This window comes from Panthera pardus, unplaced genomic scaffold, assembly GCF_024362965.1.
Source record: "Panthera pardus isolate Hobbes unplaced genomic scaffold, ASM2436296v1 HiC_scaffold_15, whole genome shotgun sequence".
Lineage (NCBI taxonomy): Eukaryota > Metazoa > Chordata > Mammalia > Carnivora > Felidae > Panthera > Panthera pardus.
The window spans coordinates 73,084,745-73,228,923 of record NW_026526710.1 but is presented as its reverse complement, the minus strand read 5'-3'; the positions used below and the strand labels follow the sequence as shown (position 1 = coordinate 73,228,923).

At 37.6% G+C, this 144,179-nt stretch overlaps 1 long non-coding RNA gene across 1 annotated transcript; it reads left to right on the top strand.

Moving 5' to 3' along the window:
• The first annotated feature begins 72,281 nt into the window (after positions 1-72,281).
• On the top strand, positions 72,282-142,179 carry LOC128776974 (uncharacterized). Its single transcript, XR_008422086.1, has 3 exons — positions 72,282-72,388; positions 98,324-98,390; positions 141,664-142,179. It is a non-coding gene; the product is annotated as an uncharacterized LOC128776974 (long non-coding RNA).
• The last annotated feature ends 2,000 nt before the right edge of the window (positions 142,180-144,179 follow it).

Genomic DNA, 144,179 nt, shown 5'->3' with positions numbered 1-144,179 from the left:
TTTTAATAGGTTATGGAAAATTTTGAAGAAGGCTTTATATAGAAAGTTAAATTTAGAGTGGATTTGGGGAGGATTCTATTTAAGTCATTGTTGGCATTTCAGTGTTGTTTTGTTCATTAGCAAGGTCGTTTACCTGAAAATGGGATCCTGCACTCTAATGACTTGTTTGTCCCTGTCGCCTGTCTCCTGCTCCAAATCTCCTTCCCCTAAGTGCAGATTCACAATGTGTCATAGAGAGGTTGATGCTCACAAATGCCTGTTCTCATACCAAAAGGAGACACAAAAAAGGCATGTGAGATGAGAAACTAATGAAGAAAGTGTGGACTTTACCCTTTTATGTTTCAAGAAAACTTTGGATAGCCCACTGTTGTTTTTTTTTTTTTTTTTTTTTTTTTTTTCTGCACAGTTTAGAATTCTAAAGGCAAAATAGGACTGTAAATCTCACAGAGCTGAATACTGTTTTGATTACTGTTACTCTCCGAGGAATGAAATTTAGTTCAAGCATTAGTGAGCTTAAAATCAAAAGACTTGAAGCATCAAGAGAATTGCGCACTTAGATTTTTTTTTTTATTTTTTAATTTGGAAGGTGTACTATGTAGCTTGTATCTCCTCCATTTTGTCGGCCCCTCCCCTACTGATTCACCAACCCTGAAATACAGACCTCCCTTCACCCTCACTCCCCCGCCCCCCACACACACTCAAAGAAAGCATGCCATGTTGGTTTTGCTGTTAACTAGGTTGGTGACTTCAGCAAACCTCTTTTCCTTTTTGAGATTACAGCTGCAAAAATATGTTAGCAGAGGTGGAGAGGTAAGTGTGTTCATTATGCAGTCTCTCTAATCTTCTGCTTTACTGTTTCTAAGATTCTTACTTAACTTGGCTTTGTTTGAACAAAGAGTAAGACACTACAGCTTCCCGGTCGGTCATTTCTCCTCCTTTTTTAACTTCTTCTGCAAACACTATGCTTATCCCTGGACTAGGTACCGTATAGACGATTGAATCAATGAAGATAACCCCCTGCTTACAATAAAGAATACACATTGTGATACAGAAACACACAAGGTAGAATAGCAGTAGTGACCAAGCAGAGCTCAGAATTGCAGGGAGATTTGATCACATGCAGGAGCCAAGCTCTTTTTAAAACCATAGGACCTTATTACTATCATGTACTTTATTGGTGAATGGGATTGGCTCTCCTACACATATTTATTATCTCACGTATGTCTGCTGTCATTCGGTAATGGCTGGCCTTTACTATTGGGAGTACTGCATTTCCCAAGTAATTTTATCTTTCAATATGTAAGTTTATTGAAGATCTCCTCCCCATTTCACCTATTTTGTATTTTTAACTGCTGACCCGTCTAAATGTTTAACAATAAAATGATAAAAAGTATGTATGTTAATAGAGCTCACCATTTTGTTTCTTCATTATGTATCATTTCGATTCATAAAATTTTGAGTGTTTTAATTGCAATAATCTCCTAAACTATATATAGAGATATAATTATATATATGATATGTATATAAGTATTAGTCGTATAAATTATATTTATGTAATTTATATATACTTATATATGTAATTTATATAATTATATCTGTATATATATATAACTTTAGCTTTGTGTTACAAAAAGGTAGCTTGGGCTTTTAGAGAAGTCTAAGATTTGTATTGCCGATAATAGTGTAAGGATTCAAATTTTGACATAACTTATATGAAAGTAAGTTATGCTTGTAAAATGACTACATACATCAATACAGTTCAGTAGTTTTCACAAAAAGGGAATTTTTGGTAAATGTCACTTTTTATTTATTTTTTTTTAATTTTTTTTAACATTTATTTATTTTTGAGACAGAGAGAGACAGAACATGAACGGGGGAGGGGCAGAGAGAGAGGGAGACACAGAACTGGAAGCAGGCTCCAGGCTCTGAGCCATCAGCCCAGAACCTGACGCGGGGCTCGAATTCACGATCCGTGAGATCGTGATCTGAGCTGAAGTCGGACGCTCAACCGACTGAGCCACCCAGGCGCCCCTAAATGTTACTTTTTAAAAAAATCATCCGTGTTATAATTGGGACTTCATTAAAGTTTTCCCTCATTCACCTTTAACATGGGCAATTGTCTTCTGATTAGTTCAAACATTTCTATTTTATGTATTCAAGACAGGAGGACAAGATATCTTCCTTAAAAGAAAAGGAGGGACAGGGTTACCCATCTAGTAGCTTCATATGAGAGGGGCGGGTTTTTCTTCGTAATTAATATGTCAGAAAAGAACTTTCTGACAAAGTCTGTGTCATTGTCACTGGATAGTCCTATAAATTCTCATCCATCATAAACATTGTTCTTAGATCTTCTGACCCTGCTTCCCCTCCCTTCCTTCCTTTTGGTCCTCTTCTGTCTACGTTCTTTCCCCAGGAGATCTCATGATTAGGTCCTTCTATTTGCAGTTTTAACTCTATCCATCCTTCAGACATCACATCAATGTAGAATGTTCTTCATATACTAGGTACTCTTCATGTCCAGCATCCCAGAATTGGATATCTCATCCAGGATAATCAACAATTGCAAAATTGATGAGAACATGTCTCTGTGTAGTAAATGCATCATTTATTTCTCTGACCCCAGACCACCCAGTACCAACAGCCACTCAGGCTTAAAACGGTGGTTTTGTCATTGCCACATTGTTGTGCACTCCCCACATCCTGTAAATTTTAACTCGTTCATTCATATATGAAGTTTTTTCCCTAGGTGTGTACTCATTCATTCAACCAGCCTATATTAATAACACTTCAGTATATAGGACATGGCTTGCCTTGGTGCTTTAGAAAGGGAAACTATAAATAAAGCCTGATTTTGTTGATTTGTTCCTCTGAAACATATGTTACACTTTTGCTCCTATCTTATCAGGCTTATTACCACTTACCTACTTCAGATTACCTAGATATCTAATTACTAGAGTTTACTGCCTTCAGTTTCTCCTCATCATTGCCAGAGTTATCTCCCCAAAGAATACCCCAGATCATGTCACTCCTTTGCTAAGAACAAACAAACAAAAAACAACAGCAAAAAACAAAAATAAGAAAATAACAACAATAAAAATCCCGGGATAAATTTACTCCCTAAAATCATGAGTAGGGGGTTTTGGTGGGGTTGGTAGCTCCAGGCCAAAGGTATCAATGTGTAAGTTACCTTTACCATGAGATACTTTACAATCCTCAAACTCCATAAAAATTGAGTTTTTAAAAATCATTTTAGCTTTCTTTTCTTATTTTTCCCAAATTAATGAGGTTTCTCTACAATTTTTTTTAACTTGAAAAGTAGACACGTGAGAAACATGTTGGCTCATTATCAGGCTGAGAGTGGAGAGAATTCGGAAAGGCAAATAATGCAAACGTGGCATCGTAATAGCCAAAGACTAGGGGCGTTCTATCCTAGAAAAAAAAGATGAGGTCATTGTTGACAGTGTGGGAAGAGACATTCTGCTTCCCGTCTTCCCCTTCCCAAAGGACACATGGCCCTTTACTCAGAAAACCGCTCCTAGGTAGAGCAAAACAAAATAAAATCTGCAATGCATGTGTCTGTATGATGGTGTATTTGAGCCTGTCTTGGTTTTGTTTTCTTTGATCCATTATGACGGTTTCCTCTCTCTGAAAGGCCTTTCTCCTTAAAGGCTTCTTTATTTTAACTGTACACCCCCTCCACCTTTTTCTTCCCTTTGGTTTGTAACACTTACTATGGTGACTAACACTTAGTAAACATTTAATGACTTGTTTCACAAAATAAAATTTGCACCTTCATTTATTATCCGTTTAAGTTGACGATGCATAAAAAAGCAAACGATAACACTCAAAGCAGTGATCAGATATAAACTAACCCAAGACACAGCCTCACATTCCCTGAAAGGCTGGTGACATTATACAAAAGATTATTTCTCTGCAGAGACCCTGCTGCACAATGCTAGAAATTGCCTCTTGCTGTTCAGCATGTTTTCTGTCCTTCCTCTTTGGGTTTTATAGCTAGAGGCAGGTGGCTCATTACAGCTTGAAAAGAGCTTCTCCAAATTCAATTTCTGGGTTCTCTGCAGGAATAGGCTTTGTAGAGACTTACTGAGCAGAGACTTGTTTGTTTGTTTGTTTGTTTGTTTGTTTGTTTTTCCCCGTAGCCAATATGGAATTCACTGAAATTGATTAGCCGTTAGAGTCAGGGTTATTACAGACTGTTCTATAAGGGACACTTCCATATCCAGTACCAATAGGTTTCTGTTTAATTTCTGCTAGTGGGTTGTGGGTTTTTACTTCTTATTCACCACCCTGTTGACAGAAACTTTGCCTTGTACAGTCAGAAGGAGGGTGACTTTTTGTGATCTTTAGAAGTCTATTAAAGAGAATTTATTACAGTATGGCAATAAAATTTTATGACATATGACAACATAGTAAGTTTATGTACATGTGGGTACACACAGTATGCATACATAATATAAATACACGCAAATATTTTTTTAAAAGACTATTTAAAGATAAAATGGTTGAGAAAAAAAAAAATTATAAATCAAAGTAGGAGTATTTCTCCCATTTTACAGACAATAAAAAAATATTTGCAGTGAGATAGAAAGGTTAAGTGTCTTGTTCAAAACCATAAAACAAATGAGTGGTGTTTCTAAGAAAAAAAAATCTAGCATACTCCCAGTCCCATTCTCTATTCTTTAGTCCTGAAACCGTATTTTCCATTTTATGCTCTGTCTCCAGCGCTTTCCTGCTGGACACTACCTCTGTCACTGAAAAAAGGCAGCTCTAACCATTAGTGCTGTCATGTCCCATTTTTCACTGCCCACTGTCAACTACCTGCATAGGGACATAGCACAAGTTTTTATCAGGTGAGGTCATTTTACTTGATTTTCCCAGGCTATTCTTACTTTCTTACAACTATCAATTAGTCTCATAGCAGGAATTTAGACAGTTAGTTTATTTTTCAATAAAAATTATCAAAGTATATATAGTTTTAAAAGTAAAATAATTTGGGGCGCCTGGGTGGCTCAGTTGGTTAAGCGTATTTTTCTCTCTCTCTCAAGCCACTTTGGTAACTTATTTATTTTTGAGAGAGAGAGAGAGACAGAGTGTGAGCAGGGGAGGGGTACAGAGACAGAGGGAGACACAGAATCTGAAGCAGGCTCCAAGGCTCTGAGCTGTCAGCACAGAGCCCAATGCGGGGCTCAAACTCATAAACCGCAAACTCATGACTAGCAAAGTCGGATGCTTAACCGACTGAGCCACCCAGGCGCGCCCCTTTGGTAACTTTAAATAGACTTAAGATGGTATTTCTGGATTATCTGGGTTGTTAAGGGTTGACTTGTGTCCCCTACCATCCCAAATTTGTATGTTGAAGTTCTCATGATTTTATTTGGACATAGGGTCATTACAGAGGTAATCAAGTTGGGGTGCGGTCGTTAGGTTGGGCCCTAATCCAATATGACTGGTATCTCTTTTCAAAGATGAAATTCGGACACAGAGATACTCGTAGAAGACAATGTGAAGAGACAGAGAAAGAGGATAGCCATCTAGGAGCCAAGGGGAGAGACTAGAACCGATCCCTTCCTCACAGCCCTCAGAAGGAACCAAACGGCCAATACTTCCATCTCAGACTTCCAGCTTCCAGAACTGTGAGACAGTAAATTTCTGCTGCAAGCTACTCAGTGTGTGGTACTTTGCGGAGCAGCCCTAGGAAACTAACCCAGGTATGCAATTCATTGTCTCTGGACCACACACCACTACTTCTCAGCTGAGTCCTGGTATTCCCAGTAGGATAGATGGGGGCCTCAGGTCCCTGACCTGAGGCTGAGTTAGAGCTCCTAGCCTCCGAAAGCAACTGATGCTCCTCTTCAGAGGTAAATCATTGCTTTCTCTTGAGTCTATAATAAAAACTCTCTCAAAGCGGTAAATTTCAAAGTCTCAAAGTTCAGCACAAATCTGAGACTGAAAATATATGCTCATTAATTTTGAGAGCATATGCTGTCATGATTTCCCAGCTTCTTTTCTATCCCCACACCTGGCCCCTTATTTCCTCCAAATCACAGTTGTAGAATAACACCACATATGTAAGATGATCTATTTCAGTTAGCCAATGAAGTGCATAACATCATTACAAAACTCTCCAAGAGACATTTCCTTGAGGAAGAAATCTGCTTAAGGTTCAAAGTCATTATGGAAGCAGGAAGCATGATGGTTAGATAAATACGAGACTGAATGAAGAAAGAGTTACACAGAAAGTTACAGATTTTTGCCTATTCTTAAATAATTATGACTTTGACCTGATCTGGGTCAGCTCAGCGTGGAGCCTGCTTAAGATTCTCTCTCTCTTGCTCCTTCTGCCCCTCTCCCCTGCTCATATGTGCTCGCACTCTTTCGCTCTCTCTCTCTCTCAAAAAATTTAAAAAAATAATTATGACCTTGAGAAACCCACTTACCTTAAATAATCTATTTTTGCTCCTTTATTACATGAGGATAACAGAGAAGATTATTTCTGAAAAAGTTTTGAGTAAATATTTGAATGGTTTAAATCAACTGTAAACTGTTTGAAGCACTTCAGAGATCAGTTTACTATTCTAAAACACTATAATTTTTACTTGATAATGAAAGTTTTAGAGGAAGTGCTACTATTTGGGATTATTTTAAGCAGAAGTATAATTTTACCCAAAACAAGACTATTCTGTCTTATTGCTCCTTGTATGTCCACAATAGAAACTTTGAGAACTATAACTTGGCAGTTGATAGGAGTAGAATGTTTCCACTTGACTTTAGGATTAGTTGAACAATATGCTGTTTATTAAAATATCCTATTTTGAAAAAAATAAGTGTTCTCCAAGAAAAAGTTACTATGTTTCTTACTGAATTTGGTCATTTTGATTTAGTCCAGAATTTCGTTTCATCTACTGAAATTAAGCAACAAATGTTAGCTTCTTCCACTTTCTCCTACACCTTGAACATGGGTTTTATTGAAAAGTTAACGTTTTTTTCCAGTTAACATTCTGACTCACTGTCTGAAATAATAATGGAAACATAAGAGATATTATAAAGTAGAGGGAGACTTTAACACCTACTATAGTTTATAAAATGTACCAAGGAAGAAATTAGTGTTATAAATAATAATGAAAAAAAAATCTAGTGTTAATCTAACCAGCTTTCCTCTCTAAAGGCTCCCAGAGTGCCCCTGGATTAGTTAGATCAAAACTGAACCTGTAGTTTAGTCCAGAATTAGAAATTTAGATTGAACATCCCTGCCTCCTATTTTATCAAGAGAATGAAGATCACAGAGGAACCACATAAACTCACTCTTCTCTAGTCCAAGTTTTCCCTTATATTGACTATCTCAGTTTCCTTCCAGACTCCTCTCCATCCTGTCATCCTCCACCCCCCTTCCCCTTCCTCCCCAAGAGTAGGAAAGCATTACTCCCCCAGTTGGAAGAAGGCCCACCCTCAGTCTGCAAGTTGACAAGGGTCTATTTATTTCACCTCCAAGACAACATGGATGTTTGACGTCTGCTCTTCGTACCATTGCACACCCATCCCCCCAGGGTCTAATTTCTTTAACTCTTTATGCATTTGTTTTTATTTCCAGTATCTCCTCTGTATCTCCTTCTCCATCATCTCTACACCCAAATTTCAACCTTAAATATAAAGAAACGATAAATACAGCATCACACACACACACACACACACACACACACACACACACACACACACACAGAGCCATTCAAGCTTCTGGCTTCTTCTGGTTCTTCCAGCTCTCACCACCTTGTATACTAAAAGAGCTAACTGGAAATATTACTTCCACTTTCCACAGACTTTGCCTTCTTTCCCGTCCCTATTTGGCTGCCAATTTTGCACCTCTACCTTATCTCTTTTTTTTAATGTTTTTTTATTTATTTTTGAGACAGAGAGAGACAGAGCATGAGCAGGGGAGGGGCAGAGAGAGAGGGAAACATAGAATCCGAAGCAGGCTCCAGGCTCCGAGCTGTCAGCACAGAGCCCGACGTGAGGCTTGAACTCATGTACCGTGAGATCATGACCTGAGCCGAAGTCGGACGCTTAACCGACTGAGCCACCCAGGCGCCCCTCTGCCTTAGCTCTTAAGTGCTAAATTGTACACATGTTTTCTCAGTTTCCCTGTTCCTTAAAGTGTGGAGGGTTTTACAGTATTTCCCATGTCTTATTTCTTTAAAACTTTACCTACTTGGTAGATGTGGGCTTCGTTATGCCTAGACTTCTTCAGTCAGAATGTGACTATGTAGTCACTAAAAATGCGTTATGAAAATAAACTCTTCTGGGGCACCTGGGTGGCTCAGTTGATTAAGCATTAGACTTCGGCTCAGGTCATGATCTCAAGGTTCATGAGTTGAGCCCCACATCTCTGCTGTCAGCACAGAGCCCACGTCAGACCCTCGGTCTCTCTCTCTCTGTCTCTCTCTCTCTCTCTGCCCCTCCCACACACGCTCCCTCTGTCTCTCAAAATAAAATAAATACGAAAACAAGGAACTCTTCCAGTTGTTGTCACAATCCCTGGATGCGATTCTTTCACTCACATCTCTCACTATGCCCTTGCTCTCAAAGAGCTTTTAATTTTTTAGGACCAGAAAACATTTTTTTAAATGTCCTTTAAAACACCATCTATTCACCCCTGTATCTATAACGGCGCTTAGTAAATGTTATTACATTGTGTTAAATCAAATGAGTATAATTTGTAAATTTAACCCGACTCCAAGCTCGGAGTTAGACAAAATTGGTATGCTAAAATTTTTTTCTATTATTTCTGTTTCAGTTTCAGTAGTTCAGATGTTTCTAGGAATTCATCCATTTCTTCCAGATTCTCCAGTTTGTCAGCTGTAATTTTTCATAACGTTCTCTTACAGTTGTTCAAATTTCTGTGGTGTTGGTTGTTATTTCTCCTCTTCCATTTGTGATTTTATTTGGGTTCTTCCTCTTTTCCTTTTGATAAGTCTGGCTGGGGGTTATAAATTTCATTAATAAATGGGTGATGGGGATTAAAGAGGGCACTTGCTGTGATCTCACTGGGTCTTGTATGTAACTGATGAATCACTAGATTCTACACCTGAAACTAACATTACACTGTATGTTAACTAACTGGAATTTAAACAAAAACTTGAAAAAGGAAAAAAAAAACCTTCTTTCAACTAAAAATATAAAAAATAAAAATAATAAAACTTTTTTCTATGCAGGTCAGTTAATAAATACTTCCAATTAGAAGTGAACTCTCAGGGAGCCTGGGTGGCTCAGTCAAGGTTAAGCATCTGACTTCTGCTCAGGTCATGATCTCATGGTTCATGGGTTCAAGCCCTGTGTCGGGCTGTGTCCTGATAGCTCAAGCCTGGATCCTGCTTCATATTCTGTGTCTCCCTCTCTCTCCGCCCTTCTCCTGCTCACGTTCTGTCTCTCTCTTTCTCTCAAAAAATGAATAAAAAAAAAGAAGTGAACTTTTGAGTACCTTTACATCTCCGTATTTTCCTATTTTCTGTATATTTATTTTGTGCCTATGTTCATATTAATTACAAGATCCATACCTCTCCCCACATAAAAATGAATAAAAACAAAATGTAATGTCATATAGAAGAAACATAAATGTAAGGTCTAAACAAGTCTTGTCACCTCCCTTTAATCATTTCTTCTAGCCACAGTTCCTTTTATAATTCTTTTGGAATCAATTTCTCTGCTTATTTACTCTAACAGGGTGATTCAGATGAAGACCGCTCTAAGAAAAGTAGAAATTTCTTGAACTCATAACCTTACTCTAAATCTCACATTAAAACCTTAAAATCATACCATCCACGAACAGCATTCTCAAGACCTGTCATTTTCCTTTCCTTTGTTAAACATTTAGATACTCTTTTTTGATGGCATTCAAATTTCTAAATGTGTTCTGCCCTGCCCTTCCCATCAGCTTACCAGGGATTCTAATTCTTTATCCGCATCCTTATACTCTTGACTCCTCAGCGTTACTATTAGTAACATTTGAAGATGGAGGTTGATTGCACCAAACTAAGCTTACATTTTGATATCTGAGGAGATGTCATAAAGCTGAATTCTCCCTTTTTCTCCCTCGAACACATTACCTTCCTTGCCACCTTCCACGAAATTGCTAGCGCTAGATACGGATGCTTCATACTAAGTTTGGAAAGTGAATATAGGTCACTAACACAGCGGGGCCATGTACCGCAATTTGTCCACCAGCCTGACTCATTTTATGTTCTAATTTCAGTAAGAGGGTGCTGATTCTTTGCTAAGTGGTAATTGCACCTGCAGTACTAAAACCCTTCTACATGCCTGGAAAAGCGCACTCACCATCAACTTGCAATCATCTCCTGCCGTGCACTGCAATAGCTTCTATGAGCTTGCTGGCCTTGACCCTCAGAATGAATCCCTGGTTTCTTCTATCGGAGGTAGTTCTACGCCTCCCAAAAGGCATGCCGTTCCTGTCAGCGGGAGACCAGGCATAAGATGTACCAAGACTTCGGATCGGTGTCCTGTTTTTACTCTCGGGCTCTATGGAGAGGTATCCTGTGCTGCCCTTGGGACTTTGGGAACTATTTTATCCAAGGTTCAATTGAGTCATAAGAATATCGATGATAGAGATTTTTATTTGGAATCCGAAACTTAAAGCCACTAATTTCACCACAAACTTTATGTTAGTGCAAGACACTCGATCTTTGTGAAACAGAAAATTCAAGAGTTGTTGCTGTTTCTTCCCCCTCTGTGTATGTTAGTACTGGGAGGAAAAACAAAACACGCACACGCGCGCGCACACACACACACACCCACTTTTCCTTGTGTTGCAAACAAAATTGGGCAGCAATACACCCATATGACTCAACTTGACATTGCAAATGCTCAAACATCTATAATGCCTCTTTTAAGTTTTAATACGTGTTCTGATTGCATGCTTGGATTCAAACCAATCACAAGCCAGGCCAATGTTTACTTTCTCTTCTTTACTTTTAATACTATCTACTGTATATGCCCCTTCATTCACAAGAGTAGGGGCAAGGATTTTGACTTCCCCAGGACAAGCTCTAGTTTCTGTTACACTGATGCCCCATAAATGCTTATTCAGTGAATGAATGAATGAATGGAGGCTGTTTCACTGTCTTAACAAAGTTCACACTGGAAAGTCTAGTTTGGGTTCAGCGATTGCAAAAGAAGAGATTGGATATGGTTAATTAGAAGGCAAACAGAAATGAGGATAGAGATAAGCAATAAGTAGATGAAAACAAGAAAAGAGTCTGAGAGAAAAAGAATTTAATAGAAAATAATAATTTTCTAATCTATTTTCGAAAAGGTTAAATTGGGACTGTGGGTACATGAAACAAATGGTGGGGGAAGAAAATGAGGTGTTAGTATTCATAGAAAATAAAAGAAATCAAGGGCCAGGTGAGCAAAAGAAAGATTTGGCCTAAAGAATCTGTGTTTCTCCCCTTCCTCCCTTAGGATTGGAACTCCTAACAGAGAGAGCTGCTTGACTGATTCATCACTATTGTTACTTAACAAAATGCAGAGCCCTGAGATAAAAGGTGGGGGTGGGGAAACAGGGAGGATGCGGGTTTTTAGGGTCTGCAAGGTTCAATGTTCAGACTTTTGATAAAAAAAAAAAAAAGAACAGTATCAGGGCCCTGGGAAACCTGTTTTGTGAAGGAATGGGTAGAGAGAAAATTGCAAAAGGACGGAGGTGGGGGAGGTGGGAAAGGAGGCACATAAAAAGACAGTCTTCATTCTCATAATGTCCTGTTTGAGGAACGAAATGCGCATGTCCTTGCCCGAAATGCGCATGTCCTTGCCCTAAGGAGAACCAAACCTCTTGGTGTTTGACTGTGGTTGAAATGTAATCACTCCCTTCAAGGAACTTGTCCTGTAGAGGTGAATCTTCATCGTACAACATCCTACTCTGTAAGGTGGATGTGTACCCGCTGGGAGAGGATTCCCTAACACTACTTTAATCAATAATGGTAATAGCACTGCTACTTAATTTTTCATGTTGCATGCCAGAAACACTCTGGACTTTTCTGTCTCTCAGAACTATAGACTCAAAAATTCACAAGTCTAGAGTCATCTGTAGCATGCACACACCACTAACAAAAAGAACAAGCTTCTTGGGTCATATGGAGGCACCTTCTTATCCCTCTCTCCCAGACCCCAGTGAAGTCACCTCTGAAGGTAATGTCTGGTGCATAATATGCTCTTAGTAAAAAATATTTAAAATGAAAATGGAAGAAGGCATATAATTTATGCTTGGAGATTCTTTGCCATAATACCCTTGGAATGAGAAAATTTTGTTCGAGACATTGACAGCAACACTGTATATGAACTAAGGTTGATGCTTTTAACCTCTGTGAACCATGGTTGGATAGTAAATCACTGAAGGTGAAAAGAAAACTATAAATATTTTGGAGAAAAGCCAAAAATATTAAAGTAAGCTGAGCTTAGCCAGAGATTGCAGCCAATTTCACTTGGCAGGATTGCTTCCATCAAAATGTAGAATTAGATGCAAGTCACTTAGAATCAAATAGGCAATTATAGCTACCCAACCACTTCAAGAGAACTATTAACTAATTTAGTAATTAATCAGTATTTATTGAGCATCTACTTTATGCTTTGTCTTAGGCACCATTTAAGATTTGCCTTCAGTGAGCTTGTATCATTTGAAACATAAACCATTTCTAGATCTAACAAAGATTCTGTGGACTTTTCAGATGAATATAATTTATGTACGTAACACTCTATACTGAATAAAAATGTCGTATTACTGAGCACGAATTATCTCTTGATTACTAGAAAAATAATCATGTCTAAATATGAAATGTTGCACATTCTGTAGATGCTACTTTGTCTCCTCTGTCTACAACACTTTCTACCTGTTGCCCTCATTTTCTTTTAGGCAGGCCTGCTCAGCCACAGGGAAAGTTGAAACACTGTACAAGAAGCACTTACATTCATTCACTTTTCCACTCACTCAATACATATTTATTGGCAACCTGATATGCCCCAAACACAGTGATAGGCCCTAGGTGAACAAATCCTGTATGGTAACTAACATCGTGAAGCCTGTAATACAGTAAGACCCAAAAGCAATAAATATATGGGTGTGAATGTGTATTTCAAAACAATTACAGGGGCACCTGGTGGCTCAGTTGGTTAATCGTCTGACTTTTGATTTTGGCTCAGGTCACAATCTCACAGTTTGTGGGTTTGAGCCCTGCATAAGGCTCTGTTCTAACAGTGCAGAGCCTGCTTGGGATTCTCTCCCTCTCTCTCCACCTTTGCCCTGCTCTCTTTCTCTCTCTCAAAAAATAAACGAAAAAAAAACAATTTTTGAAAATTACAAATTGTTTTATGTGCATGAAGGAGAAGAATGGGACATCATTAAGAAATAAAAATAAGGAGCAATTTTAGATAAGGTAGAAAGAACCTCACCCAAGGGAAGAATTAAAAGAAGCCAGTCAGGATTAAGCATTCCAGATGGAAGAAAGCATATGGAAGGCCAAGGTGGGGCAGGGGAAATAAAATTTGGCTCAAGGAAGAGAGAGAAATCCAGTGTGGTGGGAAGCTACTTAGTGTAAAAGCAGGAAAACGTAGAACTTTCCACAGATACCACGCTTCGTTGTAACCACTTCTTATGCATTATCTTATTTGACCGTCACAACAAATCTGTAACATAGGCATCACGATTCTCTCTGTTTTACAAATAAAGGAAACTGAGGCTGAGAGAAAGTACTTTCAGAAGTCATAACTGAAACTAAGAACTCAACAAGAATTTGAATGTTAAAGTCCCAGTGCTTAAGCCATTACATTGCGTAGGTATAACGTCAGGCAGGTGATGGCCAGCTCACGTGGAGGTCATTTTAGGTCATGCTAAAAATTCCTGTGTTTTATTCTGAGCTCAGAAAAAGCAATAAATAGTTTTAAGGAGAAAGCAAGCCATCAATTCTACTGAAAGCTGATAAAACTTTTAGTTTGGTGAGGACTGAAAAATTTCCATTAGATTCACCTTGGCCACCTTGGCAGGAACTTTGGACTGGTGGAAGCAGAAAATGCATTGGAATATGATGCAGACTCCTTGGGAAATGATGGGATATAGCATATGTGGACAAATCTCCTCTTTCCTGAGGGTTGGCTGGAGAGAAGGGTAGAGAAATTGAGGGCAGCTAAAGGAAGATATGGAATCAAGGGAAGTGTTTTCCTTTGCCTTGTTTTGTTTCAAATGAATGGGGACCATACACATAATTGTATGTTAATGGCAATATTACATAACAGTCCTTTTAATTTCCAGTTAGGCATGATTCTGTCTTCTGCTGCAGCTGCTGTATACTGAGATCAATGCATGACAATGAAAATAAACAAATCTTTGTTCCACGCCTGCTGTGTGCTATGACCTCACTTCCATCCTGCTGCCTTGATTCAAAATCTGAAGGACTTTATGAGGGCTCCCATAATTTCTTACATCTACTCTCAGGTTTTGAGGCCTCAATTATTGTATTGTCTTTAACTTGCAACTTCCTGGTATGAGGACATCTCTATGACTTAGAGCAATGCTAAGTACTCTAACATACAAACTAAAAATTTTCGTGGGTAAACACACTAAAAGTTTATTTTATGCTCACAAAAACCCACAATGCCTACTCAGGAGAAACTGGTAGAAATCTCCTGTGTCTGCAATGAGTAGAGCCCAAGCTTGTTGCCATGGATATCTGCATCAAGGCAGTGAAAGGAAAAAGAGTGAAGTCTCGTTTATGGGAAGGTTTCACAGATCAAGCACAGCGCTCTGAAACGCACATCATTTCTGTTTATATGCTGCAGACTAGAACTCAGTCTCAAGGGCAAATCCAAATGCAAGGAAGGCTGGGAAACGTAGTCTAGCTGTGTATTGGGGAAGAAGAGGATCCAGGGTCAGGTGACTAGACAGACGGTTACTTGTTGCTTCTCTGGACCTGACAGCTTGCCCCTTAGAGGAGTTAAAGCACCCTGCAGCTCACTCCCATGATTCATTTTTCTGTACTTAACCCTGCACCGCCTTACTGAGCAGACCAGGCTCCCTCCTCTACAACAAAATCTCTTCTTCTTCTATTCTTCTCTCGAATGTTGCCAGAGTCACAGAATGACATTGGTGTTGGTTTGCCCTGTTTTCCACAGGAAATGGACAACACTCCTATGAAAGAGAACTTCATAGAGCAGTTTAATTCGGTTATAACTGCAACAACAGTTGCTAGGCCTTTCAGCCACAAACCAAATTAATCTAATTCCAGGAAATCAGCTCCTCCCAGAAAAGATACTCATTCAAAAATTATCCTTATAGAGATGTATTGCGGCAGAACATTGTGTTAAATAATCCCCATAATTCTAGGAAGCAGAAATGTTAACTCTTTTACTTCATGAATGAGGAAATTGAGAGGGAGGTTAAGTTTCATTTAACTAATTGATGGGTGTTAGAATTTCTTGAAAAGCTCTTATTTTTGAAGTCTGGTGGATGAGTTTCTTTCATCTGGGGGCAGTGCAATTTTTCTGTAGGACATATGGAAAAACTAATGGAAAGCATAAAATAAGAGGGGGTAAGGGCATATTATCAGTACCCCAAAGAGATAGGGTTGGCAAAACTTTCTTACAATATCATTTCTAGGATTTTTCATGAAAAAAATTAATTCTGAAATACTATATATAATGAAGTTAAAACAAAAACCCTTATATACCCACTACCCAAAATATTTTGAAGTTCTTTTGTCTAATGTTTACTTCAGATCTCTTTTTAAAGATATGAAAATGTGACAGATAAAAGTCACGTGTACTTTTTCTTTACATTGTTAATTCATGGATTTATCATTTCGTGCTCTGCTGTCTGCTAAATATTTCATCATAAACTTAACCCATGTCATTAAAATTCATCATAAACTTAACTTGTTGAATGATATTCTATTGTTAAATATTTAGGAATTTTTACAGTCACGCTATAATTGTACCGTAATATGTTTCTTTATGCTTAAATCTATTTCCATATTACAGATAAGTTCCTCTCAGTATATTTCCTAGAAGGGAAAATAAATGCAAATTTGTCTCTACTATGTCTGTCACTAAACTTCTACCTTCTTAAATTGTTACTTCTGATTTTTCTCTCATCTGAAATATTTCTTTATGTCATTTGTTTCCAAGATGGGTAGGTGATTAGTATATGTTTTTAAATTTTGCTTATAAGAGAATGTTTTTTTTGTTGTTGTTGTTGGCTTCACAAATGAAAGACAACTTAGCTAGTGAAGAAATTCTTTAGTTGCAGCCTTTCTCTTTAAAAACACTACAGATCATATGCCAGGATTTTCTGGCACTTAGTAATACAGAGGAAAAATATAAAGGCAGCCAGTTTTTCTGGGTGTTCTTTCAATATTTTCTTTAACCATTTAATCCAAAAATTTTGCCAAGGGTGTCTAGGGATGGAACTTTTCAATTATTTTATATATAGGATAGTATGATTTCTCAGTTGACTTACACAGATTTTTGTTTGCTTGTTTTAGATTTTACTTGTGTTCAAATGGTTTTTTCTCCCCTGAAAATACCTAAAATGATTATTCTTCTGTAACTTGTCATCCATGTCTGTCATCTTTTTTCCTTCTGCCTCCTTCTTTTTAATCTCTTGGCTTTTCTTGCATTCTAGAAAAAAACAATTGAAATTTACATTTTGTCAGTGATTGGATTTTTAAATAAATTCTAATGTCTAATGTGACTTTAAAATAATTCTTTCAGGGGCGCCTGGGTGGCTCAGTCGGTTAGGCGTCCGACTTCAACTCAGGTCACGATCTCACGGTCCGTGAGTTCGAGCCCCGCGTCGGGCTCTGGGCTGATGGCTCAGAGCCTGAGCCTGCTTCCGATTCTGTGTCTCCCTCTCTCTCTGCCCCTCCCCCGTTCATGCTCTGTCTCTCTCTGTCTCAAAAATAAATAAACGTTAAAAAAAATTCTTTAAAAAAATAAAATAATTCTTTCATTGCATTTGAATTTTTCTGCTAATCTCCCTTTCTCAGCCACCTCCCGTTACACTGCATACTGTTTTATATCCACATTACCCTGTTTCTTATGTGTGCCTTTCACACCTGCATCATAGATTCTGTATTGTTTTGCATCCTATAATAAGTCTAAAGAGCAACTGTAACTTCCCTTTATTATTATTATTATTACTATTACCATTTCTGGATCGTAGTGTCATTTTCTCAGCTTTTAGGATGCCAGTTTCCTTTTTGTTTTCTTCTGTTTTCTTTTTTTCTTTTTCTGTGTCATTACACAGGTCCCTTTATTGTTACTTTATTGTTGTTACTGTTGCTTTGTTTTCTCTTCCTCAGATGGATACCTTTTGTGAAAGCTCACAATCTGCCAGTTTGCCTTTGGTCACATTCTCTAGGCATTTCAGTGCTGGATGAAAATCCCCTTGCTGAGGTTTGGCCAGACATCCAGTTACTATGCACAGCGCTTAGTTTCCTTGTTAATACCAGTTACTAGGACTTTATCAAGTGTAACTATCCCGAACTATGATGATAGTTTCTGTTTCTCACTTTCTATATCTCTTTCACTCTAAACAGGAGAAGAAAAACGTATATACTCATGAGACACTCAAGAGTTTTTCCAATTCCCATCACCATAAAATTCGTAGAATTTAACATACCAGTGTTATTTCCTGTGCCTGCTTCATAAACATTTATTCTCTTGAAGTTTTATTCTTTAACTGAGAATAGAAGGAAAAGGGCTAATGGGTAGAGAGTAATAGCTATCCCCACATTGAATAAAGACAGATTCCTGATTTTCTCCTTGCCAGAGAATTTATATTTCTGAAGACGAGTAAGTCTGGGAGAAATGGGGGCATCAGCGCACGAGTGCTCCATCCACTGGGTTAAACTGAAAGCCAGCCACCGGAAGAAAATGGAACAAAGCTCCAAGGTCCTGGCAACAGTAGAAGTGTTAGTAAGTGTTCCCTTGCTTTGCCAGTTCTCGTATCTTAGTAGTACGTTGCAAAAAGCTGAGCTGGGAAAATTAGACCCAGTTTTAACCCGGAGCTTCTAAATGATGATCACATAATGTGTTTTGAAGATGATACTTCTATGCAATATAAAATACACAAAATGATCCAACTTAAACTTTTTTATGATAAGCCCAACTTTTTTTTTTCCTACCAGGAAATGACTTATTTAAGAACACTATTAAAAGAGAGGGGAGAAAAATGGAGAAAACACAGATAGTTTCTCTGGGTGTTGTTTGGATGTTTTTGTTCACCTTTTAATACTTAGATTTTTTTAATGAAAAAATTTTGCCATACCAAAAATGGGATATATTCATAAGGTATGAATGAATGTGCAATTTCGCCATGTGATAATTCTCCCATCACTTGAGGAGGACCTCTCTCCAGAATCCTAGGAACACTCTCAAAATGTACCCAAGCATACTCCCAATGATTATTTTCTCACATGGCAAATTTATCAGAAAGTCAGTCAGCCTTTTCATGAGCTGGATTATTTTTGAATTCACTGATAGCTTAGGAATATGGGTATACATAGTTGTATCTGCTTGTATTATATAGTATGGGAGGTCATATGCTACCCATTCTTTCCTGACCTAGAAATACACAGAAGCAAATGCCCACAATTTGTTTTCTTAGGATAATAAAATGTCACTTTCCAATGAAAATTAGATAGCTATAAATTTGGGGAAAAATGATTTGATACATTTTTTGAATTATACTTAGAATTACTAAAAATGTTGGACTTTCACTTCAGAATAAGGAAACTCACAAAAATATTTGTGGGAAACATTAGTGCTAAATTCTCCCCAGTTGAATAAAACTGAAATAGATCATGTGAACCGGAGATGGAATGTTCTGGAAATGTACTGCTGATGGTACCAAAGCAATTAGGAATTAAACACTGACAATGGGAATACTACTTTTTACATGTTTTGAAAGGTGATCATTTACGCCTTCTCACTAATTAAGCACTATATGCCTAATTGGGCATTATAAGGATGTATCCTTATGCTTTTTTGCAACGGTAATAACTGGAAGATCATTATTGATGAAGTTTTGAATGATGGTGGAATGACCTGGAGTCAATGGCCAGGAAAGAATTCTTGAAGACACCTTTGGTGCAAAAAGGTGATTTTATTAAATAAAGCACAGGGACAGGACCTGTGGGCAGAAAAGCTGCACTGGAGTCCTGACAGGTAACTCATCACATACCCTCAGGTTGGGAGGGGGTTAGGGATAGAGCAAGTCTCTAACGTACTTTGGAAGCAAGGTTTCCAGGACCTTGAGGGGCTAGCTGTTGCTAGGCAAATGTCATTTATTGCCATTTAGTAAAACCTCAGTCATGAGACCCTAAAGATGTGAATTGAATCAGGGAGGCCATGAGTTTGGAGTATGATTGCCAGCATGTATCTTGGGGCAGTTGAGATAAAGGAAGAAGACTTACAGGATCCTCAAGGGGTCAGGGATAATATTAAGCTAAGATTCTCTTTTGCCCCTAGCAAAGTGTCATCATCCAGGCAGCCAGGTTTCTAGAGGGAGGTCACTCTGCCTGTTTCAAGGTCTTGTCACTGGTCTATAGGCAGTAAGGGAATTTAATTTCTCATTTGCTTTAGTTTCCCACATTACCATGGAAAGCACTTAAACCTCTTTCTTTTGTTCTTGGGTAGCCAGGAGTGTCCGAGAAATATCACACATATTCCACCTGGGGATGGGGCAGGGGGTAAGCTCCCAGCCTATAGTTTGCCCTCAGCTTGCCCCACACTCCCTCATACCAATTATCAATTTTAATGAGATTATTATTTGCTCTTTCCTAACTGAAAGGCATACCCTTCAGGTTATAATGTGTGAAGTGACCAAACACATTCCAACATTAAAGCTAGTTCTATGAAGCCATATTTATTTCGGTTCAGTGGTAGGTGGTGAAATAAAAGGGTGTGGCCACTGGGCCATCTAGTATATTTAAAAATGGAAGGAATACAAAAGCTTATTATCGTGTCTTTGGACATTCTCCATTTTTATTTTGAGAGCAGTGCAAAGTATGTGGTCTTTTAAATATCTGGAGAGAGAATACCTACTCAGTAGAGCCAAGTGTATCAGCTACATCCACTCCAAGGGCAACCAGCTCTGCCACATACAAATGTTCTATTAACAAACTTGGTCCCCATCTCCTGCCTGTACTGTCCACATTCTCTTTTACCCTCTTAGCTTTTTACAGGCTTTTTGTAAGAGCCATAGAACCTTCATGGCACCTGCAAAATGCAACACAAACAAAAAAGGAGGAAAAAGCAATTCATGTTTCTCATAGAGAGCCATTAGCATTAATTATGTCACCAATATTCCATTGAAAGGGAATAAGAAAAAGGATCCAAATAAGGACATGAGGAAAAGAAATATTGAAAATCAACCTTTGAGTTATTTTTTCTCCATTTGAGCTACTTGTGCATATACAACTCAATTAATATTTTATTTGCTGTTTTCAGTCTAAGTAAACAAAAATAAATTCAGACTTTCAGAAAAACATGAAAGATTTTTAAATTCAAAATCATACATGGGATTTAGTTAACCTACCAGCTTTTCTTTCTCACTGTCATAAGTGATTTTTTTCTTGAATATTTATGTAGTGTTTAAATTTCTCAACGTTCTGAATAATATGAAAAAATAACACATTAAAATAGATTTATTGTTAAAGTCATTCTATTTCTCATTTGATAGGGTATTTGCAAGGCATACAGATAAATATTAAGTCTCTGCAGGAGCAACTAGATTTATCATACAGGATGTATTTACATTGTAATAGTAAAAACCAAAGTTCTAAATTAGAAAAACATCTCTACATAAAATTGTTAGAACTTATTATGCTTTTATAGCCATGGAGCTCATTAGTGGACATTGTAGGAGTGGTGTAACACTGTGAATTTCTGGTTCTAAAACCACCAGCAAAGTCAAATATTCCTGGTACACACTCAGAGATGGTATATATATTCCAGCTCTAGGAAATTTTAATGCCCTCTCCAAATTATACTGTTATAAGGACAGTTAAAAAACATAGAAGTTATTTATTTACGAAAAGATGAACAGGGCTGTAGGTATAGCATGACTAATGGTAAAGAAAACATGATACAGGTAACACCTAAAATTATCTTGAGATACAAGAGTCTCAGTCAAGGATAATGGGAAGGTCGGTGAAAATTTAAATATGTAACTGCTTGAATAAGGCTGGGTTGTGACCTCGGCAAATTGAAAAGTTGTTCCTGAGGTTGATTTTACACTCAGGTACTAGCATCATCTGTTCCATTATCTGCTTTGATGAAAACTAATCCACACAATTATTTTGTCTTTTAAACGTAAGTCTAGACCCGCTGAGTATGCAACAAGGTAGCATTCTTGGCAGTTAGTGGACATCAGAGAAGCATGGTCATGACTCAGTTTGTTTGTCCCTAGGTGGTGGACTGACAGCTAATATAATGGTTGTGATGGCCTAGAATTTTCTATTAATATTATTGTTTGTTGTTTGTTTTTATGCACTTAACAATTGGCAACAGAAAGCAAAGGGAATACTTATATTGAAACACAAGTAAAAATGCCTAAACACAAGTAAATGCCAATTTACCTCAAGATACAATCATTGTAGGGTTGCCTGAGTGGCTCAGTAGGTTAAACATCCGACACTTGATCTCAGCTCAGGTCTCAGGTCATGGGTTCAAGCCCTGAGTTGGGCTTCACGCTTATGGAGTAGGTTATGGAGACAACTCAAAAAAAAAAAAAAAAAAATACAATCATTGCAGGATCCATAAGCGATATTCATCATGTAAAAATTAATCTGGGGGCACCTGGGTGGCTCAGTCAGTTAAGCGTCCAACTTTGGCTCAGGTCATGATCTCACGGGTTGTGAGTTCGAGTCTCGAGTCTGGCTCTGTGCTGACAGCTCAGGGCCTGGAGCCTGCTCTGTCTCTGTGTCTTCCTCTCTCTCTGCCCCTCCCCCATTCATGCTCTGTCTCTCTCTGCCTTTCAAAATGAATAAATGTTAAAAAAAATTTTTAATTAAAATAAATTAATCTGTGATGCCCTAATATCCCTGCTATATGTCAAAAGTATGACAAAAATTAAAACATGGTAAATTTTTATTAAATTCAGTTTTTCATTTATTGGAACTAAAAAAATTCTATGCCTACAATATGTTACCTGCTTGCGAATAAGCCAGAAACTCTCATATCTTGTCATTTACAAAATAATATGAAAATCATAAAAAGAAACCAGTGGGAAAAAATAAACTAGTGGATTTTTAAATACAAAAATTCCAAACATGAAATTTTAAAAATGTTTCATTATAAATATTAAATTTCTCTATTTTATTAAATTGGAGTCTCGAGATTCAAAGTTAAAATATCAACAGTACTGTGGGGCACCTTTGTGGAATAAAGAAAACTATGTCCATGTGAGTTTCAGTTTCCCAGGAAATGAACTGACCTTCACCTTCAGCTTCTTACAGAAAATTTCTTCCCTCTCTCTATCTTTATTGAAACCTTACCCTTCATTTGATATATAATCCTTGCTGAGGCCTCTCAGATACATTGGCTCATTTTCCCTTAGCCATGTCTTAGCTCAGGCTGCCATAACAAAATACCATAGGCTGGATGGCCTCAACAATAGAAATGTATTTTCTCACAGTTCTGGAGATTGGAAGTCCAAGATCAAGGTCCCAGCAGGGTCAGTGTCACATGAGAGCTCTATCTTTGGATTGCAGATGGCTCCCTTCTTGCTTTGTTTTCACATGGTGGAGAGAGAGAGAGAGAGAGAAAGAGAGAGAGAGAGAGAACTCATTGGTGTCTTTTCTTATAAGGACACTAATCCTATTGTATCAAGATCCCACTCTTATGACATCATTTGACATTAATTACCTCTTTCTAGAGGTAGTTAAATAATATCCAAATATAGTCACGTTAGGGGTTAGGGCTTTAATCTATGAATTTGGGCGGGGCGACATAATTCAGTCTATACCAGTCCATGTGCCTCAGGGTAGGGAGCTGGGGCAGCAGCATCCCCACTCCTTCATGCAACTTCCGAACCATCCCTTCCCCACCTTCATTTAACCCCCCTTGTTTTCCCAGGGCCTTTTGTTCAGGAACTCCTAGAAAACCACAGTGCTAGAAAGAGCACAGTATGTGCTCGCTCTGTGCCTTCACTGGGGATGCTGAACCTAGCTTGAGAAAATCAAACAAACGGATAGACAGGAGCTCCTGGAAAGTCATATTCTGCCACCTCAACTGCACTCTCAGTGTTGTCCAGATCCCTTCAGTTGCGTACATAGTTCTTTGTTTTCTTATTTCCATAAGAGAACCCTACCAGCTAGCCTTCCATTTTTAAAATATGGATGGTCAGAATGCTCTTTTGGCTGATTAATTTTTGTAAGTTTTTTATTTATTTATTTTGAGAATGAGAGCAGGGGAGGGGCAGAGAGAGCAGGAGAAAAAGAGAATCACAAGCAGCCTCCGCACTGTCAGCACAGAGCCTGATGTGGGGTTCGAACTCATGAACCACGAGGTCACGGCCTGAGCCAAAATCCAGAGTGAGACACTTAACCGAATGAGACACTTAACCGAATGAGCCGCCCAGGTGGCCCTGGCTGATTAATTATTTGGATTGGGTAATTGATTATTGAAGTAATGGCTTATCAGTATTGAAGTAATAGCTTATCACTCTACTTTCTATTATCAAATTTAAAACTTATCTTGTAAGGCTTCCATTTTCTCCTTCTAAACCTCATTCTTCCCAACTATGCTGTATACATTAAAGGTTTTTTTTTTTTTTTTAACATACAACTAAAGACACTATAAACATGGTTAAAAGATGAGGTATATAGTGGAAGAAGCATTCGTTTGTAGTGTGTTTAACCAGCAAAGGGTTAGTATCCAATTTACATAAGAAGTTCCTGCAAATTAATAATAATGAAAAACAACCTACTTGGAAAATGTGCAAAAGCTATGAATAGGCATTCCACATAAGACGTTTTTCAGTAGGACTATCAGGCAAATGCCAATTAAAACAACATGATACCAATTCACATCCATCTGTCAAAAAATAAATTGAACTGCACCCTGTGTGAGCAAAAACGTGAGCTCTCAGATACTACTGGTGGGAGCATTCATTGGCACAATCACTTTGAAAAGCAGTTTGACAATATCTGGAAAAGTTGAGGATACATAGTGTACAGCCTAACATTTCTACATCTAGGGAATACCCTAAAGCAACTATTATTCACGGACACAGATGTTCATTGCTACATTGCTGATAAAAGTGAAGTATCATAAATAACTAAAATATCTACCATTATAACAATGCACAAATAAAAATGGCTATATTCCTATCATTGAAAACTGTGTAGAAAGTAAACGATCCACATGTAATAATACTGATAAATCCGATCCATTTGATGACCGCTTTGAAGCATTATCTTCATGTGACATCCAGACTGTGACACCTGGTTTTCCTCCTGATTTCTGGACAGTCTCTGTCTCCTTTACTGATTGCTAGTTATCTCTGTAACCTCTCTTTGGATTTCTCTTTTCTATCAACATTTACTCTTTACATGACCTCATCCATTTCTATTACTCTAAATGCCATCTTTGTGCCAATGACTTTGAAGTTTTATCTCTAGCCTAGACCTCTTCTCTGAACTCCAGACCCCTCCTATATCTCACAGCCCATGTATTCAACATCTCGACTTAATGCTTGAGACTTAGGATCCTATGACCTCGTTTTTTTACTGTGTTACTGAGAGACAATTCTTCCAGTTGCTCAGGGCCTTGAAAATGTATCTCCAATCTGATCACTTTTCATCACCCCCACTACCACCTGCCTGATGGAAATCACCATCATCTTTTACTTTTACTACCGAAATAAGTTTTACAAGAAGGTTTCCCTGCTTCTGCCCTTGGACTTTTTCATCTTTTCTCAACAAGACTGTTGAGAACAATTTGTTAAAATGAATGTCAGACCCTGTCAGTCCTCTGCTTAAACAGTCTCCCAAAGTTTCTACATGATTCGGCCTCCATTAGCCCTCCAACCTCATCTCCTCCCTCCCTTTCCCTCTTCCCCAAAACTCTAGCCATCCAGACCTTCTCATGGCTCCTGGAACACGCCATGCGCTGTCCTGCATCAGACTCTGCACTGGCACTTCCTGTTCCCTCAATTAGCCAAGTGACCAGCTCTTCCACTTTCTTCTGGTCTTTTCTCAAGAGTAACTTCATGAAGAAGACCTTCCTGGACACCGAATTTCAACTGCCAGTCGAACCCCCATCACTATCTCCCCTTTTCCTACTTTCTTTTACTTGTTAGCACTCATCAACATACAGCAGCTGTATTTTCTGTGACTGCCATAACAAAATGCCACACACTGGGTGGCTTAGACAGTAAACATTTATTTTCTCACAGTTTTGGAGGCTAGAAGTTCCTGATCAAGGTACCAGTAGATTTGGTTACTGGTTTGGGCTCTCTTCATGGCTTTGCAGATGGTGTCTGTGTCTTCACATAGCCTTTCCTCTTTGTATGTGTGAGGAGAAAGAAAACTTTCTAATATCTCTTCCTCTTCTTATAAGGATACAAGTGCTATGGAATTAAGGCCTTTCCTTTATGATCTCATTTAATTTTTATTGCCTCCTTATAGACCTTGTCTCCAAACTGAATTCTATTGTAGGTTAAGGGTTCAATGTATGAATGTGGGGGTCCCAGTTCAGTCTGTAACTATATGTAGCAATCTAGATAGAATATTTCATATTTTGATGTTGATTGTTTGTCTACCCTACTACCATATAAGCTTCTTAAGGGCAGAAATTTTTTGTTGTTCCCTGCTTTATTCTAGCACTTAGAATGAAGCCTGAGGTATAGTAGGTATGTAATAAAAAATAAGTAAATTATCTCAAAAACCTGATGTGAAGTATAAAAAGCAAGTTATTTTGTACTAAAAACATCATTTCAAAATTTCCAAAATACAAAATTATGCTACATATTTCTCATGAGCAAATATGTTTGTGGTAATATAGTTTTAAATAATTGGAAGAATGCCAACTTCAGGCCAATTAATCACTCCCCTGAAGAGAGAAAGGGAAATTAAATTTGAGGTAGGTCAGAACAGCTCTAACTCTAGCTACATGATTTTAGTTTTTTTAAATATAAGTTTGGAAACAAATATGCAAAATGTTACCATTTGCTGAATCTCAAGAGGATATAGGAATGTGTGATATATGATTCGCTGTGTTTTCTATGTTTTAAATATTTCAGGAGAAAGAGATACTAAGAGTTCCTACAAGGGCAGGGACCACATCTGTTTTGCTGCTACATGTATTCCAAACTCCTAACATGAGTGATGGTCCCGAGTAGGACCTCCGTGAATATTTGGGGGATGGGTGTAGTTTTAGACCATTCGGACTTTTTTGTCTTTAGTTCTGAGCATAATAGCTGATACATGAGCCCAGATAACAAATACACGAGCAAGTAAGCAAAGAAACAGATAAATAAAAATATGTCTTACAAGCCCTACAAATCTCCCTAACCATACAATCGTGCCCTTCCCTCTTTCTGATCCTTCTAGTGACTTGGGAATGGTGTATCTGTCTTAGCAACCCTGTTCTACCTTGTCCTCTTCTGCTCGCACCTCTAATTTACTTTTCTGCCAAAATAGAAACCACTAGAGAAAGATCTTAAGGGATGAACCAGGCTTACAGTTAAGGCACTGGTATTCTGCATTTTCCCCATAAACCCTTAAGCCACTTGGAACCCCTATTTGGATTTACACTTCTACGTAACTCTTCCTCATTAGCTCTGATGGATTATTCTGCCTAAAACAGCAGTCTTGTTAGCTCTTTAAAGAGTAGCAACAGAAACCTGTTGTTTTTACCTCTGCTTGACTCATTAATACCCTTTGCTAACATCATTTCCTGACCCGTCTCACAGTCAGATGCCCCAGATCTGGCCAGACATAGCTTTCTCTCAACATTCCCTATACAATTTCCTTAAACACATTGTGGTTCCTGGTTTGTCTAATAATGTAGAGTCATGCAATTATATTCACCTTCCATTGATGACAGGTTCTAGCAAACATCGAGAGTTACTGTGTTCCTTTTTTCTCGTTTTGCCTAATTGTGAGTATTTTATGAATGTTTTGGTCCATCTATCTTTTTTCTGCCTAATTTTTTTAACAAACAAGCAAGAGTCAAGTTATTAACCAAATTGCGAAGATACTCAGAGAACTCATTCCCTCAAAGAGACTCCCACTCCATGTTAATTAGGGAAACAACAATACAGTGTCATGCTTGCCTGTAATCTTTTCTTCTTCTTTCTACTTGGCCATGGGAAAAGTGAAGACCCTTGAGATTAAAAAGAGAAAAGAAATTGGAATTATAAATTAAGATCCTTTATCTGATAAATACCAAGCCAGAAATTAGAAACCTTACCTCACACCACACTAAAGGTATCAGATGCATTAAGAGTTAAAAAAAAAAAAAAAAAAACAGAGAAAACTTGAATAATGTATTAATTAATTAATTAATAATGTGTTAAGTATTGGTCAGATCTCTGGATTGAATACTTTCTTAGTTTAACCAACTGAGCCACCCAGGCGCCCCTAGATACTTTCTTAGTTTAAAAGCAACCACAGGCCTACAGAAAAAAAGTGGACACTTGATCTGCATAAACATTTGAAATTTAAGTATGATTTTTACTTCAGAAAGGCAAAACTACATCATTAAAAACAAAAGATGAAAACAGATTGAAGAAACTGGTTGCAACAAATACAGTATTTTCTACTATAAAAAGAGTCCATCCCAGTTGATGCTGAAACACTAAGACCCTTGAAGCTGAAAAAGAATGGAATGACATGGACAGTCAATTCACAAATGAGGAACTACATTTAGTAACAAAATAAAAATGTCGGCCTACTTAATAAAAGCAAAGGAAATCAAATTAGCAAAGCAGAGGGAAGCACCAGGGGCTGTGAGAAGCAGGCTTTACAGGAACCGGGGTTGCATTACTTCTGTTTCCCTCAGGAGGATGTGATTGGCTTGTTTGAGTAATTTTATGGCTGACAAGGAAGTGCGGTCCTTACATTGAAAAAGAAGGGGCAGGTGCAGCAAGTCTGGCTGATAGGGGACTAGTTGGTGGGGGATTTTCACACTGAGTTGTGAGGGCCTCTCTGGAAGGAGCAGTGAACTCATGGTTAAGCCTTTGCAGCCCTGTGAAGCTCAAGGATGTTCAGGCAGCACTTGAAAGCTTAGGCCTTGCAATTCTCTCTACCTGGAAAGTAAGAAGACAGAGACCGAGTCTTACTTCTCTTTGTATGAACAGTTTCCGGCCATGAACTCAGTGACCGTAAGTTCCAATAGTGTCTGCTGTTTTCTCTAATGAAACTTATCAGAGTTTTTACCAGGGAAGATACAACGAAACTGGTAATGGATGCATAAAAAACTTCTATTTCAGAGGGAAGTATGATGGAAATTAGCAATGATTAACTGTGCATGGCCTGTATGTAAGGTGTAATTAAAAGAAGGGTTCTAAATTTAAACATTTAATGTTCAATTAAAAATACATATATTCTATAATTGAATAAGCAAACTACCTAAAACATTTCTATCATAGAAAGGACAAAGCATGATGAAGATTTTTCGTTGGAATTTAATTATTTTAGTTGAACTTCACTCTATCAAGTCTTATCTGTCCTCTCAACTGTACCCTAATTTAAAAAAAAAAAAAGTGACCTGAGACAACATTGAAGATTTCTCTGTGACCAATTAGAGGCTTATGTTTTATCCATTCTCATGCGGTGTCTTCTCTTCGGGTACCATTTGGAATTTTTCACTGTATTCTGTATTTTTCACTTAAAAATTAGCCCCTGAGACCAGAAAGACGAATGTCTTTGGTGCCTCTCAAGATGGAATGATTGGGTCACTCACTGAATCAGAGACCTTAGCAGTAGAGCATTTTTAATGAGCTGTGCAGGTGACGCCTATGCATCTTCAAGTCTGATAAATCCACTGATACTTGGAGTGCTTTCATTTCTGTGGCTCAAGGAAGTTATACAATAGCTCTCCATCCATTCTAGCTAGGGGCAGGGAGGTGGTAAAAAAAAAAAAAAAAAGAGAGAGAGAAGGGGTGGTGAAAAGTTTGCATACAAGCGTCTCTCTTACTCTTATTCCTGTGTGACCTTGGCACCTTATGTGGCTTCCTTGCACCTCCTGTTCCTTACCTGTGAAACAGAGGTAACCTACTGTGAATTAAGAACCGGGCACATAGCTAGCACCCGCTGTACAGTGAATCATGTTACTGCTTTCCCCTCCTTTTCTCCCACTTGCCCAGTCTCTTCTCTTCTCCCCACCTTAGAAGAAATTCAGAATATATCTAAGGTGAGGTAAGTCATTCTGAGTGCTTCTGTGCCTTATACGTGACATAATCAAGATTTTACATTTATCGTCTACCATGTATTATGTGCTTCTATAGGTTAACTTTTAATTCTTAGAATAATGTGACACAGTTGATTATTCTATATCCAAATCAATAGCTTTACAGATGAGGACACTGAGGATGAGAGGAGTATTGAACTTGCCCGTCATCAGTTTGGTAGGTGTTGAAATTAAAAGTCAAGTTCAAATAGTCCAGATACCCAACTTGTCCCACAGAGGCAGCCCAAAACTGCAGTTATTCGAATTTTATTTTATTTTTCCCAAAAAAATTTTGGACCATGCTCTTGATTTTTAAAACCCAAGTTCAAGTGTCTCAAACTCATATGTTTAATAGGATCAGGAAGAAAACACAAATGAGAGGAAAAGCTGGATTGTATTCAGCTGACATCAAGACTGGTTTATATACTTTTCAACCATTTTGTCTTGAAACACATAACCCTCTAAACCTAGCTTTTCTTTTCCTACTTTTGATGGGAACATAGTTACAGAGAAGACCGATAGCAGGAGCATGATGAGAAATGGCCGCAGAACTTTGGCTTCAGGATTAGGGCAAAAGAAGAAAGTGGGAAGATATCGGCAAATGTAGTGCAGAACCTCACACCAAGCTATCGAGCCCCTGCCCACTGTGCTGACATTCAGATCCCAAGACTCCAGACCTGGTTTCTAAAGAAAAGTGAGGAATCTGGATTTTAGTTAGAAAGCTCTCAAGTTTTGGTTATTGGCCTAAAACAATAAGATGAAACAAGCCCTGAGCATCATGCTGGCCGAACAGAGAAGCTCCATAGTCTGCATCTAGCCCTTTGCCCCCCCGGGGTCGCTCTTCTCTTAAGGAACAGTAAGAGACACCTGAGGTTTTCAGAGTCCATACTTAGGGAAGCTATTTATATTCCAAACAGTCTCAAGCATGGGCTTCTGTGTCAGCAGTTTCTCCTTGAAATGCCCTTCCTCTACATTTTGGTTTGACTTACTCCCGGTTGGTGGGTTTGCAGCTCCAAGGGGTCCCCTTGATCCTTCTGTCAGATGTTATCCACACTTGTCTGATTCTGTCCCACTACCTTTCTTCCGGCAGGTACTGCCCTCTGAATTGTTCCTATTTGTTTCTTAGTGAGGGTTCTTTCCCACTGGAAGATGATTTCCATCGGAGTAGGAACCTTCCCTGTCTCGTTCACTATTGTATTCTCAAGACCCAGAGCAGTATCCTGTATGTTGTTCTACAATAGTTCGCGAAGGAGAGTAGCAGTTACATTTTGAGTACCTCCTATGTATCCATGTGCTAGACATCTGGAGATCAAGTATTTGATGGCTGCAAAGAAGGTACCCTTCCCAGTGCCGACCGAACACCCAGGGGATTATCAATGAACATTTGTAGAGTGAGTGAGTGCTGAATAAATCACAAATAACTCAGATTCATTTAATTTATACTTAGCTTCCTAAAATAAGGCATAGTTGGGTTTAATATCCATAGTTTTTGAATGTATCAGCACATTATGTGCCACATTATTCCAGAAATTGCATATTTAATTTGACCACTGTCGCTAATAAAAATGACCTTTTACAAAATGATTTGCATAACATGCTCATGGGACTCACTTACTTTGTTAGGCAATTAATCCAGCATACTGCCAAAAATTATACATTTTATATTTATTAATAAAGGTAATTTAGATGTTTCAGATACACTGTAAAGCTTTTGTAGGTTGAGCAAAATATGGCTTTTCATCTACACACAGTCAAATGGTTTCTTAATAACACAATTATCTTTGGCTGATTGATTCTGGGAATTTTGCTAGTTTTTTTTCTCAAAGTACTGTGATATTTTACATCTCATATTACTCTAATTTTTAAGGAACAAAGCACTTCTCGCTTTTTCTAGGTGACATTTTCTCTTTTTGCAATGCCAGCTATGAACTGCACATGGCTAATCTTGGGTTCTTAGAATTGATAGAAAATTAGCCAGGCCTAATAAATTCCATGCATGTTCTCCCACTACGTGCGCATATTAAAAGAAAAACAAATATAATAATCAGGGTTTCTGAAGAGAAGCTTCTATAAAGTACTCTTTTATGCAATCAGGAGTTCACTAATGAAATTATGGATAATATCGGCTACCATTTGTCATAAATCTCACCTTTTAAGAGTTTCACTTTTATTATCTTTAGAAAGGAAAGAGCTTGTGTTTATTACCTTTCCTTGTCTCCCTCCGTGGCCTGGATGTTTCTGAGTAGAGAGGGGATTACAGCTAATTGGTAATCCTGTGCAGATAAGGTTTCTCTGGAAGTGGCTTCTGGAAGCTTCATAGTAATCCTGCCCCATATGTACAAAAAAGCTCTGTGTACTTCTATGAATCATTGATTTAAGACTAGTATGTCTGATGATGTCAGAAGGGTTTCACACAAAAATCTTCTGGCAACTGTAACAGAAGTTCCACACAAATACAGAAACAAGCCTCCATACTTTGATAAGTAGAGTTCAAAATAACTGCATGTAACATTTGTGCACAGTATTTTTTAATCAGTTTTTACTAAAACAAAAGCACATAGAGTGAAAATTGTACCGTATGTAACTGACCCTACACAAAAAAATGAACAAAATCCTGTATGATCACAGAACAGTCTTTTCCTAAGCCCTGTTTTTCTCACCAGAAGAGAAATCTTGAGCACTCTCCTATTTAAGGAGGAGGTTGTCTAGAAGACCAGAGACAGTCACCCATCATATCACAGCTGAGTTTTCTTCCCCATGGTACCTTACTGCAGAGTTACGGCCGTGAGGGCTTCCTGAATGATCTCCCATTTAGCCCAGTAGGGAAAGCTTGTCAAGCCATGCGAGTCCCATTTGCTCTGCAGGTACCTTCTGCCTCATCTATCCCCATGTCCCAATCTATGCCAAGTCAGTCAGCCCTATCTGTATTCCTCTTGCCAGTTTACTGATGAGAATACTTATAGATGTACTTAAAGGAAATGAAGCCATAACATTATTTTCTTTTTTTCACCAGCCTTATTGAGGCAGAATCGGCAAATAAAAATTATACATACGTAAGGTATCCTCGATGATGTGACATAGGTACATTGTAAACTGATGATCCCAATCAAGCTCATGAACACATGCATCGCTTGACACAGTTACCCTTTTGTTGACGTGAGCATCCTTAGGATCTACTCTCTCAGTAAATTTCAAGAGTCCAATACAATATCATTAAGAATCATTGCCACGCTGTGCATTAGATCCTGGGAACTTATTCATTGTATAACTGAAAGTGTGTGTCCTTTGACCAACATCTCCTCATTTCCCCCATCCCTCAGCCCCTGGTAGCCACCACCTACTCTGTTTCTAGGAGTTCGATATTTTTTTTAGATTCTACATATAAGTGAGATCATACAGTATTTGTCTTTCTGTATGGCTTACTTCACTTAGCATAAGGTCCTCTAGGTTTATCCATGTCACAAATGGAACAATTTCCTTCTTTCATGGCTGAATAATGTGTGTGTGTGTGTGTGTGTGTGCGTGTGTGTGTGTGTGTGTGTGTGTGTGTGTGATATTTCTTTATCCATTCATCTGTGGGCAAATACTTAGGTTGTTTCCATATTTTGGCTACTGTGAATAACACTGTAATGAACACGGGACTTAGATATTTCTTCATGATCCCGTTTTTATTACCTTTGAATATATACCCAGCAGTGAGATTGCTGGATCATATGGTAGTTCTATTTTTTTTTTTTTTTTGGAGGAACCTCTACTCTGTTTTCCATCATGGCTGTATTCTTTTGATATTTACCCTGTCAGCCTAATACAATATTTAAATTGTTATTATTACATTAATAGAGAGGCAGTTACTATAGGAGTCACAAAATAAGCTTTACAAAATAAAGGAGAATTTATTTCATGATACTAATGAGAATATAATAGGGCTCTAAGCCTTTCAGTGGATGATAATACACCTAACTCAGAGAATGTTCCAGATTGTACCTCCATTCCAATATGGTGGGACTGTAATTTTATTCCAATCACAATTACGTATCAGTTTTATCATTTAGTTCGTATTATGGTTTGGGGACCTGCTAGAATGCTGACATTTAGGGGGAACTCTTAAAAATAAGTTATTATTTTTATTGTTAGTGCTATTGCTACTATATTTGGTACGTAGGGTCTCTTTGGTAAAAAGAAGGAGTGATTAAAGAAATATCAATTACTTAATTTATATGTTGAGGAAAGAGGCCCCAAAGAGGCAATGAGGAAAGGACAACTGGATCAGAGTCTGAGCAGTTGCTATGGGAACTGGGCAACTGCAGTGATCTAGGTAGAGGCTGTTCTGTGTCCTGTGACCCCAGCTGGAAGGATGGCAGCACATGGGGCTGTGGACGGTACTGGAAGGCCTACACCCTATGCTGGTGGCTATAAGATCCCAAAGACCTTTGTCCCAGTTTGTGAAAGACATTGCCTTTTTAATTATCATTTTACAGATTAAAAACAATATGCCTAAAGAGCTTAAAGCTACACTCAGTGTTGGCCATACCAAGAACGCTATATAGTTCCACCTCTCCTGATTAGAACACACCTTGATGATGATGATGATGATGATGATTATGTTGCATGAAGAATTTCATAAGGTTGAAACAGTTGGAGGTAGCCTAACAGATAACATGGCCAAAATGTACAGTTCTGATTATTCAAAGTTAAGAAAAACTTCCCCTATATTGGCCATTAAGGGAAGAATCTACAATAAACCCAGACAACGTGCTTTCCAAGAGGTAACGTAAAGGCATAATTTTGGTGACTCTGAATTTTTTTTCAAGATGTCTTGAGAAAGATATTGGGCAAAGCTCATCAAACAGTGAAGAAGAACAGAGCTCTAGAAAACTTAAACATGCAAAAATCTAATATTTGGAAACACTGAGAGCAAAAAAAGCTAAAAGAGGCCATGCTTTCTAGACCTAGAGGATTTATTCTCAATATTAACTATGATTAAAAAAACAAATAAATTTAAGCTTCTGGGGAAGATGATGGAGTAGGAGGATCCTAAGCCCACCTCACCCCACAGATACAACTAGGTAACACTCATATCAGTGTAAATAACCCAGAAAATGACCCAAAGACAGGCAGAACATATGCCCCACAGCTAAATGTAGAGAAAGTACTATACTGAAAAGGGTAGGAAGGGCAGCAGTGTGGTTAGGAGTTAAATGGAACCCCAGGACTGTTGGTGGAAGGGAGGGATGCTGTGGGCATGAGATGGGAAAGGAACAGACCCTCACAACAGGCATTCCAGGCATGAAAAACCTGCACAGAGAAGATCAGTCTCCCTAAATTGTAGCTTTAAAAACCAGAGGGGCATACTTTTGCAAGTTCTTACAATCAGCAGGGCTTAAAACCTGGAACTTTAAAGATCAGGACGTTTGGCTCTGGGAGATCCAGAAGGGCAAAAGGAAACTGAGTCCCCACCCTTTACTGAGTACCTATTACATTAAGCTGTGGGACTAATTAGCTTATTTTAATGACTACTCAATACTGAAAAGGAGTTTCTTTGTTTTTTTAAAGAAAGTATAAGTTCGCCATTCATTGGATAAATGTAGATCATTAAAAATTTTTCCTAAATAAATAAATAGGCAACACAACAAACAGCATTGAAAAATGCCTGGAGTATAAAGGAGGGAGATTTGTTTGCTAATCTCAGAATGTATGCTAGAAGGGCAGGGATCTTTGGGAGACTTCCTGAAGAACGAAAGAGCTGGCAGCACCATTTCCCTCCCCCACCCCCAACCTAGATACACAGACAGCTGTGGGAACCAGCACAATGAGAACACTCTCCACCTGTCTTGCCAACAGCATGCCCCACCCCGCACACTCTTGTGTGGATCTACCTCCTCCAACCCAGCTGGCCTGTGGAGGATTTTTGGGCAAATGCAGGTCCCTTCCTGCAGGAGACCCGTAGAGACTTTGCTGGTGCTACACACCCGCCTCCATGCTCTCCTGTGGACCTGCGCCCTCCAATACACCCTTGGCCAGATCCCATCCAAAGCAGTGACATGAGCCTGGCAGTGTGCAAGTAGCCCCACAAAAGGCCAACACCACCCCAAATTGCCTTCTGCCCCAGAGAGAGGAGAAGATAGCCACACACCATTCCAACTGTGGCTCCAGTAGTGGGCTGGGGGCAGACACCTGGTCTGACCACAGGACCCACCCACCAGCGCAAGCCTCTCAGGGAACAACACAAGGAAAGAACCCTGAAGTTTGGTGCTATTGTATCTCTGGCAAATGCCTGGTCTGACAGAACTCAAGACCGAGGTGGCCCCAGACTGGCCCACTAACAGCACAGGGTCCAAACCTTGCCCACAAAAGGCAAAGATGGCCATTGCAGATAACTGGACTGAAAGCCAGAGTGGCTCAGCCACAATAGTAGGAAAAACCCCTGAAGTGTCAGGTTCTAGTGAACAGGGGACATTGCACTGCAGGGCAATTATAGAACCTCTTCTTTATAAGGTCACTACTTTTAAGAGCAGGAAACCTAGTTCCTAACACATAGAAACAGACACAGAAAATTAGATAAAGTGAGGAGACAGAAGAATATCTCTCAAATGAAAGGACAGAACAAAATCATAGCAAGAGAGCTAATGAAGTAATATGTTTGATTGAGTATTTAAAGTAATGGTCATAAGGATACTCAATGGACTTGAGTGAAGAATCTCAGTAACACCCTCAGCAAAGAGGTAGAAAACATAAAAAAGAACTAATCAGAGATGAAAAATTCAATAACTGAAATAAAAATAACACTAGTGAAATAAATAGTAGACTATAGGAGGCAGAACTGATCAGCAACCTGGATGACAGAGAAAGGAAAGTAGTCAAGTTGACCGGGAGAGAGAAAAACATTACTAAAAAATGAAAACAGACTTAGAGAATGCAATGACATCATCAAACATAATAACATTCACATTATAGTTATCTCAGAAGGAGAAGAGAGAGGAAAAGGGGTCAGAAATTTTATTTGGAGAAATAATAGCTAGAAAACTTCCCAGATTTGGAAGGGAGAAATAGAAATCCAGATCCAGGAGGCACAGAGATCCCCTAAAAACTCAACCCAAGGAGGTCCATACCAAGAGACAGAGAAATTAAAATGGCAAAAAAATAGTAATAAAGAGAAAATTTAAAAGCAATACAACTTTTGCATAGAAGGGAAATATCATAAGGCTATCAGTTGATTTTCAACAGACGTTTTACAGAGAGTGCCAGGATATATTCAAAGTTCAGAAAGAAAAAAACCCTACAGCCAAGAATGCTCTACCCAGCAAGACTATCATTCAGAATAGATGGAGAGATAAAGTTTCCCAGACAAAAGTAAAAGGAATTCATCACCACTAAACCAGCACCACAAGAAATGTTAAAGGAGACTGTTTGTGTGGAAAGGAGGGACCATCAGCAGGAGTAAGAAAAGTAGGAACACAAAAGCAGTAAAATTAAGTTTATAAAAATCAGTTAAGGGATTCACAAAATATAAGGATACAAAGCACGACATCATAAACTAAAATGTGAGAGGGAGAGGAGTAGAGAATAGTTTCAAACTTAATCGACCATCAATTTAATATAGACTGCTATATATGCAAAATGCTGTATACAAACCTAATGGTAACCACAGATCAAAAACCAGTAACAGATATGCAAAAAATAAAGAGAAAGGAATCCAAGTATATCACTAAGGAAAACCAGCAAGCCATAAGAGAAGGGAGCAAGAGAATAACTACAAAAACAACCATAAAACAAATGACAATAAGTACTTAATTATCAATAATCACTCTAAATGTAAAAGGAATAAATGTCAAAAGACATAAGATACAGAATGATAAAAAAGCAAGACCTATCTATATGCTGCCTACAAGAGACCCATTTCAGATCTAAAGACACATGTGGATTGAAAGTGAAGGGATGGAAAAGCACTTATAATGCAAGTGAATGTGAAAAGAAAACCGTGATACCAATACTTATATCAGACAAAATAGACTTTAAAACAAAGACTGTAGCAATAGACAAAGAAAGACAATGTATAATCATAGAAATAACAATCCAACAAGAAGATATAACAATTGTAAATATTTATGCATCTGACATGGAAGCACCCGAATACAAAAAGCAGTTAGTAACAAACATAAAGGAAGTAACTGATGGCAATGCAATAATAGGGGACTTTAATACTGCACTTACATCAGTGGATAGATCATCCAAACAGAAAATCAACAAGGAGACCATGGCTTTGAATGACACATTGGATAAGATGTATCTAACAGATATATTCAGAACATTGCACCCTAAAACAGAAAAACACACATTTTTTTCAAGTGCACATGGAACATTTTCCAGAGTAGATAACATATTAGGTCACAACACAAGTCTCAACAAATTCAGAAAGACTAAATACCATGAATCTCTTCTGGCCACAATGCTATGAAACTAGATATCAACCGTAAGAAAAATATATAGAAAGAACACAAATACATGGAGATTAAATAACATGCTACTAAACAATGACTGAGTCAACCAATAAATCAAAGAAGAAATAAAAAAAAGAGACAAATGAAAATGAAAACACAAAGTTCCAAAACCTTTAAGATGCACCAAAAGCCATTTTAAGAAGGAAGTTTATAGCAATACAAACCTATCTCAAGAAGCAAGAAAAGTCTCAACTAAACAACCTAACCTTGTACCTAAAGGAGCCAGAAAAGGAAGAACAAACAAATCCCAACCAGTAGAAGGTGGGAAATAATAAATATTAGAGCAGAAGTAAATGAAATAGAAAGTAAATAAACAACATAACATATCAATGAAACCAGGAGATGGTTCTTTGAAAAGATCAACAAAATTGATGAATCTTTAACCAGACTCATCAAAAGAGAGGGAGAGAGAGAGGAGAGAGTCAAAATCAGAAATGAAGAGAAAAAATAACAACCAACACCACAGAAATACCAAGGATTAGAAGAGAATATTATGAAAAACTATATGCCAACAAATTGGACAACCTAGAAGAAATAGATGAATTCCTAGAAACATATAACCTCCCACAAATGAATCAGGAAGAAATAGAAAATTTTAACAGACTGCTTACCAACAATGAAATTGAATCAGTAATCAAAAACAAAAGCAAAAACAAACAAACAAACAAAAACCTCTCAGAAACAGAAGTCTAGGACCATAAGTCTTCACAGGTGAATTCTACCAACCATTTAAAAAAGAGTAATACCTACTCTTCTCAAGCTAGTCCAAAAAATAGAAGAGGAAAGAAAGCTTCCAAATTCATTCTGACAGGCCAGCATTACCCTAATACAAAAGCCAGGTAAAGACACTACAAATAAAGAGAACTAGAGGCCAATATCTCTGATGAACATAGATGCAAAAATCATAAACAAAATAAAAGCAAACCAAATCCAATGATACATTAAAAAAATCATTCACCACGAGATCAAGTGGGATTTATTCCTGGGATGCAACTGTGGTTCATTGTTCACAAATCAACATGATGCATCACAACAACAGAGAAAAGATAAAAACCATATGATCATTTTAATGGTGGCAGAAAAATCATTTGACAATGTACATCTATTCATGATAAAAGCTCTCCACAAAGTAGATTTAGAGGGAACATACCTCAACATAATAAAGGCCATACGTAAAAAACCCACAGCTAACATCATACTCAATGGGGGAAAAACAGAGCTTTTCCCCTACAGACAGGAACAAAACAAAGATGTCCACTCTCGTCATCTTTATTCAATGTAGTATTGGAAGTTCTAGCCATAGCAATCAGACAAGAAAAAGAAATAAAATGTATCCAAATTGGTAAGGAAGAAGTAAAACTTTCATTACTTGCAGATGACATAATACTATATATAGAAAACTCTAAACATCCCCCCCCAAAACTGCTAGACCTGATAAATGAATTCAGCAAGGTCACAAGATACAAAATCAATACATAGAAATTTGTTACATTTCCATACACTAAAAATGAAGTATCAGAAAGAGAAATGAAGAAAACAATCACATTTACAATTGCACCAAAATAATAGCAATAATACCTAGGAATAATAAAATAATAAAATAGCTAGGAATACACTTAACCGAGGAGGTAAACGATTTGTACTATGACAACTATAAAACAAGGATAAAAGAAATTGGAGATGACACAAACAAATGGAAAAACATCCCATGCTCATGAATTGGAAGAACAAATATTGCTAAAATGTATATCGTACCCAAAGCAATCTACAGATGTAATGCAATCCCTATCAAAATACCAACAGCATTTTTCATGGAGCTAGAACAAATAATATTAAAATTTGTATGAGACCACAAAAGACCCTGAATAGCCAAAGCAATCTAAAAAAGAACAAAACTGGAAGTATCACAGTCTCAGATTTCAAGATATTCTACAAAGCTATAGTAAGCAAAACAGTGTGGTGCTAGCACATAAAATAGACACATAGATCAGTGGAATGGAATAGAGAAACCAGAAATAAACCCACAATTATATGGTCAATTAATCTTTGAAAAAGGAGGTTAGAATATGCAATAAGAAAGACTATCTCTTCAAGAAATGGTATTGGTAAAACTGGACAACAACATGAAAAAGAATGAAACTGGACCACTTTTTCTCACCATACACAAAAATGAACTCAAAATGAATTAAGGACCTAAATGTGAGACCTAAAATCAAAAATCCTACAAGAGAGCACAGACAGTAATTTCTCTGTATTTAGCTGTAACATTTTTCTAGATATGTCTCCTGAGACAAGAGAAACAGAAGCAAAAATAAACTATGGAGACTACATCAAAATAAAAACGTTCTACACAGCAAAGGAAACAACCAACAAAACTAAAAGATAACCTACTGAACTGGACAAGACATTTGCAAGTGACATATATGATAAAGGTCTAGTATCCAAAATATACACAGAAGTTATACAACTCAACACCAAAAAAAAAAAAAAAAAAACAAATAATGCTATTAAAAATGGGCAGAATGCATGAATAGACCATTGTACAAAGAAGATTTACAGATGGACAACAGACCATGAAAAGATACTCAGCATCACTCATCATCAGGGAAATGCAGATCAAAATTACAATGATATTATCACCTCACACCATTCTGGAAGAATGGCTAAAATCAGCAACATAAGAAACATCAAGTATTGGTGAGAATGTGGGAAAAAAGGAACCCTTTGCACTGTTAATGGGAATGCAAACTGGCAAAGCCATTATGGAAAACAGTATGGAGATTCCTCAAAAAAATTCAAGACATAATTACTGTATGATCCAGTAATTCCACTACTGGGTGTTTACTGAAAGAATATGAAAACATTAATTTGAAAAGATAAATGCTCCCCTGTGTTTATGTCAACATTATTTACAATAACCAAGTATTTACAATAACCAAGAAGCAACCCAAGTATCCATTGCTAGATGAATGGATAAAGAAGATGTGATATGGTGGCATCTGGATGGCTCAGTTGGTTAAGTGTCTGACTCTTGATCTCAGCTCAGGTCTTGATCTCAGGGTTGTGAGATCAAGCCCTGCATTGGGCTTTGCACTGGGCATGGTGTCTACTTTTAAAAAAAGAAAAAGATATGGAATCTTTGGGATACGGGGTATGGAATATTATTCAGCCATAAAAAAAATGAAATTTTGCCTTTAGCAACAACATGGATGGGCCTAGAGGGTATGATGCTAAGTGAAATAAGTCAGTCAGAGAAAGACAAATGCCATATGATTTCAGTCATACGTGGAATTTAAGAAACAAAACAGGGGAGCCATGAAACATGAGACAAACCAAACAGACTCTTAAATATAGAGAATCAACCGATGGTTACAAGAGGAAAGGTGGGGGAGTGGTGGTGAAATAGGCGAAAGGCATTAAGAGTACACTTATCATGAAGAGCACTGAGTAATGTATAGAATTGTGGGATCATTGTGTTATACCCCTGAAACTAATATAACACTGTATATTAATTATACTGATATTAAAACCAAATAAACTCAAGTCACCATGACAAGCATGCCATCAAAAACCCAACCCAATTCTGTACTAACCTTAGTACAGAATACCTCCTGAGCATCTCCTAATGGCTTCAGCACTCTGGGTATAGTGAGTGAAAAGACACCTGCAAGAACAGGTCTGTGAGGAAAGGACAAGGGACCATGTAGATAGGAGGCAACTGGCCTAAGCTAAGGCAACTGGCCTCCTGAGGTGACAGAATTTCTGTCGTGAACTCTGATGGATGCCCGAGTTACTGGTGATCGTAGAGAGACCCAGAAAGCTGTGATTTTTATCACCATCTTAATTGTTTAACATTGACATTCTGCTTTATAAAACTTTACTTAGAAACCTTTCTTATATAGAATTTTGTTAACGTACTTATAAAAGCATATGTACATATAAATAATTTCTCACCATGAGGGTTTTTGTTAGTTTGTTTATTTCATATGCCTGAGAATCTGAAGAAAAATGTATTATGCTATGGCTTGGGAAGGAAGAAATGGGAATGTCTATGAACGACTCTATTAACTGTAGCTTTTATAACCATTTTTAAGAAGGCAAGATAACATCACAGGTTTAAATTCAAGGTCCCTAATCCATCTGAAAGATTTATTGTATTGGGGGAAAATTCTGCTTGTTGCTGCATTTTAATAAAATTAATCTCTACAATTTGTATCTGGGCTCATATATATGATCTCATATTTGGATGCTGACAGAAAATGAAATTTTTAGTGGACAATAAATTACCTTTACTTTGATTTGTTTCTTATATAAGGTGGCCATTACCTGGGAGAAATACAATAATGGAAGAGTTGCTCGATGAAAGAAATTTTAAAGCCTAAATAACTAGAGTCAAAGAGTTTACCTAAACTGAATATATATATATATATATATATATATATATATATATATAACTCTTTTCCCTTTAGAATTGCCTTTCTTTTTAAAGAATCAAAAATGTTGGTGTGCTTTTTTCTAAACTAAAATTTTCTTGTCTTTAATATACGCTATGCTGCAGGAAGGCACTCAGACACCAGTCTCTCATGTGGAAGAATTTGAGAAATGTCATCTTCTTTTTTTTAAGATAAGTTATTGTCAGATTGGTTCCCATATAACACCCAGTGCTCATCCCCACAAGTGCCCTCCTCAATGCCCATCACCCACTTTCCCCTCTCCCCCATCCCCCACCAACCCTCAGTTTGTTCTCGGTATCCAAGAGTCTCTTATGGTTTGCCTCCCTCCCTCTATGTGACTTTCTTTTTTTCCCCTTCTCCTCCGCCATGGTCTTCTGTTACGCTTCTTAAGATCCACATATGAGTGAAAACATATGAGATCTGTCTTTCTCTGCCTGACTTATTTCACTTAGCATAATACCCTCCAGTTCATCCACATTGCTGCAAATTGCCAGATTTCATTCTTTCTCATTGCCAAGTAGTATTCCATTGTATACATAAACCACATCTTCTTTATCCATTTGTCAGTTGAGAAATGTCATTTTCATCTACAGTTTGTACCTTCTTGTGTAACAAATAAAATTCAATTATATATTAAAGTATGAAGATGTTATGTAGTGACTGAAATAAGGATGCATTTTTATCCAAGCTAAAAAGTCATGTAGTATTTGTTTTTCTTTCAACAGAAACACTGACACATTTAATTTAGAAAATATATAGTATATAGAGAATTTGACTATTCTTTAATAGAAATATCTTCCCATCATGGACTGGATTGTATTTATAAAAATAAAAAAGAAACTACTGTAGAATTTCTGTTTTGCACAATAATTTCTGTCCCCTAATTTCTATCCTTCACTAGCTATCTTCTATGGAAATAACATCATAGAAATTCCAGAGGATGTGTCTTGCTTTTTTTATTTTTATTTTTTATCATTTTTTTTATCATGATAAGTGTACTCTTTAATCCCTATCCCCTGTCTTCCTCATTTCCCCATTCACCTTCCCTCTGATAACCATCAGTTTGTTCTCTTTAGTTAAGAGTCTGTTTCTTGGTTTCTCTCTCTTTTTCCTTTGCTCATTTGTTTTGTTTCTTAAATTCCACATATGAGTGAGATCATATGGTATTTGTCTTTCTCTGATTGACTTATTTCATTCAGCATTATACTCTTTAGGTCCATCCCTATTGTTGCAAATGGCAAGATTCCATTCTTTTTATAGCTGAATAATATTCCATTGTGTGTACCTACGATATCTTCTTTATCCATTCATCTGTTGATAGACACTTAGGCTGCTTCTATAGTTTGGCTATTGTAAATAATGCTGCAATAAACTAGGGGTGCATGTATCCCTTCGAATTAGTGTTTTTGTCTTTTTTGGGTAAATATTCAATAGTGCAATTCCTGGATCATGGGGCAATTCTACTTTTAATTTTTTGAGGAACCTCCACAGTAGCTGCACCATTTTGCATTCCCACCAGCAGTGCAAGAGCGCTCCTTTTTCTCCACATCCTTGCCGACAATTGTTGTTTCTTGTGTTTTTGATTTTAGCTATTCTGACAGGTGTGAGGTGATACCTCATTGTAGTTTTGGTTGTATCTCCCTGATGAGTGATGTTGAGCATATTTTCAATATCTGTTAGCCATGTGGATGTCTTCTTTGGATAAATGTCTGTTCATGTCTGCTGCCCACTTTTAAATTGGATTATTTCTTTTCTGGGTATTGAGTTTCTTAATTTTAAACAACAAATTTATTATTATTATTATTTAAGATATATTGACATATAACATTGTATTTTTTCTACTTATACAATATAATGATTAATTTATGTGTGTACTGTGAAATGATTGCCACAATATGTTTAGTTAACATCCATCACCATATTTAAAAAGTTACAATTTTTTTTTCTTTTGATGATAACCTTTAAGATCTAGTCTCTTAGCAACTTGCAAATATACAGAACAACATTATTAGCTGTAGTCACCATATTGCACTTTACATCTCCAGGACTTATTTATCTCATAACTGGAAGTTCATGCCTTTATCTATTTCACCCCTCTCCCCCACTCCCTTTGTCTAGTAACCAGCAATCTGTTCTCTGAATCTTTGAGCTTGTATATTTTTCTTAGATTGCAACATACGAGATCATATGGCATTTGTTGTTCCGTCTGACTTATCTCACTTGCAGATTGCCCTCAAGTTCCATTCATGTTATCTCAACATGATTTCCTTCTTTTTCGTGGATGAAAAATATTTCACTATGTATATACGCCACATTTTTTAATCCATGAATCCATTGATGGACATTTAGGTTGTTTCCATGTCTTGGCTATTATAAATAATGCTGTAATAAACATTGGGGTGCAGATGTCTTTTTGAGGTAGCGATTTCATTTCCTTCAGATAAATACCCAGAAAGGGAATTGCTGGATTGTGTGGTAGTTCTATTTTTAATGTCTAAGGAACCTCCATACTGTTTCCCATAGTGGCTGTACCAGTTAACCTTCTCTTCAAAAGTGCACAAGAGTTCCTTTTTCTTCATGCCCTCACCCATACTTGTTATTTCTTGTCTTTTTCATAAAAGCCATTCTAATAAGCATGACGTGGTAGCTCATTATGGTTTCAAGTTGCATATCCATGGTTATTACCAATGTTGAGGACCTTTTCACGTGCTATTCATGTGTTCAACAGATAACTTGTTGGCTATTTTTTTTAGTAGACTTAACACACAATTTTACGTTAGTTTCAGGTGTACAACATGATGCTTTAAGTTCACTCGTTATGCTGTGTTCACCACAAATGTAATTACTTTCTGCTCCCCTACATTGTTACTGGGATTTGTCTCTTTTTTTAATAATTTTTTAATGTTTATTCATTTATGGAGAGAGAGAGAGAGAGAGAGAGAGAGAGAGAGAGAGAGAGAGGGAGAGAATGCATGGGGGAGGGGCAGAGAGAGAGGGAGACACAGACTCCTGAAGCAGGCTTCAGGCTCTGAGCTGTCAGCACAGAGCCGGATGTGGGGCTTGAACTCACAAACCACGAAATCATGACCTGAGCCGAAGTCGACACTTAGCCAACTGAGCCACCCAGGTGCCCCTGTCTTTCTTAAATCTTGTATTGCATAAGTGAGGTTCAGATACATGAGAGTTATACTGCAAGGGAAGTATCAACCAAATGTGCATTGTTTATTCCTGGACCGAGTGCTTTTCTTGGATGTCTGTCTTCTATGAAATTTTAGTGGTCTCTGTTGAAATGACTACAAGGAATCTTAAATATGTAGATTTCTAAGTCAATATTTGCTAGAAGTTTCCAGTTCCTTATGTATACCCACTGATTATATCCCTGTTCCTCTTTTTCTTTAAAATCAGAGTTGTGTCCTATGTAAATAGGACTCCTTAGACAAAGAAAAAACAGCATTGGCCAAAGATGGCTACATAAACACTCCAAGGAAATGCAAAAGGCTCTTCAGACTCCAAGTTGCCCCATTTCTGCCAACATGACCGCAGCACAGAGCTGCCAATGCACAGTCCGCACCCACCACCTGCCAGATCTTCTTCATGTTTCTATCTCTTCCTTCTTCCTTTAGAGGGTCAGTCCCTCAGCTACACAAGCAGTTGTCTTCTGCCCCCAAAGTGGAAGAGTCAGGGTATACTCAGGATAAAAATAGAAGTTTGTTTTTAATCTTTCCCCTACCCTTTTCATTAGTTGGCAGGGGTGCCATAACAAAAAAAAACCCAAAACAGCTGGGTGGCTTAAACAACAGAAATTTGTTTTCTCACAGTTCTGGAGGCTTGAAGTTCAAGATCACGGTGTCAGCAGGTTTGGTATCTTCTGAGGCCTCTGTCCATGGCTTGCAGATGGCTGCCTTCTCTCTGTGTTGTCACGTGGTTATCTCTCCATCTCTGTGTTGTCTGTGTCCTATCTCTTCTTCTTATAAGGGCACCAGTTATCTTGGATTAGGGCCCATCCCTATGACTTCCTTTTACCTTATTTGCCTCTTTAAAGGCCCTGTCTCCAAATACAGCCACGTTCTGAGATTCTGGTGGTTAGAGCTTCAACATATGAATTGGGGGCGGGCACCATCCCATAAAACCCTTGTATTTGATGTCCTAGAGCGGCTGTTAACAAATTCCCACAAACCAGGTGGCATAAAACAACGGAAATTTATTCTCTCACAGAGAATTCTGGAGGCTGTGTGTCTGAAAGTAATATATTATGAGGTCCATGCTCCCTCTGAAGGCTTCAGGGGAGAATCTTTCCATGCTTCATTTTAGCTCCTGGTGCATCCTGGCAATACATGGTATGGCTTGGCTTGTAGCTGTGTCACTTCACTCTCTGCTCTGGGTACACCTGGTCTTCTTCCCTGTCTTCACACAGATCTCATAAAAGTTCACCAGTCATTGGATTTGGGGTCCATCTCAATCTAGCATGACCGTATTATCTGCCAAAACCCTGTTTTTGAATCAGATCCCATTCTGAGGCTCTGAGTAAACATGGGCTTTGGTGATTTTCAACCCTCGTAAACCTCCTAATACAAGTTCAACTATCATCTTCCTCCACTAAGTAATCTCTCACAACCTAGGTTTGTGTGTTATTTTTTTGAAATGTTTATTCAGTTTTGAGAGAGAGAGAGAGAGCATGAGTGTGGAGGGGCAGAGAGAGAGGGAGACACAGAATCCGAAGCAGGCTCCAGGCTCCGAGCGGTCAGCACAGATTTCGACACAGGGCTCAAACCCAGGAACTATGAGATCATGACCAGGGCCAGTCAGACGCTTAGCCACCTGAGCCACCCAGGTGCCCCATTGTTTTGTTTTTCATTCTGGAAACAAAAAAATTGCATGTGAGGAGGTGAAATGTGAACGATTAAGACCTCTGGAATCCAAGGATGAAGTTTCCCAGATTCAATCTTTGGCTCTAAGTGTCGACCATTCTTAGAGAGAGATGTAATATGTACTCAGTACACTAAAGTGCTTTTCTGTTCTTTTCTGCAATTGTAGCATTGTTTTGCTTTTTTTAATTTTTAAAAAAAATTTTTTAATGTTTATTTTTGAGAGAGAGAGAGACAGCTTGAGTGGGGAAGGGGCAGAGAGAGAGGGAGACACAGAATCTGAAGCAGGCTCCAGGCTCTGAGCTGTCAGCACAGAGCCCGACGCGGGGCTCAAACTCACAAACTGTGAGATCATGACCCGAGCCGAAGTCTGACACTGAACCGACTGAGCCACCCAGGCTCTCCAGCATTGTTTTGCTTTTGTGACACGTCAATGGTAGTTTCTTATCCCCTTTCTCTTTTCTGCCTTCATTACGTCAAGATGCGCCATTTTATTTTTATAAAGGCTTTACAGTTAGAGAAAATTGAGCTCCAATGGGCTGTTTTTCGAGCCACAGTTTTCCTCATGTCCGGAATCCGTGTAACAGTACTTAACTCTCAAGTTTCGGCAAGATCATGATTGCTTGGCATGCTGTATACACTTAAGTCATGAACCAAACACTGCATTTTATTGTCTGTAGCTCTCTCTCCCTCTCTGGCCCCCTGAACCTGCTTTTATATCCTGAGACAAACCAGGACCAACAGGGGTTATTATGTAAATATCCCAGTTCAGTCACTCTTCAAGTGAAATAACATGCATATTCTTCACTGGCTCCCGGAATTCCTTTGTAGGATTAAGGTCCTGTTTCCCACACCGTAGCTAACTTGGCATGGCAGCCTTTACTGACTGGTTTCCTTTTCCTGCCTCACTTCTGCTTTCCTTTTGTGGGGAGTCCAGGGATTGCCTTCAAATTAGTAACTTGCAGTTGAATTATTTTCTCAAGATCTGCTTGGGAAAACCCAGAGTAAGTCTTATGGGAGAACCCATAAGACTGTTATGTCATTGTTAAGAACAAAATATGGCGCTTTTAAAGTGCTCAGAAGTCTTCTGCATCCAGGCCTTGGGGGAGGTTCTTATCGTGTCTGTTATTCCTTCTCAATAGGTGGCTTTTGCTGCTGTCTGCCTGCCATTTCTCTTCTCATTCGATGTACTTTTTTGGATGGCCAGCCTACATCTTGTTCATTCCATCGAGTTTCTCAGGAAAACGTATGCCATTTTGCAGGAAACTACCAGCCTTATTTAAGGTGCTTAAAGCTGGTCCCCCAAGCCTTGTGTGTCACTTCATCTACACGTCTCTATCTCCCAGTCTCTTTTTCGTGGTATTCACACTGAATTATTTTCCTTGACCAATTCCTAAACCACATTCATCCTTCACTTGCACCTTTGATGCTGATTTCAGGTCCGGCTTGGCCTTTGGACTTGGTATGTTTTCACTTATTCAGTAATTCAGTAAATGTGTATTGAGTGCCTACTGTCTACCAGGCACGGACTTGGTATTTGGAGGTGAACAAGACGAAGTCTCTATTTCTCATTCCGGGGTGTCCTTGCTTCATTCTCTCCATGAAGCCTTGTATTTACAAGTAGCGGAAACAAATGGGCTGCTTTAAGTAGATGAAAGGAATTTACTCAAGGGCGTGTAGTAGCTCAGAGAATTTTTGAGAAGGCCAGAGAATCAGGCTTGAAAGCTACTCAGCCAGAAATAGCATCCAAAATCACATCTCAGAAATATTTCTTGGGACAAAATTGCCATTAGCACCGCAGCTCGAGCTTCTGAATTTTGAGACTTTTAGAGCTGAGTGGAGCTGCTCCTTTGCTGACACTCTCCCTAGAATGGATTCCGTACTTTCCGCGGTAGGCAGTCTCTGAAAGGTTGCCAGTGATCCCTTCCTCTTGGTATTCACATCCTCGTGTCACACTCTCCCCCTAGCGTGAGCAGAACTGAATTACTTGCTTGTAACGGGTAGAAAATGGCAAAGATGGGTTAGAGACATGACTTCTGTCTTGCTTGCATTCTCTTTCTCTTCTCTTTGCTCTGATGAAGCAAGTTGCCATGTTGTGAGCTACCCCTAAGAGGCCCATGTGGCAAGGAATTGAGAGCAGCCTCCAGCAAATGGGCAGTGAGGGGCTAAGGTCCAGAGTTCAACAGCCTGTGAGGAACCGAATCCTGCCAACAACCATAAGAAGTAGCTTAGAGATGGCTCGTTTGAGCTTTGAGATGGCTCTGGCACCGCCCCGGCCCTGATGGCAGCCTGACGGAGATCCAGATGCAGAAGACTCAGCTAAGCTGCGCCTGGAGTCTAGACCTACGGAAACTCAGATAACACATGTTATTGTAAGCCACTGAAGTGTGGTGTAATTTGTTATGCGGCAATAGATAACTAAGATATCACCCACAGTTATTTGTGTTGCCAGCTGCAGATTCAAAATCTGGTGAGAAGGCATCCAACCAGTTGGACCAAGATCATACACTGGTATCCCAGCTGCAAGGAGGCAGGGACGGTGAGCTGCCAGCGTTTTCATGCATCATAGTCGGAGGTGGTTTCCTCTTTACAACAAGACACGGCGGGGCGGGGGCGGGGGGGCTGTTTCCCAAACGTGGAAAAGACTTTCATGTTTTGGTCAGTTAAAAACAATGAGTACCGTGCGCCATGATGACTGCTTGGTCAGAAGACCAGCTCAGCTTACAGTCCCAGTAAGGAGTCAACGTCTTGCCTCCCTTTGCACACTTCAGATAGCATTTTCCCTCTGTGCTTGCTCTAGTGCAGGCAGCTCTCTCACTTAGTTTTCTCTGGACTCCTGAAATAGGTGGGGTCTGGAAAGGGCTAGAGAAGTATTTTGTTTGGGCTGCTTATGGATTCCTGGGGGTATATGACTTTATGTTTAAACCATGTGGATTATTGGAGTGAATTTAATTCTGGGGTACTGTTTCATATAGCCCACAGTTATGAGCCAGTTGAGGCAAGAACACGAAAGCGGTGAAACACCAACAGGCTTTGCTGTTTCCCCTGGGACACTTTTGAATAGAAGCCTTTTCAAATTATTATCTCTAATAGTAATAGAAGGTGTTACAAAGCCAACAGAAAGCCCAAAAGTCACAATAATCCTCCCCACCAACAAAATCACAGGCCTTGGAGCAGAGAAGAGATGGGCAAAGACACCCTGGAGCTGGGGGTGGTTGCACAGAAGGTTGGACAGGAAACAACTTCTTGTTCGTGATTGCTCTAGGTCCCGGGAGAGTGGATGCTAGCTTGAAGGCATAAATCCATTAGTATGTGAAATACTTTAAGAATGAAAGATGGGTGCCGGGGTAGAAGGCAGGCTCATTGGAGAACTCACAGGTAGTGGGGAGAAAACCACATCAAGAGAGAAAAGAGGAATCCCAGTGAGCAGAGTACCTAGAACTTCCTCAATACCTACTCCCATGGCACCAGACATGGGCACGAGACCCGGGTACAGCAATTACAAGGAGTGCACGGGATCTTGTGGAAGACAGGGAGTAAAACAAGGGTAAGACTTACGAGCAAGAAGAGAACAAGCTGGAGGACACAGGAGGACATTGTGCCAATTTTCACGATGTGCATGTTGCAGAATCTTGGGGGCCTATGAATTTTTCCCTTTCTTTATTAAACCTCTTACTAACTCAGCATGGTCAAAGGATTTGCAGCCGATGAGAATGGGATCATCCAGAAGGATGAATGCCCTGATTTTGTTCTTTAAGAGTGTGTGAGGTGGGAGCCAGGCAAATTATAGCAGTCCTCCAAAAGATGTCTTCACGATTTGGGTGCCGGGGCGAAGGGGTTGTGTGAAATTTCCACAAAATAGGAATTACCTTTACATTTCATTTTTATTCAGTTGAATATTATGATCTTGATGTGGAAGTACAAATACTCCTTTACCCCTTTGATGGCATTGTTTCTCTCTGTCCTTGAGTAACCTCAGTAAGTTAATTAATAATGACTTTTTCAATGTATTTTCATTAACACACATTAAACATAGAAACCACTATCTTTTCTCCCTAACCAAAATCTATACAATTCCTTCTGGCAAATTTTAGTATACCAGTGAAAGCAAAAGAATTCAGAGAAGTGAATGGAGACACAAAATGCATAGTGCATTGGGGGAAAATCATGATTGAAAGAGAGAAAATTTAATGTTCCCCAATATGTAATTTAAGAGTGGTCCATGGACAATTTCCTTCATTATCTTCGTGGGAAAGATTGTAATAAGTCTGTAATTAGTGATATTAGTAGAATACATTTTTTTTTCAAAACTATAGACCTATAATATTTGTAGAGAAATAAAGTTAAGTAATTTTTAGTAAGGAAGCTGAACAATTACAGAATCCAGTATGTTAAGATCTCATGCAAGTGAGTGATCATTAAGAGAAATGTTTTCTATGTGGTAGGCTGTAATCTTTATCTTAAGAGCTATACTAATAGCAAAAAAAAATGTGTTGAGAACATCTCTCTTTCAAATTTTATAAAATCTTGTTTTTGAGGCAATGGACCACAAATTGGCTGTGTGTTCCCAATGGCACCACCTTCACCTGGCATGATCACTTGTGATTCTATTTCCCAGACTAATCAGCCTATTAGGACGTTATTTCTGTAAATCAAATATGTATCCCTAAAGCTGACAATTATGTGTGCAACTGTTCATTTATAGCTACTTTCCAAAATAGATTTTTTCCTCTGTACCAAATTGGCCATTCCAAATAATACTTGGACCTGTTTACTTTTGGTTGTACTAAATCATGTGCTTAGTCAGTACTGCCTAACACATAAGGGGCAACATTCACACCATAGTATGAAGGGCTGTGGGTCTTGATCTAGTCATAGTAATATACTAGAAAATAAACTCCCTGAAGGGAGGAAGTCCATTTTATTTTCTAACACAGTGTTTCATCCTTAACTTAACATATATTTGTAGCTAATTGTTTTGTTTAATGATTCTGGATTCATGAAGAATGTAGGAGAATGCTATAACAAGTACATTTTCCTTCTAGTTATTATGGTTGTATAGAGCAGTCTACCATATTTTTGAAAAAAAATCACAACCAGTGTGAATCATATGATGGCATAGACTTTTTTTGTGGGCTTTTGTATCCATAATTCCCATCACAATAGCCACTGATAGTACATGATTCATCAACTTTTTCATTCATCATTTTGATTTTTTAAAAAAAGTTGCCACCCCCTGCACAAAGGTGGCAAAGTATTGTATGGAAAGAGAATGTAAGGTCTGAGGGGGCAAAGAAAAAACTTGTACCATTGAATCTTTACAGAAACCTTAACATTTATTCTATTCATACACTGATGAAGTAGATATTATAATTAAAACAAAGAAATAAACTTCAACAGATTCATTTATGCCAGTGAATCCACATGTTTATCCAAACATCCACATTTCTCATTGACTTAACTCAATGTTTGCTGATAAATGAGAAATTCTCATAATAAGAGGAAGGTAAGACCCCCATGCCCACTTAGAAACATCAAGAATCCCTCAGTTATGTACCACTGACATTGAAGTTTTTCTAGGTATATCACTTCTATAAATCTTTTACCTCTGGCCTAGACACTGTTTTAAAAAGAAAAAAAAAATTGTCTGTATCCCCAATTGTCAATTTTTGTAGAGGTCAAAGATATCATGTATCATAGAAATCAACAAGTGACCAAAAGTCACAGCGAAATGATTTTCCTGTGCAATAAATGGCATCAACATCAAAATCAGTGCTTAGAGAAAATAACATCAAAGAATCAGTTTGCCACCTCTCTCACAGCCTAGCTTATGATTTAGTTTTCTCATTAATAATTAATATTTAGCGATAAGCCATATTAATATACAAATCAGAATCAAATCCTCATAACCATAGATCGGTATGTTTCCCCTTCACTTTACCCTGCCGTGGCCCTACCCTTTTTAAAAATATCTTTTCCTATGTCACCTTCCCCAAAATACTTGGACCGACATAGTCTCCTTCACTCCAGATGCTGTCTTTCTTCCCTCAACCCTCCTTGCACTTGATTTTTAATCTCTATTGTGCTGCTCCTCTCATTTTCCTGGGTTTATATTTCAGTTAATTGTTGTGGGTTTTTTGTTCTGTTTTTTGGCTAATTTTCTCTTTCTTAAATTGTGTACAGTCTGAAACACCTAACACAATAAGTGTTCAATAAGTAAACTTAATTGGCCATCGTCCACCTCTGATGCATAACTTTGTACTATAAAATTATGTATATGCAGGCTAAAGAAAGTGTATGTCAGTTCAGATGTACTGAATCTACAGCCGTATTAGGCCTCCTCTGACCTGAGGAGTACACAAACTGATGTGATTCAAGTCCACTATCAAATTGCATTTTTCAATTGGAAGAGAATTATTCTCTTAAGAGGCTAGCAGGAATAAAATCGCCTGTTCATGAGCAATCATAGTAAAGACACAATTGCAATAAAAACAAAACAAGGTCTCTGCAAGATTTTTAGATAGTATATGTGTGACCCTGCCGATTAATCACTCTGCTAAGAATTTTTATAATAATTCTGTGTATTACCCTTCTTGCTTATGGATCTTGGTCCATAATTTCCTCAACCTGGGTTACTTATTTATATTTTAAATTCTGCGCATTTTGAATACCTAGCGAATTGTTTTTTCCTGATGTCAGTGACCAAACATCTCATCTTTAAGAGCAGGTTTGTTCTCACTGATTTTTAAAGTCAGCTTATAAGCCGTGTCAAGGTTTTTATGGCCAAAACTATGGTGAAATTAACAAAAATAACTGAAAACATTTTACTTTATGAAAATAAAAATAATATTTAAGGTACGCATTCCAGGCTTTAGTTAAAGGAACAGTAAGTAGGGGCATCTGGGTGGCTCATTCAGTTGAGCATCCGACTTCGGCTCAGGTCATGATCTCACGGCTCGGTTCATGAGTTCCAGCCCCACATCAGGCTCTGTACTGACAGCTCAGAGCCTGGAGCCTGCTTTGGATTCTGTGTTTCCCTCTCTCTCTCTGTCCTTCCTCCAGTAGCACTCTGTCTCTCTCTTTCAAAAAATAAATACACATTAAAATGTTTTTTAAAAAGGAAGAAAGAAAAAAAATGAAAGAACTTTAAATATTTTATCTCTAAAAAGGTAAGGCTTCTGCATAAAAAGAATTTTTTTAAAACGAACATTAAGTAAAACTTTGCTCATTTATTAGATTTTTTTTAGTAATTAACATTCCAGAAAAACTAAAATACAGAGCCATATATAATTCTTTTTTTTAACCACCTAATATTAAGATGATTTTTGAGCATTTTTATGGAACAAATGAGAGTGATTTGAAACTGAAGATTTAAAAGTATCTAGAAAAATATGTGTTCAGGAAGACAAAGTTCCCAAAGTGGAGTCACTCAGCCATGGGATGTGCAGCTGACAGCATTCAGTGAAGGGCACCTGTGCTGAGGGCACCCATAAAATTCTTGACCCAAGTAAAAGAATCTTATTTGCTTGGGGAATCATAACATTACAGTAAATCTTCATGTGGCTATTTATTTGTATATCATTTGATGCAAATGCCTACTACTTCCCAGAGCTCTTCCCAGAGTTTTTTTTTTTTTCTTTTAGAGAGAGAGAGAGAGAGAGAGAATGAGAGCACCAGCAGGGGAGAAGGGCAGAGGAAAGAGAGAATCTCAAGCAGGCTCCACGCTCAGTGCAGAGCTCAATGCTGGGCTCGAGTCCACAAGCCCGAGAACCTGACCCGAGCTGAAATCAAGAGTCGGTTGCTCAACCGCCACCCAGGGGCCCTGTTCTATTTTCAATTAAGGTAAATTTTAAGAGCTTCTAATTAATTAAGGACTAGTATTAGAGTTAGCATTGAGCCCATTGAATCATTAGAACTGTGGACTAGCAAGAAAACAAAAGGATAATTCTATTAGATTTTCAGCCCTTTAGATAAAGCTGTTTAGATTTGTTTTCCCAAAATGTGCATCAGTTAGTTTTCAGAGAACTTATCCAAGCTTCATAATCCACTTTTTTCCCCTAAAAGCAGATACAGTACATTTAAACCAAATCCCTGAAGTATCCCTTTTATGTGCCATCTATATTTTTAAGTGGTTTGAACATTCTGTCTCACATTAGGATAGTTTATAGTATGAAGGTCCTCTTCTTTGTGGTGCTACATAAAGAGGAATTTCTTCATCAAACTCCTGACTTTTTCCATCATATATATATGTGCGGAGACAAATTACAGCTGGTTGAAGATGAGCAGATTAAGGCTTCATTTCAGTTTCTAGCCGACAGTGAGAAGGCACAGTCCTTCCGGTGGCCACGTATGTTTTAATTTCACAGCGTGGTCCCTAATACTGTGGTGCAAACGTGAATTCCAGTATTCTTATTTTTAAAACTGCAGCCCGGCAATCGGCAGTTATGTATCGATTCGGCACCTTGTATGCACAAGCAGTCCGTGAAGAGTTGTGAAAGGTGAAACAATTTGGAAGTAAGAGTCCTGCCAGAAGTCATCCCATAAAGTAATATCTAAAAATACAAAGCTCTATGTGATTAGTCCGAAATGTATTTGGTTCGGGCAACAGCCACAGCAGGAGGTCAGATGATGCAGTATTCAGTGAGCTAGAGGAAGAGGGGGAGCTGCTTTGGGGAAGTGGCATTTGAATCTAGAAACAGAAACTTCAGAAACAGAAATAAGTCTTAGATGGGTAGAAAGGACTTGAGAGAGCATTCCAGCTGGGGAAACAGCTGTCAAGTGACAGAGGCAGGGGATTGAAATAAACACGTGGGGGACGGTGAGAGGTTAATGAAGAGGAGTAATTGGAAAATAAGGCTGGGGAAAATACGTTTGAAGCATATTTTAAGGGATTTAAATAATAACCTAGGAAGTTTGCACTATGGGTTACAGCTCTCAGTGACTACCGTTTTTTCAAAGTTACAGAGGAACAGGAGGATTTGGAGAATGTGATTAGCTGATTCTAAAATCTGTACCAAAATGAAAGAGACTGAGAAAAGCCAAGGTAACCCAGAAGAAGAAAAACAAAATTAGAGGATTTTCACCACCAAGAATCAAGACTTCCTACATCGATACAGAGATAAAGTGGTGTATTGGCACAAGAGCAGACAGATAGTAATGAATTAGCATGAAGAGCCCAGAAACAGACCTACACACGGATATACAGCAAAGGCACCCGTACAATTCAGTAAATGGTGCTGTGCCCAAAGGATGTTCCATGGAGAAATTTTTAAAAATACGAACCTTGAATCTGAATTCATATCACGTGCCAAATTTAAGATGGATGATAGATGGATAATGTGAAAGATAAATAAATAAGTAAACAAGCACATTTTTTTAGTGGGCATAGTGCTTCAACAGTCATCTCAGAAAGGATATCCAAATGGCCAAGACAAATACAAAATGATGGCCAACTTCCATCAGTCATCATGGAAATGCAAATTAAAATAAAAATCACATATATTAAGCTCCTATCAGATTGGTTACAACTCAAACAATGACCAGTATCTAGTGTTGGCAAGGGCGTGGCACAATGGGAGCTCTGATATTGCTGGATAGGAGTGTAAACTGTACTTAAGAAATTGTTTGGCAATATCTAACAAGAACTAAACACACCTACCCCCTTTAAGTCAGCAATTCCACATAACAATGGGTGCTTATGTCTATTAAAAGACTTGTGTGCAAATGTTGCTAACAGCTTACAGCAGCCATATTTATAATAGCCCCAAAATGGAAGCAGTCTGAAAGTCCATCAATGGAAAGATGAATAAATTATATTCATATAATATAACACAACAGTGAAAAAAAACACAAATAACAACGTAGATAGTTCTCACAGACCCTATGTTGAATGAAAGAAGCCAGGCACAAAAGAGTGGTATCGTGTTGGTATGAAGTTCAAGATATGTGTTAAAATAGTAATTACCTTTGAAGAGTGGTTATTGACTGGGACCATGAGAGAGCCTACTGAGGGCGGAGGAGGGGGATGTCTTATATTTAGATTTGTATGGTAGTTATTTTGACTTGTATGGTGGTTTTATATATATATATATATATATATATATATATATATATATATGGTTGTATATATATATGGTTATATATATATAGTTATATATATATGTACACACAATTGAGCTCAGCATTTTGAATTTGTGTACTTTGCTGTGAACAAATTATTCTTCAATTTACTAACCAGATTTTAGGAAGTCTCTAACTTTTTTTCAATTGCCTACCAACATTTTTTTGTTGTTATGTTTCTCCTTCTCTACAGATCTATTAACTTGTCCTGTCTTGGCTGGTGTCTTCTTACTTATTTTGTCTACTGACCAATCTTTGTGATCTTTTGCCTTGGTTCCCCAAAGATAAACACTCACATGGCGTCTGTCTCTCATTTCAATCTATGCAGTAACAGTAATGACAGCTAATACAATTGTGAGGTATTGGGCTGTTTTACATGCATCATCCCACTCAATTCACACAAGCAGCTTATGAACTAGTCATTATTATCATTGTTTCACTGATGAAACTCTGAAAGATTAAGTAACTCACAGAAGAGCTAGGATTTGAACCTAGATCCATCGCATTCTGGAATTCATCTTCTTAAACACAATGCTATGAGAAAGATTGAGACCAAGAGAGAGACTGGCTTTCTGATTTTCCAGGCCACCTTTTCATACCAACAGTGCAAGCAGTAAATCACTGAAAATCTTACAGATGGCCAACCCAGGTCATTCATGACAAACAGAATGCGTAGAACATGTCATAAAATCAATGTTTAGGATGGTCCCAGGGACTCTGGATGGGAGCTGACTCTACGTTGCTGTGAAATAATCCAAAATTGCATCACTTACTGGTCTCTTTCACTTAAACAATGGTCTTTGAAAGTCAAAAATAATAAAAAATTAAAAACCAAAAGAAATGCACTCAAATTATCAGGGGCAGATATAAAAATGTTCATCCTAAATGACAGAAGAGAACTGTTTTAGTGCAATCTAGAGTGCTGTGTGCTGTGTTACTAAATTGTGTTACCAAAATGCCCTAGAGTTACCTTAAAGAATCTTTTGTCTACTCCTCACCTGGACCCTCAGACACCATTGTAGGGATTATAAAAACATCATCTAGTTTGAAGTTCGGTGCTTTAGGTAGTGCACTTAAAGAGGAGACTTGCATGCTTTATTCATTTTTATTCTTCCTTTGGAATTAATGAGCAGACTTTTGCAAAGTGATTTTGTTCTGAGAAAAGCTGAATATTTGATAGCTGTAGCTAAAAAGCATCTCCACTATATCTTCCTTTTCTATATAGACAAGCTTTTTAGTCCTATGATGGTATATTTTGAAAGGTGAGATTTCTCTAATGCTCTGGATATGACAAAGCCCTGTCTTCCCCATATAAATACATGCACATTTAGTTAAAGGAAATTTTGTTCTGGGTATCCTGTTAATTAAAGTTTTTATTATGACTGATAAGTTTTCCATTGGATACTAGATAAAAATAATTGTTAAATTTATTCCATAGAGATAGATGGGCTGGATACAAATGCATATGTGATGTGGAAGTCTGGCATCAGCAGAGTTATGACTTTTTAAATTAATCCTAGGGTGTGATTGATTATTAATGAATGCTCATAAAATGGCTACAGACTTATCTCCAAATGTCATGTTTATTGCCATAATTAGAAGGAGAAAATGTTTATTTTTAATGGGAATTTTCCCACAGTCTCATGATTAAGTGGAATTAAAACATTGAATAAAGTTCTGTACAGAAACTAACATTTCTCTCTGAGATAGAATTAAACCTAAGATTGAAATGAATTGACTTACACAAAATACATTTTTTGTTTTCTTTTAGTTTTTCAGTAAAGGAGAGGATAAAATATTTGAGGATACAAGATATTATTATATTATTTAATATAATTATATTATATTGTATATAATTATAAATAATATTATATTATTTTCTATTTTTAAAAAATAACTTATTCACATTTTTAAATTTTTTCTTTTCATTTTGCAGCTGAAGAAAATCGTTTGAGATATCACAATTAGTATATTTGTTTACATTTTTTTAAATAATATGACTTTAAGTCTTTAACCTATTAATGTGAAATATACTGACTGATTTCCTAATGTTTAAGCAACTTTGCATTCTACCCCCCAAAAAACCCAGCTTGGCCATCTTTTAGGTATAATTTTGAACTTTGCTAATATTTTGTTTAAGATTTCTCATGTACATTCATAACTGTAGTTTTTATTTATATATAAAATACATAAAAATATATGAAATAAAAATTGCATATTTAAGATGTACAATGTGATGATTTAATATACATATACATAGTGAAATGATTACTACAGACAAGCTAATTAACATATATCCTCACATAGTACCATTTTTGTCTGTGTGTTGGGTGCACCTGAAATCTATAATCTTGGCATATTTCTAGTATTCAATATAATATTATTAACTACAATAATCATGTCTGTATATGAGATCTCTAGACTTATCCATGCTGCGTAATTGCAACTTTGTACCTATTGACCAGTTTCTCCACATTTCCCTCATATCCTCAAGCCCCTGGTAATGACCTTTCATCTCTTTGCTTTTATGAGTTCTATGAGTTCAAGTTGTTTTGTTTTGTTTTGTTTTGTTTTGTTTTGTTTTGTTTTTAGATTCCACATGTCAGTGAGATCATAGTGTTTGTGTTTCTATGTCTGGCTTATTTATTTCACTAAGCCTAATGTCCTCCAGTTTTGTTCATATTGTTGCAAATGACAGGTTTTCCTTCTTTTTCATTGCCAAATAATATTTGTGTGTGTGTGTGTGTGTGTGTGTGTGTACGCACGCATCTGTGTAAAACATCTTTTTTTTTAATCCATTCATCCATTGATGGTCACTTGAGTTGTTTCTCTATCTTGGGTATTATGATTAATGCTGCAATAAACATGGGAGTGAAGATATCTCTTTGGGATTCTGATTTCATTTTCTTTGGATATATGCCCAGAGTGGGATTTTGGATCATGTGGTAGCTCTATTTTTAATTTTTTGAAGAATCTGCGTAGTATTTTCCAAACAGCTCTATCAATTTACATTCCCACCAATAGTGTACCAGGGTCCCTTTCCTCTACATTCATGCTTACACTTACCTTTTGTCTTTTGGATAATAGCTTTTGGATAATAGATGTAAGGTGATAGCTCATTGGGATTTTCATAAATTGGAATACTTAATATTGTTAGGATGTCAATACTACTCAAAATGATCTACAGATTCAATATAATCCCTATCAAAATGCCAAAATTTTTTGCAGAAATAGAAAAACCTGTCCTAAAATTCATATGGAATATCAATGGACCCTTTCTAATTTCAAAACTTACCACATGCCTACAGTAATAAAAACAGTGTATCACTGCATAAAGATAGACAAATCGACTAACAAAATAGAATCAAGAGTCCAGAAATACCCTCATGTCTTAGTCACATAATTATACTCAAAATGTCAAGACCATTCAATAGGGAAATGGCAGTATTTTCAACAAATGGTGTTAGGAAAACTTATCCACATGCAAAAGAATGAAGTGTACCTTTTTTTTTTTACACCATATACAAAAATTATCTCAAAGTGTATCAAAAATCTAAATGTGATAGCTAAAGCTATGAAACTCAGAAATAAGTGTAGTAGAAAAGCTTCATGACATTGAATTTGTCCGTGATCGCTTGCATCAAAAGCATAGGCAACAGAAGAAAAATTAGATAAACTGAACCTCATCGAAATCAAAAACTTCATGCCTCAAGAACACTGCTAATTGAGAAAGTAACCCACGAATGGAAAAAAATATTTGCAAATTATATATCTGTTAGGGGAAAATATCAAGACTATATAAAGAACTTTTATAGTTCAATGATTTTTAAAAACCTGATTTTAAAAAATGGGCAAAGGACTTGAATAAACATTTCTCCAAAGAAGATATATAAATGTCCAATAAACACATGAAAAGATGCTCCACATCACAAATCATTAGGGAAATGCAAATCAAACCCACAGTGGGATACCAGTTCACATCTATTGGAGTGGCTATTGTAAGAAAACAAACAAAAAATGACAAATGTTAGTGACCATGTGGTGAAACTGGAACCTTTGTGCACTAGTGATGGGAATGGAAAATGGCACAGCCTCTGTAGAAAGCAGTATGGCTGTTCCTCAAAAAATTAAACTGAAAATTGACATATGATCCAGCAATTTAACTTCTGGCTATGTACCCAAAACAAGTGGAAGTGGAGATTCAAACGGATATTTGTACATCCTTAATAGCAGCATTATTCACAATAGTTAAAGGTGAAAACAAGCCAAATGTCCAGTGAGGGGTGAATGATAAAATATGGCATCTGCATACAATAAAATATTATTCAGCCCTAAAAATCAATGAAATTCTGACACATGCCACCCATAGATGAACCTTGAAGTCATTATGGCAAGTGAAATAAGCCAGATGCAAAAGGAGAATCTATGATTCCACTTTCATGAGGTACCTAGAGTAGTCAGACTTGTAAAGACAGAAACTAGAAAGGTAGTTCTGGGGACCTGGAGGGAGGCGGGGCATGAGGAGTTATTGTTAATGAGTATAGACTTTCAGTTTGGGAAAATGACAAAGTTCTGGCAATTGATGATGAATATGGTGACACAACAATATGAATATACTTAATGCCATTGAACTGTGCACTAAAAAACGGTTAAAATGATAAATTTAATGTTGTGTACATTTTTTTTCACAATAAAAAGAATGTATGTTTATCGTCAACTCTCTTGCCTCTATGTCCCTCTGCCTTGTTAAACCCCAACCCTAATTAAATGCAAATCAGTCTACTCCATGCACCTTTTTGGTTAAACTCGGCTCGAGCAAAGTGACAAACTTTGCTGACTGATATTTCTTTAGATTTAAAACTCCAGCAGTCAGAGTGATCCTGTATACTATAAGCCATCATGTTGCTCCCCTGGGAAAACCTCCGCAAACACTTCCTCACCACAAAATAAAAGCCAAGTTCCTACACAACTTGACTCATTCTTTTCTCTTCTGTTTCATTTCTACTATCCTTCCCCTTAATCTTTCTAAGGCTAGCCACACTTGCCTTTCTGAAGTTCTGTGGAAGAGCCAAGGATATTTCCACAGCGAGACCATTGCATTTGCCATTCTAGATTTGGAATGTTCTTCCTTTAGAAATTTGTGGATTCCCTTACTTTCTTTAATTGTCTAGGCAAAATTCACCTTCTTAGAGAGGCTTTCCCTGTCCACTGTCTAAAATAGCAACATCACCGCTCTCTTTACCCTTATGCCGCTTTATTTTTATTCTCACAGTGTTTACCATTACATGCTATTATATGGCATAATTCATTTGTTTATCCCTAATCTATTTTCCTCATTAGAATAATACCATGAGGATGCTGACTTCTGTTCACTGTTGCATTCTCAGCACCTCGGAGAGTGCCTGCTAGTTGGTTCTCAATAAATATGTATTGAATGATGGAATTACTTAACACATCCTCACAAAGGGGTTCAGAAAGTAGCCTAGAAGAAGAATTCGTTACAAAAGTGGATCCTGAAGTTCTCTTGACATTTTATGTTTCGTATTTGAACTCCTTTCTTTTTCGAAGTAGAGATCTTTGTTGTCCCATAATGGATTCAAGCAAAATATGCCCTTTATACAACTGCAATTAAATAGTATAAACCATGAACATCTATTGCTATGTTCATTGATGACCTTGACTCAAGTATTACTGAATGTGTACCACATGGAGATACACTAAGTAGCCTCAGAGTCTTCTCTCTTCTTGAACTAGTGAACTTGTGCAGAAGCTAAAACTAATTCTAGAACATTTTTCTACTTTTTTTTTTCTTGTAGGATGAGGGTATTTTCTCTACGCGGTTCATGTTTTCATATTTTAAAATTGTGTGTTTTGATCCTGTTCACTGCTGACTTACGGGCTTTTTAAAGTAAGTGATAACGTTTTTTTAAAAAAGAAAACAATAATTATTTAAGGAAGGTGCTTTAGTGAGGGGAATCAAAATATTATTTTGCAGTATCAATTGTTCTTTTCTGAGAGGTCCTTTATGTGGATTACATTCATATATTGCTGTGTATACACATCTATGTATATGTAACAATATGTAGATATAGATATAAAATCATATATGTCCTATAAATTATAATGCCCTGAAAAGTCTTGCCATGTTTCTCTACATGATCTCTATTTATAGTTTTCTAAGAAAAAAACTTTTAATCAAATCAGTCAGTTCTTTTTCTGCTTAACCATACGCTTATCCCTGTTGGAAATAATTTATGCAGTGGAAACCCACTGATACTCATCCACCGAAAATATTTTCGTCAATGTTTTCTTTGGAACCAGATAAAGATGAAATTCATTGTAGCTAGCTTTGAGTGTATTAGTTGGTATTTTACTGCTGTCTGACTTTCTGAAATTCCAAACGCTTTTAATGATTAAAACCATTTTACATAATAAGAGGCTTTGTGGTGAGAATGATTGACTAGTTGCTATCTGCAAACAGCAATTTATACCCAAAAGGGGCTTTAAGATCCTGAAAATAATTGGTAGCTCATTATTTGGATTAAATTGCTGAGTTTAGCTTTTCATTTAAGTTTTAAGAAAACCACACTTACCAACTATTCGTATAGGCTTGGTAAGTGACTACGGCCCCTCATAGCACTCTTCCAAAATGACAGAATGACAATAGAGCTGTACGTGGGTACAGGTGACAATGCTTAATAATGCAATTAACTAAAACAGAACCCAATAACAAGGAGCTTTGCTGTCACCTTCAAAGAGATACCTTTGCCTTAAAGTGTCCTTACAAGTGGCTCAAGAACTTATAAGAGAGAAAGGTGTTATTTGTAACTTGGTACTGAGTAAGCACCAGGTTTGAACTCATGAAAGGCCACTTAACTGTTTAGAGTCCCATGGCCAGAATCTCCCTATATTTCTCCCAACCTTTAATAACCGCAATCCGTAAGTTAAATGTGGACAGGCACACACAACAGGAGTGGGTCAGTTCTACTGCTTTGGGCATGGGGTTACACTGTTCGTGTGACTCACTGTTCTCTTCTATGAAGGACAACGTCCATAGTTGTGCTATGAAAGTTTTGATTCCAACACAGAAGGACTCTATATGTCCAAGCACGACGCTAGACATTTTCCCTAAGGCCATTATAAACTTCACAATAACCCGATGAGGAGACCTTTATTATTCCCAATACGAGGACACTGATCTTCATAGCTAATAAATCAGCCAAACTATTGACTCCAGTAATTGCTATCTTCCCATGTATCCATTCTGGCCTTCTTCAAATATTTAGGCTTCCAAACAAAACAGATCTATCCTCTCTATGCTTCAAAGACAACATGTTAGTGGGTGATTTGATGGTCTGGTTTTGCTCCAGTAGTTCCTAACTAAAGGCTTGGGTTGCCACATGAATGAACAGGTTGGCTTGATAGGCTCAGTAGAAAGGTCCCTCTGAGCAGGTGTGCTGCCCGTGAGGAGTGCAGAGACAAGCTCCTTGCTGTTATTATGCGATGTGTTATTTCAGGGCAAATTTATGCCTCTCCTAGGGAGCCTTCTAGAGTAATAATCTCTGACAAATGGTGATCCTGTTACACCTAGGCTCCCCGAATAGCTCCACCTGAATTTATTTTGCGTGTAAATTACAGTGCTCATGCGAAAGAAGAATCCCATGGATGTAGCTTCATTTCTACTTATTAAGGGTGGAAAGAAAAATGTCATGATTTGTTAAGAACATCTTTCAATCATTCTGCATTTTCCCCCAACTATTAATTTTCTTGCAAGTGGATTTTAGGAACCTAGGCTCCCCTTTCATAAAAAATAAGTGTCATTGTGAAAGTGTACGTGACCAGGTCCTGCAAATAACCAGAGACAGATTTGAGTGGGCAAGCACAGCACATTAAAATAAAACATTTCCGTTTCTTGCATTTTTCAACAAATCTTTAGTTGGGGGGGGGGGGATAAGTTTAGTCACTGTGATTTTACATATAATTATTAATAACATGTCTTGTACTTTTACCTTCTCCATGGTCCTCATTCATGGTCTCTGTTTTCTCTGTAACCAGAATCTCCCACAGATGCTTCAAATTTTCAATGCTAATTTTGAGATTGGTATCTTTCCTCTACCACTAACTGAAATGTCTCTGTAAAAATGATCATTTTGCCCCATCTTTTTTCTGGAATGAAGACATACCAAAAACTTGAAATTAATAAAGAATAAATTAGAATAAAGCTTTCTTTACCTTCCCTCTGAATCATTCCAAATAGCTTGTCAGAGGAGAGGTCATTACAAGTTTTCTTTGTTAGGCAACACATATTCATCTCCCCTATTCCCAAATTGTTATATTATACACTCCTTCCATAGTTACAATAACAGTGATTTATAAGTGGTTACTTCTTGGTCTTGACTTATTAAAAAATCTAAGCAAGTAAATATATAAGAAAGGCTTTTACTGAGGGATCGTCTCAGTTTTCCTTGCTGTGTATTGGGAGAGCTGAGTGTTGTTCAGGATGTGTGCATATCACTCTTTATTCTTAGAAAAGCTCATTGTTTCTCTTGGCAAAAGTCCATTTTTCTTTCCATTCTTGTTTTCTGGACTTTTTTTTTTGAGGGAGTGGGTAATTTTCAGCATCCATTTGAATGTGTAATTACTTCTAAAATCAAATGGGTTTTTTTTTATTGTCATTATGAAAGTAAAATCACTTTTAGTTGATATTTAGTATTACTGAAATGTTCAGAGAGAAAGATTCTGCCTAGTTGGCCACATTGCATTTGTTCTTTCAGAAATGCAAATAAAACATCTATTAACTTTTTTTAAAGATAATACATAATGTATTTCTTTCTCATAAGTCTACTATGTTCGTGAAGGACGCTTGCACCTACATAGAAACACGATTTTAACTCAAGGGGGCATAGGGAGATAATGATAGATAGATACAGAGATACATAGATACATAGATATATAGATGATAGATCAATAGATAAATACATAGATACATAGATAAACAGGTATTAGTGTTCTCTAGTAGTGAAAGAATGAATGCTGCCCTCTGGAGGCCACAAATAGAAAAAGCAAACCAAGTAATTATACCATCTAATCACGTGCTTAATGCCTTCAGTTTGAAAATAAACTGTATCTCTTGCCTTTCCAGTAAATTATATCTAAGGTGGTACAGCCAAGAATGTAGGGTTAGGCTGAATCTGAATTTCACCACATTACACATTTTCGTGGGGTTATGTGTTCTTATGATAATTTGTTCACAGTGTCTTTCCCATTCACCAAGGACCACAGAAAGAAATCAGTGACAGAGAGAAATGGAGAATGGAGTTGACAAAAAGCAAATTAATCTTTTTGTCTACTCAACCCCCACTTGAAATATATATGACTTTGTACTTCAGATAATACTTTATGCTTTCTTGCATAACATATGTGCCAAGATTGTGAAGTGAAAAATGTGGTTTAAAAAAATAGATGAAAATGGAAGAGAAGCCGTGACTCTGGAATTTAAAATATATTCTTTCTATATAAGGACAGATTTTCTCTTATGAAAATTAAAATACCGTAATGAAAGAGAATAGCCTTTGCTGCAACTTCCTTAAATGTGTATCCACATACGGTCTCGGTCTTAGAATATGCGATATATAGATTAGAGTAATAAAAATACAGACGTTCCATTTTAAGTGTTCTTAAGACTAGTCATTAGGAACCCAGATATTTGGAATGTTTCTTCCTAGAAGAGCTCTTCTTTCTTAAAAATACCAATGTTTATAACCCTTTGAGGGTCATTTAAAGTTTTAAGTCCAAGAAAAGCCTTTCTCCACTTCATTTCATTTCAGGAACCTACTATTTGTTTTACTTCTTTGGCATTCTCACACAACTCTAAGCGTCTTAAAGTTCCACCTATGTTATATATATATTTTTTAATATACACAATTAATGCTATTCTCATACTTTCTGAAATAGGGATATTTACTTTACTTCATAGATAAGATAGTGAGAATCATTTAGGTTATTTGACTCATTTCTTTGCAAGAACATGGTACCCTCTAGATCAAATACAAAATGTTGGACTTCAAAATTGTTTGTCTTTCTGCTATACAACATTTAAGAAAAAAAACATTTGTCGTGGACTCAAACATGATGCATTTGGAAGAGATGGGAGTTCAAGCATAAAGTGGATACCAAGCCATACCAATAAACAACATATCAAATAGTAACAGCATTCTGCAAAATGAAAGAAGGAGGGAAGTGGGAAAGGATGGAGGAAAAGAAGAATAGTAGTGGGAAATAAAGGAAGAAAAAAACCGAGAATTTCACATAGTCTCATGGATTGCATTTCATACTTTTTATTTGCCAGAGGAAAGAGCGTAAAAAATACAATTTCAAATATGATGATTGCACAGGTATTTCTGGAGTAGCAAACTCAGGTATAGAAAAAAAAATATTATAGAAGAGTAAAAGAACCTAAGGTGATAATGAGCCACCAGGGCATTGCTGTGGTTGGTTAGAAGCAATAGTTGACTATACAAAGACATTTAATGAGGAAAAAAAATAGGACAGTCTATTAAAGGGCACATTTTTTAAACCATTTTCCATCTGTGTTCCTGGAAATGTGAGTTCAATCAATGAATAATTCATCCAAGGCTGATAAAGGAAAAATGCAGAATGTATTCACTTGGCCAAGATATGTAGGACAGTCAACTGGTAACAGCTTCAGTTGCCCTGGCATCAAGGTTTAATTGAACCAAAAAGCAATTCTGAAATTTCAAAAGAATATTATTTCTTTTTTGAAATCTGTAAAGTTGGACAGAAGCTTTTGAAGACATAAAACTAAATTGAGGGTAAAATAGGCTTATGAATTCAAACCATAAAGGTTATCAATTTTATCCCTACCTAGTTTAGTTAAGTAGAGAGTCATCATTTTCTTTCCACCCTGCTTCATTTTCTTTGCCTTTATATTCATGTCACAAGTTCAATATGCAGATATTATTACAGATTGTAGAACATGAACAATAGCAATACCTTGATTCCAACTGTAAGCCATGATACTCTGGTACCATCTTTCTAGTAAAATGTCTTATCAGTTGGCTTTTACAGCTTAAAAAAATCATCATAAGCATCGTGACTTAAAACAATCATCACGTATTTGGCATTGGAAATGCACCTTGGTCCAGGTCAACTAGAAGGTTCTTCAACTGGTCTCAGCAGGGCTTGCTCATGCGCCTATGGCCAGCTCTCGGTAGACTGAGGCTAATTCATCAAAGGGGATGTTAAGTAGAATGGCTTGTCTTTATTACATGTGGTCTGTTAGTCCCAGCAGGTTATCCCAGACTTGCACACTTGGTTGTAACAAGGTCCCAAGAGTGAGAGGTTTACCAAAGCCTCTTGAGGTCAGGCTCAGAATTTATAGTTTCCCTTCCATTGCTTTTTTAAGTCAAATCAAGTCCCATGTGCTGCCCAGATTGCAGTGTATAGAAAGAGATTCTATCTCCCAAATCAAGGAAAGATTATGTGGCCATTTCTGTCATCTACTCCATCTTCTTTTGAGAAACTCTCACTAACGAAGATACAGCCATGAGATTAAAATTCATGCATAATTTATGGCATACATTTAGTCCTCAAATATTTCTGAGTTCAAAGTTTCTACCATGCTTGTCTTTCCATCTTTCAGTGGTCACTCAGTCACTCAGTCAGACTCCCTCAGAAACTTCTGGAAGTTCCCATGGAATACTAAGCTCTATAACTTACTAGCCCTTTACTAGCTTAATTTCTGGGTTTTGTTCCAAATATGTGGTGGTTCTTTTTTTCCCCCTTCATTTCTCCTTATCCCTATACCTATTTGTTGAATATTAGTGCAAGGTCTCTATCCTTCTTACTCTTTTCTCTCTTTGCACCATTTCCAAGGCTGCAGGTATATACCACATCCTTCTCACTTGTTATTTGAATTACTATGGTAGCCTCCTCCTGCATATTTCATAGATTTCACTTTCCCTTATTTTTTTCATGGTCATCATCAAGAGCTCCTGAAATCCTTAGAAGAATCACATCAATTGTAATTCTTAATTATCTTCATTTTTCTGTAATTTTCAGAATAGAGATCAAAATGTCAGAACACAAGGAAATGTATGCTCTAATCTGTTTTCTGCTCTAATTCCCCAAATCATCTCTGCTAAACCCATATAGGTCATTATTTTTAAATGTTTACCATTTTTCAGTAGCTTTTGCTCCTGTGATTTAGAAAATAATTTGCTGCTTTCTAGAATGCTCTTTTTGTCACACCTTTTTAACTAACTTATCTTCTACTCATCCTCATTCACGATTCCACACATTTCAGTCACTGCCAGGAAGATCATTTGATGCCTGTTTAAGTTAAATAACCCCTATGGGGACTTCATGAAGTCTATGCTCATCTGATATAACACATCACACTTTATTACAAAGTGTTGATGGTTTTTCCTTCTGTCTCTCACAGGAGCATATCAACTGAAAGAAGGTTGTTGATACGTGTTTCTGTGACTATTTAGTATTTACCACTGTATGACACTCATCAGATGTTTGAAATAATTAGGTGGGAGTAAGTGTGTGCCATAATAGGAAAAAGAAAGTTAATGTATCAGTTCCTTAATACTATAATAGTGGTGTGTAACAAACTGCCACAATACCCTACTGGTAGAAAATGTATACATTTATTTTTGCTCTGAGTCTGTGAATCAATCAGTTGGTCTGCTGATATGGACAGGTGTGGCTGATCTTGACTAGACTTGACCATGCACTTACACTCAATTTGTTAGATGGGTAGGGGCTGGCTGGTCTAGGATAGCCTCAACTGGGACTCATCTCTCCTCAGTGTGGTCTCTGTTCCTCCCAATGGCTAGTTCAGGCTTATTGTCCCAGAAGATGCAGGCATTTACTAGAGTTGCTAGGCTTGGAACTGGCAGAAATGTCTTCTGCTTCATTCTATTGGCCAAAACAACTTACAAGACCAGCACAGATTCAAGGAGTGAATCATGAATCATCTTCTTGATGAGAGGAGCAGCAAAATCACACTACAAAGAGCATGGATGTAGTGAGGCCATTAATTGGAGCTATCAGTGCAATCAATTAGCTTTCCCAACCTATAGCATATTATCCTAATTTACATAATTATTCACATCATTCAATACTGTGCTATTTAACTCTATCGCAAGCATATAAAGAAATACAATTCCAAAGTAGACCTCAGATTTGTTCAGACTACTTTAGTTTGAAATAAGTTTCTGATGAAAAAAGAATTTAGAAACAAAACAATCATTTAAACACTGAGCACCACAGCTCAAACAATAAAGAAATTATAAAATAAAGATGCTAATGAAACAAAAAGAAGTAAGAAAGGAAAGAGAGGAACAGATAATGACTCAACAGAGCCAAACTGCTAAACTGTAGCAATCAAAGCAAATAGCAAGAAAACAAAAGGCACTGATTAAATTCAACCTCTCTGCTCCCAAAATAATATGTATGCTGCATCGTTTTCAACCAACAGTATGGTAAAGACCTAAGTTAGTGCACAGCAAGCATTATCAATTCTATTTTCATTACTATTGGAGGAGAGATTCATTTTCTTGATCAATTAGGAAAAATTATCCCTATTAAAGTATTTTTTGTGCAACTATAGCTGGGCCACTTGAAGCTATCTTGTCCTTGCTCTGGCCTTGAAGTATTGGAAGAAAACTCTATTATTATCCACATTCAGCTTGGCAGAGAGCAAAATGACATACCCTTGAAGCCTCTGTTTTCCAGATCAAGGGACCAGTTCTCTGCTTAAGGACAATTAAGCAAAGTTTAATTTGGCAAAGCTAAAGGCTCAGTGTCAGAAACATAAAATCATTAGTTAAAGAAGGCAGTGATCAAGATAACCTCAATATTTCCCTCAGCTTGACTATCCGTAGACTGTCTTCTTCCTGCCTCCAGGCCCCTGACCTCCCTTTCACCCAGGCCCTTACAGAATCCAGATGGCCTAACCACCAGGGCCTCTCTGCATCCTTTTCTTAGAACATTTACTTTAGAAAACTTGTCATTGTGAAATCTTTCTTTGTCCCTTTGAGATGCAAATCTTTTTAAGAGCCTCTTGCTAGTTTTACAATCCAACGTGGTCTTTCTGCATGACTTTGGGTCTGTCCCATTGACAAGACACCACTGAGGAAGATAGTGTTCCTATCTTCCCAGTCTCTGTCCGAGGGGAGGGTTGGAGCCTAACTTCCCTTCCTGGCTGCTTTGCTCCATGTGCAAAACTATCTTCCATTATGAAGACGCATGAAAACTTATTTTTCCTTTGGTTACAGTCAGTGAGCGAACAGAAGGCCAATAGTCCCTCCACCCTGAGTCTTAAAAGCTCAGACTGAGTTCTGGTCTTTCCTCTGTTGCAATAGCCTGGAATAATGTCTTCTTTCCATGTTTAATTTTGTCTGGTGCAATTTGGTTTTGAAAGTGGCATCTACACATTAGCAAAAATTGAGATGTTTGAAAGTACTTTTGAAAGTTCGAAAATGCTTCACAGAAATTCTAAGAAGCCTGAAAGCTTCTGTGCAGTATTTAAAAAGCAAATACTTCATTATTTGGAAAGCCCCATTTATTCAGAAGTGATTTAAGTTTTAGAACAAAACTAAGAAATTTTCCCCTTAATGGAGGGAAGAAGATGCCATATGTTTTTCACAGGTAACTCGAAGTTTCTCTCCAGAGACCCCTTCTTTATGAGTGTTTTTCTTTAACCTTAACAGCATACACCGCTGCCCATCTTTCCCCTAAAAGGCTTATAATCAGAAAATGTGACCTATTTCTGAATTAACTAAATTTGAAAATGATTAAGTTTAACTTCAACTAACTGTGCATTTAATATCTGTCCCTTAGGTCCTCGGCCTGTTTCAGAGCCCAGAGCACCCAATCGGATGTTAAAGAGTTTCAAGTCTAGTGAAGAAGGTTGATGTTCACACAACTACCTCTAGAAGAATGCAGAGTAAGTGAAATTCTATGATGGCAGGGAAACACACACAAATTGAAAAGGTTTATAGGCAGGAGCTGTTAACATCCAGGAAGTATAAGGGGGCAAAAAAAAAAAAAAAGAGGATGTTTGATGGTCAGGTCTTAAAAGATGAGCCGGGGTGACTCAGTGGCTCAAGAGATCAAGTCTTGATTTCGGCTCAGGTCATGATTCGCAGTTTGTGAGATTGAGCCCTGCTGGGCTGACAACTCAGAGCCTGTTTGGGATTCACTCTCTCCATCTCTCTCTGCCCCTCCCCCGCTCATTCTCACTTCTCTCATTCTCTGTCTCTTAAAATAAATAAATAAACTTAAAAAAAGAAAAAAAGATGAGAGGTGCCTGGGTGGCTCAGTCGGTTGAATGTCCAACTCTTGATTTCGGCTCAGGTCATGATCTCACAGTTGGAAAGTTCAAGCCCTGCGTCAGGCTCTGCACTGACAGTGAGGAGACTGCTTGGGTTCTCTTTCTCTTCCCGTCTCTCTCCTCCCTCCCCTGCTTGTGTGTGTGCACCCTCTCTCAAAATAAGTAAATAAACTTTAAAAAAAATGAAGGGGAATTCTAAAGGAACACAGAGAAAGGAAGAAGATTCCAGGTGAAGGCAATAGTTTGATAAAAGGTTACAGAAGAATGCAGGCTTCTGTCTCGTTCTGTGGTGCTGTAAACACATTAAGACAGAGTCTGGCAAAGTAGATATGGGCAAATCCTGCTTAATTACTCCACTTTTTAAGAATTAACTCTACCAAAAGTCACTGAACTGTGAGATTTGCCCTTTAATAATTAATTTATAAAGTTTTTTTGGGTTTGCATACATAATTTTTCGTAACTTTACTCAGGGGAAATGTATATAAAAGAAGCCACATCCACTTAAGATGTGCAATTTGTGCACTCTGACAGATGAATACGTCCATGAAACTGCCGCCCCGGTCAAGATAGTGAATGTACCCTGCATTCTCAGAAGTGCAGCCCACCTTTGCTCTTAGTCACAAAGCGATCCAGATTTTGTCATTATAGATTATTTTTTTTGGCTTTTAGAATTTTGTATCAATGGAATTGTAAAGTATGGACACTTTGGGTGTCTCCCTTCTTTCACTCTATATAATGGATTGGGGAATGACATCAGGTAAGTGTAAGCTTAACTATTTGAGAATCTGACCAATGATTTTACAGGTGGTATTACTGTTTCACATTTCTACCTGCAGCGTAGAAGAGTTCAGTGGCTCTACATGCTTGCCTGCAATTAATATTTCAGTCTTTAGAAGGAAAAAAGGCAGTTCTGGAGAGTAGGTCATGATATTTCTTTGTGGTTTTTTTTACTTGAATTGTCCTGTGAACTAATAATTTTTAGCATCTTTTCATGTGCTTATTGGCTATTTTTAAACCTTGTGAAATATCTGTTTGAATCTTTTCTCTATCATCTATTAAGTGGTTTGTCTCTTAATATAGAATTTTAAGAGTTATCTGTATATTTTGGTTACAATTTCTTTGTAAGAATCATTTTTTCAAATATTTTTTCCTGTCTTAAGTCAGCCATTTTGGTTTTGTTAATGTTATCTTTTGAAGAATCAAATAATATAATCTTAATAAAGTATAATTTTATCAAATTTTTAATGATTTATGTCCTATTTAAGGAAACATTGTTTAATCCGGTACTGCATAAATATCTTCTCCTATGTTATCGTTCAGAAATTCTATAGGATTAGCTTTCATATTTTGATTTATCATTCAAGCTAATTTTTAGATATAGTGTAAAGTAAAAAGTTGATTCTCATTTTTGCATATAGGTAGTTTTTTCCATTAATATTAGTGTGAAAAAGTTTTTTTCTATATAAGTGCCTTAAGAACTTTGTAAAAACTCCATTGTCCATAAATTTGTTGTCCTATTTCTGGACTTTCTACTCTGTTTCTTTAATCTACCTGTATTTTTTGCTAGTTCCATATGTCTTGACTATGTAACTAACAGTAAGTCTGAAATCAGATAGACAACATACAAATCTATCATGGACAATGAAAGAGAGAGAGAGAGAGAGAGAGAGAGAAATTACAAACACCCCTCGCAAACATAGATGCAAAAATAACAAAATATTAGCAAATCAACTCAAACAATATGTAAAAAAGAAATTTTACATAGAATTTATCCCAGAAAATCAATTAGGTTAACATTTGAAAATCAATAAGTATAATTTACCATATCAAACATGTTTAAACATGAAAACCATGGGATCATTTTCAACTATAGGTAAAATGCATTTGACAAAATTCAACATACATTTGGGGTAAAAAACTATTATTACTTAGTTTTATATATAAGTATATTACTTATAGTTATAAAAAACTATGATTATTATTACAACATATTACTAACAGAAAAGAATATTCTCAAGTAGAATATTACATCTAGCAACTTCAGAATAAATATTTTTCAAGTGCACATAGAACATTCATTAAAGAGAAATATATTCTGAGTAATATAATAAGCCTCAATAAATTAACATTTGTTAAAATCATGCAAATTATATTTTTAATAATAGATATCTAGGAAAAGCTACTGTAGTGGGAAATTAAACAGCATAAATTTAAAATTATACAAGAGAAAAAGACAAAATGTTAAGGGAAATTAAGTTATATTTTGAGGTTGGGGTGCCTGGGTGGCTCAGTTAAGTGACCCACTTCGGCTCAGGTCATGATCTCACAGCTCTTGGGTTCAGGCCCCACGGGTCGGGCTCTGTGCTGACAGCTTGGAGCCTGGAGCCTGCTTTGGATTCTGTGTCTCCCTCTCTCTCTGCTCCTCCCCTGCTTACGCTCTGTCTCTCTCTCAAAAATAAATAAACATGAAAAAATTATTTTAAAAAAAGATATATTTTGAGGTAAATGATAAAATATATCAAAATTGGTGAGATACAAAGTATTACTTAAAGGGAAACTTATTTTAGAAATCAAAGTATCAATCAAACCAAAAGCTAGCCCTGGAAAAAACAAACTAATTAACAAGATCTTTTAGCTATACTGATGAAGAAAAAGAATATAAATCACCAAATCAGCAATGAAAAAGGAATTATCACCACAGTTCATACAGACATTAGACAGATAATGAGAGAACATCATGAAAACCTCATGCCAACAAATTTTAAAATTGACATGAAAGGGACACATTTTCTTGAAAAATCCAACCTTTTAAAATTGATACAAAAAGAAACAAAGAATCTGCAAGCCCAGTATATATGAAATAAATTGAATTGCTTATAAAAATCATTCAAATAAACCTCAAGAATCATATAGTAAGATCTGTCAAACATACAAGGAAGAAATAACATAAACTGTTTCAGAAAACACAAGAATGAGAATCACTGGCTAAGACTAACTTGTGTTTGAAGCCAGAAAATCTCTAATACCAAAGCTGATAAAAAAAATTATATGACAAAAGAGAAAACTATCAACCAGTGTCTTCACAAATACAGACCCAAAATTCCTTGACACAACACTAATAAACCATAACTAAAATATTTTTAAAATATATTTTAGGAGCACCTGGGTGGCTCAGACAGTTAAGCATCTGACTCTTGATATCAGCTCAGGTTGTGATCTCTCTGTCATGAGGTCAAGCCCCACATCAGGTTCCACACTGAGCAAAGCCTGCTTGGGATTCTCTCTCTTCCTCTCTCTATGACCCTCCCTTGCTTGCTCTTTCTCTCTCAAAATAAATAAATAAACTTAAAAGAATAAATAAAATATGTTTTAAAGTATATTACACTTCAACCAAGGAGAATTTATTTCAGATAGTTTGCATTCAAAAATCAATCAAAGGTACACCAGTATTCATAGCAGCAATATTTGTGAAAGTCAGAAGTCAGTCAGCAAAAGGCTAAAAAACAATGGACCATTTTTTATCTTTAGGGTAGGCAAAATGTTAAAAGACTAACAATACCGAAATATGTGGTACCAAGAAATCATTGTATATTTCTAGTGAGAATGGGAACCAGAACAACCACTTTAGAGACTTTTGGTGTGTTTCAGCAAAGTGTAAAACAACCAAATAATTCTGCTTTTAAGTACATATCCTAGTGAAACTCTAACCCACGTCTACAGGAGAAATGTATCAGAATATGTATAGCATCTTTTGTAGTAGTAAGAAAACTGGAAACAACTCAAATGTCCACTGAAGAGAGAGAACCAGGGGCGCCTGGGTGGCTCAGTCGGTTAAGCGTCCGACTTCGATCGGGTCATGATCTCACGGTCCGTGAGTTCGAGCCCCGCGTCGGGCTCTGCGCTGACAGCTCAGAGCCTGGAGCCTGTTTCAGATTCTGTGTCTCCCTCTCTGTCTGACCCTCCCCCGTTCATGCTCTGTCTCTCTCTGTCTCAAAAATAAACAAACATTAAAAAAAATTTTTTTTTAAAAAAAAGAGAGAGAACCAAAGTGTCATATGTTCATGTGATGGAATATTATGTGACAGTAAAAACAAAGCAAATGTGGCTGCATGGACAAAAATAAATCTCCCAAAATGTTTTAGAAAATTGTGCAGAACTGTTCACAGCAAGAATAATAATTACATGAAGTCTGAAAGCACTTCATAATTGAATAATTCATTTTTAGGAATAGATAAATAAGTCTACAGCAAGAGAAGGATAAAACAGTTCAGGAAGAGAGGCAAGGTAATGGATCTCAGAGAGTTCACAGGAAGTTCATAAATTATTGGCAGTGTTCTTTTTCTTAAGATAGGCAGTGTGTAGATGAGTGTTCATTCTATTTATTAGTCTCTATAACTTAGATAAACCTCATGTCTCAAATACAAGAAAAAAAATACTAGGGCAGACTCCATGTCTCTTGGGTATTAGCCCAGCTATTAATCATTTTTCCATTCTTCATACATCTGCTATTTATTTCATGTAGCAAACACTAAGAAAAGTGTTTCTCTTGAGAGGAAGAAAACAAAATCTCTTTGTTTGCTTTGCCATTATTGATGATGCTAATTGTAATATTGTTTTGAAAAATAATGTTCAAAATCCCTGTCTTATTTTACTTCCTCTGGAGCTAGGATAAGGACATTTTTTCTCATTTCTAGAAATTAATTGCTTACATTTCTCCCCACATCAGGCGGACAGCAGATATTGTGCATGTGTCAGTCATAATTTAACAGAGGAGAATTTGCATCTTTGAATGTGTCTCTCCCTTGTGAGTATCTGCACATTGGGAATAGTTGGAAACAATATCACCATGAAACAAAATGCAGGCATTCTGAAATGTTTGCAATGTTGTCTTTGTTTTCCTTTCTGGAGCCTAATTCCCCAATGCTACGTCTATGTCGTCTTTTTTCGTGACAGGAAGATTAATAGTGAGCATCACATATACATTTTTGCTAGGCCATAGGTTATAGAGGACACACTGTGACCAGCCTTATTTGCTAATCAAGACAGAACTTGATGCCAGCAAGATTTATCTGGAGATGAGCTTTGTAAGAGGAACAGTTTGACCTGAGTAATCACAGGGAGTGTGCATTGCTTTGACTTTAAAGTTTGACAGCTGGGATTTATGACAAGCTCAAAGCAGTTCCCATCAACATCATCCGTGGCATGCAAGGAGGAAATTTGATAGTGTACAGGACCAATTTTCTATTTCCCCATATTTATCTGAATTGGCAACTAAGAAACTTCCTCTAGTAGCTGTTGGCAATTTCAAATCAGATACTCTGTTCCTGTCACTACAAAAAGCTCCATTGGAATTACTGACAATTGAAATCATGCATAGTGCATATGCTACAATGTTTAGTCAGCATGTGCAGGTATGGCCTTGTGGGATGTTCCTTTGCTTGTGACACAAGTGTTTGAGAAGCCCATATGACATTTTTCTTGGCTGGTAATGCAATAATATTTCTATGCATTTATTTGTGCATAAAATAGAAAATACAGAAAACTAAAATACCATCCAAATTTGGGGTAAGAGTTCACCTACTGTCAAATAGCACTAAGCCAAATGAAATCTCATTTTATCTAACAATATTTGTATAGTGCTGTGAATAAGAAACACCTTTGGGAAAGTACATGCTTTCCGCTCCTTATTTACTTCACAATAATTAGTTAATAATGTGTCCTCTGCTCATTGATATTAACATCTGAGAAAAATGAAAAATGCACATGGCATGCTTGTTTATGTTGGAAAATCATAAGGAATGTACAAAAACAAAACTCCACTAGAACTAATAGTTGAATATGCCAAGATTGCAGTATCCAATATACAAAAATCAATTGTAGTTCTATACACAAGCAACAATTAATTGGAAAATACAGTAAAGCTATTATTTATAAACTGTAGCAAAACCAATCAACTATTTTAAAAATAAAGTTAGTAAAATATGTGTAAGACCCAAAAACTGGAAGCTACAAAACATTGATGAAATAAATAAAGGAAGACCTAAGTAAACTGATATACCATGTTCATGGATTGAAAGATTCAGTACTGATACTCAGACATGAATTCTATATAAATTCATCGGTATATATTCACTACAACCCCAGTGTAAATTCTCTTGGGCTATTTTATAGAAACTAATAAGTTAACTCTGTAATTTATATGGGTATGCAAAGGACATAAAGCAGTCAAAAACAATATTGATAAAGGAGGCAAAAGTTTGAGAGGTTCACCAACCTGATTTCAAGACTCAAGATAAAGTAACAGGAAACAAGACAGTTTAAATACTGATGTACATGGAGACAGATAGATCAGTGCCACAGAACTGGGAGTTCAGAAACAGATCCACATATAGATTGATTTTCGCAATGGCAACAAGTTAATTCAATGGGAGAAAGGGTAGTCTTTCAACCACTGATTCTGGAGAAACTAGATATCTATTTTAGAAAGAAAAAGAACTTTTTTTAAAAAAAGAAAAAGAAATTTAATTCCATTCTCAAATCATACATGCAAAAAAGATAATTTGAGATAGATCACAGATCTAAATGTAAAAGCTAAAATTATAAAACTGTAAGAAAAAAGAAGAGAATATTTTTGTAACAGAGAGTAGGCAATACTCTCTTTAAAAGGGACACAAAGGCACTATAATTAAAGAAGAAAAATGATAAATTGGGTTTCATTAACACACTTAACACATTTACTCTTCAAGAAAAAAAATAAGAAAATGAATAGGCAAGCCACAGAGTGGGTGACAATTTTTGCAATACAGATATCTTACAAATGACTTGAATCCAGTATATATAAACAACTTTTAGAACATATGAAGCAGAAGACAAAATAAAAAGAGACAAAAGAATTCAGACAATTTAGAAAAGAAAACAGAATGACCAATAAGTACATAGTAAGGCTTTAACATCATTAGCCATCATAAACAAAAATTGAGGGGTGCCTGGGTGGCTTAGTCGGTTGGGTGTCTTAACTTCAGCTCAGGTCATGATCTTGCTGCTTGTGGGTTCCAGCCCCGCGTTGGGCTCGGAGCCTGCTTTGGATTCTGTGTCTCCTTTTCTCTCTGTCTCTCTCTCTCTATCTCTCTCTCTCTTTCTCTCAAGTAAATAAATATTTAATTTTTTTAAATAAAAATTTAAAACAGAATATGTTACCATTAGACCCCCATTAGAATGGCCAAATTTTTAAAAGATTGAAACATCAAATTTGATAAAGGTGTGGAGCAGCATGAACCCTCATATATTACTTGTGGAAATTTAAAACACTAGCCCTTTATTAAACAGTTTTGTGATTTTTTTCTATAAAGTTAAAACACACACTTACCGGGGCGCCTGGGTGGCTCACTCGGTTAAGCGACCAACTTCGGCTCAGGTCATGATCTTGTGGTTTGTGAGTTCGAGCCCCGCGTTGGGCTCTGTGCTGACAGCTCGGAGCCTGGAGCCTGTTTCAGATTCATGTCTCCTCTCTGACCCTCCCCCATTCATGCTCTGTCTCTCTCTGTCTCAAAAATAAAATAAACATTAAAAAAAATCACACGCACACTTACCATATAACTGAGGAATTCCTTAGGTAATTCCTAGGTATTGTCTAAGAGAAATTTTAAAAAAATCCACAAAATACTGTAGAAGAATATTCAGGGCAGCTTTATTTAGGGTGAATAGATAAACCAATAGTGACCTACTTATTCAGCGGACTACTAGTCTCCGGTAGTAACACTGATAAAGCAACAGCACGGATAAATCTCAGTAGCATGTTGAGAGAAGAAAAGGCCAGTCACAAAGAGTACACATCCTACCATTTTATTTATATGTCGTTCTTGAAGAGTCAAACGAAGTTATGATGTTAGAAATCTTACTAATGGTTGTCTCAGTTGTCGTGGCGTAGGGTGGTGATTACAAAGGAACATTAGAGAACATTCTGGCATGGTGAAAATATTCCACATATTGATTGGAGTGTTATCCTAATGTATATGTTCATCAGAATTCCTAAAATGTTCATTTAAAACCTGTACCTTTTATTATACCTTAATTATAGCTCAATAAACTTATTTTTAATGTGAAAGAGGAACTGTAATAAATCATAAGATATTTAAAAAGTGTAACAATCAAATATAATGTAGAACCTTTTTGGGATCTTGATTCAAATGAGTTAACCATAAAAGACATTTTTGAGACAAGTGGAGAATTTAATGAGGACTCAGTATAAGATTTTATTAAGATACTAATATTAATTTTGTTAGGCATGACGATGGCATGCGGTTATGTAAAATAATGCCCTTATTTGGCAGAGATAAATACCTAACTATTTATGGATAAAATGATATGATGTCTTAGAGATGCTTTAAAATACTCAAGGAAAAATGAGAGAATAGATAAAATTAAGAGTAATAAATTGTTGGCAAATGTTGAAGCTGGATTATCGTTACATGGGATTCCTTATATTCATCCGTATATTTCATGTATCTGGAAAATCTTTCACAACGAGAAGTTAAAAATTCTGGTACTATTAGCGTAGGTGTTGGCAAACGACATATTTTTTTTCATCTAGAAATATAAAATTCATCCTGGAGCACATTATCTAAGAAAAGAAAATTGTAAAATGTATTGTCCACCAAGATCCTCTTCTGCATTTCCATCTCTGGTATCTCGTAAGAGTTCATTACCTGTCTGTACATAACACATTAAATGAGTGAGAGGTACTGTACAGTTGACAAATGTTGCTTCCAAATGTTTTTCTCCTGACGATCTGTCCATCACCTCTTTTACCACACATCTTTCATCTGTATAAAAGATTTTGTGAAAAGCGATACCCACTTTCTTATTCAAATCATAATATATCCAAGTTATGTGTGCCTTTTGAGTGTGTCCAAAGCTAAATTACACCTGATACCCATCCCATCTTTGAAAAGTGGCTTAATTTGGGCACCCCTGAAGATGGAGCCTGAAACAGGAAGTTTCTTTGACAGATGACGCCATGCTTTCCAGAGTGTTCCTTCCAACTCACGGGAGGCTGGAGAGATTTTTCTACTGGCTCCTATTCCCACTAGTTGAAGGTTGCCTGAGACATTGACTGTACCCTCCCATGCCTCTCATCTTGCAGTTACAGGCTATGTTTGTGAAGTCCGAAAGGGCTACTGGCTCCTGAGAAAGCTGTGAGGCAAACAGAGCCGGGCAGTGCACCTCTGGGTGGGACAATGTCAGCATAGCATCACGGCCCACCAGAAATGTGGCGGAAATAAAAATGAGCAGAGGGAACGAGATGTGGGACAGTGAAAGCACATGCCACAGGGAATGTGCCAGGGTTTTCCGTTTGCCTGTTTCTTATTGAAAGAAGCATAGTCATTCCAATGTCAGGGTTCATTAAAAGTGCAGGTAGAAGGTACAGGGTAACAGAAATCATCGTGGTCTTCAGAATCAAAGATGACTCTATTGACTACATTGTTTTCCCACATTTTAGATACTAACTTGAGTATTCTCCCATTAATGATGTGCTGCTTATCTGCTAATGGATCTATATTATTATTTAAATGTTTTATGTCCTAGCTGCCAAGCAATGAGTGCCTTCTATATATAGGAAACTGTACTGAAAAAACAATGCATTTTTTTCCTGAGCATCACAACCCTAAAATGTAGATGTTATTACAACCCCACACATGTGTGATCTTTTGGCAATGTAAAAAAATGTCTTGTTTGGAGTCACTTGGTAGTAAGTGGCTGGCCATTTCTGAATCTAAAGCTCATATTCTTTTCAGCTCCATACCTCTCCTGCTTGACTTCAGGTACAGATGTTTTTGATGGCTCTGTGTACCAGATACTGGGTGACAAAGAGTAAATGTCATGAAATAGACTCTCCAAAGAGAGCTTGTCAAACGTTTCTCAAGCTTTGTTTGGGGGTAATTTCCTTCTTCCCATTGCTGTTATATACTATCATGAATATAATTGGGCCTGGGTCCTCTCTATATTCCAGATTTTTCTTAGAGAGATAAAAATACCAATGATGGAGCACCTGTAATAAACACCTGCCTAAGTGCAGAGAGGACTGGCAAATCAGGTCACTCCAATGTGCATGCTAATAAGCCTCCTGAAATGCTATCCATGGCTTCAGGAGGAAAGAAAAGCATTTAATGTTTCCCTTTCCACTCCTTCTCAGCATGTGATTATTGCTAAACCTTTCCTGCTTGGTATTTTTTCCTCCAATAGGCTAAAAATATGCAAATAATCTTTTTAATTGTTCATGAGAACTCATTAAATTTCCCTCTTATGATGAAATTTCATTCTCTTAATCAGCAGTTGTTTGGAACTTGGTAGATAAAAAAGTATCAGTATTAGCACACTGCATTAGGGTTTTTTTTATTATTATTATTTAACAAAAGGGAAATTTTAAACTGAAGTGATTGCAGAATTTAATTTAAAAACCATATTCCTTTTCCATCTAATTAGAATTTTAAAATGGTTTCTTGTATCAAAGCTAAACTATCTGACCTCCCTTTATAATATTCGTTGAGAATTCTGATTCTGTAAAGTATCACACATGAATATATGAAAATGTACCACTATTCTTTTTCTTTCTGGTACCTTCTCTTTCTGGTAAGAAATGTGAATCCCTGTTTTGAGAGAGGGAGGGGAAGAGAGCAAAGAGCCAAATTCACAGAATCTGCTGTATTTTCAATTAAAGACACGTTTGTCAGTGTCTGATCACCAGAATCCTGTGGGTGATGGAAGGCTGGAGTGATAAGAGATGAGGTTTCATCTGATAGACATCCCTCCACTAGAAAATAAGGAATCTGATTAATGATAGGCAGCATACTGGTTTATTTCCTTCACCTGTATTGGCTACCAAAGACACTAAATTATTTGACCAACTGTTCACCTTTGAGTAGTGGGAGTTAAGGAGAGATTGCTATGGATTGAGCAGAAATCCAACAGTGGGACCCTAATTATTGCAGTTTTCTGAGATGTAGACCCATTCCAGAGAATCGTGGTGTCTTCTAAACCAAAAATTCAAAAGTTCTTCAAGAACAGTATCAGTTTCAGTCTCAATCTATCTTTCAGTTCTTGCTTTGGTAATTGTACAAAGATTAAAATTGTTACATGGATATAGCAGGCCATCTGGGTCAGCTAAGATATATTCTTGCCATGATGGCAGAAGTTCGTAATGACCCAGAACTGGTTTCATAAGTGGGGTGGACAAAGGAAATAAGTGGCCCTTCCAGGAGAAGCAACTCATCATTGGTTTACTCGGGACTGAAGAAAAGAACTTCCTTCAATCTTAAGGCTGAAATTGTTTTTCTTTTTTCTGCTTTAGAAAATGGTGTGTTTTAATATACCAGTGCTGCTGTTAGTTGGACTGTAATTGAGCTAACATTTAGTGTCGGGCACTGAAGTTTCAAAATGAATAAATAAAACAAGGTCCTTCCCAGTTTATAGGTTAGGAGAGGACCATAATACAAGCCAGGCTGCGCCAGTGTTAGCCAAAGCACACAACATGCTTTCACGTAGTAGCTGCAACGTGCAAGGGAGAGGGTTAGGTAAAAGTTATATGAAGGAATCAGTTGTGCTTCCCTTTGCTTACCTGATTTCACCGCACTGGCCTCTTTTTTGTGTCTTCAGTGTATCTCAGCATGAGAACCTTTTCAGTTTTTCATCTATCAGGAAAGAGCTTTCCCTGGATAATTCCCTCCCTTGATGTCTGACTTCTTCTAGATGGTAACTTCAATGTCATTCCTCAGTGAGGCCTTACTGACTATCCTATAGCTAAATTCACTCTCCCTCTAACTTTAACCACTTCTAGTGCTTTACTCTTCTTTACTGCTGGGCATTATGAACTTAGTTGGTTATTTCTGTGTCTCCTATATAAGCACTTTGAAGGCAAAGGATTTCTCTATTTTGTTCCCTGATGCAACCTCATGTCTAAAGACATATAGCATATTCCCAAATATTTGTTGAATAAAAGAATATGATAGGAGGAAATGAGACGAACATAACATGGGGTATTTGGGCTGGGTATTGAAGAATTAACAGTTTCTACAACAGTGTGTAAAGCATAAGGGAAGGTTTTCCTGATTCAGCCTCAGTCCACTAGCACCCTGGTCCTTGGGGTAGGGCTTTCTCAGTGATTTCACTTCTCTCATAGTGGGAAGGATTCTCTTAAGTTTTGAATCCAGGATATTTTTCTGCCCTTCCCCTAAGATAGAGGTCCTCTCTCTCTCTCTTTCATTCCCACAGCTGCAATGGGTCTTCACGTGTGTCTTGGGGACCAAAGAGTTTGCCTTCCTTCACCAGGACTTAAGTTTTTTGTTCCATTGGGAGAAGAAAATGGGTCTTCCAGTAGTGGTTTCTGTCTTCCTTCCCAAAGCCCGGACCCGTGGGAGGCATTCTCCTGTTTCCTTGTTGCCCCTATCTTTCTCTTGAGCACCTACAGAAGTCCACAGAGAAGGATTTGCTAGTAAATGCAAATAACCCCATGTCTGTGGCTTCTAGAGCTTCTGTAATCTCATACCATCCCATACTTGGCCTCTAGCAGTCTATTAAAATTGTTAGCCAAATTCTTACCGATTTGTATGGCATCCCCATTCTCTTCCCATGCTTTGCCCTAGGTAATCCAGTGCTCACCTTCCTTTCTCTTGGAGGTCCTTGTTTCCTTTAGATTTAGAGCTAGTTACTCTGAGACCTCTGCCTTTCAAGGATTTCAAGAGAAGTTATGGTTTTAAAGATAGTCTGATTTAGCTTGTTATTAATATAGAAATTATCATTTCACAGGTTTCTATATCCTAAGTTGAAGCTTCTATTACTCTGGTTCTTTTAATTTTTATTTATTTTGACTGATTGCATTTATTGCTTGTCACTTGTATTTGGGTAAGTTGTTTCTTGTTTCTTTTAAATTTGATGGTTGTTTTATTCTTCAGATTCTTCTATATGCCAGAATATTTGAATGACATATGGCTAAGTATGAAACTCTACTAAATTAAACTTTTGTTTCTTTGGACATGTGACTCAGTATTAAAATGTGCTACTTGGAATGTTGATATCACTCTGATATTTCCTCTTGGATAAGTGACATGGTTTTTCTTTTTTTGGATGCCCCTTGGATTCCTTCTTTATCCTCAGAGGTGTTTTATTTTTCTAATGTCACTACAATATATGTTATTAGTAATTATTACATGTCATTTTCTCCCTCACACTGTACTTTTTTCTTGAAAGTCTGGTTTTTCTATACTTCAGGAAAAAATTCATGTACTAGATGGAGGAGAAGTAGGGGGATCCTGGGCTCTCCTTGTCCCTCAAACACAGCTGTGTGGAGGTGAGATCACTTGGAACACCAAGGAAATTGATCTGTGGAGTGGCATAAAGATTTCCACAATTGGAGGGAGACAGTGTGCCAGCTGGGAGGTTCATGGAAGTGAATTGGAAGAGAGAAAAATGGAGGTGCTGCAGAGGGGAGAGAACCCTTTCCATGGAAAGAAAAAAGGGAGAGAAAAAAAGAGGGGTTGAGAAAGTGTGGCATCAAGTTTACACAAGAAGAAAACCTCTCTGGACCATGGACTGGGGAGCAAGAAGTAACTGAGTGCAGGTTTTGTTGGTTTGTTTTTGTTTTTGTTTTTGTTTTTGTTTGTTTTTGTTTTGCAAACAGGGTTTGGAGCTCAGACTATGAGGTTTTAGAAATGCATGACTTTCTCTGGAGCAGAGCTGTGGTGCACATCCCTGGGGAGGAGGGTACTGGCCCCAGAGTGCATAGTGTGGTGTAGTGATCTCTGAGGTACACTGGGAGAGAACATTCCCCTTCCTGGAGTACTTATGGAAGAGGGTTCTTATGGAGTACTTATGGAAGAGTACTTATGAAGGACAAAAGACCCCGCGGGCACCAGCCAAAGGCTTTTCATCAGCAGAGGGCAGAGGCACACCCAGAGGGAATATAATCTTTGTTGCTTTTAGCATTGTTACACCATACTTCCACCCACTGTGCAGGCATGGAACTGTTTTCAGGGACAGAGGGCTTGAGACACAGCATGGAGAGGCTCTACTCCAGAGGAGGAGGGCAGATCTGCATGGTGCCAGGTCCTTTAAGACTTCCGGTTTTGAATCCTAGCTATGCATCAAAGAAAAAATGTAAAAGAGTAGCGATGCAAGGTGAGCTGCCTGCCCTGGCTATTCTGTGAGGGCTGCCTGAACATCAGGGGGTGTGAGATCCCCTGTCTGGGCAGGAGTGATTGGAGTGGTGCCATTTCTCCCCCATCACCAACACGGTGGAGCCAGCAGAGTGGGTCTCTCCTCCAGAAGACCAGCACAGTCAGCACCCCATGTGTACCACGTGTACTGAAAATCGAGTGCTTCAAAATGACACCTTTTTTTCTTTTGGAATCAGGCTCATAGATTCCTGTTTGTTTTTTTCTTTTCCTCTTCTCTCTCTCTCTCTCTCTCTCTCTGTCTGCAGTGGTTTTTTTATTCTTTTCCTTTTTCTTTCTTTCTTCTTCTATTCTTTTTTGTCCTTTCTTTTCCTTTGGAATCAGCCTTATAGTGTTTGAGCCTCTGTTTTTGTTGTTGTTGTTCCCTTTCCTTTTCTCTTTTTTGGAGGTCAGGCTTTCCCCCCTTTTTTCCAAGCTTAATTCAACCAAGAAATCAGAGCACTCCTAGTTAAAGTTCCAAATACTCCCCACTGCAAGCAAGGAGGAGCTTTGGAGAGAACTGACCATTGGGAAAGAAAAGCCAAAATGCAACCGCAGAGTGGACACAACATACACTAGAAACACTTCCTGGAGTGCCAGGTCCTGGATAGTGTATGACCCTCTTTATAATATAGCAGTATTCTCAGGTGCAGGATACATACCAAGCTTTTTTTTTTATTTTTTTTTTTAACATTTATTTATTTTTGAGACAGGGAGAGACAGCATGAATGGAGGAGGGTCAGAGAGAGAGGGAGACACAGAATCTGAAGCAGGCTCCGGGCTCCGAGCTGTCAGCACAGAGCCTGATGCGGGGCTCGAACTCACAGACCATGAGATCATGACCTGAGCTGAAGTCGGATGCTTAACCGACTGAGCCACCCAGGCGCCCCCATACCAAGCTTTTAAAACACACAAAAGACAGAAACTTGGCCAAAATGACAAGACACAGGAATTTTCCCCAAAAGAAAGGTCAAGAAGAAATCATAGCCAGGGACTTGCTCAAAACAGATATGAGCAATATATCTGAACAAGAATTTAGAACAACAGGCCTAAAACTAATAGCTGGGCTTGAAAATAAAGCATAGAAGACACCAGAGAAACCCTTGTTGCAGAGATCAAAGTCCTAAAGAGTAATCAGGCTGAAATAATAAATGCTATAGCTGAGATGCAGAACTGACTAGATACAGTCACAATGAGGATTGAAGAAGCAGAGGAGAAAATGGGTGACAAAAGATAAAATTATGGAAAATAATGAAGCTGAAAAGCAGAAGAAAAGGAAACTACTAGATCACGATGGGAGACTTAGAGAACTTAGTGATTCCATAAAATAAAACAATATCTGTATCATAGGAGGCCCAGAAGAACAGCAGGAAAATAGGACAGAAGGTTTATTTGAACAAATAATATCTGGGAACCTCCCTAATTTGGGGAAGGAAACAAGCATTCAAGTCCAAGAAGCACAAAGAAAGAAGTTCCCTCAAAAGCAACAAAAACAGGTCAACACCAAGATATATCATAGTGAAACTTGCAAAATACAAAGAGAATTCTGAAATCAGCTAGGGACAAAAGATCCTTAACCTACAAGAGTAGACACATAAGGTTAGTAGCAGACCTACCCACTGAAACTTGACAGGTCAGAAAGAAGTGCAGGAAACATTTAATGTGCTGAATGGGAAAAATATGCAGCCAAGAATTTGTTATCCAGCAAGGCTGTCATTCAGAATAGGAGAGATAAAGGCTTTCCCAGACAAACAAAAACTAAAGGAGTTTGTGACCACTAAACCAACTCTGCAAGAAATTTTAAGGGGGATGCTCTGAGTGGAGGAAAAAAAGGAAGACCAAAGCAACAAAGACTACAACTGACTGAAGAACATCACTAGAAAGACCAACTCTACAGGTAACACAATGGCACTAAATTCATAACTTTCAATAATTACTTTGAATGTAAATGTGCTACATTTTCCAATCAAAGGACATAGATTATCAGAATAGATTTAAAAAAGACTCATCTATATGTTGCCTACAAAAGACTCATTTTAGAACTAAAAACACCTGCAGATTGAAAGTGAGGGGACGGAGTACCATCTATCATGCTAATGGATGTCAAATGAAAGCTGGAGTAGCCATACTCATATCAGACAAAGTGGATTTTAAAATAGACTATAACAAGAGATGAAGAGGGGCATTATATCGTAAGTGTCTATCCATAAAGAAGATCTAACAATTGTAAATACTTATGCCCCCAACTTGAAAACCAAAATATATAAATCAATTAGTAACATAAAGAAACTCATTGATAATAATACCATAATAGTATAGAATACTTTACTTATAGCAATGGACAGATAATCTAAGCAGAAAATCAACAAGGAAACGATGACTATGAATGACACACTGGACCAGATGGACTTAACTGATATATTCAGAACATTTCATCCTAAAGCAGCATAATACACATTCTTTTTGAGTACACATGGAAAATTCTCCAGAATAGATCACATACTAGGTCACAAATCATCCCTCAACAGGTACAAAAAGATCAAGATCATACCATGCATATTTTCAGATCACAATGCTTTGAAACTTGAAGTCACCACAAGAAAAAATTTGGAAAGCCCTCAAATACATGGAAGTTAAAGACCATCCTATTTAAGAATGAATGGGTTAGCCAGGAAATTAAATAAGAATTAAAAAAAAAAGACTATGGAAGCCAATGAAAATGAAAACACAACAGTCCAAACCTTTGGGATGCAGCAAAGGCAGCCCTAAGAGGAAAACACATTGCAATTCAGGCCTATCTCAAGAAGCAAGAAAGGTCCCAAATACACAATCTAACCTTAGTCCGAAAGAATCTAGAAAAGGAGCAGCAAATGAAGCCTAAATCCAGCAGAAGAAGAGAAATAATAAAGACTGAGCAGACATAAATGATATAGAAACAATAACCACAACAACAACAAAAACCCACCCAGTAGAACAGATCAATGAAACTAAATGTTGGTTCTCCGAAATAACAAAAAAAATTGATAAATTCCCAGCCAGACTTACTAAAAAGAATAGAGAAATGTCCCAAATAGATAAAATAATGAATGAAAGAGGAGAAATCACAACCAATACCATAGAAATACAAACAATTATAAGAGAATACTATGAAAATTTATATGCCAAAAAACTGAGTAATTCGGAAGAAATAGATAAATTCCTAGAAACTCATGCACTACTAAAACTGAAACAGAAAGAAATAGAAAATTTGAACAAAGAAATTTAATCAGTTATCAAAAATCTCCCAACAAACAAGCATCCTGGGCCAGATGACTTCCCAGGGGAATTCTACCACACATTTAAAGAAGAGTTAATACCTATTCTTCTCAAACTGCTCCAAAAATAGAAATGGAAGGAAAGCTTCCAAACTCATTCTGTGAAGCCAGCATTACCTTGATTCCAAAGCCAAAAAACCCACTAAAAAGGAGAATTATAGGCCAATATCCCTGATGAAAATGGATGCAAAAATTCTCAACAAGATACTAGCAAATTGAATTCAACAGTACATTAAAATAATTATTCACCATGTTCAAACAGGATTTATTCCAGGACTACGGGGCTGGTTTAATATTCACAAATCAATCGTGATTCACCACATTAATAAAAGAAAGGAAAAGGACCATATTATCCTCTCAATAGATGCAGCTAAAGCATTTGACAAAATACAGCATCCCTTTTTGGTAAAACCCTCAAAAAAGTAGGGATATAAGGAATATACCTCAACATCATAAAGACCATATATGAAAGACCCACAGCTAATATCATCCTCAATGATGATTAACTTTCCCCCTAAGGGCAGGAACGCGACAGGGATGTCCACTCTCATCACTGTTGTTCAACATAGTACTGGAAATCCTAGCCTCAGCACTCAAACAACAAAAATAAAAGGCATACAGATTGGCAAGGAAGAAGTCAAGCTTTCACTCTTCATAGATGACATGATACTCTACATGGAAAACCCGAAAGACTCCACCAAAAAAACTGCTAGAGATGATACATGAATTCAGCAAAGTCACAGGATACAATATCAATGTACAGAAATTGGTTTCATTTCTATACACCAGTAATGAAGAAGCAGAAAGAAATCAAAGAATCAATCCCATTTATAATTGCACCAAAAGCCATAAGACATCTAGGAATAAACCTAACCAACGTGGTAAAAGATCTGTGTGCTAAAAACTATCGAATGCTTATGAAAGAAATTGAAGAAGACACAAAGAAATGGAAAAACATTCCATAATAATGGATTAGAAGAACAAATATTGTTAAAATGTCTATACTACCCAAAGTGATCTACACATTCAATGCAATTTCTATCAAAATAACACCAGCATTCTTCACAGAGCTAGAACAAACAATCATAAAATTTGTATGGAACCAGCAAAGACTCTGAATAGTCAAAGTTGTTGAAAAAGAAGACCAAAGCTGAGGGCATGACAATTCCAGACCTCAAGCTGTATTACCAAGCTGTAATCATCAAGAAAGTATGGTACTGGCACAAAAACAGGCACATAGATCACTGGAACAGAATAGAAAACCCAGAAATGGACCCACAAATGTATGGCCAACTAATCTTCAGCAAAGCAGGAAAGAATATCCAATGGGATAAAGACAGTCTCTTCAGCAAATGGTGCTGGGAAAACTGGACAGCGACATGCAGCAAAATGAAACCACTTTCTTTACACCATACACAAAAATAAATTCAAAATGATTGAAAGACCTAAATGTGATATAGGAAGCCATCAAAATCCTAGAGGAGAAAACCAGCAGCAACCTCTTGGACCTCAGTTGCAACAATTTATTACTAGACATGTCTCTGAAGGCCAGGGAAACAAAAGCAAAAATGAACTATTGGGACCTCATAAAGATAAAATGCTTCTGCATAGTGAAGGAAACAATCAACAAAACTAAAAGGCAACCAATGGAATAGGAGAAGATATTTGCAAATGATATATCAGATAAAGAGATAGTATCCAAAATCTTATCAAAGAACTTATCAAACTCAACACCCCAAAATCAAACACCCCAAAATCAAATAATCCACTGAAGAAATGGGCATAAGACATGAATAGACCCTTTTCCAAAGAAGACATCCAAATAGCTAACAGATACATGAAGAGATGCTCAACATCATTCTTTATCAGAAAAATACAAATCAAAACCACAATGAGATACCACCTCACACCTGTCAGAATGTCTAAAATTAATAACTCAGGAAACAACGGATGTTGGTGAGGATGCAGAGAGGGGGGAATCCTTTTGCACTATTGGTGGGAATGCAAACTGGTGTATCCACTCAGGAAAGCAGTATGGAGGTTCCTCAAAAACTTAAAAATAGAACTACCCTATGACCTAGCATTTCACTACTGGGTATTTATCCAAAGGATACAAAAATGCTGATTTGAAGAGGTCCTTGCACCCCAATGTTTATAGCAGCACTATCAACAATAGCTAAATTATGGAAATAGCCCAAATGTCCATCTACTTATGAATGGAAAAAGAAGATATTATACATATATACACACACTTGGTGACCGAAAAGAATGAAATCTTGCCATTTGCAACAATGTGGATGGAACTAGAATGTATTATGCTAAGTGAAATAAGTCAGCAGAGAAAGACAAATATCCTATGATTTCACTCATATGTGGAATTTAAGAAACAAAACAGATGAACATAAGGGAAGGGAAGGAAAATAAGATAAAAACATAGAGGGAGGCAAACCACAAGAGAACAAACTGAGGGCTGCTGGAGGGAAGGGGAGTGATGGAATGGGCTAAATGGGTGTTGGGCATTAAGGAGGGCCCTGGTCGGGTCGAGCGCTGCGTGTTACATATTAAGTGACGAATCACTGGGTTCTACTTCTGAAATCAGTATTACACTGTATGTTAAGTAACTTGAGTTTAAATTAATTAATTAAAAATAAAGAAACAAACAAACCTTCCCAGCTTCAAAGAAAAAAAAAATTTCAAGTGCTTATTTTTTCTCTTCTTTAATCATATAACTATGCACACATCCTATTTCTTCATCTGTCTTTTATATATTTTATTTTTCCTGTTCATTATTTTACTGCTAACTTTTTTCCACTTAATTTTGCATGAGTTTGTTCAAGTCTAGCCTTGCCTTGTCTGTACTTTTACCATTATCTACGTTACTTTTTGTTGCCTCTAAAGTAGCATTAATTTTAGTAACAATGTAACCTTTTATTTTCTAATTCAGCACTCCACTTTCTATCTTTATCCTGTTTTTGATATATGTCTTTAGATCTATTTCAGTTTTCTTTTTTCTAAGAAATCTATGAGTTATGGAAATGTCCTAATATTTTCTTCTAAATCCTGTGACAATTTTTCTGATATGTTTATCTTCATTTTGTTTTTATGTCTCTTACTTTTTGAATTATATTTAGTTTCAAATCCTATGATTTCCTTTCTAATTATTACTGATTTTTTTCATGGAGCATTTCAATTTGAAATGGATTTTACTAAGTCATGTGTTAGAAAAGTAGAGGAGGGAGCGAACGCTAAGTAGTCAGAACTTTCAATTAGGGTTTTACTCCCCACACCAGAGATACTATTTCCTCTGCCCCAAGAGTATATCTAGTCCGGGTTTTGTGCATTCTCTGTGTTTGACCAAACAAATGGTTGATATCATTCACAATAAAACTTCTAAAATGTTACAGGCTATGATGCTCTATCACCCAGCTGTTTGAATCTCTTTAATCCATGCATTAGATGCGAGGAAGCAAGCTTACAAGATATTAGATTCCAGGCTCTTTGTCACCTTAGCTAATGCAAAATTAAGTAGAGATAGCCCAGGGTGCAGATTTGTGGGAATAAAAAAAAATGTAACCACTAGGGGCACCTGGGTGGCTCAGTTGGTTAAGCGTCCAACTTTGGTTCGGTTCATGATCTCAGGGTCCGTGAGTTCGAGCCCCGCGTCGGGCTCTGTACTGACAGCTCAGAGCCTGGAGCCAGTTTCAGATTCTGTGTCTCCCTCTCTCTCTGACCCTCCCCCGTTCATGCTCTGTCTCTCTCTGTCTCAAAAATAAATAAATGTTTAAAAATAATTTTTTAATGTAACCACTAGGTTTGAGAGTGATTTATTACACAATATGTAATTAGAAATATCATATATGGCCAATGTGAAGGAGACGTGTTTGAGTTCTGTATGCATTCCTCAATTTTGGTTCCTATGCATCTGAATTTGGTAGATAATCTTCACACAGTTAACAACAGGAAATAATAAATGTTCATTTTTGACAAGGAGATCTTAATTATATGCTTAGCTATACACTTAGGTACAGTGTGACTAATATTTAAGTTGTGGTTTGACCCTATGGCCACAGTTTTAACAGAACTATTAAGTCAATAGCTAAGTTTAAAAAGCCATAGTAGAATGTAGAAACCATTATTTAAAAAAATAATAATTAACAAAAAGGAAGAATTAAAATAGAATGAGCCATTTTATTTTTATTTTTTTTCAATATATGAAATTTATTGTCAAATTGGTTTCCATACAACACCCAGTGTAGAATGAGCCATTTTAAAGTTTTTCTGTCACCTTTATTTCTTTGACTATAGATTCACTAGTTTCTTTTCCACATAAGTAGAAAAGCATAGAGTTTTCTATATTAGACCTTACTCAAATCTTTCAAATATTTCTTAGAAGAGAACAATTCTTCTCAACTGTTCAACTGTTACAAAGGTTGTTTTTGCCCTATCTACTTAAAATATGAGAAAGTTTATGTAAGATGGCTTTAGAAAGATCCGATACTCTGCTGAACATAGAAATATGAAGCAAATTAGAATTAGCCCTGAAATGGCTAGTATTAATTTTCCAGAGCACATCACTGTTCCTGAAGTCTCGCAACCCACAGGCTGGTCAGTATATCAAAACACTGTTCATAGGCAACATGATTTAACAGCCACATGATAATGGCCACCATTATTTGGGTGACTTGAGAGTCCATTAAATGTAGTCCATGTAAATCTCTTCTTCTAGGTACCCTGGGTACTCAATAAAATTGCCTTCGATGTAGACTGTACACGAAAGATAAGAAGGAATGTGTTTCTTTTGGCACTCACTCAACTGATGAAACAAATGGATTGGCCAAGATTAAAAACCATAGTGACAGACTGAGGTCAGAAGTATGCTCGTCATCACATCAGGACTGCGAATCACATAATCCTAAGTTTATGATCTTCTGTTTCCTCACATTTCTCATCGGCACTCTTCCAGTGACGTGGGAGAGACCTGCTTTGGTTTTTCTTGCACATGATATTTTAATTGCAGAAATGCAATCCTCCCATGCAGTCCAGGTCTCAGACTGGACTGGACTCAGGCTGAAGACATTTCTATTATTGACATTGGGCCTTTGAATATTAATGTCACCTTAGTGGTGGCAGTGGAAGTAAATGACCTTTTGCTTTTTATTTTTTCAACATCTGAGTTATTTAGCAGAGTAGTAGTATTTAGCTCTAAGCCTCTAAGCCGCAAGTATCTCTTTTATGTTTAAATAACTAATCATGATTTATTTTCTTTGTAATTTCAAACTAGCGGGCCCCATAACAGAAGCCCAAAGCAGCACTGGGAAAATGATTCTGAACTTTCAGGAATGTACTCAGCTGCCTTATTTTTTTTTTTTTATTTTAATTTTTTTTTCAACGTTTTTTATTTATTTTTGGGACAGAGAGAGACAGAGCATGAACGGGGGAGGGGCAGAGAGAGAGGGAGACACAGAATCGGAAACAGGCTCCAGGCTCCGAGCCATTAGCCCAGAGCCCGACGCGGGGCTGGAACTCACGGACCGCGAGATCGTGACCTGGCTGAAGTCGGACGCTTAACCGACTGCACCACCCAGGCGCCCCAGAGCTGCCTTATTTTAAGATGATATGCAGAGAACTGTTGAGGAATAGAGCTTAGAAGGAATCTTTGGTGCATTTCATCGTTTTTCTATCTCCCTTTTTTTCTTCCCTAGATAATAATGAGTATCTGAAAAAAAAAAAAAAGTGGGCTAAACAATGTGCTCCAAATGTATTGTATTTATCATTCAGTTAACCAGAAATATCTATTATTTAGCATTTTATTTACTTCTAATTAACACTCTAATAAAGTCTTGAAGTGCTGACAGATTCTTTAGGAACTCCTGAATCTATCAAAGATCAGTTTTAAGTCATCTAACCTTAGCATTGCAGTATGTTCTTGTGGTTCAGTACAAGACAGAAGAATAGGAACCTACAGGCCTCAGGGGAGGCCTGTGACTTAGAAGATGACCACCTCTTCATCCATTCAGACATCTTAAGAAACAACACAGTGCACAAGTTATTATGCCCAAAGCATCACTGGCACTACTCACATAATATCTAGTAGAATGGATTACATAAATAATATAATATTTAGTAGATAAAGTAAACCTCTTACTGATGAATAGGGAAATTGAATTAGTTGATGTTTATGATCCTTTGGGTTTGGACCATGACTTACTGTATACATATGTGTGTATGTTACATATTTCTTTGCTCATTCTCTATTTTTAATTGCTGATAGAATCCAGTCACATTCAGAACTTAGCATCCTTTTATTCTGACCCTCAGAGTTCTCTGAAAGCCTGACATTAGGGACCAGATCTTTCTTATTGTTTGGAGGAGACAGTTGGAAGGTTATGTTCTGTGGCTTCATATTTGAGGAGGATTCCTGCTCAGCAGAGTAGTAAGTTGCTCATGCTGTCATCAAGGTACAATAATTATCATCCAGAAGACAAGAAAATGCCTGAAGTTTTAGACCACACTCTGTCCTCCTTGGTTCTCCAATGACCAGCAGTTGTCACGGAGCACGCAGAAATTACTATGAGACCCAGCTCCCGGCCCCACGTCTGCTCCCTAGGACATAGGGAAAATGCCCTCTAGAGGAAAATGATGCAACCATAATTTAAGATACTGTGATTACAGTTTTTTAAAATCTGTTTTTCCCAGCTCTGCCATGGCTAAAACTCTTGCAAGATCCCTTGACAATATTGAAACTTAATGTCCTTTCTAAATGAAATGATTGCCAACATTAGTGGACATGGCCGGGGTGTGTGGCTTACTGAGCAGTACATTTCTGGCGTTTCAGGGATGGAACAACCATAATCTGTCACTCTTACCCTTGGAATGACTTAGTGATGCCAAACAAAAGTCTGATATAATCACGGCTGTTCTGTGATTCCCTGTGTATTCCCAAAGATTTCTGCTAACCTATCTGCCTATGTCTCTTGGTGATATGCCTTGTCTCATTCCATCCTATGTGGAACCTTGCGCCAAAGTTCTGGCTGACTAACACCCATGGGGAGATTATCATAAACATGTGCTTCAAAGCTGTTCTACCAAAGTGGGTAGGATCAGGAGTGATGCAGTGTCTTTGCAGGTGAAAACAAAAGTTTTTTGAAAATATATTAATATTAGCAGTCAAAAAGCACTATCTGACCCCACAGAGATTCAGTGATCTCCATAAATTATGAGTTACTGGGAAAACTGTTCCATTATTGCCACTATTCAATACAGCTAAACGTCTCCTTCATCAAACTTCACTAGAATTAACTCTTAGGAAGCTAATTCTTTGATATATTTTTGATGAATATATTATTCTTGAGGAGGTTTATAAGAAGAATATACTTCTAATAAAAAATGTATTTGCCAAATATATTCAAGTAGAATATAGTTTAGAAATATATTCGTGAAAAATGTGGAAGTATCTTATTGAATATATATTAAAATAATCATATCACCTAATTGTTTATAATATATATGTAAATACAAAATTGTAAAATTATGTATCTTATGATAACATATTCATGGTGATGGTATTAGCAAAAACAATTCATATTCAAGATCATATATTTGATGAATATATATATTTTTCATGTTTATTTATGGAGAGACAGGGAGAGCATGAGTGGGGGAGGGGCAGAGGGAGAATCCCAAGCAGGCTTCAATGAAGCTCAGTGCAGAACCCAGGGTGGAACTCGATCTCATGACCATCGACCATCTCATGTGGGGAAAAAATGTGAAACTGGGCAAGTTAAACCAAACAGTCATAAGAAACAAGTAAATTTGAAAAGATTTTCATTCAGCAAATGAGTCACTTATTAAATTATACTTTAGAGAATTGGTCATTAAGTGAAACGGCCCTCTTTTCCTCAGAACACTCCTCCTTTGGTCCTCCAGGGGCTGCCTCCTATCGTTATTAATATCTTAATCAGCTTGCCTTTCATTTCTATTCTTTCAGCCCCTCAAATACTCTATTAACGTTTCTCTCCTTTAAATTACAGGTGTGGTTTCAACGTTAGTAAATGGAGCCTGCTTGATAGAGAAAGGAAGAGCATTCCAGAGGAAGAGGTAAGGACGTACTAATGTAAAGAATGACCATGTTGTTTCAAGGTATTGTGAATACCCTGTCACGCTAAAGTGCGAGGTGTTATTGGAGTGACAAGGGTTTTGAGGTAGGCAGAGGTCACATCAAAACAAAACAAAACAAAATAATCTTGTCGGTCATTCTAAGGACTTGGAAGCTTAGCCTATAGGCAATGAGGATTAATTTGGAATTTTAAATCAGGAGACGTACAGCCTGGATTTTAATTTGACAAAGCTCATAATGATAGCATAGAATAGGTCACAAGGGATAAGGTTTAAAGAGGATAAAGTTAAAAGTTGATTGGGACTCCCAGATTGGACAGAATGGCATGGAATTATTTCTCCCTGTTCCTTCCTAAGTTCAGTTATAAACTATGATAAATAACGCAAGAGGCAACTAAAAGGAAACTCTGAAATGTGGTAAGAGATAGGCGAACGGGTTTGGGATAACCAAGACCCTTGGTATCTACACTACTGCATTTCTAAAAGTATGACTTCACGTGTCAAATTACAAATATAGTGTAGTGTTTATCTCTGACCTAGAGGGTATTATGCTAAGTGAAATAAGTCAGACTGACAAAGACAAGTACCATATGATTTCACTCTTGTGGAATTCTAAAAAACAAAATGAATGAATAAACAAACAAAAAAAGCAGAATCAGACCTATACATGCAGAGAACAAAGTGATGGCTGCCAGAGGAAAGGGGGGCAAATTGGGTAAAGGGGAATGGAAGATATTGGTCTCCAGCTGTGGAATCAATAAACCACGGGAATAAAAGGCACAGCATAGGGAATAGAGTCAATGATACTGTAATAGTGTTGAAGGGTGACAGATGGTAGCTGCTCTTGTGGTGAGCACAGCATAACGTACGGAGAAGTTGAACCACTATACTGTCCACCTAAAAATAATGCAACGTTGTCTGTCAACTATACTCCAGTTGGAAAAAGGAAAAAAAAAGGAATACTGAAAACTAAGATGATGCCCAGAAAAGACTAACAGTGAAGAAGGAATGTAGCATTGTGTCCTTTGGTTAAGAACGGAAGATATAAAGGGACAGTTAATCATAGCCGTCTTCTAATCTTGGATGCTCTGCCATACAAACAAGATTTTAGAGTGTCTTCTATGGTCTGAAAAGGAAAAGTCCTAGAGGAACAAGAACAGGCTCTAAGAAAACAGGGCTCTGTAAGGAAGAACTTTGGTACAATGAAAAATGTCAAAGATGCAAGTTTCTTTTGTAGAAGAGAATTGATTTCCAATCAATAAATGGGTTCTCCAGAGGACAGATGACCACCATCCAGTAGTGTTCTAAGGATGGGTTCACGTATCGCCACGATCAGCAGACGGCAAAGAGAAAAATCTCAGAGAGATAAGACAATTTTCAGGGAATATCCCACATTCTTTTTTTTTAATGTTTATTTATTTTTGAGAGAGAGAGAGAGTGGGGGAGGGGCAGAGAGCGAGGGAGACACAGAATCCAAAGCAGGCTTCAGGCTCCGAGCTGTCAGCACAGAGCCTGATGTGGGGCTCGAACCCACAAACCGTGAGATCATGACCCGAGCTGAAGCCGGACTCCCAACCGACTGAGCCCCGGGAATATCCCACATTCTTAATCGCTGTTTTGCCTTGGATCTGAATCCTGGCTTTGCTCTTCACTGCATATCCATTTATGTACAATATATGTTAGAACAACACCTGCCACATGAGAAATACTTATTAAATAATAGCAGTGATGGTGATGATGATATTATATGTTAGAGCATATATTTTATGTGTTAACATAACATTTACATACTAATGATCATGATGATAATTGTGATGCCAGATTTTCACTGCAGTGTTGACGCAAAAATTACAAGACAGAAATTACAAATCAAAAATTAGGAGGATACTCAGAACCGCTTGTTTATTTTTCTTAAAAAGTATGTAAGATTTGGTCTACAACTGCGTTCACTTCTCCTCAGTTTCATCTCATGTGCACAGACTGTAAAGTAGCATTATACTTCTGGGTTCTCTATTCTTGAGTTAACTCAACGGAATGGCAATGGAAAACATGAATTTCACTATCCATTAAACTATCCCAAGTAATAAGTATATTATATATAGACCTAGCTAACCAAATTTTTGCCAAATGATTTGATTTGGAAAATTATAGTCACCACTTTTGTTAATGAGTATAGGATTTATAACATAGAATTCTTTCAAATTAAATTTATAAGCTTTCTCAGTCTTAATAGAATAATAATAAAGAATAATAAAATGAAAAATTCCAATTTCAGGTGTACCTGTTTTATGCTCTCCTTTCATTTTAAGATGCCAATTTAATCTATTTCTTTTCTGGTTCTAGCCACACCCTGCCATTCCCCCCATCCTGCCTGTGGCTCAGCTCTGTGCTCTAGTGCACAGCTTACTGAGATGTAGATCAAGCATCTCATTTAAAATAAAACTCAATTAAATCAGACAAAAATAACAAAATATATATATATGGGTTATGGGCACAAAATAACAAAAAAATATGCTGTGCAAGGGCAATTAGGGAAAAGTTCACAATTTTCTCTAACAAGGGAAGCCAGTATGCACTGGGTATGATGTCCTAGCAAATGGAATTTTAAAAAGAAATACTACAATTAATGCTATCCATGAAAGTCAAAAAATATATGATGACTAACTTTCCAGGTTTTAATAATTAAGCTTGAAATCAAGTGGACTCATAAAGAATAATTTTTTTTTAATTTTTTTTTAACGTTTATTTATTTTTGAGACAGAGAGAGACAGAGCATGAATGGGGGAAGGTCAGAGAGAGAGGGAGACACAGAATCGGAAGCAGGCTCCAGGCTCTGAGCTGTCAGCACAGAGCCCGATGCGGGGCTCGAACTCACGGTCCGTGAGATCATGACCTGAGCCGAAGTCGGACGCTTAACCGACCAAGCCACCCAGGCGCCCCAAGAATAATTTTTTTAAAAGCACACATAGGGTTTAAAGACATACGTGTATCTGTAATCTGTATTTATGTAAGTGTTTATTGCACACTTACTAAATGCTAGTGCTGTGCCAGGTGTGGTGATTCAACAATGGAAGGACTTGGCCGTTGCTCTCAGGAAGTCCACAGTCTATATGAGGGAGACCGGCATATATAGAGAGAAGAACAATACATTGTAAAAATCAAGGCTGGGACCAAAGAGGCTAGTGAAGCACTCAGCTCAGGCATAAAATTTAAGGCGGGGGTCGGGGGGGGGGGGTGCCAAAAAAATTCTTAGTAATCCAAATAAATCAAGTTTTGCAGTGATATTTTAAAAAATCAAAATTGATGCAAAAATTTAATGATGAAGAAACTATCAAAATTTTAAACAAAGAAAGATCACTAGTACTGATTTTTCCTTTTGCCTTAAGCTTCAATACTGCTCAGCGTGACACTGGTCAGAAGTACAATGCTGGGGCAGGCACAGGGCCACAGGGGTTCTGGAGAGGGCACACCTAAAACTCCTCATAGTGGGAGTAAGGTAGGATCCACGAACGTGTTCCTAGGGAAATATGAGAGCCGTCTTAATGACAAGCCTGAGTTTGCTTGGTAAAGACGTGAAGTGGGCAGGTATTATAATGTAGAACAGCATTCAACATAGGTGTCTATAAAAACACAGCAGTTTTTAAAACATACTTTTAATACGATGTCTCCAAAAGAAATTATTTACACAGGAAAAAAATTAGACAAGTTCTGTAACATACCAGTAAGACGTATGAGCAAAGATGACTATATAAAAATATAGAAGTATTAGTTCATCCCAGAAAACACTTACGAATTGTCATCTAGAACTTATAACTTTGTGATTCAAGCCCACGTTAATTATAAGAATAAAATTCTAGATGCATACTTTACAATAGAATAACTGGAAGGCCTCAGCAACATAGTTGTGTGAGAACTTTATGAATCTTACTTTCTGCATGGCTTGCTTCCATATATGTCTGTCCCTTTTTAATGTGGGTAATTGTGTTTTCCTCCATTTGTAGCCTCTTTGTTCCAACACACCCCATGCATCTGATTTCTATATCTATGGAAATGTGTAACTCAGTCTGGAGTTAAACACCTAGGCAATTTTTGGACTTGTAAATGTAAAATCAATTGTCTTCAGACTGATGTGACCTGATGGTCATTGGCTATGATGTTGGAAAACAGAAAGAAAGATTTAGCAGGACACATAGATTTTACCATTTTCTTCAGGGCATAAAATAGTGTGATTTATAGCACATTCTGAATTGCTCTTTTATTTAATTGTTGTTAATTGCACTTTTAAAATACTTGTATTGTTTATCAATAAAATAATTTTATAATTCCAGGCCCTAAGAATCTCAAACAAAGTGCTGAAGTCATTCACAGCAAGAGAGCCTTTTCCACCCTTGACTTCCTAGTGTCTAATTAACAGCTAGAATGTTAAGTCATTGTGGGGTCTTGTTCTGCCTTCGTGTATTTTCTGTTTGGAAGGTAAAGCACAGAAGACCTTGCTGAGTGACAATAAAGGAACAATTCAGCTGCGTACAGAATCCAGAAACGATTTGCATTTCATTAAAGGAGTAAAGTTACACATGGATCTTTAGGAAAAGGAACAATCCATAAATCAGTGGGCTTGAGGAGGATACGCAGCTCTAAGAAAAGGGAGAACTATCCAGGCTGTGCCAGAAGGATATAGCTCATTTCCACTTCCACTTATTTTAATCTAGCGTGTGACAATTGGGTTTTACTAATCTTTAACGTATAGACTGATTTTCATGCCCTCCAACATCAACTGGAATGTGCACCTTATTTTCAAGGAAAATCATGAGTTCCCCAAGTCAGAGATATAAGCAACAGTGCCCTCCTCTGTTTTCCATATACTGCAAAGGATTAAAATGTATTTGTTGCCAGTTTAGTAGATTGATGGATTATATTACCTAGTTTTAACTAAAACCAATTCTCAGGAAATGAAGAAGTGGCTTTCAATAAATTCTTGAAAAGAAAATAAGAATTTAAAATCAGAGTGATGTGATTCCTCAGAGATTTTATTTTTACTTCTAGTGTAAGCTCTTCATCAGCCACATTACTAGGTAGAAATAATAGTGAACCAGTCGGATTCGATGCAATTGGACAAAAATTCAAAACATTTAGAATGTTATTTCCTATACATTTTATATTCACTATTAATAATGGCAAACTTGTCCTAAGAATTTATTTTCTGTTTTATATCATGCCACTGTGATGTATCTTTTTCAAAGATGGCCATTATGCATCATATATCAAATAAACTGAACTTCAAACTAGATTTTTGAATTTCTGAATCTCAAATATTTAAGTCAGGGTTTTTTAAGATAAATATTTGATCACATGGCTTTCACTAGAATAGAATGAAATTTTAGTCAGGTAAAAAAATTGTATCATAAAAAATTTAAGTGTACTTAATACTTTATTCATTCAATCCCTTATTAATATCTATTTCTGTGTGCTTTATGATATGTGTATTATATTAGTAAAACAATGTTGGTATATAAGTAGCTAGTATATAATGGGGTGAATAAAAACTCCAAAAAACGGGGGCACCTGGGTGGCTCAGTCATTTGAGTGCCCGACTTTGGCTCAGGTCATGTTCTCACTGCTTGTAGGTTCAAGTGCCATGTCGAACTCTGTGCTGACAGCTCAGAACCTGCAGCCTGCTTCAGATTCTGTGTCTCGCTCTCTCTCTCTGCTCCTCCCCTACTCATGCTCTGTTTCTCCTTCTCTCTCTCAAAGATAAATTAACATAAAAGAATTTTTTTTTTAATTCCTAAAAATGTATATTGGTACAGGATTGGTACCAATTCCTAAAAACGTATATTGGTACAGGATTGATCAAAAAAGTCTGAAGAAACAACTGCCCTAAACATTCAGGTCAGGCCTCTTTAGAAGGGTGGAAAGACACGACAGGACAAAACCTGTTTTATTGCAACATCTAAACGGGTTCTTAAAAGATCTGTGGCCCAGTTGGTTCTAGGATAAGACAGGAACCAGAATTATTGGAAGACCCTATCCCATAGATGAAGTTCGTGTTGTTGAGATCAGAGATAAGACACGGGCAGCCAAGATCAGAACAAAGAAAACTGTAGTCATTACTGCTGAGAAGTTCCAGGAACCTTTACCAGTATGCATGTTTGGGGTTTTGTTTCACCTTCTGTCTTTAGGTATATTTTTGGCTGTTGTCTTCAATAGGGACATTCCAAACAAGATAATAAGGATGATTCTAAGTAGACAGATTTCTTTAAACTTGGCTTACGGAGACATTTATCTTTGGGGCCCATGCTGTTAAACAGTATAGTGATCGCTAACACAACTATCAACTCTTTCATTGTAAAATAGGCATTAAATGACTAATACTGACTTTAGCATTCAGCACCTGTGCCTTAGGTAAAGGTCACTATCTCCCTGGTACCGTAGATAGTAAAACCATAGATATAGTGTCTGAGTTTTTTGTTTGTTTTATGTAAAATCAATACTGTGACTAAGGAGACGGCTTTGTTTTGATTTTTTAAATTTGAATATTGCATTAAAGTGATAGTTTTCAACCCTGAGCCATTTTCCCTCCCCCAACCCCATCCCTGGAAACATTTGGCAATGTCTAGAGGTATCTGGTTACCCCAGCTCGGGGACTGGAGATGGTACTAGCTTCAAACGGATAGAGACCAGGGATACTGCTGACCATCCTACAATGAATTTTCAGGACAACACCCTCCCCCAACAAAGAATTAACTGGCCTCTAATAGCAATAGTGCTGTGCTGAGAAACCCTGCCTTAAAGGGATCATCCTGTTTATCCATACTTACTTCTGGAGTTCAGGAAAAAAAGCTTTTGATCTAGTTATTCAATTGCAAAAAATATTTTTAAAATAGCCTTTTCAGTTACTTATTAGATTCCTTTTCCTTTTCTCTCTCTTCTACAGCATCTCTGTTCATAGGAAAACCTTGTGTACAAAGGCATTTTTAATCCTAATTTTATGACCATTTAATTGCTATCATATTTATTCCGGTTAAGTAATTTCTCATCTTCTATTTACTTTAACTGTAGCACCTGCACCATTGCTGCTACTTTTCCTTTAACCTACTTTGCTTATTAATATGAGTAAACATGAAACCCCATGGGCACCCATTTAAGAGGAAGTGTTTTGTGATACACGTTGTCGCTTTTTCTCCACGTGAATAAATAAATTTCCAAGCAAGCGACTGAGCTATTGGTCTTCTCCATCACATTTTTCTCTCCTGAAGTTTCTTTCTCTGCTGAAAAGTGGCCATGCCTTAACTTATTTGATTAGTTTTAATTTTTTTTCCTCACACCATTAACTTCCCATCCACCTGCCTTTGTGAGGCCCCAGCTACTTCAATGGCCTGTCTTGCTTTTCTTCACTGCTCCTAACAGTCAGCTTTCCACATGGAAATCCATTCTCTAATTCATATTAACAATTTGACAAAAAAAAAAAAAAGCGTTACTTGCATTGTTCCAAACTTCATCTGTAATAGGAAATTTTCACTGGAGAAGAAAGCGTATTGACAAAGGCTACCTTCCATGTAGAAAGAATCAATTTAACAGGATAATAAGGTGGTACTAAGAAAAGCATAATGGAAATAACACAAAAAATTGGATTTGGGGCAGATAAAATTTCTCAACTCATAAAAAATGGAACTAATATTCTATAACCTCAGATGATAGTACAGAACCGTATTTGTTTTTCAAATAATCTTAGAACTCATAGGCAAGTATATAAACACCAGATATTAAATGAAAATAGCTCTAAAATGTGAAGCGCCCTTGAAACATAACTACTGATGAGATATATGAAGTACTTATGAGACAAAAAATCAGTAGAAATTCATGAATAATTTAGGACAATAAATGATGTCAATGTAGAGAATGTATTTTTGAAGAATGCCATCCCTAAGACATACACACAAACATGAACAGTATAGCTGAGAAGAAAATAAAGCAGAAAATAATTACAGGAAAGGTACAGAAGGCACACAGATTTTTTTAATGAGATGATAAAATATATTAACAAAAACAAAAGACTCTCAGAAAGTACTTACTAGTAGTTAATCCTTTAGGCTAATCACAAAATGAAAACCATCAAAATCTCTACATTAAAGTAGAAATCAAAGTAAATATCACAGGTATTTGAATTTATTTCTAGGGTACTTTAAGTAATTAGTTATACAATAATTTGTTTAATATTTGTTTTATGAGAAACTATGAAAGATGGGAACTTGCCCATGTTGTTCAGGGATTCAGCCCAGGATCTAGCATGGCTCTAGGTATGTGGAAAATTAACTGTTATGGCTATCCAAAAGCTCGTGGAGGCTTCTGGAAGGAGCTGGACCTTACCTAAGGGATACAACATAGCCATGCAGTGAATAGAGTAGATACTTCAAAGTGGAGGAAATAGCATAGCCAAAAGAGAAATCATGGTAAAAATGTAGTGATGGTAAAAAATTCTATTGGTTTTGGGGCGCCTGGGTGGCTTGGTCGGTGAAGTGTCCGACTTCGGCTCAGGTCATGATCTCACAGTCCATGAGTTCGAGCCCCGCGTCGGGCTCTGTGCTGACAGCTCAGAGCCTGGAGCCTGTTTCAGATTCTGTGTCTCCCTTTCTCTCTGCCCCTCCCCCATTCATGCTCTGTCTCTCTCTGTCTCAAAAATAAATAAACGTTAAAAAAAATAAAAAAAAAAAATTCCATTGGTTTAAGGCATGTGAAGAGGAATAACAGGAAATAAGATTGTATAGGTATTCCAACGTAGTAGGACATAATTTCTTAAAAGATACGGAGAGAAGGAAAGTCAACTGAAATCTATGCCCCGGTCAATGTTGTAAAGTCTGTTATGCCTCTTATAATATGTAATGAAACTGTAAGAACTGATTTTTTTTTTCCTTTCTGTTAAAAACGGGTACAAAGACCTGGGACCTGATGGTCAAACATCACAGCAAGACAATTTGCTTCTACAAAGGAGTAGGGAAGAGAACATCACAAGGATCCCCAAATAATAACAGGCTGTTTGGTTCCATAGGAAAATTACTCATAATTTTACGAAGAGTCATCTAGATGATGTTACATCAAAGAGCTCTTCCTATCTGCACATATTTATATAATGATGATGTCTTTTTCATTTACAGATGAACCCATTGGAGTCAAATTGGTAGGACATACACTGGTACTTCATTTTCATTGGTGTTGAGCTTAGACGAATTCATTCTCACTTTTCTGTCCTTATTTTGTAATTCATTGTCTACTAAAATATGAATGTGCAGTTCTAAAAACAACATTAAGAAACCAAGAAATCTCTTATATAAACAAACTACAATATGTCACAAACAAGTGGAGTTTATTCCGCGAAAGAAAGTGTTTCCTTCAAAAATCAGTTGATGCAACTTATATCAATTTAAAATGTGGAGGTATCATATAGTCAATTCTTTAGGTTTCCAAAAAAAAGCATTAGAAATCTCAACATCAATTTGTGATTTTTAAAATATCTACTAACAAACCAGGAATGAATAGGAACTTCCTTACTTTTATAGGGAAAAACTACAACAATTGTCATACTTGGTGGTAGTATATGGAAAACCTTTGAAGTTAGTAATAAGACAAGAGGACTCACTATTATGATTGCTATGAAACATTATACTAAGCTTCTAGCCAGTTCAATAAGAAACGTTTTGAAAGAAAGGAACAAATACGTATAAATTAAAAATAAATAAGAATGCCATAAAACATCATGATTGTATATGAAGAAAATAGGTACAGAGAAATGAAACTACAGAAGACTATCAGAATTTACCAGCACATTCAGGAAGTATGTTGTATACAAGGTTAATAATATACAAAAACAGCCTGTTAAGCACTTTTCACCAAGTTATTGGCATGTGTATGTCCTTTATGAACCGTCTCACCGGGTCTAGTGTCTATTTATTAAAAGATTATATTTTATATGAAAATTCTTTTTCACATTTCTTTTTGAGAGAAAGAGCATTAGCAGGGGAGGGGCAGAGAAAGAGGGCGAGACAGAAACCAAAGCAGGCTCCAGGCTCTGAGCTGTCAACATAGAGCCTGATGTGGGGCTCGAACCCACAAACCACGAGACAAAGCCAGATGCCCAACCGACAGAGCTACCCTGGCTCCCCTATATTTTGTATTCTTCTTGTTTGTAGGAAGTTTTTAAGTCTCTTTTGCAAGTAAGTCTGTCAATTATGAAGTGTAATTTGCCAACTATAATTGTTCCCCCGAAATTATGAAAATAGTCTTTTTTCCCTAAAAAAATGTTGAACTTTTCCTTTAGAAGTTTCTTATCTTTTGAGAATTAAGAGATTCTTAGCCAATACATTGGCTACAGGATTCTTAGCCAATAAATTGGCTGCAGAAATAAATTACAGAAATACATCAAGAATAAAGTTAAGCTTCAGCTTCATGGTCCTTTTTTTTTTTTTTTTTGAGATTTTAAAATTTATTTTGAGCGAGACAGAGTGCGAGTGGGGGGAGAAACAGAGGGGGGGAGGAGAAACAGAGAGGGAGGGAGAGAGAGAATCTCAAGCAGGCTCCACACTGTCAGCAGAGAGCCCAATGCAGGGCTGGAACTCACAAACCATGAGATCATGACCTGAGCCGACATGAAGACCTGAGCAGAAATCAAGAGTTGGACGCTTAACAGGCTGAGCCACCCAGGCACCCCTTCTGGTTCATTTTTAACTACAGGGTGCTTCAGTGCAATGCTTTCTGTGGAATCAGAGGAACGTGACATAAGAAGATTTATTATTCCTGTACACCTTCACCTTTCTTAGGTTTTCACCTGCCCCTGTGTTGGTGAAGAGCTAAATAGAAGAAAAAGGACGGGCCAAGTTTTAAGCGAGCTGTATCAGCAATGGGATGCATGAGGTTCAATTCATTTTGAATATAACATTCGCCAAAGGAGTTACTAGTTCACATTCATACAAAAACAGGTCGCAAAATAGTGAAAAATACACTTTGGGATCTGCACATGAAAGACTGAAAGCGACAAAATAACAGTACTAGTGTGGGCCTTTAAGTATCTCATTCTCCTGCCTGCCAGAGGATCAGCATCTTTTAAGAAAGGTCTCTTGACGCTTTCATGACGGCAGAAGATAAAATGTTGCTTTCCAAAAGCATGCACATATGTCTTACTGGAAGACAATGTAACTGTAACCTGGGGTTATGTTCCTTCTTTAAAAACCTTTCTTGGCTTCCATCTGTGACGCTTTTCAAGCTGACAAAGGATTTGGACTTATATCTCTATTCTGTTGTAAAAGAATATCAAGTCCCATTAAATTATTCTTTCTGCATTTAAAAACCACTTGAATATCAGCAGTAAAGCTGTATGTGGATATATCTTAAATATTCAGATCTTTGCTAACAAGATACCCCTGTATGCCGTATTTCCCCTACAAGGTCTTATGTCATTCTTAATACAGGTTATTCTCATCTTTTAGACATATTATTTTGGCTGTTTGCCTGCTTTCCCTTTTTGTATTCTTTCTTTTCATTTTTTCATACTTGTTTGTGTCTAAATGTGCTGCTTCAAACCTCTAATAAATTACGTAGAATAGAAAAAGTGCTTAAGAACAGTTTCAGCTAGTGGCACGTGACTGGCTTAGTTGGTAGAGCACGTGACTCTCTACCTCAGGGTCGTGAGTTCAAACCCCACGCTGGGGCTTAAGACAAAACCAAAACCAAAAACCAGTTTCAGTGGCATTTCCGTCCAGATCAGGCAACAACTGTTGTTCTAAAGGCTTCCCCCTCCCCACCCTCTGTCCCCTTCGTAGAAATGACGTTCTGGGTTTCAATGAGCACTCACTAAAACAAGGAAGTCATTTTTCAGTTTTGACTGTCAAATGAGATTTTTTGTTTGTTTGTTTAAACCGGCAGCAGGACGGTAAGCTTGAAAACTCAATTTTGTCCGGACAGTGGGGATGGTCCTTACCATATCAGAACTCAGCCAGGGGCTCAGCCCTCAGAGGGACAAAAGGCAGCCAAGTTCAAGCCTGCCCCATCATGACTGGAGAAGAGAAAGGGAAAAAAGGGAGAGGCGCAGGGGTGCGAGATGAGTGGACGGAGGGTTTCAGTCTTTTTCAACAGAACCGGCCCAGAATGAGGAGGGATGCTAGAAACCGCCCGAATGGTGAAGCATAGGAGACTGCTTCGACGAACGATGATACTTCCAAGTGTGATCATATGTGCTCATTATGAATGCTGGCAGTGGTTGTGTTTAACTCATGGTAAAAATTAGCTTGATTAAAAGCGATGTTTCATATAAGGATGTAAGGAATCTTTGGCATTCACTTGTGAGTGTAATACGCTCGGGAGAACTGGGTTGTCCCACAACTACTTTCCATCTCCCTCTCTCTGTCTCACTGTTTCTGTCCCTCTCTCCCTACAGTGTTGATTGTCTCTGACTTTGCTTCTCCTCGTGAATCTGCTTCATTATTCACACACACTTTCTCTCTCTAATCAGTTTTTCAGTTTGTTTGTGTATATACACGTTGTCCTCAAACACTGGCCTCAGCCCTCAAGTTTTCCACACAAGTGCTTTTGTCCAAATTCTCGTACTCTTGAACGGAGTGTTTGATTCGCCCATGTTGGATCATAAGTTCGTAGCTGATCCACGAGACAGTGGCTGCAGGGTACAAAGGTCAAAGAGGGCACAAAAGTTGCCCTATTGCAGTGTCATGGATAAAACAAGATTTTTATGATGGGAATACAAGAGATGAAATTATTTACATTTTTAGAATAAGCTGTTACTCTCTGATACCTTATACATAACGTTCTTTTCTTAATTTTTTGCTTTACATTTTCTTCTTCAGTGAACGATACTATTTATTTGAGAAAATAATAAAATAATTTTCTGAACAAAGTCACCTAAGATAAAAAGAAGCTCCAGAAGGAATTCCACTGTCACTGGTTACAATATTGATATATCAAAGGCCCGTAAGTCAGGAACCAACCGAGGCTGGATACATACAGGTAGCACCTGTTATGAGGTCTAGAACAACCATATGAATTTCTATGGTGTTGAAATAGAGATCTATTTGGGGGTTTTGGGGTTTTTTAATTTTTTATTTTATTTTTGAGAGAGAGAGAGAGAGAAAGAGAATATGAGTGGGGGAGGGGCAAAGAGAGAGGGGGAGTCACAGAATCTGAGGCAGGCTCCAGGCTCTGAGCTGTCAGCACAGGGCCCGACGTGAGACTTGAACTCACGAGCTGTGAGATCATGACCTGAGCCAAAGTCGGACACTTAACCCACTGAGCCACCCAGGCACCCCGACAGAGATCTATTTGCATTCAAAGAGCCAAACTGTCTCTTTAAGCCACTCAATTCTACTATATTGAAAATCCCCTCATACGATTAGAGCTTAAATATACCAAGAATTAAAGAAAGAGATAGCATTTGTATTTTTACCATTGCAGTGGTCTTTACTTTGAAGAGGAATCAGAGACCTTTTCATTTATAACATGATTAAGGGATTTAAACAACAAAGACTGTTTACAGTATTTTGTTCAGTAGCTGAATTCATCATTCCTCTTCCCATGTACATGGAAAAATTGTACTTCCTACACCTTAAAATTAGGTGAACGTGTGAAAGCTTTGGCCAATGACGACGTCAGCAGAAGTGTCGGGTGTTGCCTCCAGGTGGAGGCTTACCAGCCAGTGTGCAATGGCCACCAGCAGTGGCTGAGTAGTCAGCCTGGTTTCTGATAAAAACACATAGAACCGAGCTTTCAGACAAGAGGCAGTGTTTGTGGAGCACATCCTTCGTTGTGTTAAACTATTGAGCTTTTATTTACTTACTTTTTAATGTTTATTTTTGAGAGAGACAGAGACAGAATGCGAGCGGGTTAGGGGTAGAGAGAGGGGGAGACACAGAATCGGAAGCAGGCTCCAGGCTCTGAGCTGTCAGCACACTCTCACTTGCCTTTGACGGAGATTCAAAGGCAGGGAAGACTGTGAAGATTAAAGACTTCAGGTCTGCCCCGGTTGGATATGTTGGTTGGGAAAGCTGGAGGCAGACTAAACCAGAAGTAGAACATCCTGTGTGATGAGGGGAGCGGGTTTGGCTCTCCCTGGTTATTCCTAGGTCGGAAGCAAAGGTAAAAATTAGGGAAGCTGGCAGTTTCTGAGTAAGTCCCAACCATTTGGGACTGGTTGCTAGACGGTTATGATTTAGCGTCCTAGACGCATTGCTGCAGATGGTGGGTCCGAGTTCTCCTCTTAGATATGCTGTGGTCATTGTATATTTGTACATTCAATCTCTCACATGTGAGGTTTGCATTGTAAATTACCTTGCACCACACTTAGCTATAGTAAAATCAATAAACAATGCCTATTGTATTTATCTTGATGGTTCATGTCATTTTATCCTAAAATGCTCGTTAAAATGCATTCTGCCATTAGGTCACTTTTTGTTTGAACCGACCGTTAGCTGCTCCCAACAATCGCTACCTTTCTACATTGCGGTGTCTTCACAAAATATCTTATTGTAAATTAAAATAAGAATATTCTAAGTAGAAAGAGAAAATAAGTGAGCTACTTCCTTCTTGGACATCAATTTCTTGTCAGCTGGGGTTTTCGTCTTCCTAGAAATTGCGTACAATGGCTGTTACTTGGAAGTAAAGCAGTTAAATTAAATAAAGCTATTATTAATGAAATCCAGGACCACTTTATGGTAAGTGTACAGGTTAGGAGGGAATTAGAGCAAGACTAAGGATCACCGAAAATCTAACTGCAGCGCCTAGATTTTGTTGCCTAAAAAAAAGAAAGAAAGAAAGAAACTATTTCAACAACTGTGTATTAAATTGTCGGCTCCAAAAGAATATAGGAAGTAAAGGAACGACATGGCAAACATTCATGGACTACCAAAGTTAACAAAATACTAATATGACACTGTATTGGCTTCAAAAATGTTCCCAATTAAAACATAAGTCATAGTTCCTGGAATGCACTTGAGAACCCTTCTCAAACGTATTCAGCTTCATTACAGCAGAGACATAATCACTAATCAGAATGTAACCACTAATCAGCATGTACTTTTGTACTTTAGTACATCTTTATATATTCAAAATGAACGTATAGTATTATTTTTTTAATGTACATGAACCGTGAATGGCAACAAACATTTCATATTCTGAAATCTTATTTAATTTGCATTTTTTTCACTCACCCTTAAATTAAATGTTGGTATATGGGAGTACAACTTAATTCGCGTTAGTGGCTCTGTAGTCAAGTAACATTCGAACGTTCTAAAATATATCCGTCTACTCAATTAGTAAACAGTGCTTCAAAAGTTTTATGAACAATTCTCCAGTTAACAAGTTGACACTTGTCTGGGCACCCGTGGTGGAGTTTCTGTAGAACGGGCCCTTAGAAATGTCAGAAGGTGGGCTTATGCACACGTGAGCACCACCAGGCACGCCAACGCGCTTTCCAAAGCAGCCACCCCTGTTTCCCTTCATATAGCAGTGATGAGAGACCTTATTACTCTATATCCATCACAACACTTTGTTAAACTTCTTATATGTTGCCAACCTAACGCATAGGTGATGGGATATCACTGTTTCACTTCTAAACTTCACTTTTGTCCTTCTTTACATCTTCTATTTCTTCGCTGTGCTTTTCTAATTTCTCATCTGTAATTCGAGAATGTTCATAGTTGCTCATTGGAGCATTTTTATGGATGGCTCCTTTAAAATCCTTGCTTGACAATTTCGACATCCATATGACCTCACTGTTGGCATCTGTTGATTGTACTCAGATGACGTGAGACTTTTCCTGGTTTTCATGTGACAAGTAATTTTGGTCTGTATCCCGGACGTTCTGACTACTGTGTTGCAAGATTCTGGTTCCCATTTAAATCTTCTGTTTGAGCAGCTAGTCAACCTGTTAGATTCAGAAGTCCTGGTGGGCTCTGATTCAAATGTCAGTTTAGTTTCTAAAGCCTCTGCAGCATTCTTCTGGTTGGCTTCACTGGTGTGTTACTCAGGAGAGGGGACCACATCACAGCATCCTCAGCACTGGCTGGGGAAGGGGGTTGTCAGAGTCTGCTCACGGGTATCACTGTAGAGGGGTGCCTCCCTGTTACTGCTTGGGCAGGGGGTAGGGTATGAAGGTGAGGATTCCATCCACAGGCTCTGTGAGCAAGGGCCACCCCTCCCCCACCTTGATCAGTCCGGGGGACTAAAAGTCAGAGGTCCACCCACAGGCTCTACCGGGAGGTCTGCCTCCTGGTAACTGGAGCAGAGAGGGGAGAGAAGGTGGAAAACAGTTCTGTTAATCCCGCACTCTTTGGGGTGGAAAAGGAGGACACAACTTTTTTCATGGTGCTTGTCTCAAGAGCAGAAAGAACAAAGGAAGGTAACCTAACAGGGCTACCCTTTCCCAGCCCTTTGCCTAGAGAGAGCCAGCTCTTCTTGAGGCTTTCTTAGGTCTGTGCGAGCTGGCGTTTCCAAGCTGTGAGCTTCTCTAGCACTTGGGCTGGGATATATACCCGGCAAGGAAAAAGCCCACAGAACTCATCACTGGATGGAGACTCAAGTTCTGAGCTCACTCGCCAATCTGCCTTGTTTTCTCCACTTCTCAGAGTTTTCTGGTAGATCATTTAATGGGTTTTTGTCCCAGGACTTTTGTTGTAATTAGCAGAAGTAAAATGAAATGTCTTTCCTCCATGTTTTCTTGCTCATCATTCCCTTTCCACGTGCTATTTCAACACATAAATTTATCTGTCTTGTCTCTGCAATAAAAGCACACTTTTTTCTACCTAGGATCTCTGTATCAATCTTCTCCAATTTCTTGAGACAATTACAATTCAAAGCCAGAGTTGGTAACGGTTCTAAATCAAAAAGCTTTGGGGAAGCTCTGTTGCTTTACCCACCATTCTGATCTTAGCTCTTAAATGTCTTAAATTAGAACACAGAAGTTTTTTTGATCCTAGTCTCTCAAACCAAATAGCCATTGAAATGACAAAGTGCATACTTGTGGCAAAGGACCTCCTGCTGAAATATTATTTAGCATGCCATTCCTTACACCCCAAGAGCCAAGTATCAATGTATTCAGGTCAAACTTACAATCTGAGCTGTTAGTCACTTGACAGTACATTGAAAGATAGTGATACTGTTTTGTCACTGGTTGATGGATAATCCTATTGTTGTAAATAAAAGAGAAAACTGAAAAAAAAAATGATACGTGTGAACATTTTGTTGTAGAATATTGAACATTTCTCCCTAAATCGTATCTGCATTCTCTGTAGCCATTGAGTCAATGCTACACAAAGCTGCTCTTTCATTTTTCTGGAAACCAAGAGATACAAATTCTTTGCTCTCCAGGAAATTACACTTTTAAGTGTGTGATAAGTTTTATTTTAGTTTCTGGACTGAATGTCATTTAAATATTTTTGATACTGAATAGATGGATGATGATAATATCTTGGGATATTATCTATAAAATGATAAGAAATATTGGGGCATTAAAGATGAATTCTCTTATGATTCATTTCTGGTTGTAATAAAGAGAAATTAAGGGAATCCAAATGATATGTATATAGAATCTTGAATTTTGATTGCCTCATAAAAGGCAAATGACTAGCTTCGGGTATATCAAGATTTTGCTATGAGTTTAGATTCCAACAAGCCACACAAATGTGCATTAACTTGTTTTCTTCCAGTAGTTTTTGCTTCTGAATGTTCACTTTCATGTGGCTTTATAATAGAGCTTGCGTGGGACAAGGAGCTGGGAAACAGATGAAAACATTTGTCTGTAATTTCTAGAATCTTCTAGAACCTCTAGAATTCAGGATGGTCTGTCTAATGATATACCAGCAAGCTTGTGTAAGTGTACAACATAAGACCTGATGCAAACCTCTTTCAAAGGCTTTATACTGCACACATGAACAGAGACATTTAAAACCATATACACATCCTAAGAACAGCATAGGAACTTGAAGCGGTAGGTTCTAATTCCATCTATGTGTTTTTTTTCTCCAGTAAATACACTTTGTAGCAAATGGACTTTGGAAGGCTAGGAGTCATTGATTTCGGTAGGATTACCACATGTATTTTGCAGACTGTGTCCTACACAAGACTGCCCAGTCAAGGAGACAGATAGTGCTGAATTCCAGCCATGCTTTATACTCTAAATTGAGAGATTTGTGGGGCTGAGTCTACCTGAAGGAGAGATCTATTTCTAACTCCCCCCAAGGCTTGAGAGAGACTAATAATGACTCTGGATTTAGGGCCTAGCCCAGAAAAATCCCATTTGCTAGGTTATAATACACATCTGTATCTTCACTATTATAGTGCTCCTCAGCCACATGTACATTTGCATGTGTAAGTCCACACACAGCTTTAATTTGAGATGTTGAGATTTTTTTGCAGAACTTCTGAAACCCTTTGCAATAATTATTTAAGTTCTCCTATCAAATATTCAGCATGAGAAAATCCATTCTTACCTCTAGATGATCAAACGGATGTTTGCTTTCCAGCTGAAGCTATAATTGCCACCCATATGTTAGTTGCAATTAGGTTAGACTTTTAATTAAAAATAGAATAAAACCCAGGGCGCCTGGGTGGCTCAGTCAGTTAAGCATCCAACTTTGGCTCAGGTCATGATCTCGTAGTTTGGGGATTCAAGCCCTGCATAGGACTCTGTGCTGACAGCTCGGAGCCTGGAACCTGCTTAGGAGTCTCCCTCTCTCTCTCTACCCCTCCCTGCTCCTGCTCTGTCTCTGTCTCTCTCTCTCTCTCTGTCTCTCTCAAAAATAAACATTAAAAAATTAAAATTTAAAAATTTAAAAAAACATTAAAAATAGAATAAAACCCAATTTCTTTTGTGTGAAAGTACTGGAAAGAACATTGCCCTGAAAGTTAGGAATTATGGGTCAGTGCTGATTTTGGTGTCGTGGGACATTGGTCCAATAGCTTAGTTAGCTGGACATCAAGTTGTTGTTGCTGTTCTAAATCTGTATATGGGAAAATTTTACTGAAAAATAAGAGTTTAGAGGCAGAATTGAGAACTGGAACTAATTTCTTTCTCTCTCTCTCTCTCTCTCTCTCTGTCCCTTCCTTTTCTTTCTTTTTCTTTCTTTCTGTCTTTCTTCTTTCTTTCTTCTTTCTCTTTCTGTCCCTGTGCTAAGCAATTCTGACTTTCTTGTTCCAAGGCTAAGTGACTCTGGGACACAGCATTCTCTTCTGACTTTGTGCTAAATAGTACTGGGGTGAGGCAAAACAACTTAAATACATTCCCCCGGAAAATATCTATTCTTGCCAGACAGTAAACCAACCTTGTCAAGACTAACAGCTTATTCCACAATACACACTTCTGTGCCTAAAGTACAAAGCCTTGAAGTCATGAACTCCACCCAAACCAACCAGCTCTCTGCCTTGCAAGATACACCTTGAAATCACTTAGCCTGGACCTCGAACCCTGTAAATATCCTCTCTTATTGATCTCCTTTCTGAGAGATTTCTATGACTGTCAAGGTCCTGTGCTTTCCTAAGGAAGTAAGCCTGATAGCTTCACTTTTAGGTTAGCTTTGGTTAGCTTTGCTAGTTCAACAGGTTTTTCTGGTGATTTGGGGAGGGAGTTGTTGGTGGATTATTGACAGATCATACCTTGAGAACTAATAATAGACCATCAGTCCTTCTAACACTCAATTAAGACCTTTGCAATATCATGGCTTAATTCAGTTTGTTGATTTTTTTTTCTCCTTTAGGCCTCTGTGTAAGACACAACATAAAATATTCACATACTCATACCAGAGTGCTTCTTAATGGAAGTATTGGCTGCTTCTAGGCTCTGCATACTATTTTTAAAATAAATGATTCATACTAAAAATATTCCCTCTTATATCATAATATTCTCTAGAATTATATCTAAACACGAATTTGGAGACATGTCAGTAATTTAATGTTTATTTGCTTATTTTGAGAGGAAGAGAGCAAGGCAGGGGAGGGGCAGACAGAGAAGGAAAGAGAGAATCCTAAGCAGGCTTCACGCTGTCAGCGCAGAGCCCGATGTGGAGCTCGATGTCACGCACTATGAGATCATGACCTGAGCCAAAATCAAGAGTCAGACACTCAATCGACTGAGCCATCCAGGTGCCCCGACATGTCAGTAATTTAAAATATGGTTAGAAAAGGACTCATCATCATTATTACGAAGAGTTTTAGAAGTCGGTTTCCACGTGAATACTGATTTCACAAAACTTTCGTGTCGGCCTGAGTTGCTTTAACTGTGTCTTTTCTCCTAAATTAGGATGCAAATTAGGTTTCCCATCTCTCTTACACAGATTAAAGATCTAATTGTTAAATTTCACCCAATAGACTTAATGATGTTATTTGTTCCTGAGAAAAGAAAAAAAAACAGACAGGAAGACAGCATCACAGGAGGGAGAGCAGTGATTACCATGGTGACTTTTTGCCCATGGAAAGGCAGAAATAAAGTGGACGTAAGGGCAGGAAGTGCAAGACCACTGCCTTCTCAACTCCTCTATTGCTATAGTATCACATGCCAGGGGTCTAACGTGAGCGGCTTAGGTTGGCCAATTGTGTCGGATTGAGTGTGAGAAGTGGAAACCAGAGCTGGTGTTAGAACTCAAGAAGAAGTCAGATTTAACTCCCAACTGGTTAGGAACCCAACGGCTACTTGTGTGGAGCGGAGGAAAGTAGGCACGCCTTCTACAACCTCTTCCTGCTGGGGTGCTGTCTGTTCAGGGAGAAGCCACATGAAGAAATGAACTAGAGAAATGTTTCGAGGGAAGAGGCATAATTGTTTGATAGCTCAAGGGATGCTATACAGATCTCTGAAGAGTAGCGCTGAGGGATGACTGAGTTATAGTATTTTGTGATATAAAAATGCCAAGTCTGCTGTTGATGTGCAGTTGGGAGACGTGGCTATTTTAAGAGACACAAATATTTTGTCCTCGGGGAGGTCAGAAGAAATGATGCCGTATTGTTTTCATCTGGGAGGCTGGCACCCAGGCCATGTGCGATACAGGAGAAGCTCTAAGCCAGGACAACTTCTACCGTGATTTCCTTCGAACACTAAAGGATACAGCTTTAGTGACACAGTGATTAGTTGCAGAGGGATATGATTTGCCATACTCTTTTGGACTGGTGAAATCTGTGCCTCCAATTTTAGTAAGAGTTTATGAAACATTGGATTATTTTTATTATAGGAGGGAAGAGAGGAAAACGAAATGATTTAATTTTTCATTCAAATGAGGGCCAAGAGAAGTCTGAAGAGAGCTGTTTTCCCAAATTGATGAGGTGATTCATAATTTATTATTGTTCCTGCTACATATGGTCAATTAATCTTGATTATTTACACTCTTATAAAAAAAAAATGATGTTACCCCAAATAGCTCGGCTGCAAGTCAAAAAGAGTCTGGCTTCCGGGCTGCCAAGAAAACCAAAGGTAAGGTCATGAAAGCTTGTGTTCACTTGCCTTGATATTATACTATTCCTCTGTGTAAAAAATGATCATATTTAATTTATCAACACAGTGGGATACAAAATATGACCCCTGCATTTGCAAATGGTTTCTGGGGGCACCTGGGTGGCTCAGTCAGTTAAGCATCCGACTTCGCTCAGGTCATGATCTTACAGGTCGTGAGTTCAGGCCCCATGTCAAGCTCTGTGCTGACAGCTCAGAGCCTGGAGCCTGCTCTGGATTCTGTGTCTCCCTCTCTCTGCCCCTTCCCCAGCGTACATTCTGTCTGTCTCTCTCTCTCTCTCAAAAATAAATAAACATTAAAAAAAATCTTTAAAGCCAAAAAGAAACTCCCTTTGACCACTTTTATGAGCAAGTTATTTCCTTGCTTTTCGATGCCAGATTAGAGAATTAAACCAGCTTAAATACATAAATGTGTACATCTCACTGTTATTACTCGTACATATTTTCAAATGGCCCATACATCTATCCATGACACTACGAGAATATGTCTATACGGCTGAGCAGCACGCTGTTGGCATGAAAATCCCAGTGGCTCAAAAGGACATAGCTTTGGAAACTGAAGTGGTTTTGCAAAAAAAAAAAAAAAGGCCTGGATGAAGCATTCTGGTCTTCACTCTACTGGTAACTCACCATGTGACCTTGGGCTTCCCTTTCCTATTTTAAAAAACTAATTAGATCCTACTTAGATCAGTTTTATGCCTCCTTTCAGCTCAATTTGTACAATTCTATCTGCAAACATACACGTTGACTAGCAGTACTAGGTGAGGGAGTAGGCACGCCCCTCCAGATGGGGTGACTTTCCTCCCTAGCTTTGGAGATTTGTTACCTTCCTGCTAGGCCCAATGGGAGTAGTTGTCCTTCCAGGACAAAGTGGTCTCAAAGTACAATTTATCACTATGAACCGGCAATGAAAAGGGGGACATGCAGACGCCCCCCTGAAGTGCCCGCCGCTCGCCACCGCCCTGTGGTGCAGCTGTCTCTGGACCCCAGCCAGGGCTTTGGCATCAAGTGGATCCCACCTGCTCCCGCGCCAGTGGCGCCCCCACCTGCTCCTGCAGCGGCTCCCGGAAATGCAAGGTGCACATGCGCTTCCTGCAAGAAGAGCGGCTCCTGCTGCCCCACGGGCTGGGCCAAGTGCGCCCGGGGCTGCATCTGCAAAGAGGGCATCAGACAAGTGCAGCTGCCGAGCCCGAAGTCTAGGAGAGCCTGTTGCCAGTCTAAATAGAGCAACCTGTACAAACCTGCAGGTTTTTTGTGAGGCTTTTCTTTTCTTTTCTTCTTTTCTTTTCTTTTCTTTCTTTCTTTCTTTCTTTCTTTCTTTCTTTCTTTCTTTCTTTCTTTCTTATTTTTGGTGCAACCCTGACCTGTTTGCTGTGTTCCTTTTTTTTCCTATAAAATACATGAATTATAATACAGGTTGTCGACTTAAAAAAAAATAGGACATGTATTTAAATATATACAGTCAATCCTCATTATTCATAGATTCTGTATTTGCAACTGTGTCGACTCGCTAAAGTGTATTCATAACCCCAGAATCAATATGGTGCCTTGGCAATCCTTCATGGATATGAGCAGAGCAGTGGAAAACCTGAGTATCCTGCTGTGGGTCAAACAAGGTGATTCTCTGCCTTCTTTATCCAGCTCTAACCCTAAAAACAAGGGTCCTGCTAATTATCTGTCGAGTTCCATGCTTTTCTAATTGTTGGGGTTTTGTTGGCAATTTTGCTTTAAATTTAAAATTTTTAAATGGCTCCCAAGCATAGTACCGGAGTGCTGAGCGAGTGTCCTAAGTTCAAGAAGGCTATAATGTGCATTATGGAAAAAATACATGTGTTCGATAAACTTTGTTCAGGCATGAGTAAATTAATTTTTCTTGGTGACATTATGGAACATAACTGCCATGGATAACAAGGATCGATTATATAAAAAAAGAGGTTACCTGCACCAAAGCACTTCTGTGTGTATGTGTATTTCTCTGAAGGAGGACCCTAAATTATTGAGGCCTTCCCCCCAGGTATTTGGGCCAGCATGAATGTATATAATGGAAGTCATCAAGAAATTTCATGTACAGGACATATGTCATGACGTCCAAACATGATTTGATGTCTATCCTCTGCCTGATTCTGAATTAATATCATTATGTACTTTCAACATATGGAATATGTAACATAAGCTGACTTTAAATGGCACGCTATGCAATCATAGGTAATGGCCTTCATAATGCATGGATATAAGCTAAATGGCATTAAAAAGTGTAATGGGGAACACGTTAATCGATACTGAATAATGTATAGCTGACAATCTAGAAACAGTTTTCTTGATTTTTCATTATGAAAACATCTTCCATGAGAGCAGCAGAAGAGTATGCACACCTGTTTACATCCTTGACATCTATTATATCAGCGATCCAGGATGAGATACGGCATCTGATTGCCTAATGAGTTGTCGCCTAAGATTCGAAAAGCTGAAGAAAGTTTGTGCAATTATGAAAGTTGTTATCTGAGTCCTGAATATCACAAAGCTTCACTAACCACGCAGAGTTTGGGATCAGGATTGGGAATTTGTAATCCAAGCATCTTTCTGCATGTTCTCTATCCTACAGGTAACGTAGGTGTCTACCATAGTGGATAATTTGAGCAGGAACCCAGCCTGGAGAGTGTAGGAAGTAGCTGTTGGGCTAGAATGTGTTACTAGAACGCTTTGAGATTCTGTTAATTTTCCAGCCTGCGTGCTCCTGTGACCACTGATTCATGGATAAGAGACAATTTAAGAGGAATGAGGAAAACAGGAGAAAGTGCCAACGAAGACTGAGGAAGCCCGCGGGGTGTGGAAGCACCAGGCCCAAGTGTTAGTTTACACCCCTGATTCATCCAGTAAATTCAGGCAGCCCCCTCCCAGGATTTTTCCATGGAAAGCACAGTGGAAATAACCATTCTTTGTTTCGTTTTACCACCACACCAACTGGTTATTAATGAAGTCTCAAAAGCTCATATGCACAATGCAGAACTGAGCAATGTATCCCCCTTGCCATGCACACTGGATACTAACAGCCTGGGCACAGGTCCTTCTGAACTCACCACGCTTTCCTGTTCAGATGAAATGGCATCATTTCGTGTGCAGAAAGGCACCTTGCATCATCAGTGCTGCCTCCATCATTTCCCGATTTGTTCTACTATAATACATGCACTCTCAGGTTAAGCTGACAAAACGAAATTGCAATTCTCATTAAACGCCTTAAGAAACGAAATATTTTCCATAAGGTATTTTTATTTTGAATCATTACTGCAAAACTGTTTTTTAAAAAAAGAATTCAGCATCTCAGTGGTAGATACTGCATTTTGGCACCTGCTTGCCCGGAATGAGGGAAAGCAATCAAGCGCTTGCCTCTGCTGCAACATTTAAGGAGATAACATCCCCCCCCCCAAAAAAAAACCCTCAATATTCAAGGTAAATAATTTTAATACAATATTTTAAAAATAAAAATTAATGCAAAAATCCATCACGTACAAAATATTTAAAAATTAAAGACAAAATTAGTATGGATATTAGTCATTTCCCCCATTCATTCCAAAAATCTGTATCAATGCTCACTAAGGATAGGAAACATTTTGTGTCCTGGGAACACAGCAGCAAGCAAGAATGGCAAGCCCCCTGTCATCCGATAACATAACACGGAGGGTGTCTGAGAGGTCCCCCCTCCACTTTTAAAAACACTGGGTATCGATTAGGTAAAGGTCAGTTTCAGAGCTAGTCCCTTTCGCAAGGCTTATGACAAAGGCAAAAATCGGGAAAGGGAGAATAAGATTATCATGAGTATTGTCTTTAATTAAAAAAGAAAAAAAATGGGGGCACCTAGGTGGCTCAGCAATCTAGGTGACTAACTCTGGATTTCAGCTCAGGTCATGATCTCGCATTGGGTTCTGTGCTGAGGACACAGAGCCTACTTGGGATCCTCTCTCTCTGCTCCTCTCCCGCTTGTGCGCTCTCTCTCTCCCTCTCCAAATAAATGAATAAGCTGGATGAGGAAGGAAGGAAGGAAGGAAGGAAAAAAGGGAGGGAGGGAAGGAGAGAGAGAGAAAGAAGAGAAGAAATGAAGAAAGAGAAAGAAAGGAAGAGTGGGAGAGGAAGGAAGGAAGAAAGGAAGGAAGTGAGGGAGGAAGGGAGGAAGGAAGAAAGAACATGGAGGCAGGGGATGGGCTGCCACAGACTTGAATGAAGAAAGGCTGCTGCTGTGCTAAAGAGAAGTTTAAGATTAAGATTCAAAGCAAACAAACTACTTTTTTTTTGTTCGTTGTTTGGACAACTACTGAGCGCCTATCACTGCCCAAAAGTGTGCTAGGCTTTGAGATACAGTGTGGAAGGAGACTGGCAAAATGCTTGATAGGACATACATTTTGGTCATCACTGGGGAGAGGTTCCTTCCCTTTCCAGTGATGTTTCCCACGATCATGGCCAAAGGAACAATTTCTGTGCAAGTTGAAACCTGAGAGGAGTGTTTCTGGGGGTAATTCCCTTCTTTTTTCCTAATTTCTACCTACCTGGATAATAGAGACCCTTGCTACCGAAAGTGTGATCCTCAAATCACCAACACAGATACCACTTGGGAGCTTGTAAAATGCAGAATCTCATACCCTCCCCACACCTGCTGAGTTGGAACTCACATTTTAACAAGACCCCCAGGTGACTCGTCTGCACATTAAAGTTGAAGAAGCAATGATTTAAAAATAAGTGAATTTTTAACAAGGAAAATATTACCCACAATTTCATCTTCTCAGATCAATTTGTTTTTTCCACTCTTTCAGTTCCTGCCTATATCCATGCATACTTTATATATAGACTAAGCCAGAGTTCATAAAATTTCATTTTTTTCAACTTTATTTTCTGATAATCTTCCAAAAGCTTTTTAATTACCATATTCATTGGTTGCATGGCATTTCCTCACATTTTGTATACATGATGTACTTTGCCTGAATTTAAAAACAGCCCTTCAGTCTTTCATAGTAGAGGACTGATGATTTTAAACAACGTGGCCGTAGTCAACCAGGATGGACTGAAAGTTTGTGTCCCCTCAAGATTCAGGTATTGAAGCCAAATCTCCAATATGATTGTTTTCAGAAGGGGGGATCTTTAGAAGATAACTCTCTCTCTCTCTCTCTCTCTCTCTCTCTCTCTCCATCTCTCCATCTCTCTCTCTCTCTCTCTCTTTCTTTCTCTCTCTCTCCATCTCTCTCTCTCTCTCTCTCTCTCTCTCTCTCTCTCTCTCTCCCTCTCTCCCTCCATTGTGTGAGGATACAGTAAGAAGGAGGATGCCTGTAAACCAGGAAGAGGGCCCTCACCACAACCTGGCCATGCTGGCACTCTGATCTTAGACTTCCAGCCTCCCTAATGGTGAGAAATAAATGTCTATTGTTCAAGCCACTCTGTCTGTGGTCTTCTGTTCTAGCAACCTGAACTAAGACCCCAGCATAATGTGTGTAGATTCTTGGTTGCTTTGCCTTATTGTCACATGTAAGATTATGTATCACTGGATGCAAGCATGCTTGAATTATTGTTTGGTTTTACCATGTGTGTTTCTGTGCACCCTGTCTTCAGCGTTATGGAAATAAGGATCAATTTCACCATGATATCCTGGCATTATACATTTTTAAAAATAAGTAGATATAATCTAATGTCATAATTCTGAAATTACTCAGTCCCTCTTCACTAAAGTACATTTGTATTGTACATGTAGATGATTTCAATTTGAAATGTAGATCAATTTTTTAAAGGACATTTTAACTAAAAACAGTCTAGAGGCTGATATCCAAGAATACAGATCAAACATTTAAAATGGAAAAGCTAAAACATAGACTTTAATGAGCTCCTTCACTAATTAGGTTACCCCTCTTCATTCTTCACCAGTAACACGCTTCCTGCTAGGTCTTAGGCAGGAAGTACTTCAGCTGCACAAACGATGAATCGGTAAAGAGCTCCACATGAAAACTCCAAGGGAGAGGGGTGGTCATCTGTAGCTGATATTAGGACTGGATGGGAAATACAGTGTCTGGGAAGAATGACCTATGCTTAACAAACTGTAGTGTCATTAAAATGTATGTTCATGGTAAGTGAGGATCTTTGGGATTTTTTTCACAGGATAGTTTTGTTTTACTTGCATGAAACAATGCTGTAATTAGAATGATAATCAAAGTCCTACTTTCACAAGTTTCTGTGTGATATCAGATTCTTTATTTTACTTCCCCAAACTTTGGTTGCCTCCTCTAATTAGGAAATAAAAGGATGATAGCGCTGCACGGGGGTGTTACAATATCATGGAAATAATATGTGCTTCTGAACACAACAGGCTGCTCAAATGTTCGTTCTTTCCTGCTATTCATATACACCATTCAGAAGCCCTTTGATTTCCACTTTCTGGCTTCTGGTAAATACCATTAAGAATTTCAAAAAATCTAGGATTATTTTGGTTCTCCATGTATACAAGAGGCAGAAAACTCACATTTTTCTAGAATAGTCTTGGATATTTCAGCTGTGAGTGCAAGTTTGATGACCAACCACATCCTTGCTGGCTGGCTGTAAAGAAAATGCATCGAGTCATTGGTTAGGCATGTGCTGAACTCACTGTTTGGCCCCAAGAATTTCTTTATGTCAGTGAAGGTTGCTCACAAGGAGATATCCCAACAGGCATGGATATCAACTGAAAGATATGGTGACCAGTTCAGTAAGTTCCTTTTCAACGTATAGCATTTTTTCAATTATGACGTAAAGGTATTAAGCAAATACCACTAGAAGACGTAACAAAATACTATACATCTACTTTTTTTTAAGTAATTAAAGTGTGACTATTGTTAAATTTGTTTTGTTTCCTTTATTAGTAACTGAATTATATGACATTTTCAGAGCAATAATTACACTATCTTCTAAAAAGTCTGATGAGCTTAAAAACACAAAAATCTTGCCATTCGGCTCCATGAGGAAAGCAATTTGCAGTGGACCACGACTACTTTCTCTCATATGTGTGCTTTTATCCATCAACACTGACTGATATGAATCACTAGCCTCACTGGATTAAAATATGGGAAATCTCATTCTTCTCGGTGGATTAGGATTCGTATTTCCATTTGTCTTGTTTCTGCCTTTGCAACAGTGGGATGGGGCAAGCTCGTTTGCATAGATTGCAATCTTTGACATTCTGCTTGAAAATAATATGCCTTTTCTAGAAAACATAGCGTAGTGTAGATGTGTAGAGTTCCGTATACTGAGGCTACTGTTGAAATGGCTTATGTTTTAATAATTTTAAATTCAATAGAATCGAGCAATGCGATAGCTACATAGCACTTTTTTTTAGTCATTGGGTATTCTATTAAATTATATTCTTTAAAGGGATGCCTGGGTGGCTCAGTCAGTTGAGCATCTGACTCTTGATTCTGGCTCAGGTCACAATCTCACGGTTGTGGCATCGAGTTCTGTGTTGGGCTCCGTGCTAAGTATGGAGCCTTCTTGGGATTCTGTCTCTCCCCCTCTCTCTGCTCTTCCCCCACTCATGCTCCCTCTCTCTCTTTCTCTCAAAATAAATAAATAAATAAATAAGTAAATAAATTCTTTATATAAATGTGTAATTTAATAAGGAAAATCATAAAACATTAGTAAAATCACTCTGTGTCAAATTAACTTACATTTAGAAAGCTATAATTTTCATGTATTTTTATGGTCTGAGATCAAATAAAACAAGCTGTGACATGGAAAAAGCCAAAATATTTTAAGGTGCCAGGAGTCGTGGGTTTTTTTTTTTTTAATGTTTATTTATTTTTGAGAGAGAGAGTCAGAGCGCAAGTGGTTGAGGGGCAGAGAGAGAGGGAGACACAGAATCCCAAGCAGGTGCCAGGCTCTGAGCTGTCAGCACAGAACCTGACATGGGGCTTGAACTTACAAACCACGAAACCATGACCTCACCTGAAGTTGAACACTCAACCAACTGAGCCACCCAGGTGCCCCAAGATGCCAGGAGTTTTAATGTTTATGTGTACTAGGAGTGTTCAAATGAACATGAAGGACACTGTATGGTCATGTCTCTAAACAAAACTAACAAGTAGATTGTTAAACTACCTCACTACATAGCACTTTGAAATATGCTCCAATGCTTAATTCCTTTTAATATTATAAAAATTGATAAGGACTCACGTTAGGGAAGAAGGTAGTGGTAATAAATATTTAATGTGTCGAATGCTCTTAGGAAACCGAAATTAAACATAATCCAAAGAAATTCAGTAATTTGATGTTTTATAATATATGTCCTATTTTAATAGAGTTCATTACGTTACAACTGAAGCTTTCAAAGCATAAAAGAAACGAAACTTCCATTTTTGTGACACTGCAATTTGTATCTTTCCTTGAGTTGAATGGCAGCATTTGAAACTTAGCTGAGCTCTTTACAAGACAGTTGATGAGGGGTGTCTGGGTGGTTCAGTCAGTTAAGCATCCGACTTCAGCTTAGGCCATGGTCTCACGGTTTGTGAGTTCGAGCCCCATGTTGGGTTCTATGCTGACAGCTCAGAGCCTGGAGCCTGCTTTGGATTCTTTGTCTCCCTCTGTCTCTGCCCACCCCCCCAAATTAAATAAACATTAAAATTTTTTAAAAAATATAGATGATGTAATTATTTGCTCTTAAAAATAGTATACTGAGTTAACTATAAAAGAAATGAAACAAAAAAATTGCTCACTCTAAAATATTAAAATATTAGTCTCTTGATGTGCAGGTCAGGAGTAGAAATGGACAAAAATCTTATGGTACACAAAGACTGAACGTATTATATTAGGTGGGAAATATATGCCCATATTAACCAAAGATTCATTTTTTTTTAGAAATTGTATATCATATGCCAGTTGGGAAACAGAATTGGGAGTTTCACTTAGCATCTTAGAAATATATCAGTACATACCCTGGGAATGTGTGATATCTGAGTAGTTGCTTTCATCGAGATTGTATTTGAAAACATTTCATCAGTGTAGGTCGGCTTTTGATAATACATTCACTGAAGAACTCTGGAATATTAATACTTGGCTTTGGATCCTTTTTACAAAAGACTGAGGCAAAAACCAACCCTGCTGAAAAGAGAAATAGACTAATCCACAATAATAATTGAAAATTTCAAAACCCAACTCTCAGAAACTGATAGAACAAATAGCCATAAAATCAGTTAAGGATATAGAAAAACCTTAAAACACTATCAGTAAAATTAACCGATGTGATATTTATGTAGTACACAACCCATTATTGATAGAACCACAGTCTTTCTAGCTGTACATGATACATTCACCAATAAATATCTTCCCCCCCACCCTCTTTTGGACAGTTTTGCTTTGTGCAGACAAGAAAGGCTCACCTTACAGCTGTAGTTATTGTTAAATCTGCCTTGTTTCTTTTATCGTCGCCTGGATTATATGACATTTTAATAGCAAAGGGAGGTATACCACCAGAGACAGGCTCTGGGCACACAGAGAAGCATCAGCACGCGCCCTCCGTACCCGGGGCCTCTGCAGCACAGCCGTGTGCACACAACATTCACGCTGACACACGAGAGGACAGCAGAAGGACACGGGGGCTGAGGGCAGGCATGAAACACATACTGCAGTGGTGTGTGGGACCTGCAAGGCCATAGCAAGGCTCACCCCCTTCTAGTAACACATGTGCACAAAGCTTAATTTCATGATGGCACATTTAGCCGTTTTAAGGGCAGTCGCATCCAAATTATTATTTTTGACTGCAGACAGGTGGCTTGATAGAAGCAAGTACTAATTGTAGCAATTTGATATGAGCACTTTATTTATTAAAGGTCAACATGGGGCGCCTGGGTGGCTCAGTCGTTTAAGCGTCTGACTTCCACTCAAGTCATGATCTCACAGTCCGTGAGATCAAGCCCCACGTCAGGCTCTGTGCTGACAGCTCAGAGCCTGGAGCCTGCTTCGGACTCTGTGTCTCCCTCTCTCTGCCTTCACTGCCTACACTTTGTCTCTCTCTCTCTCTCTCTCTGTCAGAAATAAATAAACATTAAAAAAAATTTTTTAAAGGTCAACACAGAAGCCAACTTTAGTCACACACGTGGTGAAAAACTTGTTTTATAAGGTCAGCACTACCCTAATACCAAAACCCAAAAAAAGGCATTATAAGAAAGGAAAACTGCACACATATCCCTCATAAAGATTGACACAAAATCTTCAACAAAATATTAGTAAATTAAATATGACAATATATAAAATGGAATATGCACCAATTGGGTTCAACATGCAAAAATCAAGTAATGTAACTCATCAGCAAACTAAAGACAATCATGACTATTTCAATATGTGAAGAAAAAGTATTTGAAAAAAACATCCGATCATGAAAATATTTTTCTCATTAACTAGAAAGATAAGGAAACCTCCTTCACCTGATAAAGAGCATGTACAAAAATTACAGCTGATAGCATATTTAATGGTAAAAGACTGAATGTTTTCCTCCAACATTTGGGAAAAGGAAAGGATGTAAAGTCTCACCACATCTCACCACTCATTCAAATATCACTCAAGGTTCTCGGCAGTGCGATAGAGCAAGAAAAAGAAAAGTCATATAGATTGGGAAGGAAGAAATGCGACCATCTGTACTTACAGATGACCTGATTACCTATGTAGAAAATCATATAAATCTGCAACAACAAAAACAGCCACTATAATAAAGTTTAGGTAGATTGCAGAATAAAAGATCAATATACAAAATTTCATTATATTTGTATACACTGGCAATGAACAATTAAAAATGAAAATTAATAAATTAGTTCAGTTTAAATTTATACACACAAAAAAAGAGAATTGCTTACATATGTAGGTATTGCAAAAACTACAAAACATTAATCATTAATGAAAGAAGTCCAAAATAAATGGAGGCGTGTTCATGGATTAAAAGATGCAATATTGTTAAGATGTAATTTTTTGTCTAGAGAGTCGATGCATTTGTAACAGAAATTCTGGAAGGAGCTTTTGTCTTTGTTTTTGCAGAAGTAGACAGGGTGATCCTCAATAGGAACCATAAGAGCTAAAAACAATTCTGAAAAAGAAACAGAGAGTTGGAGAACTCACATTTCCTGATTTTAAGACAAGTATAAAAAAAAAGACGTAACTACATACCCACAGTATTTAAGATGTGATACTTGCAGAAGGATGGAAATATATATCAAAGAATGAAAATAGAGAACCCAAAAATAGACCCATGCACATATGGCCAATTGATTTTTGAGAAGACATATGCAAAGGCAATTCAATAGAGAAAAACTTTTTTACCAAGTGGTGGTGTAAAAATTTGATATTCATACACAAAACAATGAATCTCAATCCACACATTGCATCATATGCTAAAATTAATTCAAAACGGATCATCAATCTGAACGGAAAACGTAAACCTCTGCAGTTTCTAGTGGAAAACACAGGGGAACTTGTTGATCTTGTGATACACTGAAGTTCCTTAGAGATGACGCTGAAACCATAATCCTTAAAAGGAAATCTTTTAAGACAGTTTTTGTTGAACAAAAGTCCTCAGAATCAAAAGGAAGCAGAGGACTTAGGTCTTCAAGTCCCAGTCACAAGCTGCACATGAGCTAGAACTGTAAGACTATGGCCATTGTCACTCAAGTACTTGTCTTTCCCAAAGACTTGCATTCTCTCAATGGACACCACCAACTGAAACACAGGGTTGCTAAACCCCCTGTGGTTTTCTAAAGACCGGACGCTCTTTCAACACCAAATCTTTTTATAAATACCACCCTCAGATGCATTACCTTCTCCTTCAAAGAGTCAACATCCACTCTTCTTTGTTTTGTAGCTCATCCTTCGGCTTCTTCAGATGGCTTCGCTGACCGATCCCATCTCATCCCCAGTAGTGCCACGCTATCGACTGAATTGTATCTCTCCAAAAATTCATATGTTCAAGTCCTAAACCCCTGTACCTCATAATATAACCAACTTGAAGCTAAGGGCTTTAAGATCCACATATAGGGTCTCTCTTAAGTTAAAACATGGCTCAGAACTCTCTAGACATTAGGTCATTTAATTCCCATTTTGTTGGTTAGAAAAATAAGACCAATAGAAACGTAATAAATGACCCAAGAACAAGATATCACAGAATGAGGTCTGAATGCATCTGAAGGAGGAGTCAGCAAACTTTTTTCATAAAGCACCAGATAGTAATTCCTTTGGGCTTTGCGGGTCACACGGGTTTGGTTACAGCTACTCAACTGTGCCCTCATAGTGTAAAAGCAGCCACAGACAATGAGGAAAGGAATAGATGCGGATGTGCTCCAATAAAGCTTTATTTACAAAAACAGGCAGTGGGCTGGATTTGGTGGCTGGTTATCAAGCCCTGCTATAAAGTCTTGTCTCAAATCTATACCACACATCTTGACAAAACCACTTCAAATTGAAACACAATCTTTATTCTTCTTCGTAAAGCCTGTACAAGAATTCCAATTAAGAACTATCTGCCTGTGTATTTTTAACACATGATGATGTATCCCTCACTGTGATGGTTTAATTAGTACACAATCCATGCCTAGTTGAATGTAAATGAAGTGCTTACTTCATGATAATTTAAAACGCTCTGTTGTATCATGAGCAGTTATTAAAAGCCTCATTGACATGATTGCTTATTTTGTTTTAAAATTTATTGTTGAGATGCAAGTTGGCAGGTTTTATCCATTCTTTTTCTAAATACCAAACAATGCCACAGCATGGAAGAAAAATGTTGACTAGAATACTTTCTTTGGGACTTGTATTATGAAAACTGGTACAATAATATTAATACAATAGATTATGTATGCATTCAATAATATACCAGAAACCCAGAAAGATGCTACATGATCCCAACCCTATGGTTACTTAGTATTTTTAGTAAAGAGCATACTTTTAATATCTCTATTACATTATTTTTCACCTTGCATTTTTTTCCCTGAAGATCATGATGGAGAAGGTGATTGCCTTTGTGTGGAAAGAGGGTTTTGCAGTCTTCAGAATGATTTCCTTCACCAAATACCTTTGGCAGATACACTGATGTGGGCTTCATTAGGCAACATATATTATAAAATTATCTCATCTAAATAAATAGTTTCAATCTGTCTTGCATTTAAAAATCATGTGGGATTGGGGCCCCTGGGTAGCTCAGTTGGTTAACCATCCAACTCTTGATTTCGGCTCAGGTCATGATCCCACAGTTCGTGAGATTAAGCCCCAGAGCAGACCCTGCCTGGGATTCTCTCCCTCTCTCTCTCCCCCTCCCAAGCTTTCTCTCTCTCTCTGTCTCTCTGTCTCTCTCTCTCTCCCTCTCCCTCTCTCTCAAAATAAATAAACATTAAAAAATTAAGAATAATAAAAGTCATGTGGGATTTATTTTTACTTTTAAAATATGATTCCTCGTGGCCATACATGGATATTGTGATTCAGCTGATCTGAGGTGAAGCCAGGGATCTGCATTTTAATTCAATAAACCGAACCTGCCTTTTAAAGTCAGACACGTTGAGGGGCGCCTGGGTGGCTCAGTCGGTTAAGCGTCCGACTTCAGCTCAGGTCACGATCTCGCGGAGTGTGAGTTCGAGCCCCACGTCAGGCTCTGGGCTGATGGCTCAGAGCCTGGAGCCTGCTTCCGATTCTGTGTCTCCCTCTCTCTCTGCCCCTCCCCCGTTCATGCTCTGTCTCTCTCTGTCTCAAAAATAAATAAACGTTAAAAAAATTTAAAAAAAAAATAAAGTCAGACACGTTGCCTGATGATCACAGTTCAGGAGAAATCACCTAACTTCTGAGATCAATTTGAATTTGCAGGTAGCTGGGTTTAGACGTGACATTAAAATCAACAGAACTAGGATGTAATGACATCATACAATGGTGTCCCAGAGCCTGAAAGAATATTTGTGGAAAGAAATGAAGAATGAAGATGGATTGGGAAACTCTTAGCAGACTTCATCCATGCTGGACCTCTTACAATAGAGGAGAAAGATCAGACAGAAACAGTGTAGAAGGAGGACTTATTCCCACAAAGGAAAGGAGGTTTTACCCCCATCTCGTAAAATAGGAAAAATATAGTCTGGTGAAGTCTGAGTTTTCTCCCATTCCTACCCCTTCTGTTTCCTAGCTGTTTACTTGCTTAGGCATGGTAGACATAAGTGGACAGTTTCTTAACAATATGAATGATATAAACCAAAAGCCAACGTCACGCCTAAATAAAAAAAAAAAAAAAAACTAGTACACTCCCATTAAAGTTCAGAATAAGACAAGGGCTCCTTTTTCACCCTAACACCATTTTTTTTAACTCTCCATGGAATAGCTGAAGATCATATATTAATAACACTGGAAAACCCAGTAGAGGTCACCTACCTAGTAGAGGTGTGGAGAGCATATTTAGAATCAGCAGCAGTGACATGGGTAGGGAGCTATGAGTCCCATGACTGACGTTGAGGATATAAGTTTAAGTGAATACTAAGATAGGGTAGAGCTCCGGGATCTATAGAGTTTAGTAATGTAGGGCAAAGATGTGCTTCCCGCATTCCAAGGAATCTGATCCCAAGTTTTCCCAACAGTAGACTTGAAGAATAAATGCCAGAAGGTCATTAGAAAGTAAGTGGACTGGAAATATTTCTCAGTAGCTATAGTGGGTACTGGGCTTTCTTGTGGGGTGATGAAATGTTTTGAAAACAGGTGCCACTGAATTGTTCACTTGAAAATGGTCAATTTTAGGTACTGTGGGTTTCGTCTCAAAAAGTTTAACTTCTCCGCAAATAACTTAACTTCAATTATAATTTTAATCATGACAATCTGTAAGAGAACATTTAAATAATCCCAATATTGCAGATTTACATGGAAAAGATATTCTTTCAGATGCTGAAAGTAGATCTTACTACTCTCTCATTTTATGGAAGCTAAAAGGCTCTCAATACCATAGACACAAGTGTGGGTGCCATGATTTTTTTAGTGTCAAAATGCAAATATTGGGAGAAGGCCTGTGTGCTGCAATGTCAAGAATACCAGAGTTGTTCTTTTTCTACCACACCATTTCTCTCACAGATAAAATTTGCTGATTGTTCCACCCAGTTCCCCACTAATAATCAAAGGCTTTCAGGATTCGAAAAGAAAAGAATTTATAATGTCAAATGTTCTAAATTCACATCAAAGTGGAATGACAAACAGGAGTATTTATTTTCCTAAAAATAAAACAAATGCTCCTGGAAAAAGTAGCACAGACATCTGTCATAAGGTTGGGGGAAAGGCACAAACTTGCAAGAGAAAATAATCAAAAAAGGGAAGCTGACCTAAAGCTAACTCTGCAAAACACTTCAGAAAGTGCTATGCAAAGGGAGGCGTTGATAAACCAAAGTGATGTATTAATAGGAGTAAAATAAGAGCCGTATTATTGGATCAGTTCATGTTAATCCAAATCAAAAATATCATGTCCAGCGATCTCCTGAGAGCATTCATCTTGGTGATTTATGTAATGAACTTTCAAATGTCAAATGTGAAAGTTTGGGTGCCTTTTGCATACACACCATAGATTTCCTATTTGCCCTGAGACTAATAAAAAATATTTATGAATCTCCAATTACATGGAGGATTCTTTATTGAGAACTGACGAGGGGCACCTGGGTGGCTCAGTTGGTTGAGCGTCCGACTTCTGCTTCGGTCATGATCTCACCATTCCCAAGTTCGAGCCCTGCGTCTGGGTCTGTGCTGACAGCTCAGAGCCTGGAGCCTGTTTTAAATTCTATCTCCCTGTCTCTCTCTGCCCCTCCCCCACTCATGCTCTGTTTCTCTCTCTCTCTCTCTCTCTCTGTCTCAAAAATAAATAAATATAAAAAAAATTAAGAATCGACGAGAAAAAATCAAAACTGTTTGCTCTCAAAAACATTTTCCTTGCTTCCATTCAAATACTTAGCAATAAATGCTAGAAAATAATGGACTAGAGAATTTAGGAAATTTTAGAAAATTAATTCATTTTAAACATTTAATTTGTAATATTTTTCTCAGCTACTTCTGTATTTTAAAAATAACGGAGACAAAAACAATACACTTAAAATGTATGGGTATATGAGAGTTTTAAAAATATGCTATGGTTGATCTGTAAATGAAATTTTTATTTAAAATTCAAAATGGCTTTTTTGGATACAGTTTATTAAAGCAATTAATTTGGTTGTTTTACTTGTGCATTGAATGTTTTGCAATTGAGTAGTTACTATAATTATGTCATTACAATAATTATGCAATTACTCTCTGTAATTATATCATTTAATTATATAAGTATGCTTACAGGAATTAGTTGTATAATTAGAACATGTAATTACATAGTAAAATAGAAAACTGTATTTTAAAACCTACTAAGTTGGATATATTGGCCTATTCCAAATTATAACATTCAATGTCTTAAGATTCTTTATCCTGTATAACATTTCTTAAAATGTTTAAAACCCTTTTATTTTGAAATAATTACAATTTTTCAGAAAATCCTTATTCCTTTCATCCAGATAGCAATTCAAGTTTTGCTAATTGTCCAATTATGTCTATTTTTGCAAAATTTTCCAATCCAGGATCATGTATTGCATTTAGCTGTCATTAGTCTTTCGACTCCTCGAATATATATGTATGTATGTATGTATGTATCTACCTACCTACCTACCTATCTGTGTATCTATGTCCATCTATCATCTTTCTCACTCTCAATCTATCCATCTACCCTATTCAAAACCGGACTCCACATGTGAAATGACACCGCCAATTCCAACTAAAAACTCAAAGTTCATTCCAGCTTTCCTCCTTTTTCAGATTTATAAATACCTTCTAGATGAGAAACTTGACTCTCACTATCCTCCATGCATTTACTTATTTGCTCACCTCTAGAAGAGTCCCTCAGGCCTTTCTTGGCCTCTATGATATTACTATATCGAAGGTTACAGATCAATTATTCTGTAGAATGACCCTCAGTTTGGGTTTGTCTGATATTTCCTCATGATTAGATTCAAGCTTTGCATTTTTGATAGGGATGTTCCAGAATGATTCGGTACTCTTCTTCTTATGCCCTTTTGGGGATGTAGGGATTTCTTTGTGTTCCATTACTACTGATGTTAACTTTAAGCAGTTAAATAAGGTGGCGTCTGCCGATTTCCTTACTGTAAAATTTATCTTTTTCCATGTGTAATTATTAAATATGTGGAGATACTTGGTGCTTTGTAAATATATCACTTTGTATCCTAATTTCACCTACTAGTTCATCAAAATTCACCCAATAAATAGTTCATTGAAGAATCTTGACTGAAAATGTATTATTATGGTAGCACCAGGTGATTTTCATAATTATCTCATTCTTTCTACATTTATTTTTTACCATTATAAGGAAGAGCTTTATCTTATTCACTTATTCCTTTACCTATTTGTATCCATATAATTTCATAGATTAGTAAATATTGCTAAAAGTTATTGTGTAAAATCCATTATCATTGTTATTTGTTTTCATGCTCAAATTATCTCAGATTTTGGCAAGTGATAGTTCATTCAAACTGAGTTCTGTTCTTTTCAACAGATTTCTATCAGCTTTTGAGCATTTCCCTAGTATCTGCCACAATAACATGTTTTAGGTTCATTTTGTATTTTGCCTACTACCCCTAGACTCAGTCATTTCTCTAAGGAGCCTTGTTTTCTTCTAATAGAGAATGATATTTGGAAATGGAGACCTTAATGCTAGGTGTGCTCATTGTTACTGGGATGTTGCTAGTCTCAAACCATCTCAATAAACAAAGCCAAGAAAAAAATATGCAAACATATATACAAACACATACAAATATATTTTACATATATATATATATATATATATATATATATATATGTAAGGGCATATATACATACTGCATGTGTATATATATAGTGTATATATACATATTGCATGTATGTATAGGGCATATACACATGTTGCATGTGTGTATATATATGTATATGTATGTGTATATATATATAGTGTATATATACAAATCATGTGTGTATATTATAGTGTATATGTACACATTGCATGTGTATATATAGTATATATGTACATATTGTATGGATATGTGTATATATACATGCATATTTAATGACCTATAGTTTACAGTGATTCTTCCAATTCAAATCCAACACATCAAAGTTTATTGTTCCTTTTCTCACTTAAGAAACACAGCTCTTATTATTCTTGATATGTTTACTAATATACTCGATCGCCTCTTTATAACCAATCTCTGACCCTTCCTAGGAACTGCCTTGCTCGGCTGCCACTGACCATTGCTGGACTGCCAACCAGCTGTTTTTTCACATGGGCCCAACTTCTTGTTGGAAGTCTCTCCCCTTGGCCATCTTTGCCAACAGCTTAAATAATCTGTCCAAAGTTGTACATGGCTCTCGTAAACTTCATCATAAACTGCCATGTTGTACCTTGACTATTAGTATAAATGTCTATGTTGTCAAATGGGCCATAAAATCCTCCTAGCAACTATTAGATGTGTAATAGATTAGATGTGTAATTAGATGTGTAATAAAATTAGAATGTCTGTATATTTTAATTGCATGTATTATTCAATGTGTTTCCACAACAAGCAATAATAATAGGATTTGGAAAATTCCAAGGACTTCTGTGATATTTTTATCTTTATCGTGATACTTTGAGCAGATGTAGCAACAATTTAAGTTATTCTTATATACCTAGAAAGAATGAATAGAAATAAAAATTGATGACTTTAGGAATGAAGGGGAGGAAGTACAAAAAATTAAGTTAAGAATTTATCTGTTTATTCTGTGTCTCCCTCTCTCTGACCCTCCCCCATTCATGCTCTGTCTCTCTCTGTCTCAAAAATAAATAAACGTTAAAAAAAATTAAAAAAAAAAAAAGAATTTATCTGTTTAGAGAGATCGACAAAATCATGACTCTCAGTTGTAGGTGGTATCAACCGAGTGGCAGAGTATTAAAGAACTGGGGGAAAATTATTTTGCACCCCAATATGTATAATGCATCTGTGCTATGAGAAGATACTACACTTATGCAACTAATCTTATAAATATATCCATAGATTAAAATAAAACTCTTTGACATTTTGGAATCACAAGCATGTTTTTTTGGGGGGGGGGGACAAAAAAAAAGAAAAAGAAAAAAAGAAAAGCCATATACTGTAGAGGAAGGAGCACAGGGTCTAGATGCAAGGTCTAGGGCTGACTCATGGAGCTGTATGATCTAGGGAAAGTGACTTGCTCTTTTTGAACCTCTGTTTCTTTGTAGATTAAAAAGGGATGGTAACACTTACTTTGTTTACTTATTGGGAAGACTTGATATTTTATGTGAAGAGGGCAAGCACAACAGGAATGCTCAGTAAAAAGTTATTTTATAATTAAAAGTCCTGTAGTAGGTTGTAATCAAGGTAATAAAAACATGAATTTAGGTAAATAAAAGGTGAGGATAATCATGTGAAATTACAAAGGTGAAATTCGTGCCCACTTTCCCGGAATTCAGGAGAAGAAATGTTATCAAGGCTAAATTAATTCCATAAAATACTGTCATCAGGAGTTAGAAATATCAAAAATACTTGTTGAGGTCATTAATGTATGCCCTTCAAATAGATGACCTAAAGTGTTCCCTGTAGTCTTAACTAACTCTATGCACATTTCACCACAGATAAGACCATGAATGGGGAAAAATGATACAGACTTTGGGAAAAATTAGGTAGAAGAATGTAAGAAGCTAAACACTGAATCAGAAGTTACTCCCATGGTGTTTTGTCAGTGCTATTGAAATTTTTTCCACATTAGCTCTTTCTTACAATTGGTGATAAATGGATCGAAATTGTTACAGTTAATGACAGAAACCAAGACAGCAAAATTAGTGGTGACATTTTACATAATTACATGTAAATTCCACATAAATAAATAAACTGACTCCTGGGACTCCTGGCTGGCTCAGTTGGTAAAGCAGGTGACGGTTGATATTGGAGTCATGAGTTTGAGCCCCGCATTGGGTATAAAGATTACTTAAAACTAAAATCTTAAAAAAATAATTAATTAAACAACTAACTACTAATTTATTCAGAAGTAATTTATCTGGTATGGTAAAGTCTTCAGAATACAGAAAGAGAAAACAGATTAAGTAAATAATATATCTGAATAACCCAGATAGATGTTGCAAAGTCCATCATACGGAAAAAAAAGAAAACAAAAAACTCCTTTGCACTGTCACTAGAGGTCCATTAATGAACCCACTTAATTTTCCCCAACATTATAGTAATTGAATCTCCCTGTCTACGGGAGATTTACACTGAAGGTAAGTAAGGGAGAATTCATGGAAGCCGACTTCTTGACAGAAACTGAAACTGTCGATGACTCTTTACCACTGATGGAATGAAAACAAAGTAATTGTTAAAAGTAGCATTGAGATCATTAAAATGCACATTAAGAAACCAATCTGCAATTAATAGTAAAATTGTAAGTTTAATTATATGTGCTTAGCTCCTGTTTTCGGATGTTCGTGTATTACAGAAAAGCAGAGATCCAAAAGCAAATGTTCCATTTCCCGGGATGTTAAAAGTACTTCTTGGCCAGCTTAGGTATTACTGATTTGCTGTTCCTGTTTTCAGTGAGCTTCTAAGCAGCTGTGTAGAAATAATTTTTAATGGAATAATTTCACCCACTTTGGCTTTTTTTTTCAGAAGTCCTTTATCATTATTGATTGGTCAGGGAAAATGACTATGTGATCTCCTGGGGGCATCAAGGACTATAGCACAGAACTGACTACTGAGAGAATGACACCTGAAAGAATGACACCCTCATGAAACAAAGATTAATTTTTATGAGTTGAATGGGGTAACCTTGATATATCTGGATTGTTTCCTCATGTGGAATACCTCCTTTTCTGTGTCTCATTTTAAAGGAAGTGCTATTACTCTTTGCAGTATTCCAGGGCACGTAAAGTATTATACAAACCCTGCAAACAGTATATGCACACCCTGTTTTGTCAAAGTACTCTTTAGCTTTTTTTTCCAAACAATCGATATTTGAAAGTTTTCTTGACAACAGGTAGGATAAAACAGAGGAAAATCAAATGTAAATGTATGGGAGGAAGATACGGGGAATCCCCAGGAGGTAGACATTAGAGTGGATTTGTACTGTGTCCAATTAACAAGTTCAAATTCTTCTTCACCGTGTCCCTTTCTTTTGGGATTCTGGTGTGGGGCAGGAGCTACTGTAGTTCTTCACGTCATGGCCCATGTGCTGGTTGGCCCTTTGGGGGTGGGGCCACAGCAGACCCGAGGTTCCTCTAGCTCCCACCCGATTTCTTCTTTTAGATTCTAGGTGTCCCGGGTCAGGTATTTGGTGCTAATTTGTCCATTACTCACAGCATCAAGATTGAAAGTGGCAAGAGACAGATCCGGGTTCCCAGTAGACATCATGAGCCTAGTTTTTCTCTGCGGGTTCCAGTTTTTTCCTGCACTACTCCGGTTTACGTCCATCTTTCCTTCCTGACTCCAGCTCTGCTGACTTCAGGCCAAACACTAGATGCAAAAATAACTGCTTTGCATAGGCCACTTAACTAGTCCCCATTATTGTGCAAGGTCTAGTCCTTATAATAAAAGGCCGATTCTATATGATTAATAGTGGCTCTGCTTTTCTGACCAAAACTGATACAGAACTACAGCGATATGACCAGTAGAATATGAGCATGATGGTGGCAGAGAACTTACCTGTATTTTACTGTTTCTTTAGTGACTAGAACACCGTCTGGCATAGTAGATGCACAAGAAATATTGTGGAATGACTTGTGACCTCCACGGACAGGACTGGAGAAAGAGAAGAGAAGCGGTATGAGAAAACCAGACAGGATGGAAAGCTAAACATAGGACCATGTTGACATTGCCCTTACTACAGGACAAGGTAATGCTAGTGACTCTCAATGCCTAAGCCACGCTATCCATTATTAGCTTCTAGTCACACACAAGGCTACAGAGCATGTGCAATGTGGCTAGTGCAAATTAAGATGTTCAGAAAGCATCAAATACACACTAGGTTTCAAAACTTAGCAGAAAGAAAACAAGAATGTAAAATATCAAATTAATAATTTCAGTGTGGGGCGCCTGGGTGGCTCGGTAGGTTAAGCATCCAGCTTCGGCTCAGGTCATGATCTCACGTTCGTGGGTTCAAACCCAGCCAGCATCTAGCTCTGTGCTGACAGCTTGGAGCCTAGAACCTGCTTCAGATTCTGTGTCTCCCTTTCTGTCTGCCCTTCCCCCGTTCATGTTCTGTCTCTCAAAACTAAATAAACATTAAAAAGAAATTAAAAAGTAATTTGAATGTTGGTTATAAGTCGAAGTGAGAGTATTTTGGATATATTGAGTTAAATATAGATTGCTAAAATTAACTTCTCCCAGTTCTTCTTAGCTTTTAACATGGCTACTAGAAAATTTAAAATTAAGTATTTGGCTGACATTATATTTCTATTGGACGGTGGCTAAGTAGTTCTTTAGTAGAAATTTCTAAAATCATTGCAATTTATAGCAGCCTCATTTACTGACAGGTGAAACCTGATGTCTTAAAAACATATTCTCATTTATTATTCTCATAAATTCTTTGGTCTAGCTACTGTTTACTGGTAAGGAAAGAGATTTATAATGGGCAGAGGCACTTTGGAAGATACGTATATTGTAACAGAAAACCCTTTGGAATCATGAGCCACATCTTTTAAAAACTTTTGCAACTGGGGGACCTGTGTGGCTCGGTTGGTTAAGCGTCAAACTTCTGCCCAGGTCATGATCTCGTGGCTCATGGGGATCGAGCCCCATACCAGGCTCTGTGCTGACAGCTCAGAGCCTGGAGCCTGCTTCGGATTCTGTGTCTCCCTCTCTCTCTCTCTCTGCCCCTCCCCTGCTTGCTTATTCTCTTAAAAATAAATATTAAAACAATTAAAATAAAAAAATAAAAACTTTTACAGTTGACTTTGCCAGTGAAAGTACAGGAGCCCTCTTAGCAGCCTTTCTCCATGGAGAGTTGGGGTGGGGTTCTGTACTCGCAATGCAAATGCACTAGAATGAGGCTAGGGGTTACCTTGGGGCTGAGAAGTGGAGAGCTCAGGCCCTGCACCTGTGGCCCTCGATCTGTCATCCCCAAGGTCTTGGAAGCCACAAGGTCACAGTGTTGTGGCCCAAGCTTTTATTGTGTAGCTTGTTTATCACGGTCCTGGCCTCCTGCTCAGGTCTCTATCATTCCCCTCCAGGGACTTGGGACTCTGACTCGGTTTCCTTCCACTGCCCTCTTCTAGATTCTACCTGACAATTTGAGCAGAGAGTTCCTCAGCAGCCTTGTGTCTTACTACGGCCACAATTTCCACTGCAGCCTGCTCCAGGCATTCCTAACTACCTAACTCTTGCCCCTCTGAAGCATCCCCTCCATCCTGTGTTTACAACCCTTGGGCAGGCACCTAGCTAATTCTCATTTACTCTCGAGGCTTCTTCAGGCAGTCCCTGAACCCTTCTCGCTCATGTTCTCCCCACTCCTACAGTGAGGCTGGAGAAGACATTTGTGACATGTTCACTCCCACAGGAGAGTATTCTTGATGTACTCTTACAGTATGCTTACTTGTTTATGTGGATGGTAAGTGCCTTGAAAAACAGGGATCATGCATTCCCAAGAGCACATCTTCATAACCACATAGTACCTGCTGTCTGATTATTATTATTCCATACTTATTTTTAATTCATGGAAACACAGTTCTGTCTCACTCATTTTAAAGCATTATAGAAAACAATTTGCTTCAGAAAATGTTTTGAGGTTTATGGTGTTTTCTCAGGTTTAAAATACATCCTCCTCCCTCCTTCTGATCTTTCATAATTGAGATGTTTATGTCGTTCAATGTCCACTTCAAATTTTATCTTTGCAAGAAGATTATAGGACTTTCCAATCACTTTATTTTGGATTAGAATTACAAATATGTATGCCTCAAGCTAGCACTTCTGCCCTTATTTCTATTATGTGAGTCAGCTTCTGATCACAAGACAGATGGATGTGGTCTTTTGGAGCATGCATACACATGGTTATTGTTTGTTCATTATTTACCCCTAGTACTTAGCTCAGGATCTTTAATGTTTGCTTATAAATTACATGCTGGATTAAACTACACTGGAATAATATTTAATACTCACACTGATAACATACAAGCAAAATATTGTCTAATAGAGATTCTTATTTTGTGTTAATCTGATTTGTAATTATTCAGTGAGTTCAGCAAT